The sequence below is a fragment of the Scyliorhinus torazame genome, chromosome 5 (genome assembly GCF_047496885.1).
Source record: "Scyliorhinus torazame isolate Kashiwa2021f chromosome 5, sScyTor2.1, whole genome shotgun sequence".
NCBI classification, from domain to species: domain Eukaryota; kingdom Metazoa; phylum Chordata; class Chondrichthyes; order Carcharhiniformes; family Scyliorhinidae; genus Scyliorhinus; species Scyliorhinus torazame.
Window position 1 is genome coordinate 177514090 of NC_092711.1, and position 144179 is coordinate 177658268.

The 144179-nt window shown below is 47.5% G+C and overlaps 2 protein-coding genes, 3 long non-coding RNA genes and 1 pseudogene across 8 annotated transcripts; 2 read left to right on the forward strand and 4 right to left on the reverse strand.

Moving 5' to 3' along the window:
* Window positions 1-1842: 1842 nt before the first annotated feature.
* Window positions 1843-59951, forward strand: LOC140422499 (uncharacterized). Of its 3 annotated transcripts, XR_011947496.1 has the most exons (5): window positions 1843-3158; window positions 3729-3858; window positions 38563-38806; window positions 39320-39445; window positions 41067-42933. It is a non-coding gene; the product is annotated as an uncharacterized lncRNA (long non-coding RNA). The 3 variants fall into 3 exon arrangements; XR_011947497.1 differs by lacking the exon at window positions 41067-42933 and adding an exon at window positions 56878-59951 and having other exon boundaries at window positions 38563-39445; XR_011947495.1 differs by having other exon boundaries at window positions 38563-39445.
* On the reverse strand, window positions 9360-18031 carry LOC140422473 (uncharacterized). The gene is made up of 2 exons (XM_072507486.1): window positions 17895-18031; window positions 9360-14482 (listed from the first exon to the last, which is right to left on the reverse strand). The coding sequence occupies exon 2, from the start codon at window positions 14140-14142 to the stop codon at window positions 13192-13194; it is 951 nt and encodes a 316-aa protein (XP_072363587.1). The 5' UTR covers window positions 14143-14482; window positions 17895-18031; the 3' UTR covers window positions 9360-13191.
* Window positions 33776-38569, reverse strand: LOC140422505 (uncharacterized). The gene is made up of 2 exons (XR_011947504.1): window positions 37959-38569; window positions 33776-34741 (listed from the first exon to the last, which is right to left on the reverse strand). It is a non-coding gene; the product is annotated as an uncharacterized lncRNA (long non-coding RNA).
* A 19292-nt stretch (window positions 59952-79243) lies between the features above and the next one.
* LOC140422498 (uncharacterized) lies at window positions 79244-86120 on the reverse strand. 2 transcript variants are annotated; one of them, XR_011947493.1, is made up of 3 exons: window positions 85978-86120; window positions 83955-84059; window positions 79244-80370 (listed from the first exon to the last, which is right to left on the reverse strand). It is a non-coding gene; the product is annotated as an uncharacterized lncRNA (long non-coding RNA). The 2 variants fall into 2 exon arrangements; XR_011947494.1 differs by lacking the exon at window positions 83955-84059.
* On the reverse strand, window positions 82534-83812 carry LOC140422489 (ubiquitin-conjugating enzyme E2 variant 1 pseudogene; annotated as a pseudogene).
* A 4572-nt stretch (window positions 86121-90692) lies between the features above and the next one.
* Window positions 90693-119416, forward strand: LOC140418063 (uncharacterized; the record flags this gene model as incomplete). The annotated part of the gene is made up of 4 exons (XM_072501490.1): window positions 90693-91736; window positions 94177-94298; window positions 103017-103956; window positions 111974-119416. Coding segments are annotated over 4 exons (3153 nt in total), but the record flags the coding sequence as incomplete, so codon positions are not given.
* Window positions 119417-144179: the final 24763 nt, after the last annotated feature.

Consider the following 144179-nt stretch of genomic DNA (forward strand, 5'->3'; position numbering starts at 1 on the left):
GGAATAGCTTCAGAAATGAAGTAAGGTGATTCTGGGATGAACTGTTCAAAACCGGCACCTAGCTTTAAGGTAATTGCTATCGTTAATGTTCTGTCCCTTTTCTGTCTGTGATTGGGTCATAATAATTATAGTTCATTCAATTCGTTTGAAATGACTGTCCATCTAATTTTGATATGGTGCAACGGAGATATTGTTTTCTCACCAAACTTTATCCGTTGCCATGAAAACTGGACTGGGAACGTTGCCCAGATTTTCATAGTAACAAAACGTGTCCTTGCTTCTGTCTGTCCTATTTTAATCTGATCATTCCCATGCTATTCAGTAGTTTTCACGGTCATGTTTGAAATGTCTGACTTTTATAAACCATTTTAATAAACCATTTTACTTCTAAACCATTTCTTCCTTTAAACATATTATGTATTAAAAAGCTAGATTTCTATCAGTCCCCCCTTTGATTATTCGAAAGGTTAATTGAATCAAAATAAAATAGAAATTAAGAAAGAAAAAAAGAAATGCAACAGGACAGTTTTAAGCATAGAGAGAAACTCATTCACATTGCCTTTAATGGTTCACTTGTTTGAGAACAGCCTTCAATAACAGAGTGGGAAAAGCCTTGCAAGCGTTACAAACATTCTGGTATATTTCAAGAAAACAAATCAAAATGATAATATAGTAAAATATCAATGCATTAATAATTGAAGTTGATTATAGATTGATTATATGATTTAGTAAAAATTGATAAAATGATTAAAAATTGATATAATGATTACATAGTTCAGTTATTGATATAATGGTTACATAATTCAGTAATAAAAGATTAATAATAACTCACTGATAAATGATGCAATAAAAATGCAGTAATTAATAGTTCAACAGAAACTTTCCATTTCAAAGTTATTGGCTGGTGGTGCATTGGGTGTGGTCTGAACCACTTGGATCCTTTGGGCGCTACGGGTCGCCATACATTGGCATGCGCATTTGATGAGCAAGATTATTACGTAAAGGATAAATCCAATCACGCAAAATAAGATATTTCCCTGGATAATGGACATTCCTGTGCCACCCAACCACCCAGAGATCCAACCCCAAATAGTGTAATCAGAGGGGTGTTCAAGTTTCTTAACTTTGTTTTGAATGTGTATTGCCAAGTCTTCGACTTGTTCGGAATTATCTGGGATGCCGGTGCAACACGCTGCACCAATCAGGACACAGGTGCCACCTTTTTTGGCTAACAAATAGTCAAGTGCCATTCATTTCTGTAAAGTGACCGTTCTGATGGCTAGCATTTTGACAGAAATTTTGACTAGTGCAGTAGAGGTGTCATTGGCTACTTGTTCTATTATGTTAATCATTTTATTTATCTCGTGAGATAGTTTTCCATGCCAATAAAATGGAATACGATAGGCCAGAATATAGCACCCGTAAAGTTGGTTCCATTATCTAAGTCAATGCTAGCTGGTACTCCCCATCTGGGAATATAGCCTTTGCAGTGGACTTTGGCTGTATGGGTGGATGTAGCCTTTCGGACTGGAGTAGTTTGTACCCATATAGAAAATGTATCTACTATCACAAGGACCTCAAGTGCATTTTTGACACGGAGGAAGGGTGATGTAATCGACCTGTATGTTCTGAAATGGTCCTGCAGGGGCAGGAGCTCTTAGCTGAGGCATTTTTGTGATAGGTCCTAAGTTGTTCTTTTGACATGTTATACAGCGATCCGATACAAATTGTGCATGTTTTTTGAATCTTTTGCCACACCAACTCCTCTGGAATCGATCCATCATCTGTTGAGGGGCTAAATGTCCCCATGAATGGATCTGTTGTGCCAGGAATGGCATCAGTGCCTGTGGTGTCACTGGTTTATCAGTCTGAACTTGTCTCCAAATATCGTCATCATACGCCTCAATACCTGAGTCTAGCCATGACCATTTTTCTTGTGTTGTCGAGTTTTGATGCATTTCACATAGATCTGGGTCACTCCTAATTCGTAGACGTGTCTTGGTGCTGCTGAAGGATGCCACTTAGAGGCAGCTTTCTTTGCTGCTTGGTCTGCAAGGGTGTTTCCTTTAGCTTCCATGGTAGTTTCTTGAGTATGAGCCTTACATTTTAGAATAGATACTTCTTTTGGTAAAGCCATGGCTTCTAGGAGGTCTTGTACTTCTTTCCCATTTCGTATAGGTGTTCCTGCTGTGGTGAGGTAGTCTCTTTTCTTCCATAAGTGACCAAAATCATGGGCAACTCCAAAACCGTTTCTGGAGTTCGTATAGATGTTGGTTGTTTGGTCTTTTGCCACACGACATGCTTCTGTTAGAGTCCTTAATTCGGCCGGTTGAGCTGATGTTCCTTGGGACAAACTTCCTTCCGCCATTACTTCGCACAGGCTGGTGACTGCCCATCCAGCCTGTCTGACACCTTTATCAAGAAAGGAGGAACTGTCTGTAAATAGAATCAAATCTGGGTTCTGTAGTGGTTCTTCTTCTACCAGGCATGCCTCTTCCATTTCTTTCGTTACTTCCACACAGTCATGTTCTTCTATTTATCCCCCCTGTTGCACCTCGGGAAGTGGGAGCAAAGTTGACAGATTGACTGGACTGGTTCGGAGGGAGTAAAGATTCGGTGCTTCCAACACTGCTGTCCACCTGGCTGATGTGAATTGTGATACTCTGTTCATGGAAAGTAGAGAATGGACTGCTCAACTGCTGGTCCAAGGCAAGGCCTGCTGTATGCATCACAGCTCGACATGTGGCTTCCATGGCTCTGAGGCAGCTGCCATATGCCAGTACCACATTGTCAAGTTTGGCAGAGTAATATCCTACAGGTCTTAACTGGTTGCCATGTTCTTGGGTTAGTCATGCTGTCATGTAGCATTCTTTCTCATGAACGAACATGTGAAAGGTCTTCCATTGTGTGGAATTCCAAGTGCAGGTGCTGTGCACAAAGCCCGTTTCAGGTTCAAGAATGACTCTCTCTGTTCCAATGTGAAGTTAACTGAGTCTTTTGATTTCCGATTGCCTTTTCAGAGATCATTTAATGGTTGAGCCATCTGCGTAAAAGAATCAATCCAATTTCTGCTACAATTGCAAAGTCCCAAAAATGACCTCACCTCCTGGACAGTTGTAGGTTCTCTCGCATCTCTTCCTGCTGCCGTCCTGTACTGGGTAAGCTTTCTTTTACCTTTGGAGATTGTCTGACCTAAGTAGATAACTTCATCTTGGGAAATATGTGCTTTGGTGTGGATTGCTTTGTGCCCACCAAGAGGGAAGACAAGTCTTTCTCATGATCATCCTCATTAGTGGAGGCTATCAGAACATCATCCACGTATTGGATAATGGTGGAGGGCATATCAGGTAGTTCCCTCAGGTGGTCCTGTAGAGCCATGTGAAAACAGTAGGGCTGTTGTGGAATCCTTGTGGTAGTCTGGTCCATGTGCATTGTTGTTGTTTAACGGTGAAAACAAACCATGGTTGCACCTCCTCAGCGAGTGGTACTGACCAAACGCCATTGGCCATGTCTATAACTGAAAACCATTCAAGGTCCAGTGTTAAGGTATTAAAGATTGTAGATGGATCGGCTACCAAAGAGCTTTTCTGTCAATGCATTCGTTGCTTTTCTATAATCAATAGTCAGGAGCCATGTGCCATTAGCCTTTTTGACAGGCCACACTGGTCTGTTTGATGAACTATGAATTTTTATTAAAGCTCCTCTTTCTTCCAATTGCTGTACTACAGGTAGTATTCCCTCAATTGAGGAGGCGTTAATGGGATATTGGACGGTACACGGTGGTGGCACTCCAGTGAAGGATGCTGGTTCCATTTTCAAAAGAGCACAGTCATTTTTGTCCTTTGCCCAAATTGGGTGGTGAGTAAGATCACTCCATTCGAGGCATCTGAGGAACCATGTAACTTTGCCATTATCAAAATTAAGGGATGAATTCAATTTTGAGATGATATCTATTCCCAAAAGAGCTCGAGTGATTGGCCCAGCACAGATTGAGGCTGTCATTTGATATTTGCCAAATTCAAGCAGTATAGGTCTGTCCGTTGAAGGGTAATGGATCACCTCCGACTGCGAAAGCTTCAATGTGTTTTCTGTTTAAGGGGAAAAATTTAGCATATTCGTTCGGAACACAGGTTAACTCTGCTCCAGTATCAAAAAGAAAATCGATTTCTTGTCCTCCCACTCTCAATGTTAAATACAGTCCATCCGAATCGGTTTTAATTAAAGTGTGTAACGCTGTTTGAATTGACTCAGTGAGAGTGGGGTCCACTAGCTTTTTGACCTATCAAGTTGTGGTCTCCATTGTTATCTGTTAAACCTGTCGTTGTCGTCATCATATTCGTCTCTAGGCGTGCGCGTGGGCGGGACCTAGGTTGTTCCCTGTATGTATCGTCGTAATAAGTGTTCATGGGCGGATCCCTATAGTAGTCACGGGGTGGATCTTTGTAGTCTTTTGTCTGTAACCCTTCTAGTCTGAAACGACATGTTTTTGCCTAATGTCCGGCTTTACCGCAAAAATTGCATTGACCCAGTTTTCTGGAATGCTTTAGCGGAGCAAGAAGAGGGGCGTTACCGTAGCAAGAGTATTAATTACTGCTGGGGATGCTGCAACGCTGGCAGCGGCTGTCGCTTCGGGCTGGGCATGTGGGATGTCACAGTTTCTAACTTCCAGTCCGCGTTCAATTTGAATTCATCGTTCTACCAAGCCCCTGTAAGTTGTACCCACTAGTCCCCAGTCAGGAAGCACCAGGTTTAAAGCTTTAGACATTTCTGGTCTTAAACCATTGACGAAAGCGGTTTTAAATGGTCCCAATGTACTCCGATCCCAATTCTCCTCTCTTGCCTGGAGCGCCATTCCTGCTCCACCCAAATTGTTCTAAACCTTACCTCATGGTCCTGCACATCTTCTAAATTTTTCTTTTTTTTAAAAAAAATATATTTTATTGAAGTTTTTCATTCACAATTTTTTCCCCTTACACATCAAACAAAAAGAAAAGTTAACAGTACAAGTAACATGATAACTACAATCTAATAAAGAGTAACTAACTAACATGGTAACTAACCAAATAACATAAAATGAAACTTCCCCCCCCTCCCCCCCCCCCTGGGTTGCTGCTGCTGGTCATCTATCTTCCCTCTAACGTTCCGCTAGGTAGTCGAGGAACGGTTGCCACCATCTGGTGAACCCTTGAGCCGATCCCCTCAGCGCAAACTTAATCTGCTCCAGTTTTATGAACCCCGCCATATCGTTTATCCAGGCCTCCAGTCCGGGGGGTTTTGCTTCCTTCCACATGAGTAAAATCCTACGCCGGGCTACTAGGGACGCAAAGGCCACAACATCGGCCTCTTTCGCCTCCTGCACTCCCGGCTCATCCGCAACTCCAAATAAAGCTAACCCCCAGCCTGGTTTGACCCGGACCTTCACCACCTTCGAGATCACTCCCGTCACTCCCCTCCAATACCCCTCCAGTGCCGGGCACAACCAAAACATATGCGTGTGGTTTGCCGGGCTTCCACCGCACCTCCCACATTTGTCCTCCACTCCGAAGAACCTGCTCAACCTTGCTCCCGTTATGTGTGCTCTATGCAGCACCTTAAATTGAATCAGGCTAAGCCTGGCACACGAGGAAGAGGAATTTACCCTGCTTATGGCATCAGCCCACAGACCCTCCTCTATCTCCTCCCCGAGCTCTTCTTCCCATTTTCCTTTCAGTTCGCCCACCAGCTCCTCCCCCTCTTCCCTCATCTCTCGGTATATCTCTGACACCTTGCCCTCCCTGACCCACACCCCCGAGAGCATCCTATCCTGGATCCCCTGTGTCGGGAGCAATGGAAATTCCCTCACCTGTTGTCTTGTGAATGCCCTCACCTGCATATACCTAAAGAAGTTTCCCCGAGGCAGCTTATACTTTTCCTCCAGCGCTCCCAAGCTCGCAAACGTCCCGTCTATAAATAAATCTCCCACCCTCCTAATTCCCAACTGGTGACAGCTCTGGAATCCTCCATCCATCCTCCCTGGGGCAAACCTATGGTTGTTCCTAATTGGGGACCCCACCAAGGCTCCCAGCACACCCCTCTGTCGCCTCCATTGCCCCCAGATACTTAATGTTGCCGCCACCACTGGGTTCGTGGTAAATTCTTTTGGTGAGAACGGTAGTGGCGCCGTCACCAGCGCCTCCAGACTCGTCCCTTTACAGGACTTCCTCTCTAATCTTTTCCACGCCGCTCCCTCTCCCTCTATCATCCATTTACGGATCATCGCCACATTGGCGGCCCAGTAGTAGTCGCCCAAATTCGGCAGTGCCAGTCCCCCTCTGTCTCTACTACGTTGTAAGAACCCCCTCCTTACCCTCGGAGCTTTCCCTGCCCACACAAAGCTCGTGATGCTCCTGTCTATTTTTTTAAAGAAGGCCTTAGTGATCCGTATAGGGAGACACTGGAACACAAATAGGAACCTCGGGAGGACCATCATCTTAATTGCCTGCACTCTGCCCGCCAGTGACAGTGGCTGCATGTCCCACCTCTTGAAGTCCTCTTCCATTTGTTCCACCAGTCGTGTCAGATTAAGTCTGTGCAAGGTTCCCCAGCTCCTGGCTATCTGAATCCCCAGGTATCGAAAGTTTCTTTCCACTCTCCTTCGCGGTAGGCCATCTATCCCTCTACTCTGGTCCCCAGGGTGTATCACAAAAAGTTCACTCTTTCCCATATTAAGCCTATATCCCGAGAAATCTCCGAACTCCCTCAATATCTGCATGACCCCACTGGGTCCATCACATACAGCAGTAGGTCATCCGCGTAGAGTGACACTCGGTGTTCCTCTCCCCCTCTAATCACCCCTCTCCATTTTCTGGAGTCTCTCAGCGCCATGGCCAGTGGTTCAATTGCCAACGCGAACAGTAATGGAGATAGCGGGCATCCCTGTCTTGTTCCCCTGTATAGTCGGAAATACTCCGATCTTTGCCGACCCGTGACCACACATGTCGTTGGGGCCCCATAGAGGAGTTTGACCCAGCTAACAAACCCGTCCCCGAACCTCCTCAGCACCTCCCATAGATACTCCCACTCCACCCTATCAAATGCTTTCTCTGCATCCATTGCCGCCACTATCTCTGCCTCCCCCTCTGCTGGGGGCATCATTATCACCCCTAATAGCCGTCGCACGTTGACATTTAATTGTCTCCCCTTTACGAATCCCGTCTGGCCTTCGTGCACCACCCCCGTGACACAGTCCTCTATCCTCGTTGCTAGCACCTTTGCTAGCAATTTGGCGTCCACATTTAGTAGTGAAATAGGCCTATAGGACCCGCACTGCAGCGGATCTTTATCCCGCTTCAAAATTAGCGATATCGTCGCCTCCGACATTGTCGGGGGTAAAGTCCCTCCTTCCCTGGCCTCGTTAAAAGTCCTCACCAACAGCGGGGCCAGCAAGTCCACATATTTTCTATAAAATTCCACCGGGAACCCATCTGGTCCCGGGGCCTTCCCTGCCTGCATGTTCCCCAGCCCCTTGGTAACCTCGGCGACCCCAATTGGTGCCCCCAGGCCTTCCACCTCCTGCTCCTCCACCCTCGGGAACCTTAATTGGTCCAAAAACTGCCGCATCTCCTCTTTTCCCTCCGGGGGTTGGGACCTATAAAGTCTTTCGTAAAAGGTCTTAAACACCTCGTTTATCTTCCCTGCTCTCCGCACCGTAGCTCCCTTTTCATCTCTAATTCCCCCTATCTCCCTCGCCGCTGTCCTCTTTCGCAGCTGATGGGCCAACAGGCGACTAGCCTTTTCCCCATACTCATATCTCATCCCCTGTGCCTTCCTCCACAGCACCTCCGCCCTCCTAGTGGTCAGAAGGTCGAACTCCGTCTGGAGTCGTCGTCTCTCCCTGTGTAGTCCCTCCTCCGGGGCCTCCGCATATTCTTTATCCACCCTTAAAATCTCCCCCAGTAATCTTTCCCTTTCCTTGGCCTCTGTTTTCCCTTTGTGGGCCCTGATGGAGATCAGCTCTCCTCTGACCACCGCCTTTAGTGCTTCCCATACCACTCCAACTCGGACCTCCCCGTCGTCATTGGCCTCCAGGTATCTCTCGATACATCCCCGCACCCTTCCACAGACTCCCTCATCCACCAACAATCCCACATCTAATCGCCAGAGTGCACGCTGCTCCCTCTCCTCTCCTAGTTCCAGGTCCACCCAATGTGGGGCATGATCTGAGATAGCTATGGCTGAATACTCAGTTTCTTCCACCCTCGAGATCAACGACCTTCCCAAAACAAAAAAATCTATCCGGGAGTACACTTTGTGAACATGGGAGAAGAAGGAGAACTCCTTGACCTTCGGTCTAACAAATCGCCATGGATCCACTCCCCCCATTTGGTCCATAAACCCCTTAAGCACCTTGGCCGCTGCCGGCCTTCTTCCGGTCCTAGATCTAGATCTATCTAACCCTGGGTCCAGCACGGTGTTGAAGTCTCCCCCCATTATCAAGTTTCCTACCTCCAGGTCCGGGATACGTCCCAGCATCCGCTTCATGAATCCCGCATCATCCCAATTCGGGGCATATACGTTAACCAGCACGACCTCCGTTCCCTCCAGTCTGCCACTCACCATCACATATCTGCCTCCACTATCTGCTACAATGCTCCTAGCTTCGAATGATACCCGTTTCCCCACCAGTATGGCCACCCCTCTATTCTTTGCATCCAGCCCTGAATGGAACACCTGTCCCACCCATCCTTTCCTTAACCTAACTTGGTCCGCCACCTTCAGGTGCGTCTCCTGAAGCATAGCCACATCTGCCCTCAGTCCTTTCAAGTGCGCGAACACTCGGGCCCTTTTAATCGGTCCATTTAGGCCTTTCACGTTCCACGTGATCAGCCGCACTGGGGGGCTACCTGCCCCCTTCCCGTGTCGACTAGCCATCACCCTCTCTAGGCCAGTCCCACCTCCCGATTCCACGCTCCCACCCGTTCCCCAGGTGGCGCATTCCAGCCCCGACCACCCTTTCTTTAACCAGTTCCTCTTTGATTTCTGCAGCAGCAACCCAGTTATCCCCCCCCCCCTCCCCCCGCTAGATCCCCATCTAGCGTGATTGCTCCCCCCATATTACTTCCGAAAGTCAGCTGACTTCAACTGACCCCGGCTTCTCCCGCTCACTCATTGACCCCTCTCCGTGTGGGGAACTCCCATCTACCTTGCGCCTATCTTCCCGCCATCACCTTTCTGGCACGGGAACAAGGACAGTAGGCCCCATATTCTCTGTAGTTGTCCCGCCCCTTGTGGCGCAGCTCCCTCTGCCGCCCCACTCCCATTCCTCATCCCCCGCCTATGTCTCTTCTTTCCCCCCACCGGCGCCCACATTTCTTAGTGTCCCCCCCCCTTCCCAATTTACATCCCTATATACATCGACAGTGTCATTTCCCCTCTCAGATCAGTCCCTCAGTTCCGATCCAGTTTCTCGTCTTTAATAAAGGTCCATGCTTCTTCCGCCGTTTCGAAGTAGTGATGTCTCTCCTGGTACGTGACCCATAGTCACGCCGGCTGCAGCATCCCGAACTTCACCTTCTTCTTGTGTAGCACCTCCTTGGCTCGATTAAAACTCGCCCTCCTTCTCGCCACCTCCGCACTCCAATCCTGGTACACCCGTACCACCGCATTCTCCCATCTACTACTCCGTACCTTTTTGGCCCATCTCAGAACCACTTCTCTATCATTGAAGCGATGAAATCGCAAGATTGTCGCCCTAGGTGGTTCTCCCGCCTTTGGTCTCCTTGCAGGGACCCGATGAGCCCCTTCCACTTCCAAGGGGCCCGAAGGGGCCTCAGCTCCCATCAACGAGCTTAGCATCGTGCTCACGTAAGCCCCGCAGTCCGCTCCTTCCACTCCCTCGGGGAGACCCAGGATCCGAAGGTTCTTCCTTCGTGCTCTATTTTCTAGGGCCTCAATCCTTTCAATGCACTTTTTGTGGAGCGCCTCGTGCGTCTGTGTTTTGACCGCCAGGCCCAGGATCTCGTCTTCGTTATCCGTCACCTTCTGCTCCACCACGTGGAGCTCCGTCTCCTGGGTCCTTTGTGCCTCCTTAAGCCCCTCAATTGCCTGTAGCATCGGGGTCAGCACCTCCTTCTTAAGTAGCTCCACACACCGTCTTAAGAATTCGTCTTGATCGGGCCCCCATGTCGCCTGGGCTTTCTCCGCCGCCATCTTGCTTCTTTTTTCCTCCTGTCCCTATCCTCGAGGATTCTTCTCGATGTAGCCACCGCCACCGATATTTTTCTCTTTCGTTGGGGGGGGGACTCCCTGTTAACTCACCCCACACCGGGTTTCGGCCTAAAAAATTGTAGTCTCCAGAATACAATTGTCTTTTAATAGTTGTGCATTTTCCGTTTGGAGCCCGGTATTTTTGCAAAGCAATTAGTCATTTTGTGTTGTTAATTGTTGAACTGCGGATTCCAAGTCAGAAAATATCTTTCGAGTCTCAGTGATTTCACTTTTAAGTTCGGAATTTTCCTTTTGGACATCGGTACTAAGTGTTCTGAAGTTCAGAATTTTTAATTTGGTAATCGCTCATAATGTTCTGAAGCTCGGTATTTTGAACTTTGGCATTAATGGTCTGAAGCTCGATATTTTGAACTTCAACATTAATGGTCTGAAGGTCAGAATATTTAGTTTAAACTTCGTCATTAATGGACTGAAGATCAGAATTTGTACTTTGAAGTTCGGCATGAGTGGCCTGAAGCTCTGTATTTTGCTTTTTAAGGTCAGTAATCTGTTTTTGGAGTTCACAGTTTTGGTAGTATTAAAAGGATCTAGATTGATCGGATCTCTCGAGCTTAAAATTTGAATCTTGTAATAGTGCAGAGGTTGTCTGGAGTTGATCTCTGGCAGACTTAAGGGCGTCCTTGTGGTCTTTTTGTTGGATTGCTGAGCTTTTCGTTGTTTACAGAGCTCTCCCAGAACCACAAGTGACCATCTAATACGGTCATTATTTTTCAAACGGGTAATTTTTCCCCAAACTGTCTTAACATCTTCAAAGGACCTTTGGCCTTGAGTAGTGTATTTTAATTCAATCTCCGCAATTGCTTTGGACAAATTATAATGGTGACAGATAGAATTTGTCAGATCACTGAAAATATATTCTCTAGAGACATCTGGTGGAGCTCGTCCCCCCCCCCTTATGGTTGTGGGTAGGTCTGCTCCACTTTTTGAAGTAATAGGGGCTTTTAAAAGGGGTGTCATCCCCCATAACTTCAACTTTGAATGAGTAGGAACTTTTATTTTTCTCGCCTCCTTGTAACCCTTCAGCAACACTTCGAAACAGTGGGGATGTTGTACTGGCATCCCTTTTAACTCTTCCGATAAAAAAATTGAAGAAAGCGATTTCAGCACACACTATCTCAGTCTTTTCTTCTCAGATTCTTTTGCCGATAGGGGAAATAGGGTGGGCCATCACGGCTTGAAATGACGCACAGTAGAAGTCTAACCTCAGTCCAGCCGATTTCCGGATTGAAGTCTTCTGGTCGTCTGCTCTGTGGTTTTCTGGGGGCCTCTCCGGTAAGGTTTGCCTTCGGGCCGTTCCGTTCTTCCTCCGGTCGTCCGACTCCGTCAGTTCTCCCTCTTACCGGCTTGCCGACTACGCCAATTGATAGATATATTAACCAAGTACAGATCTGTGTCGCCACACTCGTATATCACTCAACTGAACATAAAACAGAGGTTCGAGCGTGAAGTAAATTGTAGCTTCATTCAGTCAGTTTTCAAATGTCTGATCAGGTCAGTTTGCTTGCAAATACAAAGTTTTAAAAAGTTTGTCTTGTCCAAGCAAATACAGATGACTGAGTTGAATTCAATACAGATTACAGTTCTTGATAATTTCTTCAAATCAAAATACACGATACAGAGAAGTTGGAAATAAACAAGATGGCAGCTTTCAGAGCAGAGCGCAGGAATAGCTTCAGAAATGAAGTAAAGTGATCCCGGGATGAATTGTTCAAAACCGGCACCTAGCTTTAACGTAATTGCTATCGTTAATGTTCTGTCCCTTTTCTGTCTGTGATTGGGTCGTAATAATTATAGTTCATTCAATTCGTTTGAAATGTCTGTCCATCAAATTTTGATATGGTGCGACTGAGATATTGCTTTCTCACCAAACTTTATCCGTTGCCATGGAAACTGGACTAGGAACGCTGCCCAGATTTTCATACCAACAAAATGTGTCCTTGCTTCTGTCTGGCCGATTTTAATCGGAACATTCCCATGCTATTCAACAGTTTTCACGGTCATGTTTGAAATGTGAGTTTAATAAACCATTTTAATAAACCATTTTACTTCTAAACCATTTCTTCCTTTAAACTTATTATATATTAAAATGCTAGATTTTTATCAGTAACTCAATATCTTCTCACCTCCAAACACCCTTTCACTGTGAGCTTCTTGTAAAATTTGTGCCAGGTATTCACAACAAGGCTCAAAGTGCATCAGCCCATTGCAGGCAAAGTGGTGAGATGGTACTGGGGCAGCACCGTGGTTAGCACGGCAGCCTCACAGTGTCAGGGACACTGGTACGATTCCGACCTCAGGGGCTGTGTGTGTGTGGAGTTTGCACTTTGTCCCCGTGGCTCCGTGGGTTTCCTCCCAAAGTCCAAATATGTGCAGGTTAGGTGGATGGCCATTCTAAATTGCACTTAGTGTCCAAAAGGTTAGCTGGGGTTATGGGGAGAGGGTTGGTGCAGATGCGATGGGCTGAATGGCCTACTTCTGCACTGTAGGAATTCCATGAGACCGGCCAGTCCAGCAGAAAGAAACCATCAACCATCCTCATTGACCACCTGTCAGAATGAACAGAATGCAGTCCTGGATGTAACTGAGAGCAGAAACAATAGCAGCAGAATCCAACCCCTGGAGTCACTTGTGAATTCGTTGGTGAATCAGCAGATGATGAATCACAAAATTCCTTCCCACGTTGAGAGCAGATAAATGGCCACTCCTCAGTGAAAACATGTCAGTGTCTCTGCAGGTGGGATGGATCACTGAATGCCTTGATCTACTCAGAGCAGGTGAATGGCTTCTCCCTGGTGTGAACTCGCTGGTGTCTCCACAGGTGAGATAACCGAGTGAATCCCTTCTCACACTGAGAGCAGGTGAACAGCCTCTCCCCAATGTGAACTCGCTGGTGTTTCTGCAGGTTGGATAAATGATTGAATCTCACTAAGAGCAGGTGAATGGCTTCTCCCCAGTGTGAAATCGCTGGTGTCTCTGCAGGCTGGATAACACAGTGAATCCTGTCCCACACTGAGAGCAGGTGAACGGCCTCTCCCCAGTGTGAAATCGCTGGTGTCTCTGCAGGTTGGATAAATGATTGAATCCCTTCTCACACTGAGAGCAGGTGAATGGCTTCTCCCCAGTGTGAATTCGCTGGTGTCTCTGCAGGTGAGAGAACTGAGTGAATCCCTTCTCACACTGTGAACAGTTAAACGGCCTCTCCCCAGTGTGAACTCGCTGGTGTGTCTGCAGGCTGCTTGACTGAGTGAATCCCTTCCCACACACAGAGCAAGTGAACGGCCTCTCCCCAGTGTGAACTCGCTGGTGCGTCTGCAGGCCGTAACGTTCAGTAAATCCCTTCCCACACACAGAGCAGGTGAATGGCCTCTCCCTGGTGTGAACCCGCTGATGTTTCTGCAAGTCGGAATACTGAGTGAATCCCTTCCCACACTGAGAGCAGGGGAACGGCTTCTCCCCAGTGTGAATTTGCTGGTGTCTCTGCAAGCTGCTTGACCGACTGAATCCCTTCTCACACTGAGAACAGTTAAATGGCTTCTCCCCATTGTGAACCCGCTGGTGTGCCTGCAGGCTGCTTGACTGAGTGAATCCCTTCCCACACTGAGAGCAGGTGAACGGCCTCTCCCCAGTGTGAACTCGCTGGTGCGTCTGCAGGCTGCATAACGCAGTGAATCCCTTCCCACACTGAGAGCAGGTGAACGGCCTCTCCCCACTGTGAAATCGCTGGTGTGACTTCAGGTTGTCTAACCGACTGAATCCCTTCCCACACACAGAGCAGGTGAATGGTCTCTCCCCAGTGTGACTGCGTCGATGGGCTTCCAGCGCAGATGGGAATTCGTATCCCTTTCCACAGTCCCCACATTTCCATGGTTTCTTCATTTTATGTGTCTCCTTCCATCTCTTCAGGTTGGAGAATCATTTGAAGCCTTAATCTCACGAACAACACGTGTACCGTCTCTCCCTGCTGTAAATGGGGCTATGTTTTTTCAGACTGTGTAACTGTCAGTGCTCTGGAACACTCTCACTCTGGTGTGTGTGTCTCGGTCCTTTTCCAGTCACACTGATGTTTAAAATCTTTTGAAGTCGACAGACCAGGCAAAGATTTCTCCTTCTGGATTTAATGGCCAATGATATTCAGGTCCCAAGGAATCGAGTGACTCTGTCAGATCAAGACCTGATGTTTGAGATTTCTGTCTGTAATTCCTCCTCTCCCAATATCCTGTAAAAACAAGTTACAAAAGTCATCACTGTCAATACAGGATAGAAATTCAGAACAGACAATTGAAATGAAAATGAAAATCGCTTATTGTCACGAGTAGGCTTCAAATGAAGTTACGGTGAAAAGCCCCTAGTCTCCACATTCCGGCGCCTGTTCGGGGGGGCTGTTACGGGAATCGAACCGTGCTGCTGGCCTGCCTTGGTCTGCTTTCAAAGCCAGCGATTTAGCTCTGTCTGATTTTTATGGAACATTCTTTCCTCTCTCATTCCCCAAAAGCTGTAAATCTCCATCTCACACAATCTCCCTCCATTCTCACTCTGCTGTATCTAATATTCACCCTCCCAATTCTCCTGAAGGTGCTGATTCAGGCTGATTGACAGATCCATGCTCACTGCTTCCTGTCCTGGACACAGAGATCATAACAAATAGGAGCTGCAGTTGGCCATTCAGCCCATCGAGCATGCTCCAATCCCTTCATGTCTTCAATATCTAGAATCTTCCCAATCTTACTCTTGAATATATGCGAAGACTGGGGCTCCATAGTCCTCTGAAATAGAGAATTCCAGAGCTTCACCACATCCTTGAGTGAAGAAATCCCTCCTTATCTCAGCTGTCTCTCCATTTTCCTGCCGGTTCCCCATAACCCTCGACTCCCTCGCCAATCAGAAATCTGTCCAACTTGGTCGTGATATATATCCAAAAAACCCCAGACTCCACTTGTCCCTGTGAAGACAAATCCAGAGACTGACAACCCTCTGAGGAAAAAGATGACTGGAATGGGACCAATCCGAGACTTACAGAATAGCTCGACAGGGAGCTGGCATCAACTCAAGTTGACCAACAGACTCTTTTTTGCCCTTTAATGACTCTATGCCTTGAAATATATAATGTAGCTACAGTACTATATTCCCAAACTAGAAATAATACCAACCATACTTTATTACAGAACCACAAATAATTAGTCCAATCTGAGCCATATAACACAACACATATCTCTGTCTGATATTATGGGCGGGATTCTCCGACCCCCCGCCGGGTCGGAGAATCGCCGGGGGCTGACGTGAATCCCGCCCCCGCCGGTTGCCGAATTCTGCGGCACCGGATATTCGGTGGGGGTGGGAACCGCACCGCGCTGGTTGGTGTGCCCCCCCCCGGCGATTCTCCGGCCTGCGATGGGCCGAAGTCCCGCTGCTGGAATGCCTGTCCCGCCGGCGAGAATCAAACCACCTCTTACCGGCGGGACAAGGCAGCGCGGGCTCCGGGGTCCTGGGGGGGGGGGGGGGGGGGGGGCGCGTGGCGATCTGGCCCCGGGGGGGGGGGGGGGGGGGGGTGCCCCCATGGTGGCCTGGCCCGCGATTGGGGCCCACCGATCCGCGGGCAGCCTGTGCCGTGGGGGCACTCTTTTCCTTCCGCCTTCACCATGGTCTCCACTATGGCGGAGGCGGAAGAGACCCCCTCCACTGCACATGCACGGGGATGCCGCTGACGCTCCCGTGCATGCGCCGCGCGGCAAAGTAATTTCCGCGCCAGCTGGCGAGGCACCAAAGGCCTTTCCCGCCAGCTGGCGGGGCAGAAATCAGTCCGGCGCGGGCCTAGCCCCTCAAGATGCGGAGAATTCCGCACCTTTGGGGCGGCGCGATGCCGGACTCATCTGCGCCGTTTTTGGCTCCAGTCGGCGGACATCGCGCCGATTTTGGCGAATCCCGCCCTATATCTCTCTCCATAGCAAGATGGCGCCAGAGCGTGGCGACCCTGTGCAAGCTCGCTCCACAGATCCTCTTCCTATATCTCTTATAAGCTTACTAACCTTTTAGAAGTTAATTCTAACAATAATTCCCATACCAGCCTCCCCGAACGGGCGCCGGAATGTGGCGACTAGGGGCTTTTCACAGTTACTTCATTTGAAGCCTACTTGTGACAATAAGCGATTTTCATTTCATTTAATTTCAATAACACTATTGTTAATATGGAGGGCAGCACGGTAGCACAGTGGGTAGCACCATTGTTTCACAGTTCCAGGGTCCCAGGTTCGATTCCCGGCTTGGGTCACTGTCTGTGCAGAATCTGCACGTTCTCCCCGTGTCTGCATGGGTTTCCTCCGGGTGCTCTGGTTTCCTCCCACGAGTCGTGAAAGACGTGCTTGTTAGGTGAATTGGACATTCTGAATTCTCCCTCTGTGTACCCGAACAGGCGCCAGAATGTGGATACTAGGGGCTTTTCACAGTAACTTCATTGCGGTGATAATGTAAGCCGACTTGTGACAATAAAGGTTATTATTATCTCTAACCTTTCTCTTCTATGTTCCCTTACACGTCTGAAGCTCTTCACATGATGATATCAGGGTTTTTCCCTCAGTCTGTTCTCAGTAAATATACCAAGTCGGATTTTAGGTAAAATCTATTTTATTCTAAACAGCTTGCAAGCCTGACTCACTCTGATAACAGCAGGACACCACACCAGAGTTCCTGAGATTCCCAGAGCAAGTGAGAACAAAGACACAAAGCATCTTGTTTCATATACATCAATGTAGCATCAAGTTACACACACACACGATCAAATAAGGTAACGATGGCAAATGTAAGGTTTTCATAGGTTTCGCTACATTCCTTGACCGAGCCATATAAGGTGATCTTTGCAATTACTGACCCCAATAGGTTCATCTCACATTCCTTAATCTTGAGGTCCCTTTCTCCCAGTATCCCCTGCAACAAAGAAATAGTCCCAGTGGCTGCCCATCCCCCTCTTCATGCTTTGCGAAATCCCAGTTACAGGCAATTACAGACTGCGACCCATTTTCTTCAGCCTGAGCTAGAGATGTTTAAAAGTCCGTGACCCTAATCCTCTGTTCTCATGTATTAGGATCTGCTCCTAACTTTGCCTAACTACTTATAGCTATTTATCCCATTCTAACACCATGCTCTTTTGTTCAATTCCTCACACATATCTTCTCTACTGCAGTACTACACTCCATATGCTCACCCATTGCCTGTGCCGATGTATTTACATTGTGTATTTATGTATGTTTTTTCATGTATGGAATGATCTGCTGGACTGGACACAGAACAATACTTATCACTGTACCTCGGTACACACCACAATAAAATGAATCCAATCCAATATTAATTTACTGTCCCCTTAAATGTCAGCCATCTCCTGGGGAAACCAGCCCTTTAATTGTGAACATTGGGAAAGAGACCATCCTTTTAGCCAGACAAAGAAATGTGTCAAGCTGAGGGAGCAAAGGATGTCAATGTCTTTAAGAGAGAGAGAGAGAGAGACCTGGGCCAAGCTTTCCAGACACTGCACCCTCCCTGGATTCACTTCCTTTCCCTTCAGTTGCTGCAAGTGACCAAATGAAGGTGAGAATGGGAAAATAAATGGAAAGGGGGAGAAAAGAAAGTGTTTTACTCACAGATGTTGGAGACAGGAGGGAGTTTCAGTCCGTGTGCAGCTCAATATCCAGCCGCACAAAGCCCGCGCGCTGATTCACTGGAGGACCAGAGTCCTTCCGGTCCTACAAGTCTTCCCTTTGACTTGAGCCGGGCAGAAGCTCTGAATTGAAGGCGCGCGCATATTTTGGGGGTGATGCCCATGTGCGGGTTGGGTGGGGGCCGGGACAAAGCGGTGCACTGTCATTGTGTGTCCGGGTCTTCCAACCTTTCCCATTGGACACCAGCTCAGCGCGGCTGGAGGGAAAAGTCACTCCCACCCCCATGTGGGTTTCCCCCCCCCCTCATTGTCTGTCAGCGGGGGACTGACCAATAGGAAACCGGGAGCACCGGAAGGACTCTGCTCCTCAAACCAATTAAAGCTTCCCCATTGTTTGAATGCGGAAGCTGGACAATGAGCAAAGCTGCTGCTTCTGTGTCTGAGTGAAGATTGAGCTTCACACAGACGGCATCTTCCTCCTGTCTCCCACATCTGTGAGTAAAACACTTTATTTTCTCCCCCTTTCCATTTCTTCTCATTCTGACTTTCAATTGGTCACTTGCAGTAACTGAAGGGAAAGGAAGTGAATCCAGGGAGGGTGCCATGTCACTGACCCAAGTCTCCACACTTTTGCATCCCTCCACATTAACAAGAGCCGTCTCTGGGCTACCAAGGAGGCAAAGGCCTGGACCCCGGCCTCTTTCGGCTCCTGCACTCCCGGACCTTCTGACTCCCCAAATATCGCTATCCCCAGACTCGGCTTTACCCGAGTGTTCAAGACCTTGGACATAGCCTTTGCAAAGCCTCGCCAGAATTCTTTAAGCGCCGGGCATGCCCAAAACATATGGGCATGGTTTACTGCGCTCCCTGAACACCTCACACACCTATCCTCCATCCCAAAGAACTTGCTCATTCTTGCCGCTGTCATGTGCGCCCGGTGTATCACCTTAAACAGAATCAAGCTAAGCCTGGCACAAGATGAGGAGGAATTGACCCTGCCCAGGGCATCCGCCCACAGGCCCTCATCCAGCTCCTCACCCAGCTCCTCCTCCACTTGCCTTTCAGCTCCTCCACCGAGGCCTCCTCCGCCTCCTGCAGCTCCTGATATATATCTGATACCTTTCCGTCTCCTACCCACATGCCCGAGACCACCCTGTCCTGTATCCTGCGGGAAGGTAGCAGCGGAAATTCCCCCACCTGCTTCTTCAAGAAAGGGCGAACTTGCAGGTACCTAAGGTATTCCCTGGGGGCAACCTGAATTTCTCCTCCAGCGCCTTCAGGCTAGCGAAAGTCCCATCTACAAGCAAGTCCCCCATCCTTTTGATAACCTCTCTGTGCCAGCTTAGAAACCCTCCATCCATTCTACCCGGGATGAACCTGTGGTTGTTTCGTATCGGGGTCCAGACTGAGGCCCCTACCTCCCCCCGTGCCTTCTCCACTGACCCCCAGATTCTCAGTGACACCATCACCACCGGGTTCGTGGTGTACCGTGCCAGCGAGAGCGGCAGCGGTGCCGTTATCAGTTCCTGTTCGCCCGCTTGAAGAAGGACTTGGGGATGAGGATGGGAAGGCACTGGCAGACGAACAAGAACCTGGGGAGGACCGTCATCTTCACGGACTGCACCCTGCCTGCCAGGGAAAGCGGTAGCATATCCCACCTCCTAAAGTCCCCCTCCATCATATCCACAAGCTGCGTTAGGTTGAGCTTGTGCAGGACATCCCAACTCTTAGCCACCCGTATGCCCAAATAGCAAAAGCTCCTCTCCACCATCTTAAGCGGTAGCTCTCCCAGTCTCTTTTCCTGGCCCCTCGCATGGATCACAAAAAGCTCGCTTTTCCCGACATTCAGCTCATTCCCCCGAGAAATCCCCAAAATCTTTTAGGATCTACACGACCTCCCCCATCCCCTCCACCGGATCTGAAATATATAGGAGCAGGTCATCCGCGTGCAGTGATCCCCGATGCTCCTCCCCTCCCCGAACCAGCCCTCCAATTTCTAGACATACTCAGCGCCATGGCTAACGGCTCGATTGCCAGGGCAAACAGCAGGGGGGACAGGGGCACCCCTGCCTCATTCCTCAATGCAGCCTAAAGTACTCCGACCGCTGTCAGTTTGTCGACACACTTGCTACAGGGGCCTGATACAGTAATTTGACCCACCCTATGAATTCCTCGCCAAATCCAAATCTTCCTCACACTTTCCACAGATACTCCCACTCCACCCGATCGAAGGCTTTTTCCGCATCCATTGCAGCCACCACTTCTGCATCCCATCCTTCCGAGGGCATCATGATCACGTTCAAGAGCCTCCGCACATTTGTGTTCAGCTGCCTGCCCTTGACAAAGCCCGTTTGGTCCTCATTAATCACCCCCAGGACACAAGCCTCAATTCTAGTGACCAGGATCTTGGCCAACGGTTTGGCGTCTACATTAAGGAGCGATATCGGCCTGGAGAAGCCACACTACAACGGGTCCTTATCTCATTTAAGGATGAGCGAAATCAAGGCCTGCGACATCGTCGGGGGAAGGTTCCCCTTTCCTTACCCTCGTTGAAGGTTCTCAACAATAGCGGGCTCAACAGCTCTGAGAATTTTCGATAGAATTCTACGGGATATCCGTTCGGTCCGGGGGCCTTGACCGACTGCATACCCGCCAAACCTTTAACCAACTCCTTCAAAACTCAATCAGGGTCCCTAATCCTTCTACTAGCTCCTCCTCCACCTTCGGAAACTTCAGTTGGTCCAAGAATTGCTTCATCCCTTCCCTCCCCTCCGGGGTTCTGACTCATCCAATTTACCGTAAAAATCCTTGAAGACCTCATTGATCCTTTCCGAACTCAGGACCGTGTCCACCCCCCCCACCCCCCCCCCCCCCCCGTCCCTAACTCCCCCAATTTCCCTGGCCGCCTCTCTCTTCCGTAGTTGGTGCGCCAGCATCCTACTTGCCTTCTCCCCATGCTCGTACACCGCTCCTTGTAACTTCCTCAACTGAGCCTCTGCTTTCCCTGTGGTGAGCAAGTCAAACGCCGCCTGCTGTCTCCGGCGCTCCTTTAGCAGCCCCTCCTCGGGGGACTCCACATACCTCCTGTCCACCCTGAGTATCTCCCCCACCAACCTCTCCCTCTCCATCCTATCCCTCTTCTCTGTGTGGGCCCTGATAGAAATTAGCTCCCCCCTGATAACTGCCTTCAGCGCCTCCCAGACCACACTCACTGAAACCTCCCCAGTATCGTTGGTCACCACATAGTTTTGGATGCTCCTCCAAATCCGCCCACAGACCTCCTCATCCGCCAATAGTCCTACGCCCAGTCTCCACAGAGGGTGTTGGCCTCTCTCCACTCCCAGCCTCAACTCCACCCAGTGCGGAGCATGGTCCAAGTCCGCAATGGCTGAGTATTCCACCCCCTCCACTCTCGGGATTAGCGCCCTGCCCACCATGAAAAAATTGATCCGTGAGTACACTTTGTGAACATGGGAGAAGAAAGAAAACTCCTTCGCCCTTGGCCGAGCGAATCTCCACAGGTCCACTCCCCCCATCTGGTTCATGAACCCCCTCAGGACCTTGGCCGCTGCCGGCCTCTTACCCGATCTGGACCTCGACCGGTCCAGTGCCGTGTTAAAGTCCCCCCCCCCCCATTACCAGACTGCATGACTCCAGGTCCGGAATTTTACTCAACATTCGCTTCATAAAATCCGCATCGTCCCAATTCGGGGCATACACGTTCACTAGCAACACCTGGGCCCCCTGTAGCCTACCACTCACCATAATATGTCTACCCCCTTTATCCGCCACAATACCCCCCGCCTCAAATGCCACCCGTTCGCTCACCAAGATTGTGACCCCCTGGTCTTCGCATCCAGCTCCGAGTGAAAGACTTGCCCCATCCATCCGTTCCTCAGCCTGGTTTGATCCGCGACCTTCAGGTGCATCTCCTGTAACATGGTTACGTCTGTCTTTAGCCCCCTTAAGTGCGAAAACACCCGGGCCCTCTTGACCGGCCCATTCAGGCCTCTCACTTTCCATGTGATCAGCATGGTCGGGGGGGGTTAATTACCCCCCCCCCTTCCCTGCCGACTAGCCATCTTTTTTAGGCCAGCCATGTGCTCACGCCTCCAGCCCCCCAGCCAGAGGCTCCCCGCCCCGATTCTCCCCGCTAAAATCGATTCTCCTTCAGTCAGCAAAGCAGAATCCCAGCCCCCCCCCCGCCAGTCAAGCATCCGCTTAGCCCCTCAACCGCCCCCCCCCCATAGCACTCCCGTAAGTCAGCTGACTCGTGCTGACCTCGGCCGCTCCCGCCTCCACCCCCAATCCCGCTGTTGGCTCCCCTTACGAGTCTCCAACCACTCCCCCACAACGAAGTGAGGTAAAGTGAGCCCCCCCCCCGACATCCCGTGTCTACAGAGAAAGAAAAAAACCCAAAACACAATACTCTCAAACTCCCCAGCTTCGGGTACTGTCTGGGCCGATCCCACCACCTGTGACACAGCTCTTCCCAACTGCGACCCCACCCAAAGCCTCGAGGGCCCAGGGCAAAGGGGGCAACGAAAACACGGGGAAAGCCCCAACATAACACCGCCCCCCCCCCCCCCCCCCAGCACCTCACCAGCAACCCCCACAACATATTATAGTCCATTAGTTCGAGTCCAGCTTCTCATTCTTAATGAAAGTCCACGCCTCATCCGGCGTGTCGAAATAGTGGTGCCAGTCTTGATATGAAACCCACAGCCTCGCCAGTTGTAACAGCCCGAACTTCACCCCTTTGCTGTGGAGGACATCCTTGGCCTGGTTGAATCCCACACGCTTCTTGGCCAGCTCTGCACCCCAGTCCTGATAGATACGGATCTCGGTGTTCTCCCACTTGCTGCTCCGCTCCTTCTTTGCCCAGCGCAGGACACACTCCTTATCGGTGAAGCGGTGGAATCTTACCACCATAGCGCTCGGCGGCTCGTTCGCCCTAGGCCTCCTCGCCAGGACTCTGTGCGCCCCATCCAGCTCCAGGGGCCACGGGAAAGCCCCCGCGCCCCTAAGTGTACCCAGCATCGTGGTCACATATGCCTCGTGCGCCTCCACTCTAACCGCCAGGCCCAAAATCTCATCCTCGTTATCAGAGGCTTTCTGCTGCACCTCCTTTAATCGCCGTCCCCTGCATCTTCTGGGTCTCCACCAACCTCTCAATCAACGCCTTCATAGGGGCCAACATCTCCGCCTTTAACTCCGCAAAACAGCTTCTCAAAAACTCCTGCTGCTCCCGTGACCACTGGGCCCACACTGCCTGATCCCCGCCAGCCGCCATCTTGCTTTTTCATGCCCGTTCTCCTCTCTTCAAAGCCGCTTTTTTGATCGCTCCACTCCTGGTCCACTCCATACAGCGCTGGGGGATCCTCACTGTTTCCTTTCCACACCGGGAATCGCCGTCTAAGTGCCGCTGGAGCTCCGTAAAAGGGCCCAAAAGTCCGTTATCGGCGGGAGCTGCCGACCGTACGACCTACCTAGGCATAGCTGCAACCAGAAGTCCCAGTGAGAGTGTTTGTAAGTTTGAAGATATTTAGTTCCCATTTCTGTTTGGAACCCCCAAAGCATGCCACCTTGCCATGGAGATGGGCTGTGGTGGTTATATATTTTTTTATGTTTAATTTATTTGGGTGATCCTCTCAGAAGAAAACTATGAGGGTATGAGGGGCAAGTTAGATATAGATATAGAACATATAGTGCAGAAGGAGGCCATTCAGCCCATCGAGTCTGCACCGACCCACTTAAGCCCTCATTTCCACCCTTTCCCCGTAACCCAATAACCCCTCCTAACCTTTTTTTTTGGTCACTAAGGGCTATTTAGCATGGCCAATACCTAACCTGCACGTCTTTGGACTGTAGAAGGAAACTGGAGCACCCAGAGGAAACCCACGCACACACCGGGAGAACGTGCAGACTCCGCACAGACAGTGACCCAGCGGGGAATCGAACCTGGGACCCTGGAGCTGTGAAGCCACAGTGCTATCCACTTCTGCTACCGTGCTGCCCACAGTTGTTTGAAGTGGATTGGGAAACTGATGGGAAACAGGGAATATTAAAGGAAATGTTACATATTTACCAGGTGGTCGGTTAGCTCAGTTGGCCGGTTCATGATGCGGAGTGACGCCAGCAGCATGGGCTCAATTCCTGTACAGAGGTTATCCATGAAGGCCCTGCCTTCTCAACATTGCCCCTCACCTGAAGTGTGGTGACCCTCAAGTTAAGTCATCAGCAGTAAGCTCTCTCTCTCTCTCTCTCAAAGGGGAGAGCAGCCTATGGTCCTTTAGGACTTTGGTGACTTCCATTTTACAGAATACAACAAATATAGATTCCTTTAAGGAACAGAAATCAAAGTTAAAGATCCCATTAGAAGGAAGAGGCCCTTGAAGTGGCCAAAATAGTAGTAAGCCTGAGGATTGCCAATTTTTTTCCCTGGAGCGTAGGAGGCTTAGGGGTGATCTTATAGAGGTCTATAAAATAATGAGGGGCATAGATAAGGTAGATAGTCAACATCTTTTCCCAAAGGTAGGGGAGTCTAAAACTAGAGGGCATAGGTTTAAGGTGAGAGGGGAGAGATTCAGAAGGGCCCAGAGGGGCAATTTTCTTCACTCAGAGGGTCGTGAGTGTCTGGAATGGGCTGCCAGAGGTAGTAGTAGAAGCGGGTACAATTGTGACTTTCAAAAAGCATTTAGATGGTTACATGGGTAAGATGGGTATAGAGGGTTATGGGCCAAGTGCGGGCAACTGGGACTAGCTTTAATGGTAAAAAACTGGGCGGCATGGACTGGTTGGGCCGAAGGGCCTGTTTCCATGCTGTAAACGTCTATGATTCTATGATTGGGAACTTGTTTGGAATTCAGCAAAGGAGGACCAAGAAACTGATAAAGAAAAAATAGAATATGAGAGCAAACTGGCGATAAACATAAAAAAACGACTGGAAAAGCTCCGATAGGAATGTGAAAAGGAAAAGATTAGCAAAGACCAATGTGGGTCCATTCCAGGCAGAGACAGGAGAGTTTATAATGGGGAATAAGGAAATGGCAGAGAAACTAAACAATGTGTGTCTGTCTTCATGGAGGAAGATACAGAAAATCTTTCAAAAACTCAAGGGAACCAAGGAATTGTGTGCAAGAGGGACTGAAAGAGATTAGTATTAGTAACAAAGTAGTATTGGAGAAATTAATGTGGGCTGAAAGTTAATAAATCCCGCAAAGTTGATGCTCTACATCCCAGAGTGTTGAAAGAGGCGGCTGGAGAGATAGTGGATACATTGGTGATCATCTTTCAAAGTTCTATAGATTCTGGAATGGTTGCTGCAGATTGGAAGGTGGTAAATGTAACCCCACTATTTAAGGAGGGAGAGAGAAAACGGGGAAACCACAGACCCATTAGCCTGACATTGGTTGGATGGAAAATGCTACAATCTATTATAAAGGATGTGATAACATACGAATTAGGAGCAGGAGTAGGCCACTCGGCCCCTCGAGCCTGCTCCACCATTCAATAAGTTCCCGTCTGATCTGATTGAAACCTCAACTCCACATTCCTGCCGACCGCCCGACAACCTTTCACCCCCTTGCTTACCAAGAATCTATCCAGCTCTGCCTTCAAAATATTCAAAAACTCTGCTTCCACTGCCCTTTGAGGAAGAGAGTTCCAAAGACTCACAAACCGCAAAGAAAAAAGTTCTCTGTCATAAATTCCCGTAACAGCCTCCCCGAACAGGCGCCGGAATGTGGCGACTAGGGGCTTTTCACAGTAACTTCATTGAAGCCTACTTGTGACAACAAGCGATTTTCATTTCATTTTCAAATGGGCAAGTTATTATTTTTAAAGTGACTCCAATTTCTAGATTCTCCCACAAGAGAAACATCCTTTCCACATCCACCCTGTCAAGGCCCCTCGGGATCTTATACGGTTCAATCAAGTCACCTAAACTCCATCGGACTCAAGTCCAGCCTGTCCAATCATTCCTCATAAGAACAGCCTCCAATTCCAGGTGTGAGTCCAGTAAACCTTCTCTGAACTGCTTCCAACACATTCCTTAAATGAGAGCAATACTGTACACAGTGCTCCAGATGTGGTCTCACCAATGTCTTGTATAACTGAAGCATAACCTCCCTTCTTTTGTATTCAATTCCCCTCACAATAAACAATAACATTCTATTAGCTTCCTAATTACTTGCTGTACCTGTATACTCACCTTTTGTGATTCATGCTCTTGGACACCCAGATCCCTCTGAATCTCAGAGCTCTGCAATCTCTCCCCATTTAGATAATAAGCTTTTTTTATTCTTTCTACCCAGATGGACAATTTCACCTTTTCCCACATGATTCGCCATTTAGCAGATTTTTTTCCCACTCTCTTAACCTACATATATCACTTTAGTCTCCTTATGTCCCATTCACAATTTACTTTCCTTCCTATCTTTGTATAATTGGAACATAGGAGCTGTTGTTTTTGGGTGTGAAGTTAAAAAGTTTAAATTGTAGTCATAATGAAGTTTTATTTTAAAAATAATCAAGCCCTATTTCTTCATGCGATCATTCTTTCCGCACAGTCTGACAAATAAACTGAAATATTGGGGTTTTGGTCCAGTATCCCAGCCACTGTTGAGGTCTGGTCTGGGATCGGAAGTGACCAATGTAACAATTGGTTGGAGGCCCATTTCCCAGTCAGTCCTCCAGCACCTACCTGACTCAATTAGTGCGACACACATGGCAGTTTCCCAACTTATTCTCAGTTAATTTCAGCCCTCAGCTCCGTCGCCCGGCTGTTATTGATATGAGCAACAGAGACAGAAAGGTGCAGAGGAGCAAGTGGGGAGTTAAAACCTGTGGCTCGAAATCAACATTTCAACATTTGTCAGTGAAATATATGTTATTTACACTGGGTTTTTAATTATTAGATTTAGGCATCGGAGGCAAAGGGTGGAGGGTTTTAAAGCGTAACTTTTCCTTTCTAACTAGTCATGGCTCAGGGGGCAGCACTATCACCTCTGGATCAGAAGGTTAAGACCCAGTTAGGGACCTGTGGACAAAACCCAGTTCCAACATTCCTGGTCCCAGCACTGAGGGAATGCTGCCCTGTCAGAACTCCTTCTTTCAAATAAGATGTTAAACTGAGGCCCTGTCTGCCCCTCTCAGGTGGGTGTAAAAGTTCCACAGCCACTATTTTGAAGAAGAGCTGGGGAGTTACCCCCCAGTGACCTGGACAATATTTATCCCTCAATCAACATCACTAAAACACATCATCTGCTCATTATCACATTGCTGTGTGTGGGATCTTGCTGTGTGTAAATTGGCTGCTGTGTTTCCTACATTACAACAGTGACTGCACTTCAGAAATATTTCATTGGCTGTAAAGCGCTTTCGGACATCCTGTGGTTATGAAAGGTGCTATACAAATTAGTTTTAAATTGAAGGTTTATGTTACCTGATGTTATCTGTTACCCCCATCTCTGGATCTGTAAACACTTAATTAACTACAAATGCTCGCATTCAAAGCATTGTCTTGCAACTTTGAATTTGTCTATATATATGTTTCTGGAACATATCTCTTCATTCACCCGAGGAAGGAGCAGTGCTCCGAAAGCTAGTGTTTGAAACAAACTTGTTGACTTTAACCTGGTGTTGTAAGACTTCTTACTGTGCTCACCCCAGTCCAACGCCAGCATCTCCACCTCATTATTTTAGACAGGAATACAATAGAACTGTTTCATACTATCCCTTTATCTCATTCTATACAATCCCTTATTCATACAATTTCAAATGTTGAGGCTAATCAGAGCTTGAAGGTCTCTCTTGCCAGTACATTTATCCTCATTGCACATTCTTTACATTTATCAATCAATTAACCTTTTATATTTTTACAGCAAATGAGAATCAGGGCATGACCTCATGGCCACGATGCGCAGGCGCGAATCCAAGTGCGCCAGTTAGATCGCAGGAGAGTCCGAAATTGGGCACCAAGCGCCAATCGGTTTCCGATCTAACCGGCCTATTCCCATTGAGATCCGGATACAATTCAGGCCAATCTCCATCCTGTTAACGGGAAGGACCCCCTATCTAAAGGCCTCCCTTGATTTAAGCGACTCCCCAGTCGGTCACATGGACACCGATTAGTATTGACCCCACACAGACATGGGCCAGGCATCACGGTACACTAGGGGTTCTCGGGCCATGGAGGCCCAGGCCTGGGTGGTCAGGGATAGGGCAGGGTGGCCCCCCTGGCCCAGCCCCTGGAACGTGTGCACCTTGACACTGCCAGACTGGTTCCTTGGCACCGCAAACCTGGGTATTTCACACTCTGCCCATTCATGAAGATCACTCATAAAGACAGTCTTGATTTTGTGCAACAACCATGTCTTTCTCTCCATTTCAAATCCCCTGTGAAAATCCAAACACAGCGTATTGTGAAATTATTAGATTTAAAACAGAATGAGTTGTTGGGATTCACTGCCTGACAAAAGTGCAGGAAGGAAATTCAACTGTAGCTTTCACAAGGGAACTGGACAGATTCTTGCCGGGCGATAGGAGTAATTAAGATAGTTCATTCAAAGAGCTAGCATGGGAACAATGGACAGAATGGCCTCTTTCTGTGCTCACTGAGACTCGTTTGCATTTGAAGAAAGTGGGAAATACCTGGAACCCACTTCCTATGATGCGGGTAGAAGCAGAGATGTTGGAATGTTTCCAAAGGGAAATTGGATGCACTTTTGAGGGAAATAAACTGACAGGGATATGAGGGTAGAACGGGGCAATGGTTTGATCTACAAGTTGTGAATCTTTGGAATTCTCTACCCCAGAGGGCTGTGGGAGCTCAGTCATTTGAGTGTGTTTAAGACAGAGACTGACAGATTTCTAAATACCAATAACACAAAGGATGTGGGGGAAAAGGCATCAAAGTGGATGATCAGCCATGATCGTACTGAATGGTGGAGCAGGCTCGATGGGCTGAATGGCCAACTCCTGCTCCTATATTCCAATGATACAAAGATAAGGAGGAAAGTAAATTGTGACAAGGACATAAGGAGGTTAAAAAGGTATATGTTAAACGAGTGGAATAAAATCTGCCAAATGGAGAATAACGTGGGAAAATGTTTTGTCCATGTTGGCCAGAAGAATAAAAAATCTTATTATCTAAATGGCGAGAGATTGCAGAGCTCTGAGATTCAGAGGGATCTGGGTGTCCAAGAGCATGTATCACAAAAGGTGAGTATTCAGGTACAGCAAGTAATTAGGAAAGCTAATAGAATGTTATTGTTTATTGTGAGGGGAATTGAATACAAAAGTAGGGAGGTTATGCTTCAGTTATACAGGACATTGGTGAGACCACATCTGGAGCACTGTGTACAGTATTGCTCTCATTTAAGGAATGATGTAAATGTGTTGGAAGCACTTCAGAGAAGGTTTACTGATTCATACATGGAATTGGAGGCTGGTCTTATGAGGAATGATTGGACAGGCTCGGCTTGTGTCCAATGGAGTTTAGGTGACTTGATTGAACGGTATAAGATCCTGAGAGGCCTCGACAGGGTGGTTGTGGAAAGGATGTTTCTTCTTGTGGGAGAATCTAGAAATTGTGGTCACTACAAAAGCAATAACTTGCCCATTTAAGGCAGAGGAGAACTTTCTTCTCTCAGGGGGTTGGGAGTCTTTGGAACTTTCTTCCTCAAAGGGTAGTGGAAACAGAGTCTTTGAATATTTTTAAGGCAGACCTGGATAGATTCTTGAAAAGCAAGGGCGTGAAAGTTTATCAGGGGTAGGTGGGAATAAGACCATAAGGAATAGGAGAAGGCCATTCGGCCCTTCCAGCCTGCTCCACCTTTCAATAGGATCATGTCTGAAACCAACATTCCTCACGTTCACTTTCCTTCTCTTTCCCCATAATCCTCGGTTCCCTGACTGATCAAGAATCTATCTCAGCTGGGCAGCATGGTGGTGCCGAGTTCCCAGGTTTGATCCCGGCTCTGGGTCACGGTCCGTGTGGAGTTTGCACATTCTCCCAGTGTTTGCATGCGTTTCGCCCCCACAACCCAAAGATGTGCAGGGTAGGTGGATTGGCCACGTTAAATTGCCCTTTAATTGGAATAAAATGAATTGGGCACTCTAAATTAACATTTAAAAAAACAAAAACAAAAAAAGAATCTATCTCAGCCTTAAATATACACAAGGACTTTGTCCCCACAACTCTCTCAGTTCCAAAGACTCTCAGAAGAAACTCCTCCTCATCTCAGTCTTAAATTGACATCTCTTTATTCTGAGACTATGCCCTCTGGTCAACTCTCCCATGAGGGAAACATCCTCTCAGCATTTACCCTGTCAAACCCCTTCAGAATCCTGTATGTTTCAATGAGATCACCTCTCATTCTTCTAAATTCCAATGAGTAGAGTCCCAACCTGTTTAACCTTTGCCCCGAAGACAATCCCTCCATAATGGGGATCATCCTAGTGAACCTTCTCTAAACAGCCTCCAATAAAATAATATCTTTCCTTAAATAAGGGGACCAAAACTGCTCTCAGTTCTCCAGATGTGATCTCACCAGCACCGTGTACAGCTGCAGCAAGACTTCCCGACTCTAATACTCCAACCCCCTTGGAATCAGGGCCAACATTCCATTAGCCTTCCTGATTACCTGCTGCACCTGTCTGCTAGCTTTCTCTGTTTCGTGCACAAGTTCCCCCAAGTCCCTTTGTGTTGCAGCTTTCTGCAGTTTTTCTCCATTTAAATAATACTGTTCTTTTGTTCTCCCTTCCAAAATGAACTTCATATTTTCCCACATTATGCTCCATGTGGCAACATTTTGTCCACTTGCTTAACCTCTCAATATCTCTTTGCAAACTGTTTGTATCCCCCTCGCAACTTGCCTTTCCATCTATTTTTGTGTTGTCCGCAAATTTGGGCGCAGTACGTTCGCTTCCTTCCTCCAAGTCATTAATACAAATTGTACACAGTTGCGATCCCAGCACTGATCCCTGTGGAACCCCACTGGTTACAGGTCACAAACCTGAAAAAGAACCCCTTATCCCCACTCGTTGTTTCCTGCTCATTAGCCAATTCTCTATCCATGTCCATATACTACCTCCAACAACATGGGTTCTTATCTCATGACTTAACATTTTGTGAGGTACCTTGTCAAAGGCCTTCTGGAAGTTTAACACATCTACTGGTCCCCCTCTATCCACTCTGCTTGAGACTTCCTCGAAACACTCTGATAAATTAGTCAGACACGGTTTCCCTTTCACAAAGCCATGCTGACTCTGCTTGTTTAGATTATGATTTTCTGAATGTGCTCCTATTACTTCCTAATAATTGATTCCAACATTTTTTTCAATAATAAATGTTCGGCTAATCATCCTATAGTGTCTCGTTTTTTGTCTCCCTCCCATTCTGAATTAGGGGTTGTCACATTGGCAGTTTTCCAATCCTCTGGTACTTCTCCAGAATCCAAGCATTTTTGGAAAATTACAATCAATGCATCCACTATCTCTGCAGCCATTTCTTTTAGGATCCTAGGATGCAGCCATCCAGGGGACTTATCTTATCCCCATTAGTTTGTCCAATACAACTTCTCCAGTGATGGTATTTAATTGTTCCATTCGTATTTTTTAGTATTAATGGGATAGTCAAAGTATTTTGCACTATAAAGACTGATGCAAAAAAATCTGTTTTAACTCCCCTGCCATTCATTCCGTAGGGCAGGGACTCACTTTAGGTATCTGGGGGTGCAGGTCGCAGGTACAATATCACTAGTTTGGTGGGGAGAGTGAAAGCCAATCTGGCAAGGTGGGATTGTCTCCCTCTGTCACTGGCGGGTCGGGTACAGGTGGTTAAAATGAATGTGTTGCTGCGATTTCTGTTTATTTTTCAATGCCTCCCGATTTTCCTGCCAAAGGCTTTTTTCAGGGAGATTGAGGGAAGGATTACCTCGTTCATATGGCGAGGGAAGGTGGCCAGAGTGAGAAAGGTGCTGATACAGAGGGGAAGGCAGGCAGGGGATTTGGTTCTCCCGAACCTGATGTACTACTGCTGGGCGGCGAATGTGGAGAAGGTGCGGGGCTGGGTCAGAGGGGTTGATTCCCAGTGTGTCAGAATGGAGGAGAGTTTGTGCAGGGGGTCGGGACTGAAAGCACTAGCAACAGCGCCGCTCCCGATAGCTCCGGGTAAATACTCAGGGAGTCTGGTAATAATAGCTTCATTGAAAATCTGGAGGCAGTTTTGCCAACACTTCGGGTTGGGGGCAAGGTCAAGGGGGGGTGGGGGGGGGGGGTGTGGGGGGGGGTGGGTGGGGGGGGGGGTGTGGGGGGGGGGGGTGTGTGGGGGGGGGGGGGGTTGGGGGGGCGCTGGCGCTAATCACGTTCATATGTTTTGGCCCTGTCCAAAGCTAGAGGAGTATCGGAAGGAGGTTTTTAGGGTAATTTCCGAGGTGGTGCACGTGAAACTGGACCCTGGTCTCCGGGAGGCCATATTCGGGGTGTCAAATCAGCAAGGGTTGGAAACGGGGGCAGAGGCAGATATTGTAGCCTTCGTCTCGTTGATCGCCCGAAGACGGATCCTGCTGGGATGGAGAACAGCCTCTCCACCCTGTGCCCTGGCGTGGCGGGGGGACCTGTTGGAATACTTGACCCTTGAAAAGGTTAAGTTCAAACTGAGGGGAAGGATGGAGGGGTTCTACAAGTCATGGGCATTATTCATTATGCACTTTCAAAAACTGGATAACATCGAACATTAGTTGGGGGGGTGGGTGGGAGGGGGGCTGTGTGTGTTAATGGTGACTATGGGTAATCCCTGATTCCTTTTTGTCATTTGTTTATGTAAACATGCGGACAGTACAGCTCAGGAACAGGCCCTTCGGCCCACCAAGCCTGCTTGGATCATGATGTCTAACTAAACTAAAACCTTCTGTGCTTCCAGGGTCCGTATCCCTCTATTCCCATCCGATTCATGTATTCGTCAAGATGCCTCTTAAACGTCACTATCATACCTGCTTCCACCACCTCCTCCGGCAGCGAGTTCCAGGCACTCAACACCCTCTGTGTAAAAAAAAAAAAAAAAAAAACTCCCTCACACATCTCTAATAATTGCCCCTTGCACCTTAAACCTATGTCACCTGGTAATTGACTTTTCCAACCTGGGAAAAAGCTTCTGACTATCCACTCAATTTTGTAAACTTTTATCAGGTCGTCCCTCAACTCTGTCGCTCTAGTGAAAACAATCCGAGTTTATCCAACCTCTCCTGACAGCTAATACCCTCCAGGCCATGCAACATCCTGGTAAACCTCCTCTGTACTCTCTCCAAAGCCTCCACATCCTTTTGGTAATGTGTTGACCAGAATTGTCAGCAATATTCCACGTGTGGCCTAAGGTTCTGTACAGCTGCAGTATGACTTGCCAATTTTTATACTCAATGCCCCGACCAATGAAGACAAGCATGCCGTCTGCCTTCTTAGCTCCTTATCCACCTGCGTTGCCACTTTCAGTGATACGTTTATTGTAATTTCCCAATCTACCACAGACAACTTGCCCCTCATACCATGACAGTTTCTTCTGCGAGAAACACCCAGATAAATTAGGCAAAAGAACCCTGTAACCACCATAGCCCATCTTAATGGCAACATGGCTGCTTTGGGAACTAAATATCTTCCAACGTGCAAACACCTTTTCATTCTGTGCTCCTCGTCAAACTTGGAACCAGGTAATCGCAACGAGCCTCAAAAATGGTCAGCCCACCGGAGGCAGAGGTGTTAGACCGGCCAGTCCAGCAGAAAGAAACCCTCCAATCATCACCATTCACCAGATGTCAGAATGAACAAAATGCAGTCCTGGATGTCAGTGAGAGCAGAAACAATAACAACGGAGCCAACATCTGTAATTTATTGTGAACGTATTGGAGTCACAACAGGTGTGATGAATCACAAACCCCCTCCCCACATTGAGAGATGAATGGCCTCTCCCCAGAATTAACTCGGTAATGTCTCCGTAGTTGGGACGGATCATTGAATGTCTCCCCTGCTCAGAGCAGGTGAATGGCCTCTTCCAGATGTGAACTCACTAGTGTTCCTGCAGGGTGTATGGATGTCTGAATCCCTTCTCTCACGAAGAGCAGGTTAACGCCTTCTCCCCAGTGTGAACTCGCTGGTGTCTCTGCAGGTGGGATAACTGAGTGAATCCCTTCTCACACTGAGAGCAGGTGAATGGCCTCTCCCCAGTGTGAACTCGCTGATGTATCAGCAGGTCCGATGAAGTAGTGAATCCCTTCCCACACTGAGAGCAAGTGAACGGCCTCGCCCCAGTGTGAATTCGCTGGTGTTTCAGCAGGTTCGATGAAGTAGTGAATCCCTTCTCACACTGAGAGCAGGTGAATGGCCTCTCCCCAGTGTGAATGTGTCAATGAGTTTCCAGCTCTGATGGAGATCTGAATCCCTTCCCACAATCCCCACATTTCCACGGTTTCTCCATGTTTTGGGTCTCCTCGTGTGTCTCCAGTTTGGACAATCAGTTGAAGCCTTGTCCACACACAGAACACATGTATGGCCTCTCCCCGCTGTAAATGGCTTGATGTTTTTTTCAGGCGGTGTCACTGGTTAAAGCTCTTCCCACAATCAGTGCTCTGGAGCACTCTCACTCGGGTGTGTGTGTCTTGGTGCTTTTCCAATCACGCTGATGTTTAAAATCTTTTGATGCCCACAGATTGGGGAAACATTTCTCCTTCGAGATTCAAAGGCCGATGATATTCAGATCCCAAGGTATCGAGTGACTGTGTAAGACCGAGACGTGACAATTGAGATTTCTGTCTGTAATTCCTCCTCTTGTAATATCTGTAAAAGGAGTTTATAAAAGTCAACACTCAGTACGGGATAGAAATTCAGAACAGATAATTCTAGTTTCTATGGAACATTCCTTCCTCTCATTCCCCATTACCTTGTCTTCAATACCTATTCCCATAACTAGTCTCCAGGGAGCGGATTCGGAGGGGCAGGGTATTGGAGCAGTGACTGTAGGACGTTGAGCTAGCTGACCACTGCACCCTGGTGCAGGAGGCCATTCAAGTGGGGGGAGGAAGTGGTAGTTGTCGAGGATTCTATAATTAGGGGAACTGATAACATCCTTTGGAAGCAGGACCGAGAGTCCCACATGGTATGTTGCCTGCCCGGTGCCAAGGTGAGGGGCATCTCTAACCAGCTTGAAAGGATATTGGAGAGGGAGGGGGAGGATCCAGTTGTTGGGGTCCACAGTGGGACAAACAACACCATAGGCAATACTCGGAAAGAGGACCTGATTGAGGAATATCAGGAACTAGGAACAAAATTAAAGAATAGGTTGCCAAGGGTTATAATCTCTGGATTATTACCCGAGGCACATGTAATTTGGCATAGGGATGAGAAAATTAGGGGAGTAAACACGTGGCTAAAGGAGTGGTGCAGGAAAGAGGGGTTCCATTTCACGGGGCACTGGCATCAGTATTGGGACAGGAGGGATCTGTACCGTTGGGACGGTCTCCACCTGAACCGATCTGGGACAGGGTCCTCACGGAAAGGATAGATAGGGAGGTCAGAAGGACTTTAAACTAACAAATGGTAGGGGAGAGTAAGGCCTCAAGGGAGCTCAACACAGTTCAAAAACAAGTAGCAGGATGGTCTGGACTGGGTACCAAATATACCGGTTATAAAGTTTACAGGAGGGACAGAGAATATGGCAGAGGGGGTGGAGTAGCCTTACTGATTAGAAATACGATCACCTCAATGGTGAGGATTGGATTTGTTTATTGTCACGTGTATCGAGATACAGTGAAAAGTATTGATATGCGTACAGTTCAGACAGATCATTCCATACATGAGAATACACAGGACAAACATCAATACACAATGTAAATACATAGACACAGGCATCGGGCGAAGCATAAAGGAGTGTAGTACTACTCAGTAGAGAAGATGTGTGAAGAGATCAGTTCAGTCCATAAGAGGGTCGTTTAGGAGTCTGGTAACAGCGGAGAAGAAGCTGTTTTTGAATCTGTTAATGCGTGTTCTCAGACTTTTGTATCTCCTGCCCGATGGAAGAAGTTGGAAGGGTGAATAAGCCGGTTCGGAGGGGTCTTTGATTATGCAGCTCGGTATTCCAAGGCAGCGGGAGGTGCTGACAGAGGCAATGGATGGGAGGCGGGTTCGCCTGATGGACTGGGCTGTCAACTCTCTGTAGTTTCTTGTGGTCTTTGGCCGAGCAGTTGCCATATCAGGTTATCATAGATTATCATAAAATTTACAGTGCAGAAGGAGGCCATTCGGCCCATCGAGTCTGCACCGGCTCTTGGAAAGAGCACCCTACCCAAGGTCTACACCTCCACCCTATCCCCATACCCCAGTAACCCCACCCAACACTAAGGGCAATTTTGGACACTAAGGGCAATTTATCATGGCCAATCCACCTAACCTGCACATCTTTGGACTGTGGGAGGAAACCGGAGCACCCGGAGGAAACCCACGCACACACGGGGAGGATGTGCAGACTCCGCACAGACAGTGACCCAGCGGGGAATCGAACCTGGGACCCTGGAATGTGAAGCAATTGTGCTATCCACAATGCTACCGTGCTGCCCATATGATGCAGCCAGACAGGATGCTTTCTATGGTGCATCTGTGGTCAGAGTCAATGTGGATATGCCGAATTTCTATAGTTTCCTGAGAAAGTATCAGTGCTGTTGTGCTTTCTTGGTCGTACAGCGGACGTGGGTAGACCAGGACAGATTGTTGGCGATGTGCACACCTCGGAATTTGAAGCCGTAGTCAATGAATAGGAGACTGATGTCGGAGTCCTTGTTGTCGAGATGCTCCAGGTGAGTGTAGCGCCAGGGAGATGGCGTCTGCTGTGGAGGATATAATAAGGGAAAGGATCCAGTGGACCATGGGCTGGATTCTCCGTCGGCGGGATCCTCCGCTTTCCGGCAGCACACTCACGCCCGCGGACTTCCCAACGGCATGGGGGTGCACACAACAGGAAACCCTATTGGCCGGCTGCCTGGACGGAGAATCCCGTCCCACATGGGTGGAACTGAGGAACAAAAAAATCTCAAACTGTAATGGGTGTTGTGTATCGACTGTCTGGTTAGCTCTGAGGCGCTAGATTGTATAAAGACAGAAATTAGGCGAGTGTGTAGCAAAGGCAGAATAGTATTAATGGGGGATTATAACTGACACACAGATTGGGAGAGGCAGACAAGCACCTGTATGAAGGATTTAGGTTATTCCGGACCTGATATTTTATCAATAGCCTATGCTCTAGGTTAACCCACCAAAAAGGGAATTCCATTTCTCTAAGACTCATAATGGATCTCACGAAGGGAGAATGCTTTTCCGGGTCTCAGACAGTTAAACAGGATCTCAGTTTCTTTTTATGGGAAAGGTTCAATTGCATCACTCATAACTAAATTGTTACCTCTGTCGTCGTGGGTCCTAGTCATTTAAGACTTCCTAAATGAGTGTATAGGATTTTGAACTTTGAGTGTAAGTCTACACAGTATAAAATTTAATAAAGTTTTAAAAAAATAAAAAAATTTAGAGTGCCCAATTCATTTTTTCCAATTAAGGGGCAACTTAGCGTGGCCAATCCACCTAACCTGCACATCTTTGGGTTGTGGGGGCGAAACCCACGCAAACACGGGGAGACTGTGCAAACTCCACACGGACAGTGACCCAGAGCCGGGATCGAACCTGGGACCTCGGTGCCGTGAGACAGCAGTGCTCACCACTGCACCACCGTGCTGCCATAAAAGTATTCTTATTGTAAAATACTCTCAATTAATACATACAGAATTGCAGAGTTAAAAATATTAATTGATTAACAGTCTTTAGTCATCCAGGTCAGGGTGAAATATAGTTTGCTTGCCAGTTCATAATATAAAAACCTGTTAACAGTCCTTTGTTATCTGCTAACACACTAACTTCTCTTAAGAGAATGAGATATCTAAAACATGGAAAATCCTAAAGTATCTGCTATCGATTTCTAATACATTTCTAAGAGGTTTAACAGAAACATACTTACAACACCATGATGGTCTTTGTTTGACGAGGTAAGCTTGAAGAACAGAGCTTTGACCCACACTCCCACAGGGGAGTGGAAGGTACCTCGTTGCCAAAAATGCCCCTTTTTATACATAAAATCTTCTAATCGTTCAAGGACTGTTTCTGTTATCTTATCACTTATTGTTGGTTAATTTCCTACAGCCAAATGGCTAATTTGATGTATTACCATCAATATATGTTTTAATGATGTTAAGTGTCTGCGTGAATGTCAGGTGCCTTAAGATATATTGGCAAAGGGACTCGTATAGAGATCTGTCTCTTTTCATGGTTGCCATGTTTCTTAGATAGATAGATTGTCAAACAGACACTTCTTTGAGGGTGTTATTCTAAGTGTCAAGAGTTATATAGTTGAGGAAGGATTTGTGTATTATTTATCTGAAGAGTTTCCTGTCCTCATGGTTTGAATAATTATAGGTGTAGGGGAGTGATCTAGAGAATTTATGGTGTGTCAATGCAAGATTTTTCTTATCCTGTATTTGTTTGGAATGTACTAATGATCCTTGAAGTCAGCTAGGAGTTTCTCCCTTCAAACCAACTTTCCCCTTCTGCTTTTCTGCTTTCAGAGACCCAAAACTTAAAGAGTCATAGAGTTTTACAGCACAGAAAGATGCCCTTCGGCCCATCGTGAAAATGCTGCCTGTTCAGCCACAGCAGGTCAAAGATGAAAAGAGAGAGCAACAGCTCAGCACTTCATGAAGACATTTGATCTGACCCTCACTGCTACCAGCTCAGATACAACACTGCACAAACTTAGCAGCCACTATAGAGTTGGGATCAGCTGTGGTAAAACACTGGAACTGGATCCAGGTCAGGGTGAAATATAGTTTGCTTGCCAGTTCATTGGAGGGTGTGGTCAGAGATGGGTGCTGCTATGGGTGGACTCAGATGAGGATGTTAATAGGCACTGGTGAGGGTGTATATTGAGATGCTGGGTGCATTGGCTGGCTTGTCAGACAGTCTCCTCCACTGTCAAGCAGCATGTAGAAGTCTGACTCCCAAGTCTCCAAATTGACAGAGGACATTGTGCAGAACGTGCCCTGTCCACAGCCTCTGCTCCATCTCCTTGTTCTGGTGCAGAACCAGAGGCACTGCTAGTGCTGCTCAGAAACCTGTTGCAGCCTTTGTTTCGGTCGGTCTTTATAAGACATAATCTCCCTTTGCTGACTATCTTTGATTAATTCTTACCTCCGCAACAGAGATTAATTCTGTCCCTCAGAATATTTATTTCCTGACCACTCACGTTAAACTCACTGGTCTGCAATTTCCTGGATTTTCCCTACTTCTCTTCTTGAATAATGTACCACATTATCTCTCCTCCAGTCCTCTGGCACGACTCCTTTGACCAGAGAAGATTTGAAAATTATTCTCATACCCTCTGCAATCTCATTGCGGCCACAGCAGCCTGGGAAACATCTCATCAGGATTTAAACAAGTCACCATGTAAAGGTGAGAATGAGAACATAAATTTAATGGGAGAAAAGAAAGTGTTTTACTTAAGAGAGGTTAGAGGAAGTTTCAGTCTGTGTGAAGCTGGAGGAGCAGCACCTTTGCTGGGCAGACAGTGAAGGGAACTCCGTGCAGCCAGTGACACAGGTCCCAGACTCTGATTGGCTGGAGGATCAGCGCCTGTCCAGTCCATCACAGGTTCCTATTGGCCAATCTCCCTCATGGAGACAATGAGGGGCGGATATCGGCCCACGTGGTTGTGGGCGGGTATTTGACCTCCCGACGCTGAGCTGTTGTCCAATCCGGAGTATTTTATTTCTGTGAATAGGGATGTTGCTCCCAATGGGAGACTGTGTGCTGGGAACGCTGGTGACGTTTCTGGGTTCCAGTGCGCGGGCCCAGACGAGAGTCCAGCCCCCACCCGTTGTTTTATCCTCCCCCAGCAGACAAGGTTTCCAGGCAACCGGATGACCCTTCCGGCCAGAGCGAGAATCCGCTCGGTGATGTTCCGGGACTGCGCATGTCCAAGGGAGACAGGGAAGTGCAGAGGAGAGCCCACCCTCTAACCTTCCTGCTCAGGTATTCGCCAATGAGAAACTGGGAGGACCGGAAGGACTCTGGCCCTCCAGCCAATCACAGCACGGATTTTGTGTGAATGACGAATGACTGAAACTTCCTCCTGTCTCCCAACATCTGTGAGTAAAAATCTTTCTTTTCTCCCCCTTTCCATTTCTTTTCTCATTCTGACCTTCAATTGGTCACTTGCAGCGACTGAAGGGAAAGGAAGTGAATCCAGGGAGGGTGCAGACTCTGCAAAGCTTGGCCCAGGTCTCTCTCTCTCTTAAAGACATTGACATCCTTTGCTCCCTCAGCTCGACACATTTATTTGTCTGGCTAAAAGGATCGTCTCTTTCCCAATGTTCACAATTAAACGGCTGGTTTCCCCAGAGATGGCTGACATTTAAAGGGACAGTAAATTAATATCGGGCAGAGAAATGTCCAGTGTTGGTAAATGGTACAGATTAGATATATTATTTATGGTTCTGTATAGTACATTTATTATTATTTCTAGTTTTGTAACATTGTACTGTAGCTACGTTATATATTTCCAGTCATCTCTTAGAGTTAAGAGGAGTGAATTCTTCACTTGAGGATGTGGTGAAGCTTTGGAATTCTCTCCTCCAGAGGACTGTGGAACCTTAGTCATCAAGTATTTTCCAGATCGAGATTCATAGGTTTTGAGATGTTGACGTCACCAAGGGATATGGGGGATAGTGTGGGGAAATGGTGCTGAGCTAGATCGGCCATTGGGCTCATTACAGGGTTGAGCAAGTTCAGTTGGCCATATGGCTGACTGCAGCTCCAATTTGTTATGGTCACTGTGTCCAGGACAGGAAACCGTGACCATGAGTCTGTCAATCAGCCCGAATCAGCACCTTCAGCAGAATTGGGAGGATAAATATTAGATACAGCCGAGTGAGAATGGAGGGAGAGTGTGTGGGATGGAGATTTACAGTTTTTGGGGAATGAGTGGAAAGAATGTTCCATAGGAACCAGAATTGTCTGTTCTGAGTTTCTATCCTGTACTGACAGTGATAACTTTTGTAAACTACTTTTACAGGATATTAGAAGAGGAGGAATTACAGACAGAAATCTCAAACATCACATCTTGATCTGACAGTCACTTGATCCCTTGGAGAACTCACACCCGAGTGAGAGGGTTCCAGTGCACTGACTGTGGAAAGAGCTTTAATCACTCACGCAGTCTGAAAAAACATCGCAGCATTCACAGCGGTGAGAGACCGTACACGTGTTCTCTGTGTGAGTAAGGCTTCAATTGTCTCAACTGGAGAGACACAAGGAGACCCAAAACATGGAGAAACAGTGGAAATGCCGGGACTGTGGGAAGGGATTTAAAGCCCCATCTGCACTGGAAGCTCATCGGCGCATTCACACTGAGGAGAGGCCATTCAGCTGCTCTCAGTGTGGGAAAGGATTCAGTCAGTCATTCACTCTGCAAACACACCAGAGAGTTCACACTGGGGAGAGGCCATTCATCTGCTCTCGGTGTGGGAAGGGATTCAGACATTTATCCACCCTGCAGAGACATCAGCGAGTTCACACTGGGGAGAAACCATTCACGTGCTCTAAATGTGGGAAGGGATTCACTCAATTATCCAGCCTGCAGAGGCACAACTGGGTTCACACTGGGGAGAGGCCGTTCATCTGCTCTCAGTGTGGGAAGGGATTCTGTGAATCATCCACACTGAGGAGACACCAGCGAGTCCACACTGGGGAGAAGCCATTCAGCTGCTCCGAATGTGGGAAGGCATTCAATCAATTATCTAGCTTGTTGTCCCACCGGCGAGTTCACACTGGGGAGAGACCGTTCTCCTGCTCTCAGTGTGGGAAGGGATTCACTCAATCATCCAGCCTGAAGTCACACCAGCGAGTTCACACTGGGGAGAGACCATTCACTTGCTCTCAGTGTGGGAAGAGATTCTGTGTTTCCTCGTACCTGCTGAGACACCAACAAGTTCACAAGTGATTACAGAGGTTGGATTCTGCTGTTATTGTGTCTGCTCTCACTTACACCCAGGACTGCATTTCGTTCATTCTGACACTTGGTGAAGTGGGAGGGTTGGAGGGTTTCTTTCTGCTGGACTGGCCGGTCTCACAACTTTGCCTCCAGTGGACTCCAGGAACAAGAAAAATTAAAGATTCCATTAGGTCAAAGGAAGAGGCTCATTGATAAATTACAGATTTATTGCTTCACTGATTTATTGGTACTTTTAAGAGTTGATACAGTATAATTCTTAAATTCAGTATACATACAGACAGAAAATGGAATATCCACAAGGCAAAGTCATTGTTTCAGATAAAAATATGAGAATTGCTGTACAGCAACTTAATGTGTCAGAATCTAACACGGTTTCAAGAAAAAATGCATAAAAACCCTCAATGAATAAACCATTGTTCTACAAATATATCTAGTAATGAAAAAGTATTGCCGCCTTAGCAACAGAAACATTTACAAAATGTAGCAAAACCTTAGCAACAAGCAAGGTTAATGCAGAACACCTTATCTTTATATGATTGGCACATATGCGGGAGCATGTAGACATTTAATTAATTTGATAGACATTAATGAATCTTAAGTAATGACCAATGCCTGGATAACAAATCATGTTCAAGTGACAGAGAGTTTTTTGAATTAATCAGGAAGCCTCAATTGAGAATTTGAAACCAATAAGGGGTTAGACCATTGATGAGAATTTCTTAAAGAATAAAGTTTCATGACTAAAGTTTGTTCTGTATTCATGCTTTAAGAAATTCTGAACCATCTATTGATTTCCTAATATTTTCTTATGTTTTTGTTTAACTCTCTTTATTATGTTTTGATGTTTTTTTTGATTTATTTTTATGCAAGAGAATCAAGGTGGATAATTAGCAATAAAGTTGTATTTTTGGACAATTCCAATCAACCAGATCTTGGGCTCATTTTTGAAGATAAAATAAGAGATCTTATCACTGATATAGTTGCCAAAATAAGTGTTACCCCGAGGATTGGAGACTTGTTTTAGAATTCAGCAAAAGAGGATCAAGAAACTCATAAAGAGAAAATAGAATATGAGAGCAAACTGGCTAGAAACATAAAAACGACTGGAAAAGCTCCTAAAGGAATGTGAAAAGGAAAAGATTCGCAAAGACCAATGTGGGTCCATTCCAGACAGAGACAGGAGAGTTTATAATGGGGAATAAGGAAATGGCAGGGAAACTAAACAAAGTGTGTCTGTTTCACAGAAGAAGATGCAGAAATCGTCCCAAAACCACAAGAGAACCAAGGGACCAGTGAGCACGAGGAACTGAAAGAGATTAGTCTTCGTGAAAAAGTACTACTGGAGAAATTAATGTGGTTGAAAGTTAATAAATCCCCAAAAGCTGCTGCCCTACATCCCAGAGTGTTGAAAGAGGCGGCTGTAGAGATAGTGGATACATTGGTGATCATCTTTCACAATTCTATAGATTCTGGAATGGTTCCTGCAGATTGGAAGGTGGTAAATGTAACCCCAATATTTAAGGAGAGAGAGAGAAAATGGGGAGCCACAGACCCATTAACCTGACATCAGTCGGAGGGAAAATGCTACAATCTATTATAAAGGATGTGATAACATACGAATTAGGAGCAGGAGTAGGCCACTCGGCCCCTCGAGCCTGCTCCACCATTCAATAAGTTCATTGCTGATCTGACTTTAACCTCAACTCCACATACCCGCGAACCCCCCAATAACCTTTCACCCCCTTGCTTATCAAGAATCTATCCAGCTCTGCCTTCAAAATATTCAAAGACTCTGCTTCCACTGCCCTTTGAGGAAGAGAGTTCCAAAGACTCCCAACTCTGAAAGAAAAAAGTTCTCCTCTGCCTTAAATAGGCAAGTTATTACTTTTAGAGTTACTCCAATTTCTAGATTCTCCCACAAGAGGAAACATTCTTTCCATATCCACCCTGTCAAGGCCCCTCAGGATCTTATACGGTTCAATCAAGTCACCTAAACTCCATCGCACACAAGCCCAGCCTGTCCAATCATTCCTCATAAGACCAGCCTCCAATTCCAGGTATGAGTTCAGTAAACCTTCTCTGAACTGCTTCCAACACATTGACATCATTGCTTAAATGAGAGCAATACTGTACACAGTGCTCCAGATGTGGTCTCACCAATGTCCTGTATAACTGAAGCATAACCTCCCTACTTTTGTATTCAATTCCCCTCACAATAAACAATAACATTCTATTAGCTTTCCTAATTACTTGCTGTACCTGAATACTCACCTTTTGTGATTCATGCTCTTGGACACCCAGATCCCTCTGATTCTCAGAGCTCTGCAATCTCTCACCATTTAGATAATAAGCCTTTTTATTCTTCTGGCCAACAGGGACAATTTCACAATTTCCCACATTATTCTCCATTTGGCAGATCTTTTCCCACTCACTTAACCTACCTATATCACTTTGTAACCTCCTTTTGTCCTCTTCACAATTTACTTTCCCACCTATCTTTATATCATTGGAGCCAGAGTTGGCCATTCAGCCCGTTGAGGCTGTTCCACCATTCAATACGATCATGGCTGATCATCCACTTCAATGCCTTTTTCCCCACACTATCCCCATCTCCCTTTGTGTTATTGGGATTTAGAAATCTGTCAGTTGGCTGGCACAGTGGTCAGCACTGCTGCCTCACGGCACCAAGAACCTGGGTTCGATCCTGGCCCCAGGTCACTGTCAGTGTGGAGTTTGCACATTCTCCTCGTGTCTTGTGGGTCTCAGCCCCACAACCCAATTAGATGTGCAGCGTAGGTGAATTGGCCACGCTACAATGCCCCTTAATTTAAAAAAAATAATTGGGTAATTCTGCTTTAAACACACTCAGTGACTGAGCTTCCACAGCCCTCTGGTTTAGAGAATTCCAAAGATTCACAACCTTGTGAGTAAAGAAATGTCTCCTCCGAGACCCGTCCTAAGTGGCTTCCCCCTTATTTTGAAATTGTCCCCTGGTTCCAGACTCCCAAACCAGGTGAAACATCTCACCTGCACCCACCCTGTCTATTCCTTTGTGGATTTTGTAAGTTTCAATGAAATCCCCTCTCATTCCTTGAAACTCTAGAGAAAAGAGGCCTAGTTTCCCCAAACTCTCTTCATAGGACAGTCCTGCCAAACCCGGAACAAGTCTGGTGAAACTTTGTTGCTGTTCCTCTGTGGCAATACCTTTCCTAAGGCAAGGGGAGTAAAACTGCACACAGTACTCCAGCTGTGGTCTAAGCATTTCATAATGATCGATGTCAAGGCCACCGGATGGTGTTCATTGAGGCACGTTGCCTGGTTCTTCTTTGGCACCGGTATGCTGGTGGACTTCTTGAAGCAGGTGGGAATCTCAGAATGGAGTAGGGAAAGGTTGAGGATGTCCGCGAACACACCTGCCAGTTGGTCAGCGCAGGATCTGGGTGCATGGCAGGGACTCCATAGGGATCCGCCGTTTTCCAAGGGTTCACTTTCAAGAAGGCCAATCTGACTTTGGAGGCTGTGACAGTGGGCATGGGTGTGTCCAAGGTACATGGGGCAGTTTGTTGGTTTCCTGCTCGAAATAAGCATCGAATGCATTGAGTTTGTTGGGAGGGCTACGCTGTTGCTGAAGACTCTACTCGGCTTTACTTTGTACCCATTATGTTGTTTAAGGCCTGCCCCAACCAATGAGAGTCCATGTCGGTAATCTGTGATTCGAGCTTAGTTTGGTATTGTCTCTTGGGAGTCCTGGTGTTGTCTCTTGGAGTCCGTGATGGCTTTGCGGAGGTCATACCTAGATCTCTTGATTAGGTCAGGGTCGCCTGTCTTGAACTCCTCAGACGAGGCCTTCCGCAGGGAGTGAATCTCCCGATTAAACCATGGTTTCTGGTTGGGTAACATATATACTATGTTCTTTGACACACAAACTTCTACACATTTACTGATGAAGTCTGTGATGGTGCTGGCATACTTGTTTAGGTTGGCTGCTGAGTTCTTGAATATGGACCAGTCCACTGACTCCAAGCAGTCGCTTAGGAGCTCTTCTGTTGCCTCGGACCAGCATTGCACAACCTTCTTAATCGGATTCTCCCGCTTAAGTTTCTGCTTGTATGACGGGAGAAGGAGCACCGTCTTGTGGTCCAATTTTCTAAAGTGTGGTCCGGGGATGGATCATCAGGCACCCTTGATGTTTGTGTAAGATGTTGGGGCCCCTGTTGGGACAGAAGACGTGTTGGTGGAATTTTGGCAGTACACTCTTGATGTTGGCCTGGTTAAAGTCCCCAGCCATGATGAACAAGGCCGCCGGGTATTGTTATTTATAGCGGTTACAATTCATCAAGGACCTTCACTTCCGCCTGGGGTGGGATGTAGACCCCCGTGATGATGGCAGAAGTGAACCCCGTGGAAGGTAGTATGGGCGGCACTTCATAGTCAGGTATTCGAGGTCCAGGGAGCAGTAGTTCGCCAGGGTCACCATGACGGAGCACCAGAAGTTGACGAGGAGGCAAATCCCTCCACCCACTCCACGTTCAGTCCTGGATGTGATTAACAGCAGGATTTACAGCAGAATCTAACCCGCCATCACTTGCGAACCCTTTGGTGTCTCAGCGTGATGGATGACTGAGTGAATCCCTTCATATAGTGAGAGCAGGTGAATGGCTTCTTTCCAGTGTGAACTCTCTGGTGTGTCAACAGGGCAGATAATCACGGAATCGCTTCCCACAACCAGAGCAGTGAATCAACTCTCCCCAATGCAAACTCGCTGGCGTCTCCGCAATGTGGATGATGTTCTACACGTCTTTGTACAGTGACAGCAGCGAAACGATCTCTCCTCAGTGTGAATGCGCTAGTACCTGAGAGCTTTTAAACCCACTCCCACAGTCGGAGCTTTGAAAGGGTCTCTCATTGCTGTGAGTGACATTGTGGCTCAGCAAGTGATGACCGAGTGAATCTTTTCCCAGTCGGAGAGGTGAACGGGCTCTCCCCAGTGTGACCTCGCTCGTGTTTCATCAGGTTGGATGAGGTTCTAAAGCTCTTTGTGCAGTGAGAGCAGCTGAACGGTCTCTCCTCAGAGTGGATGCGCTGGTGGGACATCAGTCGCTGTGAGCTTTTGAAACCCCTCCTGCAGTCAGAGCATTTAAAGGGCCTGCTCTTGGTGTGAGTGACATTGTGGCTCAGCAGGTTGGATAATTGAGTGAATCCCTTATCACACACAGTGCAGATGAATGGCCTCTCCCCCGTATGAACTCGCTGGTGTGTCTGCAGGTTGGATAACTGAGTGAATCCCTTATCACACACAGTGCAGATGAATGGCCTCTCCCCAGTGTGAACTCGCTGGTGGCTCTGCAGGTTGGGTAAATGAGTGAATCCCTTATCACACACAGTGCAGATGAATGGCCTCTCCCCAGTGTGAACTCTCTGGTGTCTCTGCAGGTGGGATAACCGAGAGAATTCCTTCCCACATTCCGAGCAGGTGAATGGCCTCTCCCCAGTGTGAACTCGTTCATGTCTCCGCAGGTTGCCAATGTCAGTGAATCCCTTTTCACACTGAGAGCAGGTGAAAGGCTTCTCTCCAGTGTGACTGCGTTGATGCCTTGCCAGCTCATGCGGGGCTGTGAATCCCTTCCCACACACTGAGCAGGTGAACATTCTCTCTCCATTGTGAATGTGTTGATGCCTTTCCAGCCCGTACGGGCCTTTGAATCCCTTCCCACAGTCCTCACATTTCCATGGTTTCTCCATGGTCTGAGTGATCTTGCGTCTTACCACGTTGGATGATCAGTTGAAGCCTCGACCACACACAGAACACCTATACAGTCTCTCCCTGATGTGAATGGTGTAGTATTTTTTCAGGCTGTGTCACTGGTTAAAGCTCTTTCCACAGTCAGTGCTCTGTAACAGTCTCACACGGGTGTGTGTGTGTGTGTCTTGGTGCTTTTCCAGACACACTGATGTTTAAAATCTCTTGAAGCAGACAGAATAGACAAACATTTCTCCTTCCAGATTCAAAGACGTGATATTTAGTTTGAGATATCGGCCTCAAACGCCTCTCGTTCGAACTTCCTGCAAAAAGATTTTACAAAAATCATCATTGTCAGTACAGGATAAGAAATTCAGAACAGACAATTCTAGTTTCGAGCGAACATTCATTGCTCTCTCTCTTTCCCTCAAATACTCTAAATCTCCATTCTAAATACTTTGTATCTCCAGATACAGAAGTCTGAGAACACGCACGAACAGACTCAAAAACAGCTTCTTCCCCACTGTCACCAGACTCCTAAATGACCCTCTTATGGACTGACCTCATTAACACTACACCCTGTATGCTTCATCCGATGCCAGTGCTTATGTAGTTACATTGTATATGTTGTGTTGCCCTATTATGTATTTTCTTTTATTCCCTTTTATTCTCATGTACTTAATGATCTGTTGAGCTGCTCGCAGAAAAATACTTTTCACTGTACCTCAGTACACGTGACAATAAACAAATCCAATCCAATCCAATCCACACACTCTCCCTCCATTCTCACTCTGCTGTATCTAATAGTCACCCTCCCAATTCTCCTAATGATAATCTTTATTATTGTCACAAGTAGACATTAACACTGCAATGAAGTTACTGTGAAAAGTCCTTGGTCACCACACTCTGGCACCTGTTGGGGTACACAGAGGGAGAATTCAGAATGTCCAAAGCACCTAACAAGCACATCTTTCGGGACTTGTGGGAGGAAACCAGAGCACCCGGAGGAAACCCATCACTCCTGCAGTGATGTCCTGGAGCAGAGATGATTGACCTCCAACCACAACAACCATCGTCCTTTGTGCCAGGTATGACTCCAACCAACGGAAAGTTTTCCCTCAGATTCCCATTGACTCCAGTTTAGCTGGGGCTCCTTGATGCCATACTCGGTCAAATGCTGCCTTGAAGTCAAGGGCAGTCACTCACCTCTGGCATTCAGCTTGTTTGTCCATGTTTGAACCAAGGCTGTAATGAGGTCAGGAGCTGAGTGACCTTGGTAGAACCCAAACGGAGCGTCCATGAGCAGGTTATTGCTAAGCAAGTGCCACTTGGTAGCACTATTGATGACTCTATCCATCACTTTGCTGATGATGGAGAGTATAAAGGAATTGGCTGGTTTGGATTTGTCCTGTTTTCCTTAAATGTCAGCCATCTCCTGGAGAAACCAGTCCCTTAATTGTGAAAATCAGGAAAGAGACTATCCTTTTAGCCAGACAAATAAATGTGTCAAGCTGAGGGAGCAAAGGATGTCAATGTCTTTACGAGAGAGAGACATGGGCCAAGCTTTGCAGAGTCTGCACCCTCCCTGGATTCACTTCCTTTCCCTTCAGTTGCTGCAAGTGACCAATTGAAGGTCAGAATGAGAAAATAAATGGAAAGGGGAAGAAAAGAGATTGTTTTACTCACAGATGTTGGAGACACGAGGATGGTTTAGTCTGTGTGAAGCTCCAGCTCATTCAGGGTTGGAGGAACAACAGCTTTGCTCGGCAGAAACCTCCATGTCCAGCTTCCGCAATGAGGGAGCTCTGATTGGTGGAGGAGCAGAGTCCTTCCGGTCCTCCTATCTTCCCATTGGTCACAACTCAGCAGTAAGGTAACCGGAGGTAAGCTCCCCTGCACATGCGCAGCTTTCCCTCTCCCCGAGACATGCGCAGTCCCGAGCCAGGGGAGATCACCGAGCGGCTTCTCGCTCTGACCGGAGCTGTCAACCGGTTGCCTGGAAACCGTCTCCGGGGAGGGGGAATAAAGGGTGGGGTCGGGTCGCCAGTGTCCGCGCGTCGGGCCTGTGCGCTCTAATGCAGTGACGTCATCACGAAGCGGATGTATTATTGGCTGATTTAAGACGAGCTCCTTTGTGATGTCACAATGTGGAGGTTGGACAATGAGTTTCGGACTAAAACTTCCTCCTCTGGGCAACATCTGGTAGCAAATCAATGTCTCCCCCTTTCATTAATAAAATATATATTTAAAAAAAATTAATTTAAGTTTTTCAATCACAATTTTTCCCCCCTTACAAATCAAAAAAAAGATTTTTAAAATACAAGTAACATGATAACTACAATCTAACATTGAGTAACTAACTAACATGGTAAACTAACCAAATAACATAAAATGAAACTCCCCCCCATCCCCCCTCCCAGAACCCGAACATCTTACCCCCCCTCCCACCCCCCTGGGTTGCTGCTGCTGGTCATCTATCTTCCCTCTAACGTTCCGCTAGATAGTCGAGGAACGGCTGCCACCGCCTGGTGAACCCTTGAGCCGATCCTCTCAGCGCAAACTTAATCTGCCCCAGTTTTATGAACCCCGCCATATCGTTTATCCAGGCCTCCAGTCCGGGAGGTTTCGCTTCCTTCCACATGAGTAAAATCCTACGCTGGGCTACTAGGGACGCAAAGGCCACGACATCGGCCTCTTTCGCCTCCTGCACTCCCGGCTCATCCGCAACTCCAAATAAAGCTAACCCCCAGCCTGGTTTGACCCGGACCTTCACCACCTTCGAGATCACTCCTGTCACTCCCCTCCAATGCCGGGCATAACGAAAACATATGCGTGTGGTTCGCCGGGCTTCCCCCGCACCTCCCACACTTGTCCTCCACTCCGAAGAACCTGCTCAACCTTGCTCCCGTTATGTGTGCTCTATGCAGCACCCTAAATTGGATCAGGCTAAGCCTGGCACACGAGGAAGAGGAATTTACCCTGCTTAGGGCATCAGCCCACAAACCCTCCTCAATCTCCTCCCCGAGCTCTTCTTCCCATTTTCCTTTCAGTTCGCCCACCAGCTCCTCCCCCTCTTCTCTCATCTCCCGGTATATCTCTGACACCTTGCCCTCCCCGACCCACACCCCCGAAAGCACTCTATCCTGGATCCCCTGTGTCGGGAGCAGCGGAAATTCCCTCACCTGTTGTCTTGGGAACGCCCTCACCTGCATATACCTAAAGAAATTTCCCCGGGGCAGCTTATAATTTTCCTCCAACGCTCCCAAGCTCGCAAACGTCCCGTCTATAAATAGGTCTCCCACTCTCCTGATTCCCAACTGGTGCCAGCTCTGGAATCCTCCATCCTGCCTCCCTGGGGCAAACCTATGGTTGTTCCTAATTGGGGACCCCACCAAGGTTCCCAATACACCTCTCTATCACCTCCATTGCCCCCAGGTACTTAATGTTGCCGCCACCACTGGGTTCGTGGTAAATCTTTTTGGTGAGAGCGGTAGTGGCGCCGTCACCAGCGCCTCTAGACTCGTCCCTTTACAGGACTTCATCTCTAGTCTTTTCCACGCCGCTCCCTCTCCCTCTATCATCCATTTACGAATCATCGCCACATTGGCAGCCCAGTAGTAGTCGCCCAAATTCGGCAGCGCCAGTCCCCCTCTGTCTCTACTACGTTGTAAGAACCCCCTCCTTACCCTCGGGACCTTCCCTGCCCACACGAAGCTCGTGATGCTCCGGTCTATTTTTTTAAAAAAGGCCTTAGTGATCTGTATAGGGAGACACTGGAACACAAATAGGAACCTCGGGAGGACCATCATCTTAATTGCCTGCCCTCTGCCCGCCAGTGACAGCGGCTGCATGTCCCACCTTTTGAAATCCTCTTCCATTTGTTCCACCAGTCGTGTCAGATTAAGTCTGTGCAAGGTTCCCCAGCTCCTGGCTATCTGAATCCCCAGGTATCGAAAGTTTCTTTCCACTCTCCTTCGCGGTAGGCCATCTATCCCTCTACTCTGGTCCCCAGGGTGTATCACAAAAAGTTCACTCTTTCCCATGTTAAGCCTATATCCCGAAAAATCTCCGAACTCCCTCAATATCTGCATGACCTCTGTCATCCCCTCCACTGGGTCCGCCACATACAGCAGTAGGTAATCCGCGTATAGTGACACTCGGTGTTCCTCTCCCCCTCTAATCACCCCTCTCCATTTTCTGGAGTCTCTCAGCGCTATGGCCAGTGGTTCAATTGCCAACGCGAACAGTAATGGGGACAGCGGGCATCCCTGTCTTGTTCCCCTGTATAGTCGAAAATACTCCGACCTTTGCCGACCCATGACCACACTTGTCATTGGGGCCCCACAGAGGAGTTTGACCCAGCTAACAAACCCGTCCCCGAGCCTCCTCAGCACCTCCCATAGATACTCCCACTCCACCCTATCAAATGCCTTCTCTGCATCCATTGCCGCCACTATCTCTGCCTCCCCCTCTACTGGGGGCATCATTATCACCCCTAATAGCCGTCGCATTTGACATTTAGCTGTCTCCCCTTTACGAATCCTGTCTGGTCTTCGTGCACCACCCCCGGGACACAATCCTCTATTCTCGTTGCCAGCACCTTTGCTAGCAGCTTGGCGTCCACATTTAGCAGTGAGATAGTCCTATAGGACCCGCACTGCAGCGGATCTTTATCCCGCTTCAAAATTAGCGATATCGTCGCCTCCGACATTGTCGGGGGTAGGGTCCCCCCTCCTCTGGCCTCGTTAAAAGTCCTTACCAACAGCGGGGCCAGCAAGTCCACATATTTTCTATAAAATTCCACCGGGAACCCATCTGGTCCCGGGGCCTTCCCTGCCTGCATGTTACCCAGCCCCTTGGTAACCTCGTCCACCCCAATTGCTGCCCCCAGGCCTTCCACCTCCTGCTCCTCCACCCTCGGGAACCTTAATTGGTCCAAAAACTGCCGCATCGCCTCTTTTCCCTCCGTGGGTTGGGACCTATAAAGTCTTTCGTAAAAGGTCTTAAACACCTCATTTATCTTCCCTGCTCTCCGCACCGTGGCTCCCTTTTCATCTCTAATTCCCTCTATCTCCCTCGCCGCTGTCCTCTTTCGCAGCTGATGGGCCAATAGGCGACTCGCCTTTTCCCCACATTCATATCTCATCCCTGTGCCTTCCTCCACTGTGCCTCCGCCCTCCTAGTGGTCAGAAGGTCGTACTCAGTCTGGAGTCGTCGTCTCTCCCTGTATAGTCCTTCCTCCGGGGCCTCCGCGTATTCTTTATCTACCTTTAAAATCTCCCCCAATAATCTTTCCCTTTCCTTGGCCTCTATTTTCCCTTTGTGGGCCCTGATGGAGATCAGCTCTCCTCTGACCACCGCCTTTAGTGCTTCCCATACTACTCCCACTCAGACCTCCCCGTCGTCATTGGCCTCCAGGTATCTCTCGATACATCCCCGCACCCTTCCACAGACTCCCTCCGCCAGCAATCCCACATCTAATCGCCAGAGTGCACGCTGCTCCCTCTCCTCTCCTAGTTCCTGGTCCACCCAATGTGGGGCATGATCTGAGACAGCTATGGCTGAATACTCAGTTTCTTCCACCCTCGAGATCAGCGACCTTCCCAAAACAAATAAATCTATCCGGGAATACACCTTGTGAACATGGGAGAAGAAGGAGAACTCTTTGGCCTTCGGCCTAACAAATCACCATGGATCCACTCCCCCCATTTGGTCCATAAACCCCTTAAGCACCTTGGCCGCTGCCGGCCTTCTTCCGGTCCTAGATCTAGATCTATCTAACCCTGGGTCCAGCACGGTGTTGAAGTCTCCCCCCCATTATCAGGTTTCCTACCTCCAGGTCAGTGATACGTCCCAGCATCCGCTTCATGAATCCCGAATCATCCCAATTCGGGGCATATACGTTAACCAACACGACCTCCGTTCCCTCCAGCCTGCCACTCACCATCACATATCTGCCTCCACTATCTGCTACAATGCTCCTAGCTTCGAATGATACCCGTTTCCCCACCAGTATGGCCACCCCTCTATTCTTTGCATCCAGCCCTGAGTGGAACACCTGTCCCACCCATCCTTTCCTTAACCTAACTTGGTCCGCCACCTTCAGGTGTGTCTCCTGAAGCATAGCCATGTCTGCCCTCAGTCCTTTCAGGTGCGCGAACACTCGGGCCCTTTTAATCGGCCCATTTAGGCCTCTCACGTTCCATGTGATCAGCCGCACTGGGGGGCTACCTGCCCCCTTCCCGTGTCGACTAGCCATCACCCTCTCTAGGCCAGTCCCGGTTCCGTGCTCCCACCCGTTCCCAGGTGGCGCATTCCAGCCCCGACCACCCTTTCTTTAACCAGTTCCTCTTTGATTTCTGCAGCAGCAACCCAGTTATTCCCCCCCCCCGCTAGATCCCCATCTAGCGTGATTGCTCCCCTCATATTACTTCCGAAAGTCAGCTGACTTCAACTGACCCCGGCTTCTCCCGCTCACTCCTTGACCCCCCCGTGTGGGGAACTCCCATCTACCTTGCGCCTATCTTCCCGCCATCACCTTTCTGGCACGGGAACAAGGACAGTAGGCCCCGTATTCTCTATATTTGTCCCGCCCCTTGTGGCGCAGCTCCCTCTACCGCCCCACTCCCATTCCCCGCCTGTGTCTCTTCTTTCCCCCCACCGGCGCCCACATTTCTTAGTGTCTCCCCCTTCCCAATTTACATCCCTATATACATCGGCATTGTCATATCCCCTCTAACATGAGTCCCTCAGTTCCGATCCAGTTTCTCGGTTTTAATAAAGGTCCATGCTTCTTCCACCGTTTCGAAGTAGTGATGTCTCTCCTGGTACATGACCCACAGTCGCGCCGGCTGCAGCATCCTGAACTTCACCTTCTTCTTGTGTAGCACCTCCTTGGCTCGATTAAAACTCGCCCTCCTTCTCGCCACCTCCGCACTCCAATCTTGGTACACCCGTACCACCGCATTCTCCCATCTACTACTTCGTACCTTTTTGGCCCATCTCAGAACCACTTCTCTGTCATTGAAGCAATGAAATCGCACGATCGTCGTCCTAGGTGGTTCTCCCGCCTTTGGTCTCCTCGCAGGGACCCGATGAGCCCCTTCCACTTCCAAGGGGCCCGAGGGGGCCTCAGCTCCCATTAGCGAGCTTAACATCGTGCTCACGTAAGCCCCACAGTCCGCTCCTTCCACTCTCTCGGGGAGACCCAGGATCCGAAGGTTCATTCTCCGTGCTCTATTTTCTAGGGCTTCAATCCTTTCAATGCACTTTTTGTGGAGCGCCTCGTGCGTCTGCGTTTTGACCGCCAGGCCCAGGATCTCGTCTTCGTTGTCCGTCACCTTCTGCTACATCACGTGGAGCTCCGTCTCCTGGGTCTTTTGTGCCTCCTTAAGCCCCTCAATTGCCTGTAGCATCGGGGTCAGCACCTCCTTCTTAAGCAGCTCCACACACCGTCTTAAAAATTCGTCTTGGTCCGGCCCCCATGTCGCCTGGGCTTTCTCCGCCGCCATCTTGCTCCTTTTTTCCTCCTGTCCCTATCCTCGAGGATTCTTCGCGATCTGGCCGCCGCCGCCGATATTTTTCTCTTTCGTTGGGAGGGACTCCCTGTTGTCTCACCCCACACCGGGTTTCGTCTTGAAAAAATTCCCCACTGGGGCTCTTAAAAGAGCTGATCTTATCCTGGCCTTAACTCGACCATCTTACCACTTCTCCATGATCCTTCAACACATTAACAATTAAAAATCTCTCACCCCTCCTGAAATTTACTCACTGTCCCAGCTCCACCACACTCTGGGGTAGTGAATTCCACAGATTCACAGCCCTTTGGGAGAAGCAGTTTTTCTTCAACTCTTCAGAATTTGCTACCTGTTTTTAAAATAATCTTTATTGTCAAAGTAGGCTTACATTAACACTGCAATGAAGTTACTGTGAAACGCCCCTACACTCCACTTTCCGGTGCCTGTTCGGGCACACAGAGGGAGAATTCAGAATGTCCAAATTATCTAACAGCACGTCTTTCAGGCCTTGTGAGAGGAAACCAAAGCACCCGGAGGAATCACAGAATTTACAGTGGAGGCTGTTCAGCCCATCATGTCTGCACCAGCCCCTGGAAAGAGCACCCCATCCCAGCAACCCCACCTAACCTTTTTGGACACTAAGGACAATTTATCATGGCCATCCACCTTTTATCATGGTCAATCCACCTAACCTGCACATCTTTGCACTGTGAGGAAACCGGAGCACCCGTACGAAACCTACTCAGACACAGGGAGAACGTGCAGATTCCACACAGACAGAGACCCAAGCCAGAATCGAACTTGGGACCCTGGAGATGTGAAGCAACTGTGCTCACCACTGTGCTACCAGGCTGCCCATCTTATCCTAAGACTATTACCTCTCGTTCTAGAATGCCTGAAAGACGTGCTGTTAGGTGAATTGAACATTCTGAATTCTCCGGAGAGTGCCGAATAGGGGAGTTTCACAGTAACTTCATTGCAGTGTTTTTGTTAAAATTTAGATTACCCAATTCATTTTTTCCAATTAAGGTGCAATTTAGCGTGTTCAATTCACGGACCCTGCTCATCTCTTGGGTTGTGGGGGTAAACCAAACGCAAACACGGGGAGAATGTGCAAACTCCACACGGACAGTGACCCAGAGCCGGAATCGAACCTGGGACCTCGGTGCCGTGAGGCCGCAGTGCTAACCCACTGCGCCACCCTGCTGCCCCAATTATTATTATCAAGAGGGAGTAGCCTCTCCAAGTCTACTTTATCTTCCCATTTCTTTTCTCATTCTGAGGGGACTTTGGTGACTTGCAGCAACTGAAGCGAAAGGAAGTGAATCCAGTCTACATGTTGCATCCATTTTGAGTTCAGTATTATAGACATATTTCTGTCTGGCAGTCTGCATGGAGATTTTTAAGCCTCTGTCCAGGACCGGGAAGCAGTGAGCATGGAGTCAGTCAGCCTGAATGAGCACCTTTAGAGAATTGGGAGGATGACTATTACATATAGTAGAGTGAGAATGGAGGGAGAGTGTGGTGGATGGAAATTTACAGATTTTGGAGAATGAGAAAGGAAAGAATGTTTTATAGAAACTAGAATTGTCTGTTCTCAACTTACATTTTACAGGATATTAGACGAAGAACCAAACATCCCTTCAGGATTTGGAAGAGTCACTTGGTTTATCGGGACCTGAATACCATCAGGAGAACCATCACTGCAGAAGACACCTCTGGGGTTAAGAAGAAATATAATGGAAGTAAACACAGGAACGAAGCATCGCATTGGACTGGTTCCAGGAGAATTGAGTGACAATTTCAGCGACGTAACCATGTAGTGCGATTATTGATTGTGTTAAAGTAAAAGGAAGAAGTCTTACAACACAAGGTTAAAGTCCAACAGGTTTGTTTCAAATCACTAGCTTTCGGAGCACTGCTCCTTCCTCAGGTGAATGAAGAGGTGGGTTCCAGAAACATATAGATAGATAAAGTCAATGATGCAAGACGATACTGTTGAATGTGAGTCTTTGCAGGTAATTAAGTCTTTACAGGTCCAGACAGAGCAACTGGAGAGAGGGATAATCACAGGTTCAAGAGATGTGAATTGTCTCAAGCCAGGACAGTTGGTAGGATTTTGCAAGCCTAATAATGCAGAATCGCCGAGCAGAAACTTATAGCCAAGTTCCGCACACATGAGTACGGCCTGAACCAAGACCTTGGATTCATGTCGCATGACATGCACCCCCCCACCATCTGGCCTGGGCTTGCGAAATCCTACCAACTGTCCTGGCTTTTTCACACCTCTTTAACCTGAGGTTACCCCTCTCTCCAGTCACTCCGTCTGGACCTGTAAAGTACATTTATTATTATTTCTACTCCTGTAATATTGTACTGTAACCATGTTATATATTTTCAGTAATCTCTTACCTCAAAGTTTAACTTTGGAATTAGATTCCTCCAGGGACCAGTGGAGTCTGGGAGTCATTGAATATTTTCAAGGATGAGCTAGACAGAATTATTTGTTTTATTATAAGTGCCCAGTCTTTTTTTTCAATTAAGGGCCCCTCTCCCTTGGACATGTGCAGTTCCAGACCACCCATCCACCTGGGATAGAGCAGTTTCTCCAGCATGGGAGGATTGTGGGAGCTGCGTCCGCCATTACTTGTCCAGAGCCATCTCCAACCTCCTGAGACTCGGATGAAAAGTGAGGGGGTGGACATTGACCCCAACCTGACACAAAGTACATGTGGGTAGTCACTGGATTTGATTGTGACGCCAACCCCTCTCACCAAAACATCTTTTTTAAATTTGAATTACCCAATTCAAGTTTTTTCCAATTAAGGGCCAATTTAGTATGGCCAATCCACCTACCCTGCACATCTTTGGGTTGTGGGGATGAGACCCAAACAGACACGGGGAGAATGTGCAAACTCCACATGGACAGTGTCCCAGGGCTGGGATCGAACTTGGGTCCTTGGTGCCGTGAAGTTAAGACAGAATTCTGATTGATGAGGGAGTTGAGGGTCATGGGGAACAGGTAGGAAAAAGGACTGAAAGTTAAAATGAGTAAATTCTTCACTCGAGGATGTGGTGAAGCTTTGGAATTCTCTCCCCCAGAGGACTGTGGAGTCTCAGTCATCAAGTATTTTCCAGATCGAGTTGATAGGTTTCGAAATGTTGAAGTCACAAAGGGATATGGGGGAATAATGTGGGGAAATGGTGCTGAGCTAGATCGGCCATTGAGCTCATTACAGGCAAGTTCAATAGGCCAAATGGCTGACTGCAGCTCCTATTTCCACTGGAAGCTCATCGGTGCATTCACACTGCAAACACACCAGAGAGTTCACACTGGGGAGAGGCCATTGAACTGCTCTGTGTGGGAAGGGATTCTGTGAATCATCCACACTGCGGAGACACCAGCGAGTTCACACTGGGGAGAAGCCGTTCACCTGCTCTCAATGTGGGAAGGGATTCTGTGTTTCCTCGTCCCTGCTGAGACACCAACAAGTTCACAATTGATTACAGGGGTTGGATTCTGCTGTTATTGTTTCTGCTTCAATTACATCCAGGACGGCATTTTGTTCATTCTGACAGTTGGTCAATGGGGAGGGTCGGAGGGTTTCTTTCTGCTGGACTGGCCTTGTGACAAATTTCATAAAGGATCACAGAGTGAAAGGGTGTTTGGAAGGTAGATGACAGATAGTTCCTGTTTCTGTTTGGAACCCCAAAGCATGCAGTTCAGATGAAGATAGGCTATGGTGGTTACATGGTTCTGTCACAGAAGGAAACTGTCAAGCTAGGAGGGGCAAGTTGATTGGGAACTTACAATAAAATGTGTAATGATACACAGGCAATCGCATTTAAGGAATTATCACATATTTATATAAAATATAGATTCCTTTAAGAAACAAAAATCCAACAGGAAAAGTGACGCAATCGTGGCTCACAAGAAGAATTAAAGATTCCACTGGTTAAAGGAAGAGGCTCATTGATAGATTACAGATTTATTGCTTCACAGATTTATTGGTACCTTGAAGAATCAATGCAGTATAATTCTTAAATTCAGTATACATACAGGCAGAAAATGGAATATCCACAAGGCAAAGACATTGTTTCAGATAAAAATATGAGAATTGCTGTACAGCAACTTAATATGTGTCAGAATCTAACACGGTTTCAAGAAAAGTTACATAAAAGCCCTCGTAGTGAATAAACCACTGTTCTACAAATACATTTAGTAATGAAAATGTATTGCAGCTTTAGCAACACAAACATTTACAAAATGTAGCAAAGCCTTAGCGACAAACAAGGTTAATGCAGAGCACCTTACCTTCAGAGGATTGGTACATGTGGCAGGAGCATGTAGACATTTAATTAATTTGATAGACATTAATGAATCTTAAGTAATGACCAATGCCTGGATACCAAATCATGTTCAAGTGACAGAGAGTTTTTTGAATTAATCAGGACGCCTCAGTTGAGAATTTGAAACCAATAAGGGGTTAGACCATTGATAAGAATTTCTTTAAGAATAAAGTTTCATGACTAAAGTTTGTTCTGTATTCCTGCTTTAAGAAATTCTGAACCATCTATTGATTTCCTAATATTTTCTTATGTTTTTGTTTAACTCTCTTTATTAGGTTTTGATGTATTACTTGATCTGAATTTTGATTTATTTTTATGTAAGAGAATCAAGGTGGATAATTAGCAATAAAGTTGTATTTTTGAATACCTCCAATCAACCAGATCTTGGGCTCATTTTTGAAGATAAAATAAGAGATCTTATCACTCATATAGTTGCCAAAATAAGTGTAATCCTGAGGATTGGAAACTTGTTTTAGAATTCAGCAAAGGAGGATCAAGAAACTCATCAAGAGAAAATGGAATATGAGAGCAAACTGGCGAGAAACATAAAAAAACGACTGGAAAAGTTCCTGGAAAATGTGAAAAGGAAAAGATTCGCAAAGACCAATTGGGTCCATTCCAGGCAGAGACAGGAGAGTTTATAATGGAGAATGAGGAAATGACAGCGAAACTAAACAATGTGTGTCTGTCTCCACGGAGGAAGATACAGAAATTGTCCCAAAAACACGAGAGAACCAAGGGACCAGTGAGCACGAGGAACTGAAAGAGATTCGTATTAGTGAAAAAGTAGTACTGGTGAAATTAATGGGGTTGAAAGTTAATAAATCCCCAAAAGCTGATGCTCTACATCCCAGAGTGTTGACAGAGGCGGCTGTAGAGATAGTGGATACATTGGTGATCGTCTTTCAAAATTCTATAGATTCTGGAATGGTTCCTGCAGATTGGAAGGTGGTAAATGTAACCCCACTATTTAAGGAGGGAGTGAAAACGGGGAAACACAGACCCATTAGCCTGACATCAGTAGGAGCGAAAATGCTACAATCTATTATAAAGGATGTAATAACATACAAATTAGCAGCAGGAGTAGGCCATTCGGCCCCTCGAGCCTGCTCCACCATTTAATACGTTCCCGGCTGATCTGATTGTAACCTCAACTCCCACCACCCCCCGATAAGTTTGCTTATAAAGAATCTATTCAACTCCATCTTCAAAATATTCGAAGACTCTGCTTCCACTGCCCTTTGAGGAAGAGAGTTCCAAAGACTCTCAACTCAGAGAAAAAGGTTCTTCTCTGCCTTAAATGGGCAAGTTATTACTTTAAAAGTGACTCCAATTTCTAGATTCTCCCACAAGAGGAAACATCCTTTCCACATCCACCTTGTCAAGGCCCCTCAGGATCTGATACGGTTCAATCAAGTCACCTAAACTCCATTGGACACAAGTCCAGCCTGTCCAATCATTCCTCATAAGATTAGCCTCCAATTCCAGGTACGAGTCCAGTAAACCTTCTCTGAACTGCTTCCAACACATTTACATCCTTCCTTAAATGAGAGCAATACTATACACAGTGCTCCAGATGTGGACTCATCAATGTCCTGTATAACTGAAGCACAACCTCCCTACTTTTGTATTCAATTCCCTTTTTGTGATTCATGCTCTTGGACACCCAGATCCCTCGGAGTCTCAGAGCTCTACAATCTCTCACTATTCAGATCAGAAACTCTTTTATTCTTCTGACAACATGGACAATTTCTCATTTTCTCACATTATTCTCCATTTGGCAGATCTTTTCCCACTCACGTAACCTACCTCTATCCTTTGTAGTCTCCTTATGTCCTCTTCACAATTTACTTTCCTACCTATCTTTATACCATCGGAGCGTCAGAGCAGGAGTTGGCCATTCAGCCCATCGATCCTGCGCCGCCATTCAATATGATCATGGCTGATCATCCACTTCACGGTAGCACAGTGGTTAGCACAGTTGCTTCACAGCTCCAGGGTCCCAGGTTCGATTCCCGGCTTGGGTCACTGTCTGTGCGGAGTTTGCAGTTTCTCCCTGTGCCTGCGTGGGTTTCCTCCGGGTGCTCTGGTTTCCTCCCACAGTCCAAAGATGTGCAGGTTAGGTGGATTGGCCATGCTAAATTGCCCTCAGTGTCCAAAAAGGTCGGGTGGGGTTACTGGGTTACGGGGATAGGGTGTGGGGGTTGGACTTTGGTCGGGTGCTCTTTCCAAGGGCCGGTGCAGATTCAATGGGCTGAATGGCCTCCTTCTGCACTGTAAATACTATGATTCTATGATTCAATGTCTTTTTCCCCACACTATCTCCATATCCATATGTGTTATTGATATTTAGAAATCTGTCAGTTGGGTGGCACGGTGGCCCAGTGGTTAGCACTGTTGCCTTACGGCACCAAGAACCGGAGTTCGATCCTGGCCCCGGGTCACTGTCCATGTGGAGTTTGCACATTCTCCTAGTGCCTTGTGGGTCTCAGATCCACAACCGAACTTGTTGTGCAGCATTGGTGAATTGGCCTCGCCACACTGCCCCTTAATTAGAAGAACATAATTTATTAAACAAAGAAACAGAAATCTGTCAGTCTCTGCTTTAAACACACTCAGTGACTGAACTTCCACAGCCCTCTGGGGTAGAGAATTCCAGAGATTCACAACCCTCTGAGTAAAGGAATGTCTCCTCCGAGACCGGTCCTAAGTGACTTCCCCCTTATTTTGAAATTGTGTCCCCTGGTTCCAGACTCCCCCACCAGGGGAAACATCTCACCTGCACCCACCCTGTCTATTCCTTTGTGGATTTTGTAAGTTTCAATGAAATCCCCTCTCATTCCTCGAAACCCCAGAGAAAAGAGGCCTAGTTTCCCCAATCTGCATTCATAGGACAGTCCTGCCAAACCCGGAACAAGTCTGGTCAAACTTTGTTGCTGTTCCTCTGTGGCAATACCCTTCCTAAGGTAAGGGGAGTAAAACTGCACACATTACTCCAGCTGTGGTCTAAGCATTTCATAATGATCGATGTCATTGAGGCACATTGTCTGGTTCTTCTTTGGCACCGGTATGATGGTGGTCTTCTTGAAGCAGGTGGGAACCTCAGAATGGAGTAGGGAGAGGTTGAGGATGTCCGCAAACACACCCGTCAGTTGGTCCGCACAGGATCTGGGTGCATGGCAGGGACTCCCGTCAGGACCTGTCGCTTTCTGAGGGTTCACTTTCAAGAAGGCCAATCTGACTTCGGAGGCTGTGACGGTGGGCATGGGTGTGTCCAAGGCTGCTGGGGCAGATGACAAAGGTTTGTTGGTTTCCTGCTCGAAATAAGCAGAGAATGCATTGAGTTTGTTGGGATGGGGTGTGCTGTTGCTAAAGATTCTACTCGGCTTTGCTTTTTAGCGCATTATGTTGTTTAAGCCTTGCCACAATCGATGAGAGTCCATGATTCTAGCTCAGTCTGGACAACTCTTCTGTTGTCTCTTGGCATCCCTGTTGGCTTTGCAGAGGTCGTGCTAGATTTTGTTGTACTGACTTGAACGCCTCAGACGTGGCCTTCAGTCGGGAGTGAATCTCCCGATTAAACCATGGTTTCTGGCTGGGTAACGTACGTACTACCTTCTTTGACACACAATCTTCTACACACTTACTGATGAAGTCTGTGATGGTGCTGGTGATGGTGCTGGCATACTCGGTTAACTGCCGAGTTCTTGAATATGGACCAGTCACGCAAGAGCTCTTCTGTTGCCTCGGACCAGCATTGCACAACCTTCATAACCAGATTCTCCAGCTTAAGTTTCTGCTTGTATGCCGGGAGAAGGAGCACCGTCTTGTGGTCCGATTTTACGAAGTGCAGTCAGGGGATGGATCATCTGGTGCCCTTGATGTTTGTGTAGCAGTGGTCAAGGATTTTGGGGCCTCTGTGGGGACAGGAGATGTGTTGGTGGAATTTGGGCAGTGCACTCTTGAGGTTGGCCTGGTTAAAGTCCCCGGCAACGATGAACAAGGCCTCCGGGTATTCGGCTTCATTGTTATTTATAGCGGTTACAATTCATCAAGCGGCGTCTTCACTTCCGCCTGGGGTGGGATGTAGACCGCTGTGATGATGGCAGAGGTGAACTCCGTGGAAGGCAGTATGGGCGGCACTTCACAGTCGGGTATTCCAGGTCCGGGGAGCAGTAGTTTGGCAGGGTCTGCAATTAGAGCACCAGGAGTTGGCGAGGAGACAAACCCCTCCACCCACTCCAGGTTCAGTCCTGGATGTGATTAACAGCAGGAAAAACAGCAGAATCCAATCCGTCATCACTTGTGAACCCTTTGGTGCCTCAGTATGTTGGACGACTGAGTGAATCCCTACCCACAGTGAGAGCAGGTGAATGGCTTATTTCCAATGTGAACTCGCTGGTGTCTCCGCAATGTGGATGCTGTTTGAAACCTCTTTGTGCAGTGAGAGCAGCTGAACGGTCTCTCCTCCGTGTGAATGCGCTGGTGTTCCATCAGTACCCAAGAGCTTTTAAACCCACTCCCACAGTCAGAGCATTTAAAGGGTCTCTCATTGCTGTGAGTGACATTGTGGCTCAGCAAGTGATGACCGAGTGAATCTTTTCCCAGTTGGAGAGGTGAACGGGCTCTCCCCGGTGTGTCCTCGCTCGTGTTTTATCAGGTTGGATGAGGTTCTAAAGCTCTTTGTGCAGTGAGAGCAGCTGAACGGTCTCTCCTCAGTGTGAATGCGCCGGTGGGACATCAGTCGCTGTGAGCTTTTGAAACCCCTCCAGCAGTCGGAGCATTTAAAGGGCCTGCTCTTGGTGTGAGTGACATTGTGGCTACGCAGGCCGGATAATTGAGTGAATCCCATATCACACACAGAGCAGATGAACGGCCTCTCCCCAGTGTGAACTCTCTGGTGTCTCTGCAGGTTGGATAACTGAGTGAATTCCTTCCCACAGTCAGAGCAGGTGAATGGCCTCTCCCCGGTGTGAACTCGTTCGTGTCTCCGCAGGTTGCCAATGTCAGTGAATCCCTTTTCACACTGAGAGCAGGTGAAAGGCCTCTCGCCAGTGTGAACTCGTTCGTGTTTCCGCAGGTTGCCAATGTCATTGAATCTCTTTTCACACTGAAAGCAGGTGAAAGGCCTCTCCCCGGTGTGAACCCGTTCGTGTTTCCGCAGGTTGCCAATGTCAGTGAATCCCTTTTTACACTGAGAGCAGGTGAAAGGCCTCTCTCCAGTGTGAACTCGTTTGTGTTTCCGCAGGTTGCTACTGTCATTGAATCTCTTTTCACACTGAGAGCAGGTGAATGGCCTCTCCCCAGAGTGAACTCGTTCGTGTTGCCACAGGCTGCCAATGTCAGTGAATCCCTTTTCACACTGAGAGCAGGTGAACGACCTCTCTGCAGTGTGACTGCGTTGATGCTTTTCCAGCCCGTACGGGTCTTTGAACCCCTTCCCACAATCCTCACATTTCCATGGTTTCTCCATGGTCCGGGTGATCTTGCGTCTCACCACGTTGGATGATCAGTTGAAGCCTCGTCCACACACAGATATAGTCTCTCCCTGCTGTGAATGGTGTAGTATTGTTTCAGGCTGTGTCACTGGTTAAAGCTCTTTGCACAGTCAGTGCTCTCTAACAGTCTCACACGGGTGTGTGTGTGTGTGCCTCAGTGCTTTTCCAGACACACTGATGTTTAAAATCTCTTGAAGCAGACAGAATAGACAAACATTTCTCCTTCTAGATTCAAAGGCTAATGATCCCAAGAATCGAGTAACTCAGTCAGTTCTTGACGTGATATTTAGTTTGAGATCTCAGCCTCAAACTCCTCTTGTTCGAGCTTCCTGCAAACAGATTTTACAATAGTAATCATTGTTAGTACAGGATAGAAACTCAGAACATACAATTCTAGTTTCTATCGAACATTCTTTCCTCTCTCTTTCCCTGAAATGCTCTAAATCTCAATGCAACACACTCTCCCTCCATTCTCACTCTGCTGTATCTAATATTCCCCCTTCCAATTCTCCTGAAGGTGCTGATTCAGGCTGATTGACAAATCCAAGCTCACTGCTTCCTGCCCTGGACACAGAGACCTATATTCACTTACTTTCCCTCCCACTTTTCCTGAAGGTGTTGATCAACAAATCTAAACTCACTAAAACCTGTACAAGAGTAGAGAATCTCTATACAAGTACATTTACTGATTAGAGATGGGGAAATTCTGAGGAAGAACTTTATTTGGTCATGGAGTGGTCATAACATGGAACTCACTGCCCACAAGCGTTGTGGAAGTCGAGATGATCAATAATTCAAAATAATCTATGAAGAAAATAAGCTTTCAGGGGAACAGGGATATCGAGGGGGAATGGGACTGACTGGATTACTGTACAGAGAGTCAGCATTGACTGGAGTTCCCAAATCGATTCTGTAAGTGCTGCAATGACTGTATGACTGGAAATATATAATGTAGTTAGAACTAATAATACATGCATTTCTTTACAGAACCATCAATAATATATCTAATACATTCCATACAACACTAGATATATCTCTGTGCAATATAACATTTTTTAAAAATCATTTACGGGATGTGGGAGTCGCTGGTTCAGCCAGCATTTATTGCCCATCCCCAGTTGCCCTTCAGAAGGTGGTGATGAGTTGCCTTCTTGAACCGCTGCAGTCCTCGAGTTGTTGGTACACACCCTGTGCTGTCAGGGAAGGAGTTCCAGGATTTTGCCCCAGCAACAATGAAGGAAGGGCGATATATTTCCAAGTCTGTCTGGTGAGTGACTTGGAGGTGAACCTGCAGGTAGTGGGGTTCCCAACTATCTGCTGCTCTTGTCCTTCTCGATAGTAGTGGTTGTGGGTTTGGAAGGTGCTGTCGGAGGAACCTTGGTGAGTTACTGCATTGCACATTGTAGATGGTATACACGGCTGCCATTGTTCGTCGGTGGTGGAGTGTTTGAATATTCGTGGAATGGGGAGCAGTCAAGCAGGCTGCTTTGTTCTGGATGGTGTAGAGCAGCATCATTAGTGTTGTTGGAGCTGCACTCAACCAGGCAAGTGGTAATTATTCTATTACACGCCTGACTTGTGCCTTGTAGATGGTGGACAGGCTTTGGGAGTCAGGAGGTGCATTATTCACTGTAGTCTTTGGCCTGCCCTGATGGCCACCGTATTAATATGGCTAGTCCAGTTCAGTTTCTGATCAATGGTAACCCTCAGGATGTTGGCTGTGGAGGATTCAGCAAAGCTAATGCCACTGAATGTCAAGGGGTGGTGGTTAGATCCTCCTTTATAGGAGATGGTCATTGCCTGCCACTTGTGTCGCACAAATGTAACTTGCCACTTATCAGCCAACATCTAGATACTGTGCAGGACATGCTGCATTTGGACATGGACTGCTTCATTATGTGAGGAGTCACGAATGGTGCTGAACATTGTTTGTGGATGACTGCACAATCCCACTTCTAGCCTTGTGATGAAAGGGAGGTCATTGATTGGGCCCAGGTGTGTGCCCTGAGGAACTCCTGGAGCTGAGATGATTGACCTTCAACCACCACAGTCATCTTCCTTTGTGCCAGGTATGACTCCAACCAGCGGAGAGTTTTCCCCGATTCCCATTGACTGCAGTTTAGCTGGGGCTCCTTGATGCCATAGTCAGTCAAATGCTGCCTTGATACCAAGGGCAGTCACTTTCACCTCCCCTCTGGCATTCAGCTCTTTTGTCCATGTTTGAACCAAGGCTGTAATGAGGTCAGGAGCTGAGTGACATTGGTTGGACCCAAACTGAGCGTCCGTGAGCAGGTTTTGCTGAGTAAGTACCACTTGCTAGAGCTGTTAATGACTCCTTCCATCACTTTGCTGATGGTGGAGAGTATTCCGGCAGGGAAGTAATTGGTTGGGTTTGGTTTGTCCTGTTTACTGTTCCCTTTAATGTCAGCAATCTCCTGGGGAAACCAGCCCTTTAAATGTGAACATTAGGAAAGAGACCATCATTTTAGCCAGACAAATAAATGTGTCAAGTTGAGGGAGCAAAGGACATCAATGTCTTTCAGTCAGCCAGAGAGAGAGAGAGACCTGGGCCAACCTTTCCAGAGTCTGCACCCATCCCTGGATTCACTTCCTTTCCCTTTAGTTGCTGCAAGTCACCAATTGAAGGTCAGAATGAGACAATAAATGGAAAGGGGGAGAAAAGAAAGTGTTTTCCTCACAGATGTTGGAGACAGGAGTCTGTGTGCAGCTCCAGCTCATTCAGGGTTGGAGGAACAACAGCTTTGCTCGGCAGAAACCTCCAAGTCCAGCTTCCGCATTGAGACAATGGGGGAGCTCTGATTGGCGGAGGAGCAGAATCCTTCCGGTCCTCCAATCTTCCTATTGGTCAACACCTCAGCAGTAAGGTCAGCGGAAGTGAGCTCCCCTACACATGCGCAGCCTCCCCTTCCCTGAGACATGCGCATCCCGGGTCAGGGGAGGGGTAGATCACCGACGGCCGGAACTGTCAGCCGGTTGCCTGGAAACCTCATCTGGAGAATATGTGGGGGAAGGGGAACAATGGGTGGGGCCGGGGATCCCGCGTCTGCGCGTTGGGCAGTGACGTCACCGCGGAGCGGACTTATTCCTATTGGTTGAGTTTGATGATGAGCTCTTTGTGATGTCACAATGTGGAGGTTGGACAGAGTTTCAGACTAAAACTTCCTCCTCTGGGCAACATCTGGGAGCAAATCAGTGTCTCCCCCTTTCAATTGTTCAAAAGATATAGGAGCAGAGTTAGGCTATTTGGCCCATCGAGTATAACCCTTCAACCCGATTAAAAATCTGTCTAACTCCTCCCTAAATGTACTCACTGTCCCAGCTTCACCGCACTCTGGGGTAGTGAATTCCACAGATTCACAGCCCTTTGGGAGAAGCGGTTTCTCTTCAACTCTTTAGAATTTGCTACCTCTTATTAAAAATAATCTTTATTGTCACAAGTAGGCTTACATTAACACTGCAATGAAGTTACTCTGAAAAGCCCCTACGCTCCACATTTTGGCGCCTGTTCGGGCACACAGAGGGAGAATTCAGAATGTCCAAATGATCTAACAGCACGTCTTTCGGGGCTTGTGGGAGGAAACTGAAGCACCCGGTGGAATCATAGAATTTACAGTGCAGAAGGAGGGCATTCAGCCCATCGAGTTTGCACTAGCCCCTGGAAAGAGCACCCCACCCCAGCCCACGCCCCAACCCACGTCTCCACCCCATCCCCGTAACCCAGGAAACACACCTAACCTTTTTGGACACAAAGGGCAATTTATCATGGCCAATTCACCTTTTATCATGGCCAATCCACCTAACCTGCACATCTTTGAATGTGGGAGGAAACCGGAGCATGGGTACAAAATCTACAGAGACATGGGGAGAACATGCAGACTCCACACAGCCTGTGACCCAAACCGGAATTGAACCTGGGACCCTGGAGATATGGAGCAACTGTGCTAACCACTGTGCTACCATGCTGCCCATCTTATCCTAAGACTATTACCTCTCGTTCTAGAATGCCTGAAAGACGTGCTGTTAGGTGAATTGAACATTCTGAATTCTCCTTTTGTGTATCCTAACAGGCGCCAGAATGTGGTGACTTGGGGAGTTTCACAGTAACTTCATTGCCGTGATTTTTTTAAATTTAAAGTACCCAATTCATTTTTCCAATTCAGGGGCAATTTCATAGATTATCATAGAATTTACAGTGCAGAAGGAGCCCATTCGGCCCATCGAGTCTGCACCAGCTCTTGGAAAGAGCACCCACCCCAAGGTCAACACCTCCACCCTATCCCCATAACCCAGTAACCCCACCCAACACTAAGGGCAATTTTGGTCACCAAGGGCAATTTATCATGGCCAATCCACCTAACCTGCACATCTTTGGACTGTGGGAGGAAACCGGGGCACCCAGAGGAAACCCACGCACACACGGGGAGGATGTGCAGACTCCGCACAGACAGTGACCCAAGCCAGAATCAAACCTGGAACCCTGGAGCTGTGAAGCAATTGTGCTATCCATAATTTCGCGTGGCCAATCCACCAAGGCTGCACATCTTTGGGCTAAGGGGGTGAACCCACTCAAACCGGGGAGAATGTGCAAACTCCGCACGGACAGTGACCCAGATCCGGTATCGAACCTGGTACCTCGGCGCTATGAGGCAGCAGTGCTAACCACTGCACCACGAAGCTGTCCCATTGCGGTGTTAATGTAAGCCTACTTGTGACAAAAATAAAGATTATTATTATTATTATTATTAAGTGGGAGTAGCCTCTCCAAGGCGGCCTTCAGGACGCACGACAACGCAGGATCGCCGAGCACAAACTTATAGCCAAGTTCCGTACACATGAGTGCGGCCTCAACCGGGACCTTGGATTCATGTCGCATTACATTCACCCCCCCCCCCCCCCCCCCCCCCCCAACCACCTGGCCTGGGCTTGCCAAATCCTACCAACTGTCCTGGCTTGACACAATTCACACCTCTTTAAACTGTAATTATCCCTCTCTCCAATCACTCTGTCTGGACCTGCAAAGACTCGCATTCAAAAGTATCATCTTGCATCATTGACTTTGTCTATGTATATGTTTCTGGAACCCACCTCTTCATTCACCTGAGGAAGGAGCTGTGCTCCGAAAGCTAGTGATTCTAAACAAACCTGTTGGACTTTAACCTGGTGTTGTAAGACTTCTTACTGTGCTCACCCCAGTCCAACGCCAGCATTACCATATTAAAGTAAAAGGGCAAAGTGGCAGCACGGTAGCGCAGTGGTTAGTGCTGCTGCCTCACAGCGCCGAGGTCCCAGGTTCGATCCCGGCTCTGGGTTACTGTCCGTATGGAGTTTGCACATTCTCCCCGTGTTTGCGTGGGTTTCACCCCCACAACCCAAAGATCTGCAGGGTAGGTGAACTGGTATTGCTAAATTGCCCCTTAATTGGAAAAAATAAATTGGGTACTCTAAAATTTAAAAAAAAAGTAAAAGGGCAAAGACTATTTATAGTTTAAGAGATACATTCCTAATAAAAATAGTGTTCAGGCATTGTTACTTCTAGTTTGTTGCAGAAAAAGTTATCAAGCTTGAGGTTTTTGCCTTATGACTCTTTAATTTGTTCACTGGATTTAGAATTTATCTTTTAAAGTTACTGATCTTTTCAGAAATCTTACACAGTTGATTTAGAGCTACAAGTTTCAACTCCCCATTAAGCCTCAGGCAACTTCTGTCTCTCTATTGCTCATGTCAATGACAGCCCAGCAACAGAGCTGAGTGCTGGAGATGCCGTCACTCCTTTTAGGAGCTGAAATCAGAAGAAAGATGAACCAAAGTATCTGGTTGAGCTTTGTGTTAGCTGTCTGACCATGATGACCATATATAAATAGCTAACCAGGTAATATGTTGTGATGAAGGTTTAGAAACAGACCCTGGGTAGACGAGTTCACTGAAGCTGTGGGCTTGTCAGCTGTACAGTGAAACCAGGCGTCCAACAGGCACAGTGACCTGTAATATTGGACACTGGGTTTAACCCTGTTCTGTATTAAACAGACCTATCTGATACTGGAGGCGATATAGTTAATCTGACCCTTAATTCATTCAATTCCAAAAGTGAATAACATTTATTTAAGCACAGTAATTACTCTGTTAATCTGTGAACAAAGTGGTGTCAGTACATGCAGATCCGTGTCTGAACTCAATTTCATTATTTATTTTTGTTACTGACTAGGGTGCCTCTCTCTCTCTCTTTTCTCTCCTCTCTCTCCTGCCTCTCTGTCTCTGATGCTCCCCTCTCCCTCTGGTGCCTCTCTCTCCCTCTGTCACTCTCAACTGCCTCTCACTCTCTGTTATCAGTGCTTAGGAAGGCTGGTGGAATAGTTTCCTTTGGTAGCCGAGGGCCAAGAATATAAGAGCAGGGAGATTGTGCTGGAACTGGATCAAACACCAGTTAGACCACAGCTGGAGCACTGTGGACAGTTCTGGTCACCACATTACAGGATGTGATCACACGAGAGAGGCTGCAGAGGGGATTTATGATGATGTTACCCAGGATGGAGAATTTTAACTATGAGGAAGGATTGGAGAGGCTGGGGTTGTTCTCATTGGAACAGAGGAGGCTGAGGGGAGATTGAATTGAGTTGTGTGTAATTCTGAGGGTCTCAGATAGAGTGAATATTCCCCTCAGCAGAGCCCAACCCCTGCAGTTAAACATGAAGTCGCTGGTGTGTCAGGAAGTGGGATGAGTGAGTGACTCTCTATCCGCACAGAGAACATGGAAACAGCAGCTCCCCAGTTTGAACTCGCTGGTGTGTCAACAGGCTGGAGGACTGGCTGAATTCCATCCCACTCCTGGAACACTTTTCAATGTCCTCTCCCCAGTGCCAGCAGGCTGCCTGACTGAGAGAAGCTCTGACATAGACAGAGCAGATGAATGGCCTGTCGTTAATATGGAGGTGCTGGTGTCATATTGATATTGTTCATTCCGGGGACCTCCGGTGACAACATGTCGGTGGATGTCGCACGTTAGGTGGCTCCTGCCAGAGTCTCAGATTTTTGGACGTTTATGCCCAGTTTTGGGAGAGTTTTTAGATGAGTTGTTGAGGGAAGTCATAAGGAGGCCGACGAATGTCGAAGTCCCAGAGGAAAGGTGCTGGAAAGAAGGGGGCGAGTGAAGGTCCACCAGCGAGTGCTGCTGTGAGTCCTGCAGGAAGGAAGATGACAGGGGCTGGGTCATCCGGGGGGGGGGGGGGGGGGGGGCTCCCCTCACCGAGGTGATGTCAGAGCTTCAGACATAATGAGATATTACCCCTTTGAACTGAATTGGCCACATTCTTCTCGGAGGCCTCTTCTATTCTCTGAGCCTCACCCATTTGATCCTCGGTCGTCGCTGAAACGGAATCTTCGATGCTTGGTTCTTATTCTCCTTCTGACCCGTGTCCCAGACAGGTCAAATTTACTCTACTTCGAACTGTCGAATTACATCTTTCTTCCAACCACAGATCCATTCTTCAGAAATTGTGGGGGGGGGGGGGGGCGCAGAGTTGAATTTTATTAAAGCTTTAAGGATAGGCTGGCACCTTTGATGGTTAATGTTCAAGGATGCAATGGACAGTGGTGCCTTTCCACAAATGATGGGGAAGGCGTCCATCTTCTTGTTGCTTCAGGAGGGCAAAAATGGCTTCCGGTGGCGGCCCTGGAGTGAGAGGTCACTTATTTGGTAGCTCCCACTCGTGGTGGACCTTTGGGACCTTTTCCCCTGACTTATTGGGGATCTGACCTGTAAAATTGGAGACTGGTGAGGTAGAGGAGAAGAATCCCCCACTGGGTTAAGTGGTCTGGAAAGGAGAGATTGTTGGGCAAAGAAGGGAGTGAAGACTGCACAGGAAAACATGGCGGTGGCTCTGGGACTGGGATTGCCGGCCCAGTGGTCAATGGAGCAGCTGGTGAAATTCCTTCAGCAGAGCTTCGCCAAGCAAAGACAAGAGTACCTGGACCCGATTAAGACGGGGATTGACCGGGTGGGGCAAAGATTGGAAGCCCAGGGACAGGCGATCCAGAAGGTGGAAGAGGCGGTGGCTGAGCACAAGGACCAGCTAACCGCAATGGCAGTGGAGCTGATAAGGGACCATCAGAAAAGGCTGCAAGAGAAGGTGGAGGATCAGCAGACAGGTGGCGCAGGCAGAACCTGAGGATCGTTGGCCTCTCGGAGGGGATCGAGGGATTGGACGCAGGGGCACACGTGGCGCATATGTTCGTGAATCTGATGGGGAAGGTTTGCTCGACCCTTGGAGGTGGACAGGGCGCACAGAGCGCTTGCAAGGAAGCCACGGATGAATGATCCACGGAGGGTGATGGTGGGACGAATGCCCCGGTTCCTGGATAAGGGACAGATCTTGAGGTGGGCCAGGCAGACGAGCTGCGGTAAATGGGTAAATAACGATCTGCGTATTTACCAGGACTTGGGTGAGGAATTGGCCAAAAGAAGGTCGAGCTTCAACAAAATTAAAACGGCCTCTTTAAGAAAGGGGTGAAGTTCGGTACGTTGTAACCAGCTCGTTTGTGGGTTACTTCCCTACGGATGAGGCACTGAACTTTGTTAAGAACAGGGGACTGGCAGGTGATGGAGGACATTGAACTTGGGAGCGAGTAATTCTGTGCCTATGCTGCTAAATTTATTTTCTTTCCTGGCTGTGTACATAGTGTTTTTGTACCAATATTTGGGGCCGTTGTTCAGTTTTGTATGCGGGTTAACTTTGTTCTTGTGGGGGGGATGGCGGGTGGAATTTTCTTCTTTGTGTTTGTAAAACCATAAGACATAGGAGCGGAAGTAAGGCCATTCGGCCCATCGAGTCCACTCCACCATTCAATCATGGCTGATTTCAACTCCATTTACCCGCTCTCTCTCCATAGCCCTTAATTCCTCGAGAAATCAAGAATTTATCAACTTCTGTCTTAAAGACACTCAACGTCCCGGCCTCCACCGGGGAGGTGTGTTGGGAATTGTTATGTTTTGCATATGTCTGTTCGAGCGGGGGGTGGGGGGGGGGAAGAGGGAGATCAATGGGGGGGTAGGTTGCTTGGCGCCATGGGTGGGGGTTACCAGGCTAGCTGGGTGAGCCAGCTCAGTGGGGGTCGAGCAGGTGACTAGTTTGGTATGGGGGGGGTTGGGATTGTTGTTTTGTTAGTGTGGGGGGGAGGGGGGAATTGTTCTGCTGACGGGAGGGACTGGCGCTGTGAGACAAATTGGAGATCGATGACTGTGGGCACCAGAGGGTGGGCCTGAGGAGGCGCGGGACGCGAGCTGGAGGCTGGCCTAAGGAGGGTGATGGTTGATCCGGGGGGGGACCAGGCTGATCACATGGAATGTGAGAGGGCTGAATGGGCCGGTCAAGAGGGCTCGTGTGTTCGCACATTTGAAGAGGTTGAAGGCGGACGTGGCAATGTTACAAGAGACACACCTGAGGGTAGTGGATCAGACTAGGCTGAGGAACGGGTGGGTCGGGCAGATATTTCATTCGGTGCTAAAACTAGGGGGGTTGCAATCTTCTTTAAAATATCATTTTAGAGTACCCGATTAAATGTTTTCCAATTAAGGGGCAATTTAGTGTGGCCAATCCACCTAACCTGCACATCTTTGGGTTGTGGGGGTGAAACCCACGCAGACATGGGGAGAAAGTGCAAACCCCACACGGACAGTGACCCAGGGCCGGGATTCGAACCCGGGTCCTCAGCGCTGCAGTCCCAGTGCTAACCACTGCGCCGCATGCCGCCCCTCAGGGGGTTGTGATCTTGATTAATAAGCGGGTGTCATTTGAGGTAGGGAATATAGTGGCGGACTCAGGGGGTAGGTACATCATGGTGAGTGGGAAGCTTGAGGGGATGCCGGTGGTATTAGTGAATATTCACGCACCAAATTGGGACGACGCGGAGTTTATGAGGCGGGTGTTGGGGAAGATTCTGGACCTGGATTCGCATAAGCTGATCATGGGGTGGGGAACTTCAATACGGTTATAGATCAGAGGTTGGATCGGTCGACTTCAAGGACAGGGAGGGTGCGAGCCGCGGCAAAGGAGTTCAAGGGGTTTATGGAACGGGGGTGGGGGGGTGACCCCTGGAGGTTTGGACGGCCAAGAACGAAGGAGTTTTCTTTTTTTTCCCACGTGCACAAAGTGTACTCCCGGATGATTTTTTTCATTTTGAACAAGGCTTTGCTGGCGGGGGTGGTGGATACCGAGTTTGGCGATTGTTGTATCGGATCATGCCCCACACTGGGTGCATCTACGGGTGAGCAAGGAGTAGGGTCAGCGACCGCACTGGAGATTGGATGTAGGATTGTTGGCGGACAAGGGGGTGTGCGGGCGGGTGAGGGAGGCCATCCAGAATAATTTGGAGATAAATGACACGGGAGGTTTCGGCAGCAACGGTGTAATTTTGATACGGGCTCATAGGGAGAAGGTGTAGCGGGTAGAGATGGATAGGCTGGTTAGGGAAATACTCCAGGTGGACAGAAGGTATTCTGAAGCCCCGGAGGCAGGGTTCTTGAAGGAGCGGCAGAAGCTGCAGATGGAGTTTGGTCTGTTATCCACAGGGAAGGCAGTGGGGCAGCTGAGGAAGGCGAGGGGGGCGGTTTATGAGTATGGGGAGAAGGCCAGTAGGATGCTAGCACACCAGCTAAAGAAGAGGGAGGTGGCCAGGGAGATAGGAAGAGTGAAGGACAGAGGGGGGAACACGATCTTGGACCCAGCGGGGGTGAATGGGGTGTTTAAGGAGTTTTATAGTCGGCTATATGAGTCAGAACCCCCAGCTGGGGTGGAGGGGATGAGGCAGTTTGTGGAAGGGTTGGAGTTTCCGAAGGTGGAGGAAGGGTTAGTGGATGGGTTGGGAGCCCCGATCGGGATTGTAGAAGTAATAGAGGGAATGGAGGCCATGCAGTCGGGCAAGGCCCTTTGACCGGACGGCTACCCTGTGGAATTTTACAAGAGGTTTTCTGGGATGCTGGGCCCGCTGCTGGTGAGGGCATTTAATGAGGCAAGGGAGTGGAGTGTCCTTCCCCCAACAATGTCACAGGCGATGGTCTCATTGATGCTGAAGTGGGAGAAGGACCCAGAGCAATGTGGGTCATACAGACCAATCTCCCCTCCTAAATGTTGATGCCAAAGTGCTGGCCAAGATTTTGGCCTCAAGGATAGAGGATTGTATTCCGGGGGTGATTGGGGAAGACCAGACAGGGTTTGTTAAAGGCAGGCAGCGAACGGCCAACGTTAGAAGGCTTCTAAGTGTGATCATGATGGCCTTCGAGGGGAGGGAGACGGAGGTAGTGGTCGCTTTGGACGTGGAAAAGGCCTTCGGCCGGGTGGAATGGAATTATCTGTGGGAGGTCCTGGGACGGTTTGGGTTTGGGCAGGGCTTGATTGACTGGGTTCGGTTGCTGTACCAGGCAACAGTGGCGAGTGTGTGGATGAAGCAGGTGAGTTCGGACTACCTTAGACGGCACCGGGGGACAAGGCAGGGATGTCCCCTCTCCCCACTGTTGTTTGCCTTGGCGATAGAGCCATTGGCGATGGTGCTGTGAGCGTCAAAGGATAGGAAGGGGCTAGTCCGGGAGGGGGGGGGTGGAACACAGGGTCATTATATGCAGACGACCTCCTCCTATACATTTCTGACCCGTTAGGGGGGATGAGGGAGATTATGTGGATCTTAGGGGAATTTGGCCGGTTCTCAGGGTACAAATTGAAGATGGGTAAGAGCGAGGTTTTTGTGATCCAGGCGAGCGGGCAGGAGAGGAGACTGGGGGAACTGCCGTTTAAAATGGTGGGAGTTTCCGTTACTTGGGAATTCAGGTGGCACGGGGATGGGAGCAGTGACATCAATTAAATTTGACCCCGTTAGTCGAACAAAGAAGGAGGACTTTCGGAGGTGGGACATGCTCCCGTTGTCACTGGCGGGGAGGGTACAGACCGTAAAAATGACTGTCCTCCCGTGATTTCTGTTTGTTTTCCAGTGCCTCCCTATTGTTATACCAAAGGCCTTTTTTAAGCGGGTGAAAAGGGTGATTTCTGGTTTTGTGTGGGCAGGTAAAACCCAGCGAGTAAAGAAGGTGCTGTTAATATAGCCATGATCAGGAGGTGGGTCGCGGGTGAAGGGTCAGTGTGGGAGCGGGTAGAGGCAGAATCATGTAAGGGCACAAGTTTGGGGGCATGGGTAACGGCTCCTCTGCCATTCTCCCCAGCCCGGTACTTCACAAGCCCAGTGGCAGTGGCGGCTCTGAGAGTTTGGGGGCAGTGGCGGAAACATACGGGAGTGGAGGGAGCGTCGGTGTGGGCTCCAATTTGTGGCAACCACTGGTTTGTCCCGGGGAGGCTGGATGGAGAGTTTCGGAGGTGGCAGAGAGCAGGGATTGAGGGGCTGGGGGATCTATTTATTGATCGAAGCTTTCCATGTTTAGAGGATTTGGAGGAGGAGTTTGAATTGCCGGGAGGGAATGGGTTTCGATATCTGCAGATAAGGATTTTGCGCGAAGGCAGGTTTCGACCTTTCTGCTTCTACCGCCACAGGGGATACAGGACAAGGTGGTTTCTGGAACGGGGGTGGGGGAGGGGGAGGTTTTGGAAATTTACAAAGAACTTATGGAGTGGGAGGAAACCCAGTTAGGTGAGCTAAAGCGTAAATGGGAAGATGAGTTGGGAGGGGGGGGTAGAGGCGGGTCTGTGGGAGGATGCTCTGAACAGAGACAACACGTCCTCATCATGTGCCAGGCTCAGCCTGATACAATTCAAGGTGGTTCATCGGACACACATGACAGTGTCCCGGATGAGCAAGGTTTTTGGGATAGAGGACAGGTGTGTGAAGTGCGCGGGAGGGCCCGCAAACCATGTCCACATGTTTTGGGCATGCCCCAAGCTTAGGGGACACTGGCAGGGATTTGCGGATGTCATGTCCATTGTGCGAAAAACAAGGGTGGCGCTGAGTCAAGAGGTGGCGATTTTTGGAGTTGAGGAAGATCTGGGAGTTCAGTTTGTCTCCTTGGTAGCCCGGAGACGGATATTGTTAGCATGGAGGGACTCGAAGCCCCCGAAATCAGGTTTGGGTTAGCGACATGGCCGGGTTTCTTAAGACTGGAGAAAATTAAGTTCACCCCGAGAGGATCAACGTTAGGGTTCGTTCGGAGGTGGCAGCCGTTTATCGACTTCTTCAGAGAAAACAACGGCTATGTTGTGTCTAGAGTAGGCGGGAGCAGTGGGAGATGGAGGGATGTTTACGCACTGAACTATGTTTACATTTGTATTTGTATCGCTTGTTATAAAAGCATAAATGCCTTAATAAATGTTTAAAAAAATATTGCCCCTCGCACCTTAAACTTATGTCACCTGGTAATTGACTTTTCCAACCTGGGAAAGAAACTTCTGACTATCCACTCTGTCCATGCCACTCGGAAATGTTGTGAACTTTTATCAGGTCGTCCCTCAATCTCCGTCGCTCGAGTTTTGAATCCAAATTTATCCAACCTCTCCTGACAGCTAATACCCTCCAGGCCAGGAAACATCCTGGTAAACCTCCTCTGTACTCTCTCCAAAGCCTCCACATCCTTTAGGTAATGTGGTGACCAGAATTGTAGGCAATATTCCACATGTGGCCTAACTAAGGTTCTATCCAGCTGCAGCATGACTTGCCAATTTTTATACTCAATACCCTGACCAATGAAGACAAGCATGCCGTCTGCCTTCTTAGCTCCTTATCCACCTGCGTTGCCACTTTCAGTGATATGTTTATTGTAATTTCCCAATCTACCACAGACAACTTGTCCCTCATACCCTGACAGTTTCCTTCTGCGAGAAACACCCAGATAAATTAGGCAAAAGAACCCTGTAACCACCATAGCCCATCTTCATGGCAACATGGCTGCTTTGGGAACTAAATAACTTCCAACGTGCAAACACCTTTTCATTCTGTGCTCCTCGTCAAACTTGGAACCAGGTAATCGCAACTAGCCTCAAAAATGGTCAGCCCACCGGAGGCAGAGGTGTTAGACTGACCAGTCCAGCAGAAAGAAACCCTCCAATCATCACCATTCACCAGATGTCAGAATGAACAAAATGCAGTCCTGGATGTCAGTGAGAGCAGAAACAATAACAACGGAGCCAACATCTGTAATTTATTGTGAACTTGTTGGAGTCACAACAGGTGTGATGAATCACAAAACCCCTCCCCACATTGAGAGCAGATGAATGGTCTCTCCCCAGAATTAACTCGCTAGTGTCTCCGTAGTTGGGACAGATCATTGAATGTCTCCCCTACTCAGAGCAGGTGAATGGCCTCTTCCAGGTGTGAACTTGCTCATGTTCCTGCAGGGCGTATGGATATCTGAATCCCTCTCTCACTAAGAGCAGGTTAACGCCTTCTCCTCTGTGTGAACTCGCTGGTGTCTCCGCAGGCTGGATAACCGAGTGAATCCCTTATCACACTGAGAGCAGGTGAACGGCCTCTCTCCAGTGTGAACTCGACGGTGATTCTGCAGGTTCGATGAAGTTGTGAATCCCATCCCACACTGAGAGCAGGTGAACGGCCTCTCCCCAGTGTGAACTCGCTGGTGTGTCTGCAGGTTGGATAACTGAGTGAATTCCTTCCCACACTGAGAGCAGGTGAACGGCCTCTCCCCAGTGTGAACTCGCTGGTGTATCTGCAGGTTGGATAACTGAGTGAATCCCTTCCCACACTGAGAGCAGGTGAACGGCCTCTCCCGAGTGTGAACTCGCTGGTGTGTCTGCATGGTGCATAACAGAGCAAATCCCTTCCCACACTGAGAGCAGGTGAACGGCCTCTCCCCGGTGTGAATGCGACGATGAGCTTCCAGCTGAGATGGAGTCCTGAATCCCTTCCCACAATCCCCACATTTCCACGGTTTCCCCATGTTTTCGGGCACCTTGTGCCTCTGCAGATTGGACAAGTGAAGCCTCGTCCACAAACACAACACCACGTGTACGGTCTCTCCCCACTGTGAATGGTGTGGTGTTTTTTTCAGGCTGTGTAACTGGTTAAAGCTCTTTCCACAGTCAGTGCTCTGGAACACTCTCACTCGGGGATGTGTGTCTCGGGGCTTTTCCAGTCACACTGATGTGTAAAATCTTCTGAAGCAAACAGAACAGACAAACATTTCTCCTTCTCGATTCAAAGTCCGGTGATATTCAGTTCCAAGGAATTGAGAGACTCAGTCAGATTGAGGCGTGACGTTTGAGATTTCTGTCTGTAATTCCTCCTCCCCTAGTATCCTGTAAAAAAAATTACAAAAGATATCACTGTCAGCACAGGATAGAAATTCAGAACAGATAATTCCAGTTTCTAGAGAACATTCTTTCCTCTCTTATTCCCCAAAAGCTGTAAATCTCCGTCCCACACACTCTCCCTCCATTCTCACTCTGCTGTATCTAATATTCACCCTCCCAATTCTCCTGAAGGTGCTGATTCAGGCTGATTGACAGATCCATACTCACTGCTTCCTGTCCTGGGCACAGAGACCATAACAAATAGGAGCTGCAGTTGGCCATTCGGTCCAGTGAACCTGCTCGTCTATTCTGTGGGATCGTTGGCCTATCTATCTCAGCGACATTCTCCGTGTTATTGACCAGGGGCTGAGTGTGTTGACTCAATATCTGTGAGCTCATGAGGCCGAGCTGTAAAGCACCGAGGAAAAGATCGACGATCCTGAGGAGAGAATCCTGAATGTTGAGCAAGATGCCTCCTCCTCGGAGGCAAGAATTAAATCCTTGGAAACCGGCCGAGTGATGTGGCGGAAGCCTGGAGAACCAAGGGTCAGAGAAAGAACATCCGAGTCGTCGGCCTGCCAGAAGGTGTGGAGGGTGAGGCTCCTGTTAGGTCCTTCGAGGACCGGCTGCCACGTTTTCTCAAGCTGGATGTGAGGCCTGGGTGTTTTGAATTAGAAAGGGCATCGGATCCTGTCTTTGAGACCGAGGGATAGTTTTCATCCCAGGCCTGTAATCATTCGCTTCTACAATTTGAAAGATCACCAGAGCGTCCTGGAGACGGGTAAGGTGAGGTGGGACCCGGCTCCATGAGGGAGTGAGGATTTCCTTCTTCCAGGACTTTTCGGCAGCCACACAAACGAAGCATCACGGCTTCGATGAAGTTTGAAGGGAACTCAAGGCTGCGGGAGTGAATTCTGTTGCTTTATCCTGAGACCCTGAAAATTATATCCGACAACTCCGTCAAGTCTTTGGATAATCCGACTCCTTTCATAGAATTTACAGTGCAGGAGGAGGCCATTCGGCCCATCGAGTCTGCACCGGCTCTTGGAGAAGAGCACCCTACCCAAGGTCAACACCTCCACACCCTATCCCCATAACCCAGCAACCCCACCCAACACTAAGGGCAATTTTGGACATTAAGGGCAATTTATCATGGCCAATCCACCTAACCTGCACATCTTTGGACTGTGGGAGGAAACCGGAGCACCCGGAGGAAACCCACGCACACACGGGGAGGATGTGCAGACTCCGCACAGACAGTGACCCAAGCCGGAATCGAACCTGGGACCCTGGAGCTGTGAAGCAATTGTGCTATCCACTATGCTACCGTGCTGCCCACAATTTAATGAAGGCCGAGGTGCCCACTGCCTTGGCCTTCATTAAATCCATGAAGGGCAAGGATTTGGAGGGATGGTTTGCAGCTCAGACTAACTCAGGCTCTAATCCGGACTCTTTCCCTATCATGGGTGTTGTTGTCTGAAATTGTTATCTTTTATCCTGTTGAAGGGAGTTGTTATTCTGTGAGCGCCGATTGAATGTCTTCTCCTCGAGTGTGACAGGGACTCGTATTATCTTAGCTCAGTTATGGTAGATGTGCCGTGTGCTGATTATCCGCGTCTATTATCCGAGCGTTAATCATGGCAGAATCAAGTGGGGCCATTGCCGAAGGGTGCGTGGTGGTGGATGCAGGTCTTCACAGGTGGGTCTAAAATGTGGGAGGGATATTCGATCCCCATTCCCTTGTTGGCCCTTCTTTTCTTCTCCTCATTTTGGAGAAGGTATCCTGAGGGTAACAACAGTCTGGCCATGGGGTTAATCCTCCGGGTCCTCAGTCTTATTGAGGAACGTCCCCTTGGGTCTATTGTGGTGGTGATTCTTTTGTATTTTTGTTATTATGGGAGGGTTTATGTGTTGTTGACTTTATCCTACTCTGGTATAGACGGGACTTTTAGCTGTGAAAGGAGCAGTTTGGGGAAACTTTGGTGCCTCTGGTGTAAAGTGAGTTGGAGGAGGGGGTAATGACGCACGCCCGATTGTGGTGTGAAAATCTGTTCCTGTCTCTCTGTCGCCTAATTAATGGCGGCAGGTGATCTTCAAATTTTCTCAGGGAATGTACGGGGCATCCATCACCCTATCAGAAGGAAAAAGATCCTCTCCTTTCTTTTTTTTATTTTTATTTTTTATGTTAAATTCTTTAATTTCCGAGACTGTTATATCCATACATCTAATATCTTAAACATTTTTTTCAATAAAATAGGTTTTTAATGGAAACAATGGTTGTTTAAGAGTTGTGGTGATACCCGCTGCTTTAAAATGTGGCTTTGTACAAACACGAATGTCAAAAAAGTCCTGGACACACCAAATAGTTATACACGTAGCTTGCATCCACATTACAGCAAACTAAGGTTAGTGGTCCAAAATACATCAGCCGTGTTCAGCATTTACTAGAGACAGCACAAAGTAAAGATTGGCTCTGAAAGCAAGATAAATCCCATTGGCAGATGACGACCAGAAAACAATACTGCACTGATCGTTCCAACCTTTGTGTTTAGACTCTAATAAATAGCCCTGAGCTTTAATACCATTGCGAAGGGACAATAATTTAAAGGCCAAACCTGCAGCAAGTGTCTGTGTGATGTGCATATTCACAGCTTTAGCTAAATGTGCCACATTGGTCTCAACAGTACTAATTTCAATAGATAATTCCTGACGACAAAGATTCTACTGTGTAGACAGTGGTTACGCGCAAGATTATTTGTGTTATCATACAACTTTGTCCAACAAAAACAATTAGTATTGGCTTACATTTACAGTATTAAGATTAATTGCTTTTTAAATGGGAATTTTTTTTCCCAGTACTTTGAGATCTACAAGATGCGCCTAGAAAAAAAATACTACAGTGGAGAATGAAGTAAGCTTGAATAGTGGGAGGTACAATTCCAGATTAATTGCTGTAACTTTGTCCTTCTGGGGGCTGAGCGAATTTTCCGTTTTCTTTACACATTATTTGGCGCCGAAGTTCCGTCAGAACAGCTTTGATACTATATGAATTCTGCCATTTAGCTAGGACTGATATGCTTTTTGGATCCACCGTTCCATTGTAGCTATTTACTCCATTCATATTTATTTTTGTTACAAATCTAACATGTGGAGCTGCCTCTGGATATCTAGGGCCAGTCTATTTTAAGGCTGTATATTCGGTTTTCATAAATTGTTCTTGCAGGTCCAATAATCATCCCTGTCCACCTTGAAAGTGTCATATCTTCATCATCTTCAAGTCCCCAACTTACTGTCCCATCACTTGCCCCCTTCTGGCCATCTTCTAGCTCTTCCAAAAGACGGAAATTGCGTGGAACTGTTACAGTCTTACTCCCGGTGGTCGCCATCTTGTGTCGCTACCGGTCGCTGCTGACCTCCTCCAGTCGTGACGTCACTAAACGTGGGAATAGACCGCCGATCCTCTCCTTTCTTAAGGAGAAAGTCGACATAACCTTAGTGCAGAAAACTCATCTGGATGATGAGGAACAATTCTGGTCAGCCTATTGTAGGAAGGATATTGTTAAACTAGAAAGAGTGCAGAAGAGACTTACGAGAATGCTGCCAGGACTTGATGGTCTGAGGTATAAGGAGAAGCTGGATCGGCTAGGACTTTTTTCCCTGGATCGTAGGAGGCTTAGGTATAATCTTATAGAGGACTATAAAATAATGAGAAGTATAGATAAGGTATATAGTCAACATCTTTTCCCTAAGATAGAGGAGTCTAGAACTCGAGGGCATGGTTTAAGGTGAGAGGAAAGAGATACAAAAGAGACTAGAGGGGAAATTTCTTCAGACAGAAGGTGGTGAGCATCTGGAACGGCTGGCAGAGGCAGTGGTAGAGGAAGGTACAATTTTGTCCTTTAAAAAGCAGTTAGACAGTTACATGGGCAAAGTGGGTAGAGGGATATGGGCTAAATCCTGGCAAGTGGGACTAGCTTAGTGATAGAAACTGGGCGACATGGACTAGCTGGGCCGAAGGGCCTGTTTCCATGCTGAAAATATCTATGACTCTATCTGGAACACAAAGAAACCTCGCCTGAGGTCTGATAAGCTACAATCACCAGGAGCTATGGGAGGGTATGATCTCCCGAAAATCAGGCTTCATCAATTGGCCTCTCGTCTTAGGTTCTTCAGGGATTGGGGTAGGATGGACCCAACATTCACCTGGCTCAATACTGAAGCAGACCAGTCAGGTCTCCCTCTATCCAAAACTGGCATAGGCTGATTATGGAATGCATCTCCATGCAATTTTTAATGTCTGTAATTCATTACAAGTCTGATGCATTGGGTAAAGTATGGGACTCCTATCTCAAATACATAGGGTCCAATTTGACTGACTTGCACCTCCTGAGCTTTCCATGAGTGAATTTAATTTAACTTAGGCTGGGAGTAGGGCACAGTGGTTAATGCTGCTACCTCAGTGCCAGGGACCCAGGTTCAATTCAAGCCTTGGATGGCTGTCTGTGTGGAGTTTGCACATTCTCCTTGTGTCTTTGTGGGTTTCCTCCGGTTGCTCCAGTTTCCTACCACTGTCCAAAGATGTGCAGCAAAAGTGGATTGGTCACACTAAATTGCCTCTTAGTGTCCAAGATGTCTAGGTTAGGTGGCTTGACCATGATCAATGCACCGTGTTACGAGAATAGGATGGGGAGTGGGCTTCAGTGAAGTGTTCTTTCCGAGGCTCACTGCAGACTTGAGGGGTGAATGGCCTTCTGCACTATAGGAGTTCTATGTCATCTATGTTGTGTTATTAATTTTAATTTGTATATGCTGTTAGTCTGTTTGTAATATTTTACAAACTGAATTGTTAGCCTCTGTTTTTATATAATCTTACCCTCTTTCTCCACTCATTATTTTAACCTGTTAACTGGTTGTTCATTTGATCTGGCATTTCATCTCGAGGCTCTCGTCCCTCAAATATCTTGTTCCAAATTAATTCTGCAATGTGTTGCTCGGATTTATGTTGGCAATATCGCTTGTTCCACTCTGTGCCCATTTCCCACCATTTTTTCTGTTGCACTCATTGTTTAAAAAATGATTTTCAAAATAACTTATTAAAAATCTGTCCTCCTCATCCCTGAATATATTCAATGACCCCCCCACACCCCACTGGTCCCTGTGGAAGATAAATCCAGAGTCTAATAACCCTCTGAGGGAAGAGATAACTGGAAATATATAATAAAGCTACAGTACAATATTACAAGGCTAGAAATAATAATACAGAACCATAAATAATATATCTAATTTGTACCATATAACAACACGAGACACGTCTCTGTCTGATATTAATTTACTTTTCCCTTAAATGTCAGCCATCTCCTGGAGAAACCAGCCCTTTAATTGTGAACATTGGGAAAGAGACCATCTTTTCAGCCAGACAAATAAATGTGTCAAACTGAGGGAACAAAGGATGTCAATGTATCTGAGAGAGAGAGAGAGACCTGGGCCAAGCTTTGCAGAGTCTGCACCCTCCCTGGATTCACTTCCTTTCCCTTCAGTTGCTGCAAGTGACCAATTGAAGGTGAGAATGAGAAAATAAATGGAAAGGGGGAGAAAAGAAAGTGTTTTACTCACAGATGTTGGAGACAGGAGGAGGTTTTCCTCCTGTATGAAGCCCCAGGTTTCCTCATTGTCCAGCTTCCGCATTCAGACAACCGAGGTGCTGATTGGATGGAGGAAGAGAGTCCTTCCGGTTCACCACCTATTCCCATTGGTCAACAACTTACCGGCGGACGCATAGGAATCCGCGGTGACGTCCAGGGTTCCAGTGCGCAGGCCCGGCAGCTCCGCGCCACTCATTGTTCCCCCTCCTCCAGACAAGGTTTCCAGGCAACCGGCTGACAGCTCGGCCCGAGCGAGATGCCTCTCGGTGATTTCCCCTCCCTCCGTGTCGAGACTGCGCATGTCCAAGAGAGTAGAGCGGCTGCCCACGTGCATGGGAAAGCCCACCCTCTGACCTTCCTGTGAGGTGTTGACCAATGAGAAGAGTTAGGACCGGAAGGACTCTGGTCCTCCAGACAATCAGCGCGAGCGTTGTGTGAATGAGATTCACACAGACTGAAACTTCCTCCTGTCTCCAACATCTGTGAGTAAAACACTTTCTTTTCTCCCCCTTTCCATTTCTTTTCTCATTCTGACCTTCAATTGGTGACTTGCAGCAACTGAAGGGAAAGGAAGTGAATCCAGGGAGGGTGCAGACTCTGCAAAGCTTGGCCCAGGACAGGCGCAGCAGGGGGTGGATGGGGCGTGGAGCTCCCTCTGCGCTGTCTCCATCAAGCGCAGGCTCTCGGAGGGCCAGGTGGGCGGTCGGGGTTTGCGGAATGGAGGAAGGAGGGGAGCTAGGAAGGAGGGGAGCTGGATTTGTTACTGGAAGCGGCAGGTCGGATTGGGGCCAGGGTTGGAATTCTAACGGAAGGCCGCGCCCGCCGCCTGCAGCCCGGGGTGGGTTGGTGGTGGGTTGCTGTTGCTCCTGGAGGCTCCGGGGGGTTGGTCCCCTTGGACGGTCGGGATAGACTCTGGGACTTTCCAGCCTTTTACTGACTGTTGCCGACTTTGGAGCGACTCCCGGGGTTTCCCCCCGGCCGTTGCCATTGGTGGACTTCGTGGACTCTTTGCTCGTCGTGAGTTTCGGCTATAAGGCTTCGAGGGCCGAAGATCACAACATGAAATGTGTAATTTGGTGAACTCTTTTGAGCGCTGCACGGTGTGATAACGAGCTTTTGTGTTGGACTTTGCTTTTTTTCTTGTCTGGGACAAACATTTCATTTTTCCTGGATTTTTGTTTTATTACTGTTGTCTTTGTCAATGATGTTAAATTGCTCTGCTTCCGGGTGGTCCCGTGCCTTTGGGCAGGGTCCATGAAAGGGGGGACCCTCTCCTGCCATGTCCGGATGTGACTCCCCTCCGGTGGTCTGTGCTCCCAGCGAGGGGGAGCCTTTCCGCCGGTGTGTGGGCTGCCGGGCTGGGTGGAGTGGGGTGGGCGGGCGATGAATGAACTCGCTGCTTGCTGGCGAGCGGCTTAGGACGGTTGTTTAAGTTTTGACTGAGAACCCCTTGGGTACCAGGGGTGATTACTCACCTTTCCGGGTGGTTTCTCGTGTTTAGTGGGTGTTTTCGACATGATGCTGTTTATTGTTGTCTTTGACTGGACTGTTGATAGTCTTGCAACACTGAATCAATGTTGGTTTATTGTTGTTTGTTTTGGCCGTGTTGTTGGATCGCTCAGCTTACCAATGGCCCCTTGCCGGTTGAGTAGGTTTCCACGGTTCCATGACTGAAGGCGCCTCTCTCCTCTACCACGCCTGGATGTGACTCTCCGGTGGTCTGTGCTCCTTGCGGAGGGAGCCTCTCCTCCGATGTGTTTGGCTGCGGGGGCGGGGGGGGGGAGCTGTTGGTGAGCGAAGTAGCCGCTTGCTGGATTCTCTGGCTCGCGGCTTGGGACTGGCGATTGGGTTTAACTGGGGACTCCTTCGGGGGGCGACAAACGGGGGTGATCGAGTGCGGACATGGGCGGCTCTCCGTATTTAGTAGATGTTTCTTTTCGGTATGCGTTTTTTCCCTTTCTGTTGTTTCTGGTTGTACTGTCTTTCTATGTTGATGAGGCGTTGTTATTGTATCTTGTGACTGTTTTTTACCCGATGTTGAAGTGGGTCACGGCTTTGTGCCCTTTGATTGATTTTGTCCTGTAAATTTTTTTAAGTGTATTGAGGCCTTGTGTCTTGTGATTGTTTTTGGTACGTGACTGTTAAAACAGGTATTTAGGCCTTGTGCCTTGTGGTTCTTCTTTGCTCTGAAACAGCCATATTGTATTGAGGCCTTGTGCCTCGCGGCTGTTTGTGTTAGGTGTTTGGGGGGATTGTTACTTGAAATGTATTGAGGCCCTGTGCCTTGAAACTGTTTTTTGTAACTGTTGAATTGTGATTACAATAAAATATTTCCATTTATTGTCTCTATCTCACCTTCAATTTGTCACTTGCAGCAACTGAAGGGAAAGGAAGTGAATCCAGGGAGGGTGCAGACTCTGCAAAGCTTGGCCCAGGTCTCTCTCTCTCTCTCTCTGAAAAACTTGACACATTTATTTGTCTGGCTAATTTCCTAAATGTTCACAATTAATGGGCTGGTTTCTCCAGGCGATTGCTGACATTTAAGGAGCCAGTAAATTAATACCGGACAGAGACAAGTCTTGTGTTGTTATATGGTACAGATTAGAGATATTATTAATGGTTCTGTAATAAAGTACATTTATTATTATTTCCAGTTGTGTAATATTGTACTGTAGTTATGTTATATATTTCCAGTCATCTCCTCCCTCAGAGGGTTGTCAGTCTCTGGATTTCTCTTCCACAGGGGACAGTGGGGTGTGGGGTTCATTGAATATATTCACGGATGAGGTGGACAGATTTTTAATGAATTGTTATTTTTTAAATCATTTTTTAAACAATGTGCAACAGAAAAAATGGTGGAAATGGGCACAGAGTGGAACAAGAGATATTGCCAACATAAATCCGAGCAACGCATTGCAGAATTAATTTGGAACAGGATATTTGAGGGAACAGAGCCTCGAGATGAAATGCCAGATCAATTGAACAACCAGTTAACAGGTTAGAATAGTGTGTGGGGAAAGAGAGTAAGATTATATAATAACAGAGGATAACAATTCAGTTTGTAAAATATTACAAACAGACTAACCGGATATACAAATTAAAATGAATAACACAACATAGATGACATAGAACTCCCGTAGTGCAGAAGGCCATTCACCCCTCAAGTCTGAAGTGACCCTCAGAAAGAACACTTCACTGAAGCTCACTCCCCATCCTATCCTCGTAACCCGATGCATTGATCATGGTCAAGCCCCCTAACCTAAACTTCTTGGACACTAAGAGGCAATTTAGTGTGACCAATCCACTTTAGCACAGTGGAACCACCCTTTCGGCAATGGCACCACTCGGTTCTGCCATGATTAACGCTCCGATAATAGAAGAAAGACGATGGATAATCAGCACACGGCACATGTACCATAACTGAGATAAGATAATGAGTCCCTGGAACACTCGAGGAGAAGAAGACATTCAATCGGTGCTCACAGAATAACAACTCCCTTCAACAGGATAAAAGATAACAAATTCAGACAACAACACCATGATAGGGAAAGAGTCCGGATTAGAGCCTGAGTTAGTCCGAGCTGCAAATCATTGCTCCAATCCTTGCCTTCAAGGATTTTGCGAAGACCAAGGCAGTAGTTGGATTATTGAAAGACCTGAGAGTTGTCAGATACAATTTTCAGGGTCACAGGATAAAGCAACATAATTCACTGTAAGGTGAGGTGGGAGCCAGGTCCTACCTCACCTGACCCGTCTCCAGGACCCTCTGGTGATCTTTCAAGTTGTGGCAGTGAATGACCACAGGCCTGGGATGAAAACTATCCCTTGGCCTCAAAGACAGGATCCGATGCCCTTTCTAATTTGAAACATCCAGGCCTCACATCCAGCTTGAGAAAACATGGCAGCTAGTCCTTGAAGAACCTAACGGGATCCTTACCCTCCACACCTTCTGGCAGGCCTTAGACTCAGATGTTCTTTCTCTGACCCTCAGTTCTCCAAGTTCTTCAGGAGTCCACCACACCACTCAGCCGGTTTTCCAAGGATTAAATTCTTGCCCCTGCGAGGAGGCATCTTGCTCAACATTCAGCATTCTCTCCTCGGGATCGTCGACCCTTGGTGTTTTGCAGCTCAGCCTCATGAGCTCACAGATATTGAGTCAGCACACTCAGCCTCTGGTCAATAACACGGAGAATGTCGCTGACATAGATCGGCCAATGATCCCACAGAATAGACGAGCAGGCTCAATGGGCCGAATGGCCAACTGCAGCTCGTATTTGTTATGATCTCTGTGCCTAGGACAGGAAGCAGTGAGCATGGATCTATCAATCAGTCTGTATCAGCACCTTCAGGAGAATTGGGAGGGGGAATATTAGATACAGCACAGTGAGAATGGAGGGAGAGTGTGTTGGACGGAGTTTTACAGCTTTTGGGGAATGAGAGAGGAAAGAATGTTCTCTAGGAACTAGAATTGTCTGTTCTGAATTTCTATCCTGTACTGACAGTGATATCTTTTGTTTTTACAGGATATTAGAAGAGGAATTACAGACAGAAATCTCAAACGTCACCTCTCAATCTGACTGAGTCTCTCAATTCCTTGGAACTGAATATCACCGGACTTTGAATCTAGAAGGAGAAATGTTTGGCTTTTCTGTCGGCTTCAAAAGATTTTAACCATCGATGTGACTGGGAAAGCCCCGAGACACACACACCCGAGTGAGTGTGTTCCAGGGCACTGACTGTGGAAAGAGCTTTAACCAGTTACACAGCCTGAAAAAACATCTCACACAATTCACAGACGAGAGAGACCATACACGTGTTCTGTGTGTGGACGAGGCTTCAACTGATCCATCAAACCTGGAGCGACACGAGGGCACCCGCACCCTGGAGAAACCGTGGAAATGCGGGGACTGTGGGAAGGGATTCAGGGCCCCGTCTCAGGTGGAAGTTCATCGACGCAGTCACAATGGGGAGAGGCCATTCACATGCTCTGTGTGTGGGAAGGGATTCACTGTGTTATGCGCCCTGCAGACACACCAGCGAGTTCACACTGGGGAGAGGCCGTTCACCTGCTCTCAGTGTGAGAAGGAATTCACTCAATTATCCACCCTGCGGATACACCAGCGAGTTCACACTGGGGAGAGGCCGTTCACCTGCTCTCAGTGTGAGAAGGGATTCACTCGGTTATCCATCCTGCGGACACACCAGCGAGTTCACACCGGGGAGAGGCCGTTCACCTGCTCTCAGTGTGAGAAGGAATTCGCTCAGTTATCAACCCTGCGGACACACCAGCGAGTTCACACTGGGGAGAGGCCGTTCACCTGCTCTCGGTGTGGGAAGGGCTTCGCTCAGTTATCCCACCTGCAGAAACACCAGCGAGTTCACACTGGGAAGAGGCCGTTCACTTGCTGTCCAAGTGGGAAGAAATTCACTGAGTTGTCCGCGCTGCAGAAACACCGAGTTAATACTGAGAAGAGGCCGTTCACCTGCTCTGTGTGTGGGAAGAGATTCACTGACTTATCCAGCCTGCGCATACATCAGCGAGTTCACACTGGGGAGAGGCCGTTCACCTGCTCTCAGTGTGAGAAGGGATTCACTCAGTTATCCAACCTGCGGAGACACCAGAGCGTTCACACCGGGGAGAGGCCATTCATCTGCACTGTGTGTGATAAGGGGTTCACTCAGTTATCCCACCTGCAGAGACACCAGCAAGTTCACACAGGGGAGAAGGCGTTAACCTGCTCTTAGTGAGAGAAAGGATTCAGATATCCATACACCCTGCGGGAATGCTTGTTTTCATTGGTCGGGGCATTGAGTATAAATATTGGCAAGTCATGCTGCAGCTGTACAGAACCTTAAATCGGCCACATGTGGAATATTGCCTGCAATTCTGGTCACCACATTACCAGAAGGATGTGGAGGCTTTGGAGAGAGTACAGAGGAGGTTCACTAGGATGTTGCCTGGCCTGGAGGGGATTAGCTGTCAGGAAAGGTTGGATAAATTTGGATTCGAAACTCGAGCGACGGAGATTGAGGGATGACCTGATAAAAGTTCACAAAATCTCCGAGTGGCATGGACAGAGTGGATAGTCAGAAGTTTCTTCCCAGGTTGGAAAAGTCAATTACCAGGTGACATATGTTTAAGGTGCGAGGGGCAATATTTTAAAAAACATTTATTAAGGCATTTATGCTTTTATAACAAGCGATACAAATACAAATGTAAACATAGTTCCGAGCGTAAGCATCCCTCCATCTCCCACTGCTCCCGCCGACTCTAGACACAACATAGCCGTTGTTTTCTCTGAAGAAGTCGATAAACGGCTGCCACCTCCGAACGAACCCTAACGTTGATCCTCTCAGGGTGAACTTAATTTTCTCGCGTCTTAAGAAACCCAGGCATGTCGCTAACCCAAACACCTGATTTCGGGGGCTTCGAGTCCCTCCATGCTAACAATATCCGTCTCCGGGCTACCAAGGCGACAAAGGCCAAGACGTCAGCCTCTCTCGCCCCCTGAACTCCTGGATCTTCCAAAACTCCAAACATCGCCACCTCTGGACTCGGCGCCACCCTTGTTTTTAGCACAATGGACATGACATCCGCAAATCCCTGCCAGTGTCCCCTGAGCTTCGGGCATGCCCAAAACATGTGGACAAGGTTAGCAGGCCCTCCCGCGCACGTCACACACCTGTCCTCTATCCCAAAAAACTTGCTCATCCGGGACACCGTCATGTGTGTCCGATGAACCACCCATCTTGAATTGTATCAGGCTGAGCCTGGCACATGATGAGGACATGTTGATGTACCTTCCCCCTGAGTCCGCCACTATATTCCCTACCTCAAATGACACCCGCTTATTAATCAAGATCGCAACCCCCTGAGGGGCGGCATGTGGCGCAGTGGTTAGCACTGGGACTGCGGCGCTGAGGACCCGTGTTCGAATCCCGGCCCTGGGTCACTGTCCGTGTGGGGTTTGCACTTTCTCCCCATGTCTGCGTGGGTTTCACCCACACAACCCAAAGATGTGCAGGTTAGGTGGATTGGCCACACTAAATTGCCCCTTAATTGGAGAAAAATTAATTGGGTACTCTAAATTTATATTTATAAAAAAAAAAGATTGCAACCCCCCCTAGTTTTAGAGTCTAGCCCCGAATGAAATATCTGCCCGACCCACCCGTTCCTCAGCCTAGTCTGATCCACTACCCTCAGATGTGTCTCTTGTAACATTGCCACGTCCACCTTCAATCTCTTCAAATGCGCGAACACACGAGCCCTCTTGACCGGCCCATTCAGCCCTCTCACGTTCCATGTGATCAGCCTGGTCCCCCCCCCCCCCCCCCCCCCCCCCCCCCCCCCCCCCCCCCCCCCCCCCCCCCCCCAGCTGATCAACCATCACCCTTCTTAGGCCAGCCTCCAGCTCGCGTCCCACACCTCCTCAGGTCCATCCCCGAGCGCCCACCGTCATCGGCCTCCAATTTGTCACCCGATACCAGTCCCTCCCCTGTCAGCAGAACAATCTCTCTCTCTCTCCCCCCCCCCCCCCCCCCCCCCCCCCCCCCCCCCCCCCCCCCCAACCACACACACACACTAACAAAAGAGCAATCCCAACCCCCCATACCAAACTAGTCACCTGCTTGGTCCCCACTGAGCTGGCCCACCCAGCTAGCCTGGTAACCCCCGCCCATGGCGCCAAGCATCCTACCCCCCCATTGATCTCCCCCCGCCTCCGCTCGAACAGACATATGCAAAACATAACAATTCCCAACAAACACAAAGAAGAAAATTCCACCCACCATCCCCCCCACAAGAACAAAGTTAACCCGCATACAAAACTGAACAACGGCCCCAAAATTGATACAAAAACACTGTATACACAGCCCATAAAGAAAATAAATTTTAGCAGCATAGGCACAGAATTACTCGCCCCGAAGTTCAATGTCCTCCATCCACCTGCCAGTCCCCTGTCCTTAATAAAGTTCATCGCCTCATCTGGCGATCCAAAACAACGTTCTTGCCCTTCGTAAGTAACCCACAAATGAGCTGGTTACAACGTGCCGAACTTCACCCCTTTCTGAAAGAGGCCGTTTTAACTTTGTTGAAGCTCGACCTTCTTTTGGCCAGTTCCGCACCCAAGTCCTGTAAATGCGCAGCTCGTTCTTTTCCCATTTACCGCAGCTCGTCTGCCTGGCCCACCTCAAGATCTGTTCCTTATACAGGAACCGGTGCATTTGTACCACCATTCATACCACCATCGCCCTCGGCGCCTCATTCATCCGTGGCTTCGTTGCAAGTGCCCTGTGCGCCCTGTCCACCTCCAAGGGTCGAGTAAACCTTCCCCCAGCAGATTCTCGAACATGCGCGCCACGTGTGCCCCTGCATCCGAACCCTCAATGTCCTCCGGGAGGCCAACGATCCTCAGGTTCTGCCTGTGCGACCTGTCTCCAGATCCTCCACCTCTTGCAGCCTATTCTGGTGGTCCCTCATCAGCTCCACTGCCATTGCGGTTAGCTGGTCCTCGTGCTCAGCCTCTTCCACCTTCTGGATCACCTGTCCCTGGCCTTCCAATCTTTGCTCCACCCGGTCAATCCCCGTCTTAATCGGGTCCAGGTACTCTTGTCTTTGCTTGGCAAAGCTCTGCTGAAGGAATTTCACCAGCTGCTCCATTGACCACTGGGCCGGCAATCCCAGTCCCTGAGCCTCCGCCATGTTTTCCTGTGCAGTCTTCACTCCCTTCTTTGCCCAACAGTCTCTCCTTTGCAGATCACTTCTGATCCACGTCTCCATAAACTGGTGGGAGATTCTTCTCCTCTACCTCACCAGTCTCCAATTTTACCGATCAAATCCCCAATAAGTCAGGGGAAAAGGTCCACCAGGAGCGGGAGCTACCAAATAAGCAACCTCTCACTCCATGGCCGCCACCGGAAGTCATCTTTGCCTTTCTGAAGCAACAAGAAAATGGACGTCTGCCTCATCGTTTGCAGCAAGGCACCACTGTCCATTGCGTCCTTGAACATTCCCACCATCAACGGTGCCAGCCTATCCTTAAATCTTTTATTAAATTCAACTGGGAACCCATCTGGCCCCGCTGTCTTCCCTGCCTGTATCCTCCCAATCGCCACCTTCACCTCGTCCACCCCTATCGGCTCCTCCAACCCTGCCCTCTCCACCCCCCTCAACCTCGGGCACTCTAACCCACCCAGAAACTCCATCATCTCCCACTCCTCCTCTGGTGGCTCTGACTTACACAAGCCCCGATAGAACTCCTCAAACATCTTATTAACCTGTTCTGGAGCCACCACCAACTCCTCCATCCTGTGCCGCACCCGAACGATCTCCCTTGCTGCGGCCTCCCTACGGAGCTGACCCACACTCTGCCTTCCCCCCAGACTCAGACAACCCCACTCGCCCTTCTCAGCTGATGCACCACTTTCCCTGTGGACAATAGGTCAAACCTCACCTGCAACTCCTTCCTCTTTGCCAGGAGCCCTGGGTCCAGGTCCCTCACGTACCTCCCATCCACCTCCAAAATCTCTTCCATCAGTTGTTGGCGTTCCTCCCTCTCCTTCCTATCCACCTTGGCCTTAAACAGAATCACCTCTCCCCTTACGACCGCGTTCGGAGCCTCCCAAACCACCGATGAAATGCCGAGCAGAACCTGAGTTGACACCTTTAACCACAATGTCTGACAAATGGATCTGTGGTTAGAAGAAAGATGTCATTCGACAGTTCGATGTAGAGTAAATTTGACCTGTCTGGGACACGGGTCAGAAGGAGAATAAGAGCCAAGCCTCGAAGATTCAGTTTCAGCGACCACTGAGGATCAACAGGGACAAATGGGTGATGGCTCAGAGAATAGAACATACCTCCGAGAGGAATGTGGCCAATTCAGTTCAAAGGGGTAATATCTACTTATGTTGTCACCGGAAGTCCCCGGAATGAACAATATCAATATGACACCAGCATCTCCATATTAACGACAGGCCATTCATCTGCTCTGTCTGTGGACAGAGTTTCTCTCAGTCAGGCAGCCTGCTGGCACTGGGGAGAGGACATTGAAAAATGTTCCAGGAGTGGGATGGAATTCAGCCAATCCTCCAGCCTGTTGACACACCAGCAAGTTCAAACTGGGGAGCTGCTGTTTCCATGTTCTCTGTGCGGATAGAGAGTCACTCACTCATCCCACTTCCTGACACACCAGCGACTTCATGTTTGACTGCAGGGGCTGGACTCTGCTGAGGGAAATATTCACTCTATCTGTGCCCCTCGGAATTACACACAACTCAATTCAATCTCCCCTCAGCCTCCTCTGTTCCAATGAGAACAACCCCAGCCTCTCCAATCTTTCCTCATAGTTAAAATTCTCCATCCTGGGTAACATCATCATAAATCCCCTCTGCAGCCTCTCTCGTGTGATCACATCCTTCCTGTAATGTGGTGACCAGAACTGTCCACAGTGCTCTGGCTGTGGTCTAACTGGTGTTTGATGCAGTTCCAGCACAATCTCCCTGCTCTTATATTCTTGGCCGTCAGCTACCAAAGGAAACTATTCCACCTGCCTTCCTTTTTTTAAATATAAATGTAGAGTAACCAATTACTTTTTTCCAATTAAGGGGCAATTTATTGTGGCCAATCCATCTACCCTGCGCATCTTTGGGTTGTGGGGGCAAAACCCATGCAAACAAGGGTGAATTTCATTTCATTTTCATTTTCTTTTCATTTGCAAATTCCACACAGACAGTGACCCAGAGCCGGGTTCAAACCTGGAACATCGGCGCCGTGAGGCAGCAATGCTAATCACTGTGCCACCGTGCTGCCCCTACCTGCCTTCCTCAGCATTGAGGAGAGAGAGGCAGCTGAGAGACTGGGAGAGAGAGGCACCAAAGAGAAATGAAGAGCACCAGAGACTGAGACAGGAGAGAGAGAACAGAGAGACAGAGGGCAAGAGAGGCAGCAGAGGGAGAGAGAGGCACCAGAGTGAGGAGAGCCAGAGACTGAGAGAGAGAGAGGGGAGAGGAGAGAGAGTGGGAGAGACCCTAGTCATAACAAAAATAAGTAATGAAATTGAGTTCAGACAGAGATCTGCATGAACTGACACCACTTTATTCACAGATTAACAGAGTAATCACTCTACTTGAATCAATGTTTTTCACTTTTGGAATTGAATGAATTAAGAGTCAGATTATCTATATCACCGCAGTATCAGATAGGTCTGTTTAATACAGAACAGGATTAAACCCAGTGTCCAATATTACAGGTCTCTGTGCCTGTTGGACGCCTGGTTTCACTGTACAGCTGACAAACCCACAGCTTCAGTTAACTTGTCTACCCAGGGTCTGTTTATAAACCCTCATCACAACATAGTACCTGGTTAGCTATTTTATATATCATCATGGTCAGACAGCTCACACAAAGCTCAACCAGAAACTATGGTTCTTCTTTCTACTGATCCCAGCTACTACAAGGGGTCACAGCATCTTCACCTTCAGCTCTGTTACTGGGCTGTCATTGACATGAGCAACAGAGAGACAGCAAGTTGCCTGAGACTGAATGGTAAGTTGAAACTTGCGACTCAAAACCAACTGTGTAAGATCTCTGAAAAGATCAGGAATTTTAAAAGATAAATTCTAAACCCAGTGAACAAATTAATGAGTCATAAGACAAACTTCAAGTTTATGACTTTTCCTGCAACATACAAACTAGAAACAACAATGCCTAAACACTATTTTTATAGGGAACGTATCCCTTAAACTATAAATAGAACTTTGCCCTTTTACTTTTAACACAATCAAACATCATATTCCATGGTTACGTCGCTGAAGTTGTCACTCAATTCTCCTGGAACCAGCCCAATGTGATTCTTCGTTCCTGTGTTTACTTCCATTCTATTCCTTTGCCTGATTGGCAATCCTTAACCCCAGAAGTGTCTTTTGCTGTGATGGTTCTCCTGATGATATTAAGGTCCTGATAAAAATCTTTATTGTCACAAGTTAGGCTTACATTAACACTGCAATGAAATTACAGTGAAAAGCCCCTAGTCGCCACATTCCGGCACCTGTTCGGGTACTGAGGGAGAATTCAGAATGTCCAAATTACCTAACAGCACACCTTTCGGGACTTGTGGGAGGAAACCGGAGCACCCGGAGGAAACCCACGCAGACACGAGAATGGGCAGACTCCGCACGGTGACCCAAGCCGGGAGTCGAACCTGGCATCCTGGAGCTGTGAAGCAACAGTGCTAACCACCGTGCCACCCATAACCAAGTGACTCTTCCACATCCTGAAGTCTTTTTTTCGGTAAATCATCATCTAATATCCTGTAAAACAAATGGAAATTAAGAACAGACAATTCTAGTTACTATGAAACATTCTTTCCCCTCTCATTCTTCAAAAGCAGTAAATCGCCATCCAACACATTCTCCCTCCATTCTCACTCTGCTGTATGTAATATTCATCCTCCCAATTCTCTAAAGGTGCTGATTCAGGCTGACTGACAGATCCCTGCTCACTGCTTCCCATCCTGGACAGAGGCCTGAAATTCTCCATGCAGACTGCCAGACAGAAATATGTCTATAAATACTGAACTCAAAATGTGTGCCACATACAGACTGGATTCACTGCCTTTCTCTTCAGTTGCTGCAAGTTACCAATATCCCCTCAGAATGAGAAAATAAATGGAAAGATAAAGTAGACTTGGAGCGGCTGCTGCCTCTAGTGTGGCATTCCAGTACGAGAGGTAATAGTTTTCACATAAGAGGTAGCAAATTCAAAACAGAGTTGAGGAGAAACTGCTTCTTCAACGGGCAGTGGATCTGTGGAATTCACTACCCCAGAGTGTGGTGGAGCTGGGACAGTGAGTAAATTTAGGGAGGAGTTAGACAGATTTTTAATCGGGTTGAAGGGTTATGGACAACTCTCAGGACGGTGGAGTTGAGGCCAGGATGAGACCATCGATGATCAAATGGCGGAGCAGATTTGATGGACCAAATGGCCTAACTCTGCTCCTATATCTTATGACCTTATGAAAGGGGGAGACATTGATTTGCTCCCAGATGTTGCCCAGAGGAGGAAGTTTTAGTCTGAAACTCATTGTCCAACCTCCACATTGTGACATCACAAAGATCCTCATCCTCTAGATCAGCCAATTGGAATAAACCCGCGCCGCGGAGACGTCACTGCATTTGAGTGCACTTGCCCCACGCGCGGATATGGAGCCCCGCCCCCGTCCATTTTTCCCCCCTCCCCTCCGCATCCTCGAGACATGGGGCGGGATTCTCCACCCCCACGCCGAAGTGGCCGCACCGTCGTGAACGCCATCGAGGTTCACGACGGCGCGGAACGGCCCCGGTCCTGACCGATTCAGGCCCTGACAATGGGCCAGTATCGGGGCAGCGTCATCTACCCGCGCCAGGCCTTGTCGCCCGCGTAAAAGCGGTGCCGAATAGATGACGCGGCTGGCGCCAACCCGTGCATACGTGGTTGCTGTCCTGTCCAAATCCGCCCCGCAAGAAGATGAGGGACGGATCTTGCGGGACCGCGGAAGGAAGGAGGTCCTCCTTCAGAGAGGACGGGCGACGATCGGTGGGCACCGATCGCGGGTCACCCCACATTCAAGGTGAAGCCCGGTGCAGGAACCCCCTTCGCCCCCCCCCCCCCCACAGGCCACCCCCCCAGCGTTCATGCACCGCCCACGACTGCAGCGACCAGGTGTGGACGGCGCCGGGGAGAACCCGCCGTTTTGGCCTGGCCGCTCGGCCCATCCGGGCCTCAGAATAGCGGGGGTGCCGGAGAATCGCCATTTTGGGTGCCTGCGGCCCGCGAAACTCGACCGGCCAGTTCCCGCCGCTGGGTGAATCGCGGGAGGGCGTCGGACCGGCATCCCCGGAAATTTCAACGGCCCAGGCGATTCTCCCAACCGGCGTGGGAGTGGAGAATTGCGCCCATGGTCTCCAGGCAACCGGCTGACAGTTCCGGCTATCTATGATTCCCTCTCTCCCAACCCGGGACTGCACATGTCTCAGGGAGAGGGGACATTGCGCATGTGCAGAGGGAGCTCACCTCCGCTGACACTGCTGAGTTGTGACCAATGGGAAGATTGGAGGACCGGAAGGACTCTGCTCCTCCGCCAATCAGAGCTCTCCCATTGTCTCATTCCGGAAGCTGGACATGGAGGTTTCTGCCGAGCAAAGCTGTTGTTCCTCCAACCCTGAATGAGCTTGAGCTGCACAGACTCCTGTCCAACATCTGTGAGTAAAACACTTTCTTTTCTCCCCCTTTCCATTTCTTTTCTCATTCTGACCTTCAATTGGTCACTTGCAGCAACTGAAGGGAAAGGAAGTGAATCCAGGGAGGGTGCAGACTCTGGAAAGCTTGGCCCAGGTCTCTCTCTCTTCAAGACATTGACATCCTTTGCTCCCTCAGCTTGATACATTTATTTGTCTGGCTAAAAGGATCGTCTCTTTCCTAATGTTCACAATTAAACGGCTGGTTTCCCCAGAGATGGCTGACATTTAAGGGGACAGTAAACAGGACATGATTCAACCCAGCCAATTCCTTCCCTATCAGTCTATTTCCATCATCAGCAGAAGTGGTGGAAGGAGTCATCAACAGTGCAATCAAACAGCACTTTACTCAGCAATAACCTGCTCCTGGACGCTCAGTTTGGGTTCCGCCAGGGTCACTCAGCCCCTGACCTCATTACGGTCTTGGTTCAAACATAGATGAAAGAGCTGAATGCCAGAGGTGAGGTGAGAGTGACTGCCCTTGGCATCAAGGCAGCATTTGACTGAGTATGACATCAAGGAGACCCAGCTAAACTGGAGTCAATGGGAATCTGGGGAGAACTTTCCGCTGGTTGGAGTCATACCTGGCACAAAGGAACTTGGTTGTGGTGGTCGGCGGTCAATCATCTCAGCTCCAGGAGTTCCTCAGGGCACATTCCCAGACCCACCCATGGTTAGCTGCTTCATCAGTGACCTCCCTTCCATCATAAGGTGAGAAGTGGGGATGCACGATGTTCAGCACTTTTCGCGACGACTCAGATAATGAAGCAGTCCATGTCTAAATGCAGCAAGACCTGGACAGTATCCAGATGTGGGCTGATAAGTGGCAAGTTACATTTGTGCTACACAAGTGCCAGGCAATGACCAGCTCCGACAAAGGAGAATCTAACCACCGCCCCTTGACATTCAGTGGCATTACCATCGCTGAATCCTCCACAACCAACATCCTGAGGGTTACTATTGATCAGAAACTCAACTGGACCAGCCATATTAATACGGTGGCCACCAGGGCAGGCCAAAGGCTACAGCGAGTAACGCACATCCTGACCGCCAAAGCCTATCCACCATATACAAGGTACAAGTCAGGCGTGTAATAGAATAATCACCACTTGCCTGGTTGAGTGCAGCTCCAACAACACTCAAGATGCTGCTCTACACCATCCAGAACAAAGCAGCCTGCTTGACTACTCCCCATTCCACAAATATTCACACCCTCCGCCACCAGCGAACTGTGGCAGTCGTGCATACCATCTATACTGTGCACTGCAGTAACTCACCAAGGTTCCTCAGCCAGCACCTTCCAAACCCACAACCACTACTATCTAGAAGGACAGAAGCAGCAGATACCTGGGAACCCCACGACCTGGAGGTTCACCTCCAAGTCACTCACCAGCCGGACTTGGAAATATATCATCCTTCATTGTTGTTGGGGCGACATCCTGGAACTCCTTCCCTGACAGCACAGGAGATGTACCTACAACTCAAGGAGGCAATTCATCACCACCTTGTGAAGGGCAACTAGGGATGGGCAATAAATGCTGGCCTAATCATCGATGTCCACACCCTGTAAATGAATTTTTTAAAATGTTATATTGGACAGAGATATATCCAGTGTTATATGGAATGTATTAGATGTATTACTGATGGTTCTGTCATAAAATACATGTATTATTATTTCTAGTTTTGTAAATAGTACTGTACCTACATTATATATTTCCAGTCATACAGTCATTGCAGCACTGACAGAATCCATTTGGGAACTCAACTCAATGCTGAGTCTCTGTACAGCAATCCAGTCAGTCCCATTCCCCCTCGATATCCCTGTTCACCTGAAAGCTTATTTTCTTCATATTCTATTTTGAATTATTGATCATCTCGACTTCCACAACCCTTGTGGGCAGTGGCTTCCTGCTCATGACCACTCCATGACTAAATAAAATTCTTCCTCAGGATCACCCAATCTCTAATCAGTAAATATACTTAGATAGAGAGTCTCTACTCTTGTACAGGTTGTAGTGAGTTTAGATTTGTTGATCAACATCAATCAGCACCTTCATAAGAATTGGGAGGGGAAGGAAGTGAATCTAGTCTGTATATTACACACATTTATCGTCCAGTAACAGAGACATATATCTGTCTGGCAGCCTCTGTGTCCAGGACAGGAAGCAGTGAGCATGGATCTGTCAATCAGCCTGATTCAGTGCCTTCAGGAGAATTGGGAGGATGAATATTAGATACTCTCCCTCCATTCTCAGTCTGCTGTGTGTGGAATGGAGATTTAGAGCATTTGAGGGAAAGAGAGAGAGCTAAAATTATTCGACAGAAACTAGAATTGTCTGTTCTGAATTTCTATCCTGTACTGACGATGATTTTTGTAAAATCTTTTTGCAGGAAGTTACGAGAGGAGTTTGAGGTGGATATCTCAAACTAAATATCACATCAAGAACTGACTGAGTCACTCAATTCTTGGGCACCGAAGATCATCGGCGTTTGAATCTAGAAGGAGAAATGTTTGTCTATTCTGTCTGCTTCAAGAGATTTTAAACATCGGTGTGTCTGGGAAAGCACTGAGACACACACACACACCCGTGTGAGACTGTTACAGAGCACTGACTGTGGAAACAGCTTTAACCAGTTACATGGTCTGAAAAAATACTACACCATTCATATCAGGGAGAGACTGTACATGTGTTCTGTGTGTGGACAAGGCTTCAACTGATCGTCCAACGTGGTGAGTCGCAAGATCACCCGAACCATGGAGAAACCATGGAAATGTGAGGACTGTGGGAAGGGATTCAAAGGCCCGTATGGGCTGGAATGGCATCAACGCAGTCACACTGGAGAGAAGCCGTTCACCTGCTCTGTATGTGGGAAGGGATTCAGAGCCCCACATGAGCTGGAAAGGCATCAACGCAGTCACACTGGAGAGAAGCCGTTCACCTGCTATCAGTGTGAAAAGGGATTCACTGACATTGGCAATCTGCGGAGACACGAACGAGTTCACACCGGGGAGAGGCCATTCATCTGCTCTGACTGTGGGAAGGAATTCACTCGGTTATCCCATCTGCAGAGACACCATCAAGTCCACACCGGGGCGAGGCCATTCACCTGCACTGTGTGTGGGAAGGAATTCACTCATTTACCCAACCTGCAGACACACCAGCGAGTTCACACCGGGAAGAGGCCATTCACCTGCACAGTGTGTGAAAAGGGATTCACTCAGTTAGTCCACCTGCAGTCACACCAGCGGGTTCACACCGGGGAGAGGCCATTCACCTGCACTGTGTGTGGAAAGGGTTTCAGTCAGTTACCCAACCTGCTGAGCCACAATGTCACTCACACCAATGAGAGACCCTTTAAATGCTCTGACTGTGGGAGTGGGTTTAAAAGCTCTCAGGTACTGATGGAACACCAGCGCATTCACACTGAGGAGAGACCGTTCAGCTGCTCTCACTGCACAAAGAGATTTCAAACATTATCCACATTGCGGAGACACCAGCGAGTTCACACTGGGGAGAGTCGATTCACCTGCTCTGATTGTGGGAAGAGATTTAGTGATTCATCTGCCCTGTTGACACACCAGCGAGTCCATACTGGAAAGAAGCCATTCACCTGCTCTCACTGTGGGGAGGGATTCACTCAGTCGTCCAACATGCTGAAACACCAAAGGGTTCACAAGTGATGACGGGTTGGATTCTGCTGTTATTCCTGCTGTTAATCACATCCAGGACTGAACCTGGAGTGGGTGGAGGGGTTTGCCTCCTCGCCAACTCCTGGTGCTCGGATGTGGCGACCCTGGCGAACTACTGCTCCCCGGACCTGGAGTACCCGACTGTGAAGTACCGTCCATACTACCTTCCACGGAATTCACTTCTGCCATCATCATGGGGGTCTACATCCCACCCCAGGCGGAAGTGAAGAAGGCGCTTGATGAATTGTAACCGCTATAAATAACAATGAAGCAGAATACCCAGAGGCCTCGTTCATCGTGGCCGGGGACTTCAACCAGGCCAACCTCAAGTGTACTGCCAAAATTCCACCAACACATCTCCTATCCCAACAGGGGCCCCAACATCCTTGACCACTGCTACACAAATATCATGGACGCCTGATGATCCATCCCCTAACTGCACTTCGGAAAATCGGACCACAAGACGGTGCTTCTTCTCCCGGCTGACAAGCAGAAACTTAAGCAAGAGAATCCGGTTAAGAAGGTCGAGGCAAAGGAAGAGCTCCTACACGACTGCTTGAAGTCAATGGACTGGTCCATATTTAAGAACTCAGCAGCTAACCTAAACGAGTATGCCAGCACCATCACAGACTTCATCAGCAAGTGTGTAGAAGATTTGTGTGTCAAAGAAGGTAGTACGTACATTACCCAACCAGAAACCATGGTTTAATCGGGAGATTCACTCCCGACTGAAGGCCACGTCTGAGGCATTCAAGGCAGGCAACCCTGACCTATACAAGAAATTTAGGTACGACCTCCGCAAAGCCAACAGGGTCTCCCAAGAGACAATACCAAACTAAGCGATGATGTGGACTCTCTCGTCGGTTGTGGCAAGGCCTAAACAACATAATGGGCTACAAAGTAAAGCCGAGTAGAATCTTCAGCAACAGCGCACTCCTTCCCGACAAACTCAATGCATGCTATGCTTGTTTCGAGCAGGAAACCAACAAACCGTTGTCAACTGCCCCAGCAGCCTTGGACACACCCATGCCCACGGTCACAGCCTCCAAAATCAGATCGACCTTCTTGAAAGTGAACCCTCGGAAAGCGACAGGTCCTGACGGGATCCATGGTCGTGCACCCAGATCCTGCGCTGACCAAGTGGCAGGTGTATTCGCGGACATCCTCATCCTGTCCCTACTCCGTTCTGAGGTTCCCATCTGCTTCAAGAAGACCATTATCATACTGGTGCCAAAGAAGAACCAGGCAACCTGCCTCAATGAATACCGTCCGGTGGCCTTGACATCGATCATTATGAATTGCTTCGAGATGTTGGACACATCAATTCCGTACTCCCAGCATTCCTTGATACACTGCAATTCGCATACCGCCACAACCGGTCCACAGCAGACACCATCTCACTGGCCCTATACTTGCCCCTGGAGCATCTCGGCAACAAGGACTCTTATGTCAGACACTTATTCATTGACTACAGTTTTGCCTTCAACACCATAATCCCAGCCAAGCTCATGTCCAAAATGTACTCAAATTTAGGACTTGGCTCCTCCCTCTTCAACTGGATCCTCGACTTCCTGGTACATAGACCACAATCAGTAAGGATAAACAACACCCTCCTCCACGATAGTCCTCAATACCGGGGCCCCACAAGGCTGCGTACTTAGCTCCCTACTATACTCGTTATACACACGACTGTGTGGCAAAATCTGCTCCCGCTCCATCTACAAGTTTGCTGATGGCACGACCGTAATGGGTCGGATATCAAACAACGATGAGTCAGAGTCCAGGAGGGAGATAGAGAACCTAGTGGCATGGTGTAATAACAACAATCTCTCCCTCAATGTCAGCAAAACTAAGGAGCTGGTCATTATCAGGAAGCAAAGTATCATACACACCCCTGTCTGCATCAAAGGTGCGGAGGTGGAGCTGGTTGACAGCTTCAAATTCCGAGGTGTGCACATCACCAACATTATGCCCTGGCCCACCCACATCGACGCTACGACTAAGAAACCTGTACTTCGTCATGAAACTAAGGAAATTCAGCATGTCCAATGCCTCATGTGTGGCACGGTAGCACAAGTGGTTAGCATTGTTGCTTCACAGCTCCAGGGTCCCAGGTTCGATTCCCGCCTTGGTTCACTGTCTGTGCGGTGTCAGCACGTTTCCCCTGTGTCTGCTTGGGTTTCCTCCAGGTGCTCTGGTTTCCTCCCACAAGTCCCTAAAGACGTGATTGGCCATTTGGATTCTCCCTCAGTGTACCCGAACAGGTGCCAGAGTGTGGCGACTAGGAGATTTACACAGTAACTTCATTGCAGTGTTAATGTAAGCCTACTTGTGACAACAATAAAGATCATTATTTTTGTGAGGGCTACAAAGAATCCAGCACGAATTGTAGAATAGAAAGAAATAATATTTATTTACAATTTTTTTTATATATATATATACGCAGCAGCAATACTCTCTTGTTGCTCACTCCTCTCCAGCTGGTTTCAGACTGGCCAGCTTTATTTGTGCAGGGACTCTGCTAATGATTTCTCCGCCCCCCTCATTGGGGAAGCTCATACTCCCTAAGGATTGTGGGATTGCTATTAGTCCCCAGCCAGTGGTAAGCAGGCAGGTTATAACAATTATCATTGACTTTTGCCAATCTCTACAGATGCGCCACAGAAAACATCTTATCTGGCTGCATCACAGCTTAGTATGGCAACAGCTCAGCCCAAGACTGTAAGAAACGACAGAGAGTTGTGAACACAGCCCAGTCCATCACATAAACCTGCGTCCCATCCATTGACTCTGTCTACACCTCCTGCTGCTTTGGGAAAGCGGGCAGCAAAATCAAAGACCCCTCCCACCAAGGTTATTCTCTCTTCCAATCTCTTCCATCAGGCAGGAGATACAAAAATCTGAGAACACGCACGAACAAATTCAAAAACAGATTTTTTTTCCCGCTGTTACCAGACTCCTGAATGACCCTCTTATGGACTGAACTGATCTCTCCACACACCTTCATCGACTGAATAGCACTACACTCCGGATGCTTCACCCAATGTCTATGTATTTATATTGTGTATTTATCATATATCCTATGTTTTTTCATGTACAGAATGATCTGTCTGTATTGCACGCAGAACAATACGTTTCACTGTACCTTGGTGCATGGAACAATAAATTAAATCAAATCAAACTTTGTTCATTCTGACACTTGGTGAAGTGGGAGGGTCGGAGGGTTTCTTTCTGCTGGACTGGCCGGTCTCACGACTTTGTTTCCAGTGGGCTGATGCTCTTTGAGCCTGGGAGAGCACATTTCCACTGGAATGATGCACAAAGGCTGAAGTACATTTACTTTATCCTGGATAGTAAATAGTGTTTTTCCCCCACGACAGGTGGATCTAAAAGTAACCAGATGGGTTTTTATAACTATCGACAATGCTTTCATGGTCATCGATGACTTTTAGGGCAGCGCAGTGGTTAACATTTCTGCCTCATGGCGCCGAGGTTCCAGGTTCGATCCCGGATCTGAGTCACCGTCCGTGTGGAGATTGCACGTTCTCCCCGTGTTTGCATGGGTTTCGCCCCCACAACCCAAAGATGTGCAGGCTGGGTGGATTGGCCACGCTAAATTGCCCCTTAATTGGTAAAAATTAATTATGTACTTTACATTTTTTTTATTTTTAAAATCGTGACTTTTAATTCCAGATTTTTTATTAACTTAAATTTCATCATCTGCCGAACCTGGATCCCTATTGCATTACCCTGGGTCTCTGGATTACTAATCTAGCTGTTGTTTTCCGAGATGTGTTTTGTGAGAGATAAAGTCACTATAGCCAATAAGTGTGAGCTGTTTTCGAGTTGTTTCCTTTAGATCCTGTACTTTGCCACTAACTTGCCGACAAAACAGCCTGGCCAGCTGTAACTGTACTGTGTATAAATTATGTTATTGTAACTACTCCTTGAGATGCTTCAGTTCGCTGAAGCATTCCCTGCATGTTTGTAATAAAGGTTCCCAAACTTTCACCAACTCTGGACTCCAAATGACATTTGTCCCACAACAACCTGGTGTTAGGAACAAGATCCACTGACGGCTCTGATTAAAGGAAAGTCTCCGTGGACAGTATTGTTTGCTTTATACCACCTGTGTTTAATTCAGTCTTACTGACCACTGGGACTGCCAAAGAACCTCAGCGATCTGTTTCTGGTCTGTTTCTTTGATCTCTATTCGATGTAATTTCAATAACTGGAACATTTCACACAGGGAATTGTCAGTTTTATACCAAGGATATGTTTGGGGGCAATGCTGAAGTCCCCGTGACCGAGAGGGTTTTGTTGCTGCCGACAAATGAGGAGATAAAGCCGTACGGGAGGCTGAACAGAAAGAGTTAGGCAGTTGAAGAGAGTTTGGCTTTTGTTCAGAGGTCCCAGATAGGGGTCAGCCAGCATCATGACATCGATGGATCTGCACAGAAAAGGTCCAACCGGATGCAACTTATCAGGCCCAAGGTGAGGTTAGTGGCTGAGGGATTTGAAAAACCCTTCGGAGACAAGAAGTCAGAGTGGACTCACCCACAGCAGGAAAGGTCATTTTGAAATTTCTTTGGTCCTTTTCACAACATTTTCTTGGGAATGTGAGTCAAGAAACATAAAAGCTGCAGTTGTGCTGGGGAATCCCTTCCCAAGGGCAGTGTTTCTGCAACGTCCTAAAAATGTGCCATATGTAGATGGAAGACTTTGGAAGTTAAATAAGTGTGTCTATGTTTTGAACGATGTTTCAGAGTGTATCGTACTTCTCAGATCAGTTTTGTTCAAGTCGGGTTGTCTCCACTTGAAGGCAGAAGCTGCCGTGCTTTATTGGTACCGTGGCAGGAAACTCTCGGGCATCTTTATGGCGCATGTTGATGACTGCCTATGTGGTGGTACTAGTGAGTTCCAAAACAATGTTACTGACAGGATCAGAACAACATTTAAGGTTTGGAGTCGGGCTTCTGAGATCTTTAACTACATTGGATTGGGAATCAGGCTGTGTGGGTCTGATTGACTAGGGGAAACCAGTCCTTTAATTGTGAACATTGGGAAAGAGACTATCCTTTTAGTCAGACAAATAAATGTGTCAAGCTGAGGGAGCAAAAGATGTCAATGTCTTTAAGAAAGAGATGATGTGGAGATGCCGGCGTTGGACTGGGGTGAGCACAGTACGATGCTTGGGTGACGTTCGGGGCTGTCTTGTGAATGCGACTGATGAATCTGGCATTAAGAAAGAGAGAGAGAGACCTGGGCCAAGCTTTGCAGAGTCTGCACTCTCCCTGGATTCACTTCCTTTCCCTTCAGTTGCTGCAAGTCACCAATTGAAGATGAGAATGAGAAAAGAAATGGAAAGGGTGAGAAAAGAAAGTGTTGTACTCCCAGATGTAGGAGACAGGAGGGAGCTTCAGTTTGTGTGAAGCTCAATCTCCATTCACACAAAACCTGCCGTCTGACTGGCTGGAAGCCAAGAGTCCTTCCGGTTCCCCCAAATGTTTCCATTGGTCAATACGTCAGCTGGAAGGTCAAGGGGTGGGCTCTGTACTGCACATGCGCAGCTTCCCTTCTCCCTTGGACATGAGCAGTCCCGGACCGGGGAGAATACCGAGCGGCTTCTCGCTCTGGCCGAAGCCGTCAGCCGGTTGCCTGGAAACCTTGTCTCGAGGATGTGTCGGGGGAGAGGGAACAATTAGCGGCGCCGAGCCTGCGCACTGGAACTAGGTGACGTCACCTCTGAGAAGCTGATTTCTATTGGCTGATTCAGGCAGGGCTCCATTGTGGCGACACAAAACGGAAGTTTGACTAAAATTTCTTCCTGTCTCCAACCTCTGTGAGTAAAACACTTTCTTTTCTCCCCCTTTCCATTTCTTTTCTCATTCTCACCTTCAATTGGTCACTTGCAGCAACTGAAGGGAAAGGAAGTGAATCCAGGGAGGGTGCAGACTCTGCAAAGCTTGGCCCAGGTCTCCCTCTCTCTCAAAACATCCTTTGTTCCCTCAGCTTGACACATTTATTTGTCTGGCTAAAAGGAAGGTCTCTTTCCCAATGTTCACAATTTAAGGCCTGGTTTTCCCAAGACATGGCTGACGTTTAAGGGAACAGTAAGTTGATATGTCTTATGTCCTTCCATGATACAGATTAGATATATTTGCAGTTCTGTAATAAATTACATTTAATATTATTTTTGGTTTTGTAACATAGTACTGTAGCTAGATTTATTGTCACATGATCTGAGGTATTGTGAAAAGTATTGTTCTCCGTACAGTGCAGACAGCTCATTCCATACATGAAAAACATAGATCATATGATAAATACACAATGTAAATACATAGACATTGTCTGAAGCATATGGATTGTAGTGCTGCACAGTGGAGAAGATTCGTGGAGAGATCAGTTCAGTTCATAAGAGGGTCATTCAGGTGTCTGGTAACAATGGGGAAGAAGCTGTTTTTGAATCTATAAGTGCGTGTTTTCAGACTTTTGTATCTTTTGCCCAATGGAAGAGGTTGGAAGAGAGAATGACCAGGGTGGTAAGGTTCTTTGATTATGCTGCCCACTTTCGCAAGGCTGCGGGAGTTGTAGACAGAGTCAATGGATGGGAGGCGTGTTCGCATGATGGACAGGGCTGTGTTCATGACTCTGTAGTTTCTTACGGTCTTGGGTGAGCAGTTACCATATCAGGCTGTGATGCAGCCAGATCAGATGCTTTCTGTGGTGCATCTGTAAAAATTGGTACGGGTCAGTGCGGACGTGACAAATTTCCTTAGTTTGCTGAGGATGTATAGGCACTGTTGTGCTTTCTTGGTTACAACGTCGTTGTGTGTCGACCAGGGCAGGCTGTTGGTCATGTGTACACCTCGGAAATTGAAGCTGTAAATCATCTCCACCTCCGCACCATTAATGCAGACAGGGGTGTGTATGACTTTTTGTTTTCTGAAGTCAATGACCAGCTCCTTAGTTTTGCTGACAGTGAGGGAGAGATCATTACACCATGCCACACGGTTCTCTATCTCCCTCCTTTACTCAGACTCATTGGTGTTTGATATCCGATCCACTACGGTCGTGTCATCAACAAACTTGTAGATTGAGTTGGAGCTGGATTTTGTGACATGTGTGTAAAATGAGTATAGTAGGAGGGTTAAGTACGCAGCCTTGCGGGGCCCCGGTATTGAGGACTAACATGGAGGAGGTGTTGTTGTTTATCCTTACTGATTGAGTCTATGGGTTAGGAAGTCAAGGATCCAGTTGCAGAGGGAGGAGCAAGTCCGAGGTTTTGGGGTTTTGAAATGAGCTTGGCTGAGATTATGGTGTTTAAGGCAGAACTGTAGTCAATCAATAGGAGTCTGACGTAGGAGTCCTTGTCGAGATGCTCCAGGGATGAGTGTAAGGCCAGGGAGATATTGTATGCTGTGGGTCAGTTGTGGCATTGTGCGAATTTCAGTGGATCAACATATGCTGGGAGTATGGATGTGTAGGTTAAGTGGATTGGCCATGCTAGATTGCCTTTAGTGTCCAAAAGGTTTGGTGAGGTTACGAGGGTGGGGTGGAGGTGTGGGCTTAAGTGGGGTGCTCTTTTCAAGGGCCATTGCAGGCTCGATGGGCCGAATGGCCTCCTTCCGCAATGTAAATTCTATGATTCTGTACTGACAGTGATGATTCCTTTTACAGGATAATACAAGAGGAGGAATTACAGGCGGAAATCTCAAAAATCACGTCTGAGACCTGTCAGATTCACTCGATTCGTTGGGGCCTGAATATTATCGGCCTTTGAATCTAGAAGGAGAAATGTTTGTCCGATCTATTAGCTTCAAAAGATTTTAAACATCAGTGTGACTGGAAAAGCACCGAGTCACACACGCCCGATGAGTGTTCCAGAGCACTGAATATGGAAAGAGCTTTAACCAGTTACACAGTCTGAAACAAACATTGCACCATTCACAGCAGGGAGAGACCGTACATGTGTTCTGTGTGTGAATAAGACTTTAACTGATTGTCTGACCTGGACAGACACGAGGAGACCCAAAGCATGGAGAAACCGTGGAAATGTGCGGACTGCGGGAAGGGATACAGAGCCCCTTCTCTGTTGGAGATTCATCGACGCATTCACACTGGGGAGAGTCCGTTCACCTGCTCTGTGTGTGGGAAGGGATTCAGTCGTGCATGCACCCTGCAGAGACACCAGCGGGTTCACACTGGGGAGAAGCCATTCACCTGCTCTCAGTGTGGGAACGGATTCAGACATTCATCCACCCTGCAGAAACATCAGCGAGTTCACACTGGGGAGAAGCCATTCACCTGCTTTCAGTGTGGGAAGAGATTCATTCAGTCATACACTCTACGAACACATGAACGAATTCACACTGGCGAGAGGCCATTCAACTGCTCTAAGTGTGGGAAGGGATTCTCTCAGTTATCGCACCTGCAGTCACACCAGCGAGTTCACACTGGGGAGAGGCATTTAACCTGCCGTCAGTGTGGGAAGGGATTCACTCAGTTATCCCACCTGCAGTTACACCAGAAAACTTGCCCTCGGGAGAAACCATTCATCTGCTCGCCGTGTGGGAAGGCATTCACTCAGTTATCCCACCTGCAGAGTCACCAGCGAGTTCACACTGGGGAGAGGCCGTTCACCTGCTCTCAGTGTGGGAAGGGATTCAGTGATTCATCTAACCTGCGGAAACATCAGCGAGTCCACACTGGAGAGAGACCATTCTCCTGCTCTCAGTGTGGGAAGGGATTCAGTGAATCATCTAACCTGCGGAAACATCAGCGAATTCACACTGGGGAGAGGCCATTCTCCTGCTCTCAGTGTGAGAAGGGATTCACTGTGTTATCCAAACTGAAGTCACACCAGCGAGTTCACACTGGGGAGAAGCCATTCACCTGCTCTCAGTGTGGGAAGGGATTTAGACAGTCATCCAACCTGCAGAGACATCAGCGAGTTCACACTGGGGAGAGGCCATTCACCTGCTCTCAGTGTGGGACAGGATTTTATGATTCATGGCGCCTGCTGAGACACCAACAATTTCACAAGTGATTATAGGGGTTGAATTCTGCTGTTATTGTTTCTGTTCTCAAATCCATTCAGGATTATATTTAATTGATTCTGTCAGTTGGTCAATGGGGTGGATCGGATGGTTTCTTTTTGCTGGACTGCTGGTCTCATGACTTTACCTCCAGTGGGCTGATGCTCTTTGAGCCTTGTTGCGAGTACGTGGTTTCAAATTTCACAAGGATCAAAGCATGAAAGGGTGTTTGGAAGTTAGAAGATGTTTCCTTCCCATTTCTGTTTGGAGCACCCCAATGCATGCCACGTTGCCATGAAGATGAGCTCTGGGGGTTATGTGGTTTTAAAAATTTATCTGAGTGTTTCTGAGAGAAGAAAACTGTTGAGGTATGAGGAGCAAGTCTGCATGGATTGGGAAATTAGAATATAAGGTATGATGATAGACCGGCAATCACTTGCTGTTAAGGAATTGTTACGTATTTATATAAAATATTCTTTTGAGAAACAAAAATCCAACAGGAAAGGTGATGCAACTGTGGCTACAAGAAAAGTTAACGATTCTATTAGATCAAAGGATGAACCTCATAAAGTGGCCAAATATTAGTAAGCCTGAGGATTGGGAACATGTTTTAGAATTCAGCAAAGGAGGACCAAGAAACTGATAAAGAACGAGAAAACAGAATATGAGAGCAAATGGGCAAGACAACATAAAAACCGACTGGAAAAGCTCCGATAGGAATGTGAAAAGGAAAGGATTAGCAAAGACCAATGTGGGTCCATTCCAGGCAGAGATAGGAGAGTTTAAAATGGGGAATAAGGAAATGGTAGAGAAACTAAACTATGCGTATCTGTCTTCACCGAGGAAGATACAGAAATTGTCCCACAAACACTAGGGAACCAAGGGACGAGTGACCACTAGAAACTGACCGAGAATAGTGTTATTGGAAAAAGTAGTTCTGGAGAAATTAATGTGGTTGAAAGTTAATAAACTGGGCTGGTTTAGTGGGCTAAACAGCTGACTTGAAATGCAATACCAGCAGCGCAGGCTCTATTCCCGTACCGGCCTCCCCGAATAGCCGCCGGAATGTGGCGACGAGGGGCTTTTCACAGTAACTTCATTGAAGCCTACTTGTGACAATAAGCGATTTATTATATTCCCAAAAGCTGATGCTCTACATCCCAGAGTGTTGAAAGAGGTGGCTGTAGAGACAGTGGATATATTGATGATCATCTTTCAAAATTCTCTAGATTCTGGAATGGTTCCTGCAGATTGGAAGGTGGTAAATGTAACCCCACTATTTAAGGGGGGAGAGAGAAAACAGGGAACCGCAGACCCATTAGACAATCTATTATAAAGGATGTGATAACATATGAATTAGGAGCAGGAGTAGGCCACTCGGCCCCTCGAGCCTGCTCCATCATTCAATAAATTCCCGGCTGATCTGATTGACACCTCAACTCCACACAGGTCCCTTAGAAAATAAATCTGGGAGCTAGTTATGGGAAACAAGGAATTGGCAGAGGATCTAAACAGATATTTTGCATCAGTCTTTACTGTGGAAGATATTGGAACATCCCACTAATACGAAAGAATGCAGGGCAGGAATTAAATCCCATCACTGGAGAAGCAGTCTGAGACGAAACTAATGGGGCTAAAGGCAGATAAATCCCCTGGACCTGATGGCTGCATCCTGAGATCCTAAAAGAATTAACTACAAAGAAAGTGGAAGCATTGATTGTAATGTTCCAAAAATCCTTGGATGTTGGAGAAGTTACTGGAGGTTTGGGAAACTGCCAATGTGACACCGCTAGTTAAAAAGGGAGTGAGGGAAAAAGTTGGAAACTATAGACCAATTACAATAACATTTATCACTGTAAAAATGTTGAAATCCATTAGTAAGGAAGGAATACCAACACTTTTGGAAAATCATAATAAAATCAAGCAGAGTCAGCATGGCTTCATTCAAAGAAAATTGTGTCTGATTAATTTAGCAGAATTCTTCGAGGACGCCGCAACTAAAGTGGAGAGAGGGGAACCAGTAGATGTGTTGTATTTGGATTTCTAGATGGTGTTCAACAAGGTACCTCATAATACATCAGGTCACAATATGGAGTTGGAGGTAGTATATTTACATGGATAGAGAATTGGCTAATGAACAGGAAACAGCGAGTGGGGAGAAGGGGTTCTTTTTCAGGTTGGTGACCTGTAACCAGTGGGGTTCCACAGGGATCAGTGCTGGAACCGCAACTGTGTACAATTTATATTAATGACATGGATGATGGATGCGAACGTACTGTAGCCAAATTTGCAGACGATACAAAAATAGATGGAAAGGCAAGTTGCGAGAGGGATACAGTTTGCAACGGAACATTGAGGGGTTACATAAGTGGGCAAAAAGTTAGAAATAATAATCGCTTATTGTCATAAGTAGGCTTCAATGAAGTTACTGTGAAAAGCCCCTAGTCGCCACATTCCAGCGCCTGTTCGGGGAGGCTGGTACGGGAATTGAACCCGCGCTGCTGCCTTGTTCTGCATTACAAGCCAGCTATTTAGCCCAGTGTGCTAAACCAGCTGGAGTATAATGTGAGAAATTGTGAAGTTCATTTCGGAAGGGAGAACAAAAGAACAGTATTATTTAATTGGAGAAAAACTGCAGAAAGCTGCAACACAAAGGGACTTGGGGGAACTTGTGCACGAAACACAGAAAGCTAGCAGACAGGTGCAGCAGGTAATCAGGAAGGCTAATGGAATGTTGGCCCTGATTCCAAGGGGGTTGGAGTATAAGAGTCGGGAAGTCTTGCTGCAGCTGCACAAGGTGCTGGTGAGGCCACATCTGGAGAACTGAGAGCAGTTTTGGTCCCTTTATTTAATAAAAGATGTTACTTCATTGGTGGTGGCTCAGAGAAGGTTCAGTAGGATGATCCCAGGTATGGAGGGATTGTCTTAGGAGCAAAGGTTAAACAGGTTGGGACTCTACTCATTGGAATTTGGAAGATTGAGAGGTGATCTCATTGAAACATCCAGGATTCTTCAGGGGCTTGACAGGGTAAATGCGGAGAGGATGGTTCCCTCGTGGGAGAATCTAGGCCCAGAGGGCATCGTCTCAGAATAAAGAGATGTCAATTTAAGATTAAGATGAGGAGGAATTTTGTCTCTTGAGGATTGAGAGTCTTTGGAACAGTGAGAGTTATGGGGACAGAGTCCTTGTGTATATTTAATGCTGAGGTAGATTCTTGATCAGTGAGGGAATCAACGATTATGGGGAAAGGGAAGGAAAGTGGACGCGAGAAATGTCAGATAGCTATGATCCAATTGAAAGTTGGAGCAGACTCGAAGGGCCAAATGGCCAACTGCTGTTCCTATTTCTTATTGTCTTATTTGGGTCTTATTCCTGCTGGACCCCCCCCCCCCCCTCTCCCCCCCCCTCCAGTAACCTTTCACCCCCTTGCTTGGCAAGAATCTATCCAGCTCTTCCTTTAAAATAGTCAAAGAATCTGTTGCCACTGCGCTTTGAGGAAGAGTTCTAAAGTCTCACAAACCTCTCCGAGAAAAAAAGCTCTCCTTTGCCTTAAATGGGAAACAGTGAGAAGTCTGACAACACCAGGTTAAAGTCCAATAGGTTTGTTTCGAATCACTAGCTTTCGGAGCACTGCTCCTTCCTCAGTTGGGGAAAGCTCTTTCTTTTAAAGTGACTCCAATTTCTAGATTCTCCCACAAGAGGAAATATCCTTTCCACATCCACCCTGTCAAGGCCCCTCAGGATCTTATACGGTTCAATCAAGTCTCCTAAACTCTATCGGACACAAGCCCAGCCTGTCCAATCATTCCTCATAAGACCAGCCTCCAATTCCAGGTATGAGTCCAGTAAACCTTCTCTGAACTGCTTCATTCCTTAAATGAGAGCGATACTGTACACAGTGCTCCAGATGTGGTCTCACCAATGTCCTGTATAACTGAAGCGTAACCTCCCTACTTTTGTATTCAATTCCCCTCACAATAAACAATAACATTCTATTAGCTTTCCTAATTACTTGCTGTACCTGTATACTCGCCTTTTGTGATTCATGCTCTTGGACACCCAGATCCCTCTGAGTCGCAGAGCTCTGCAATCTCTCACCATTTAGGTGATAAGCTTTTTTATTGTTCCTGCCAAAGTTGACAATTACACATTTTTCCACGTTATTCTCAATTTGCCAGATTTTGTCCCACTCATTTAACATGTACCTTTTTAACGTCCTTAAGTTCTCTTCACAATTTACTTTCCTACCTATCTTTGTATCATTGCAACATAGGACAGGAGTTGGCCATTCAGCCCATCGAGCCTGCTCCAACATTCAGTACGATCATGGCTGATCATCCACTTCAATGCCTTTTTCCCCACACTATCCCCATATCCCTTTGTGTTATTGGGATTTAGAAATCTGTCAGTCTCTGCTTTAAACACATTCAGTGACTGAGCTCCCACAGTCCTCTGGGGTAGAGAATTCCAAAGATTTACAACTTGTAGATTTCTATAGATCAAACCATTGCCCCGTTCTATCCCCGTATCCCTGTTGGTTTATTTCCCTCAAAAGCCCATCCAATTTCCTTTTGGAAACATTCCATCATCTCTGCTTCTACCCCCTCGTAGGAAGTGGGTTTCAGGTATTTCTCAAATACTGCTAAACTCTCGTTCAAGTCTAACATTTTCTTCAAATGTGAAAGAGAATCAGAGAGTACAGAAGGAGGCCATTAAGCCCACCATTCCCATGCTAACTCTTTAATTGAACAATCAATTTGGTCCCAGCGCCCGGCAAGTTTCTTTTCCCACAGAATCTGTCCAGTTCCCTTTTGAAAGTTACAGTAGAATTTACTTCCTGCACCTTTGTCAGGCAGTGAATCCCAAATCACAACAACTCGTTCTGTTTCAAATACTTTCACGATACGCTGTGTTTGGATTTTCACAGGGGATTTGCAATGGAAAGAAAGACATGGTTGTTGCACAAAATCAAGACTCAGTCTCTATTGATGATCTTTGTGAGTGGACCGAGTGTGATATATCTATGGTTGGGGACTAGTTCTAAAAATAAATTACATTTATTTGAGTGGCACAGTGGTTGGCCCTGTTGCCTCACAGCACCAGGGCCCTATGTTCGATTCTGGCCATGGTCACTGTGTGGAATTTGGATGCCCTCCTGTGTCTGTGTGGGTTTCCTCCGAGTGCTCTGGTTTCCTCCCACAGTCCTAATATGTATGGGTTAGGTGGATTGGCCCTGATAAATTGCCCCTCAGTGACCAGGGATGTGCAGGTTAGGTTATGGGGTTATGGATGAGTGGATATGGGTAGAGTGCTCTTTGGAAGAGTCGGTGCTGACTCATTCTGCACTCAAGGGATTCTGTATCTATTTTTATAACACCTTTCGATACCACAAAATCTCCTAAAGCTTTTTACAGCCTTTGAAGTACTTTTGAAGTATAGTCATTGTTGCAATGTCAGAAGTTCTGGGTATGCCTCATTAATAATATTTAGTTTTAAAAATCAGTCACTCGTCCATCTTGACTGTTATACGTAACAAGGTTAAGGAAGCCATGTTAAACTCTGAATCCTGACTGGAGCTTTATTTTAAAAATTAATTCTGGATAAACGAAACTGTTTCTAGAAACTGATGAATAAGGCAAAATTGTTTAAAGTAACAAATTGTTCCAGAATTTTGTAAAGCTACAGAAGATCATATCCTGCCAAAGTCTGGCTCAAGTCTAAGACTCATTATTCAATCCAATCAAAGTTAGTAAGAAAGAAAGTGATTGTCTTCCATAAAACAGTCTTTTTCAACCAGTGGATATTGTATTAACCAAATGTATTAATTAAAGATTACTGTATTAATTAGCTACCAGTCAGTAACAGATGGCTGAATAAGTAATGAGCCTTAAGTGAGTAAATAATCAATCAGTAAGTTACAGTAAGAGTCTGAGTTTTATTTGCTGTATTGTTGTGTATGTAAAGAATGTGCAATGAGGATAAATGTACTGGCGAGAGAGACCTTCAAGCTCTGATTAGCCTCAACATTTGAAACTGTATGAATAAGGGATTGTATAGAATGAGATAAAGGGATAGTATGAAACAGTTCTATTGTATTCCTGTCTGAGATAATGAGAGAAGGTGGAGTCAGTAATTGGGGATCCAATTAAATTAATCCAGTGACCAAATTGACCAATTGTCATGTTACAACAGGCCCAACTCTGATGTGAGGTAATGGTCACTTTGGGGATAAAAGTAGAGGTTCCGAAGGTCTTCCTTGCTGGCCAAGTACCGAAGATTCCCGAGGCCGAGTTCCAAGGAAATTACTGTCAAAGAAGGAACCAGAGAGGGTTACGCTTCTACAGATTGATCACCCACATGAAGTTGTAAAAATCAAAGTTTCTTTGAATAAACTTTTAAAATTTAATATCAAGAGAATTCTGTCTATGCTTTAATTGCCTTGTCTGAACCAAAGTGAATTTATTAAATGGTAAGTTGGGTGTGGCTGAAATCAATGAAGTTCCAGATAACAAGATCAGAAAACATAAATTTAAAAATGCATTTCTATCGAGTCTTTCACGGACTTCCGGTTGCGGCAGGGATGAGCTAGCCGCACTTTTCGGCGGCTCCAGCTCCGACGGAACTTCGGGCTCTTTTAAGAGCCCCAACGGGGACTTGGACGGCCGTAAAACCCGGTGCGAGGCGCGAGGGAAGGGAGCCCCCCCGAAAGACGGAGGGAAAAACCGGCGGCGGCGGCTGCAGCCCGAAGAATCTGCAGCCAGAAGGTCAGAGGGAGTGTAACAAAATGGCGGCGGAGAAACCACAGGTGACATGGGGGCCTGAGCAGGACGAGGTGGTGAGACGGTGCGTGGACCTGCTGAAGAAGGAGGTAATGACCCCGTTGTTACAGGCAATTGAGGGGCTTAAGGAGACTTTAAAGACCCAGGAGATGGAACTTCGCGTGGTGGAGCAGAAGGTGTCAGGTATTGAGGACGAGGTCCTGGGCCTGGCGGTCAAGACTCAGACGCACGAGGCACTTCATAAAAAGTGTGCTGACAGGATTGAGGCCCTTGAAAATGGAGCGCGAAGGAAGAACCTTAGGATACTAGGTCTCCCGGAGGGTGTGGAAGGAGTGGACTGTGGAGCGTACGCAAGTAAGATGCTGAGCTCACTGATGGGTGCTGAGGCCCCTGCGGGCCCCATGGAGGTGGAGTGGGCAAATCGGATCCCGGCGAGAAGACCAAAAGCAGGAGAACCACCGAGGGCGATAATCGTGCGATTCTACCGCCTTAAGGACAGAGAAGAGGTCCTGAGATGGGCTAAAAAGGTGCGGAGTAGCAGATGGGAGAATGCGGTGGTAAGGATCTACCAGGATTGGAGTGCGGAGGAGCCGAGAAGGAGGGCGAGCTTCAACAGAGCCAAAGAGGTTTTGCACAAAAGGAAGGTGAAGTTTGGGATGCTGCAGCCGGCAAGACTATGGGTCACGCATCAGGAGAGACACTATTATTTCGAGACGGCGGAGGAAGCATGGTCCTTCATCAATGAAGAGAAACTGGACCAGAACTGAGGGACTGATGCTGCAGGGAACTGTTATTGTTGTTATTATTGTTTTTGTTAATGGGATGGTGAAAGTTAAGCGAGAAGTAAACAGGGAAGGGGGGGGACACTGGGGAAATGTGGGCGCCGGTGAGGGGGGAGAGGCGGGACATAGTCAGAGAATGGGGAAGGAGAGGGGGAGGGGAAAGGGAGCTGCGCCTTAAGAGGCGGGACAGGTAAAGGGATGTTCCCGCGCCAGAAAGAATAAGGCGGGAAAACAGGCGCAAGGCGGATGGGAGTTCCCTCACACCGGGGGGGCCGAGGAGCGAGCAGGAGTAGCCGGGGTCAGTTGAAGTCAGCTGACTTACGGAAGTGATATGGGGGGAGCAATCAAGCTAGATAGGGATCTAGGTGGGGGGGGGGGGGGGACAACTGGGTTGCTGCTGCGGAAATCCAAAAGGAAATGGCTAAAGAGAGGGTGGTCGGGGGAAGGTAATGGCTAGTCGACACGGGAGGGGGGCAGGTAGCCCCCCAGTGAGGCTGATCACGTGGAACGTGAGAGGCCTGAATGGGCCGATTAAAAAGGGCCCAAGCGCTCGCGCATTTGAAAGGACTAAGGGCAGACGTGGTTATGCTCCAAGAGACGCACCTAAAGGTGGCGGACCAAGTTAGGCTAAGGAAAGGATGGGTGGGACAGGTGTTCCACTCAGGACTGGACGCAAAGAACAAAGGGGTGGCCATTTTGGTGGGGAAACGGGTAGCATTTGAAGCAAAGAACATCGTAGCAGATAGTGGAGGTAGATATGTAATGGTGAGTGGTAGGCTGGAGGGAATGGAGGTCGTGTTGGTTAATGTGTATGCCCCAAATTGGGACGATGCGGGGTTCATGAGACGGATGCTGGGGCGTATTCCGGACCTGGAGGCAGGAAATTTGATTTTAGGAGGGGACTTCAATACGGTGCTGGACCCGGGGCTAGATAGATCCAGCTCAAGGACTGGAAGAAGGCCGGCAGCGGCCAAGGTACTTAAGGGGTTTATGGACCAAATGGGGGGAGTGGATCCATGGCGATTTCTTAGACCCAGGGCTAGGGAGTATTCCTTCTTCTCCCACATCCATAAAGTGTACTCCCGGATAGATTTTTTTGTTTTAGGAAGGTCGTTGATCTCTAGGGTGGAAGAAGCTGAATACTCAGCCATTGCGGTTTCGGATCATGCCCCTCATTGGGTGGACCTGGAAGTAGGAGAGGACAGGAGAGAACACTCTGGCGATTAGATGTGGGACTGATGGCGGATGAGGGAGTGTGCAAGAGTGAGGGGGTGTATCGAGAGATACCTGGAGGTCAATGACGACGGCGAGGTCCCTGTGGGAGTGGTCTGGGAAGCACTAAAAGCGGTGGTCAGAGGAGAGCTGATTTCTATTGGGGCCCACAAAAGGAAAACAGAGGCCAAGGAAAGGGATAGATTACTGGGGGAGATTTTAAGGGTGGACAGGGAATTTGCAGAGACCCCGGAGGAGGAGCTGTACAGGGAGAGGAGACGACTCCAGACGGAGTTTGACCTTCTGACCACCAGAAAGGCGGAGGTACTGTGGAGGAAGGCACAGGGGAGGAGGTATGAATATGGGGAAAAGGCTAGTCGCCTGTTGGCGCACCAACTGCGAAAGAGGGCAGCAGCGAGGGAGATAGGAGGAATTAGGGATGAAAGGGGAGACACCGTGCGAAGGGCAGGAAAGATAAATGAGGTGTTTAAGACCTTTTATGAAGAACTGTATATATAGGTCTCAGCCCCCAGAGGGAGAGGAGGGGATGCGGCAGTTCCTGGACCAGTTGAGGTTCCCGAAAGTGGAGGAGCAGGCGGTGGCAGGCCTGGGGGCGCCGATTGAGGTGGACGAGGTTATTAAGGGACTGGGAAGCAGGGAAGGCCCCGGGGCCAGACGGGTTCCCGGTCGAATTCTACAGAAAATATGTGGACTTGTTGGCCCGTTGTTGGCGAGGACGTTCAATGAGGCCAGGGAAGGGGGGACACTACCCCCGACAATGTCGGAGGCGACGATATCGCTAATTTTGAAGAGGGACAAAGATCCGATGCAGTGTGGGTCCTATAGACCTATTTCACTATTGAACGTGGACGCCAAACTGCTAGCAAAGGTGCTGACATCGAGGATAGAGGACTGTGTCCCAGGGGTGGTGCACGAAGACCAGACAGGGTTCGTAAAAGGGAGACAATTGAATGTTAACGTGCGACGGCTATTAGGGGTGATAATGATGCCATCAGTGGAGGGGGAGGCAGAGATAGTGGCGGCAATGGACGCAGAGAAGGCATTTGATAGGGTGGAGTGGGAGTATTTATGGGAAGTGTTAAGGAGGTTTGGGTTTGGGAACGGATTTATTCGCTGGGTTAGACTACTTTATGGGGCACCGATGGCAAGCGTAGTTACAGGTCGACATAGATCGGAGTATTTCCGATTATATAGGGGAACAAGACAGGGATGCCCGCTGTCTCCATTGTTGTTTGCGCTGGCAATTGAACCTCTGGCCATGGCGCTGAGAGACTCTAGGAAATGGAGAGGGGTGACTAGAGGGGGAGAAGAACACCGAGTTTCGTTATACGCGGGTGACCTATTGCTATACGTGTCGGACCCAGCGGGGGGGATGATAGAGGTTATGCGAATCTTGAGGTTCGGGGAATTTTCGGGGTATAGGTTAAACATGGGGAAGAGTGAATTATATGTGATACATCCAGGGGACCAGAGTAGAGAGATAGAAGGCTTACCGCTAAGGAAAGTGGAAAGAAACTTCCGATACTTGGGGATTCAGATCGCTAGGAGCTGGGGAACCTTGCACAGACTTAATCTGACACGGCTGGTAGAACAAATGGAGGAGGACTTTAAGAGGTGGGACATGCAGCCTTTGTCGCTGGCGGGCAGGGTGCAAGCAATTAAGATGATGGTCCTCCCAAGGTTCTTATTTGTATTTCAATGTCTCCCTATTTTAATCACCAGGACCTTTTTTAATAAAATAGATAGGAGCATTACGAGCTTTGTGTGGGCAGGGAAAGTTCCGAGAGTAAGGAGGGGGTTCCTTCAGCGCAGTAGGGACAGAGGAGGACTGGCACTACCGAACTTGGGAGATTATTATTGGGCCGCCAATGTGGCAATGATACGTAGATGGATGATGGAGGGTGAGGGAGCGGCGTGGAAAAGGCTGGAGAGAAGGTCCTGTAAAGGGACGAGTCTAGAGGCGCTGGTAACGGCGCCGCTACCGTTCTCACCGAAAAAGTACACCACAAACCCGGTGGTTGCGGCAACACTGAACATATGGGGACAGTGGAGGCGACAGAGAGGGGTGCGGGGAGCCCTGGTGGGGTCCCCTATCAGGAACAACCATAGGTTCGCCCCAGGAAGAATGGATGGAGGATTTCAGAGCTGGTACCAGTTGGGAATTAGGAAGGTGGGAGATTTATTCATAGATGGGACTTTTGCGAGCTTGGGAGCACTGGGGGAAAAGTATAAGTTACCCCGGGGGAATTTCTTGAGATATATGCAGGTGAGGGCGTTTACCAGACAACAGGTGAGGGAATTTCCGCGGCTCCCGACACAGGGGATACAGGACAGGGTGCTTTCAGGGGTGTGGGTCGGAGAGGGCAAGGTGTCAGAGATTTATAGAGAGATGAGGGAAGAGGGGGAGGAGTCGGTGAGCGAACTAAAAAGGAAGTGTGAAGAAGAATTAGGGGAGGAGATAGAGGAGGGTATGTGGGCTGATGCCCTAAGCAGGGTAAATGCCTCTTCCTCATGCGCCAGGCTTAGCCTGATTCAATTTAAGGTGCTACATAGAGCACACATAACGGGGGCAAGATTGAGCAGGTTCTTTGGAGTGGAGGACAAATGTGGGAGGTGTGGCGGGAGCCCGGCAAACCACGCACATATGTTTTGGGCGTGCCCGGCACTGGAAGGGTATTGGAAGGGAGTGACGGGAGTGATTTCGCAGGTGGTGAAGGCCCGGGTCAAAATAGGCTGGGGGTTAGCTCTATTTGGAGTTGCGGAAGAGCCGGGAGTGCAGGAGGCGAAAGAGGCCGATGTCGTGGCCTTTGCGTTCCTCGTAGCCCGGCGCAGGATCCTACTCATGAGGAAGGAGGCGAAACCCCCCGGACTGGAGGCCTGGGTAAACGATATGGCGGGGTTTATTAAACTGGAGCAGATAAAGTTTGCCCTGAGAGGATCGGCTCAAGGGTTCACCAGGCGGTGGCAGCCATTTCTCGACTACCTAGGGGAACGTTAGAGGGAAGACGGATGACCAGCAGCAGCAACCCAGGGGGGAGGGGGGGAGGCAGTTGAGTATAGGTCAATAGAGTACGCGGTTTTGTTACTTGTATATTATTATTATTGTTAAGTTTAAAAAGTTCTGTTTTGTTACTGTTATCGTTTCGCTTGTTTTGTAAGCGGGAAAAATGTTGCTCAGGTAAAAAAAATTTCAATAAAATATATTTTAAAAAAAATATATATACTCTTTCACAGGCACAGAACGTCGCAAAGTGCTTTACAGCCAATGAAGTACTTTTGAAGTGTAGTCACTGTTGTAACGTAGGAAACACAGCATCCAATTTACACACAGCAAGATCCCACACACCAGTGTGATAATGAGCAGTTGATGTGTTTTTAGTTATGTTGATTGAGGGATAAATATTGACCAGGACACCGGGGATAACTCTCCTCTTCTTCAAAATAGTGGCTGTGGGAACTTTTACATCCACCTGAGAGGGGCAGACAGGGCCTCAGTCTAGCATCTTATTTGAAAGAAGGCCGTTCTGACAGTGCAACAGTCCCTCAATGCCGGGAATAGGAATGTTGGAGCAGAATTTTGTCCTCGGGTCCCTGGACTGTGATTTGAATCCACAACCTTTTGACTCATAGGTGAGAGAGCTGCCCATTGAGCCACGGCTTACACTATACAATACAAAGTTAGAAAGGGAAAGTTACCCTTTAAAAACCCCGCCTTTGCCTCCAGTGCCTAAATCTAATAATAAAATGCCCAGTATAAATAACATGGATTTGACTGACAAATTTTAAAGTGTTGGTTTAGAGCCACAAATTTCGACTTCCCATCCGAGCCTCGGGCACCTTTCTGTCTCTGTTGCTCGTGTCAATGACAGGCAGGAGACGGAGCTGAGGCTGAATTTAGCTGAGAATAACGGGGCCTGCGCACCAGATGGACGTCGCACTAACAGAGACAGGAAGGTGCTGGAGGACTGACTGGGAAATGGACCTCCAACCAATTGTTATATCAGTCATTCAGAACAACTCACTGTGTCAATAAATAAAATAAAATAAAATCTCCCCTCTGGGTCCTTTGCCAATTACCTTAGAGAAATTCACTTTCTGTTAAAGAGCCTGTCAACTCCTCTCACCCACTTTCCCTGAACGACATCAATCTAATAATGAAAAGTCCAGAAAAATCAAATGTTTTTACTGATAAAAGTTTATTAATGAAGCAGAACGCGGGAAATAAAAGTCCAGAAAATGACTTGAGGATCATAGACAACACGAGGAAAAGGATATTCACAATGTTCTGGACCCAAATGGTTTCCCTTTAATTCATCTGTAGCCTGTTCCCTGCCCTCTTTGTGGAACACCTCCACTCAGTCCACAAGCAGGACCCTGACCTTCCGCTTGCTGCCATTAGAATTCACCACCTTGCTCTCAGGCTCACATTTCTGTCCTCGGCCTGCTGCAATGTTCCGGAGAAGCCCAACACAAGCTGGACGAACAGCCCCTCATCTTCCCATGAGGCACTTTACAGCCTTCTGGACTCAACATTGAGTTCAACAACTTCAGACCCTGAACTCTCTCCTCCATTTTAATTTGGGTTTTTTGCCGAGTGCCAGTCTGCATCTTGTTTACATGGTTTTTGCTTCCAGACAGAGTTGTCCTTTATTCTGCCATTAACACTTACTCTGGACGAATGCTTTGATTCTTTACTGCAACCATTACCTCTCCCTTTCCCTTTAGTTCCAGGATATTTTTGACATTCAATCTTACCCACCCTCCAACCAATCCCTGACTTTACCTTTTGTTCTACCTGACCCTCTGAAAGAATCTAGCTATTTATTTTAGTTAAAAGAGGGTTAATTAATAAATTGAATTAATAATTGACTTAAAAAGCTCAATCAGAAACTATGGAAAATGGATTTCATCATGACTGTGCAAAATGGATATTGCTTGCCTTTGCAAAATGGATATTGCTTGCTTCTGCAAAATGAATATCTGTTGGCAAGGAACAGCTGGCAACAAGCTGAGCAAGTGCAACATTTCTATTGACGGTCAGGTTGACATTCGAGTTCACATAAGGCTTCCATTGTCCGAAAGAAGGAATCATAAAGCAAAGCGCAGACCAGTGCAATGATAAGAACAGATTTTGCAAACCAACACACACTAAAGAATTTGAAGATGCAACAAGACTGATAATGTTGCATATTGAAGATTGACAACCCAATCATCGAACCAAATGTATTGAAGACCCATCCAAACCAATCAGCATATTACAGGGGCAGGAATAGATTGACTTAGACTGAGAACAAATTCCTTAAAGGTAATAGTTTTAGGGTATTCTATTCTAGAATCATCCAATATGTTTTGCCTAAGAAGTAATCTATTATCTTTGTTTCATATTTTCCATCTCTATTTCTAACCTACGCAGCTGTTTGCTTTGAGCAAAGAAACCATTACATTGTATTTTGAATTCAAGTCGTTCTGTAAGTTACTAAGGATAATCTGATTCTCAAAACAGTCTTTTGCAGGCAAGGGCTGAACTGAGAACCTTGTAAATTCTGTAACAAGAATTTCTGTCAATCAATCAATAGATACCAAATAAAATTACATGGCACCCGAAACGGTCGGCGTTACTTAATATACGCAATAACAGGAAAGTGTAGATCTTACACCCTTCCCCCTTTCTCACCAGCTTCAAACCCATCACATTTCTCCCTCTCTTTAGTTCTGAAGTAGAGTTTCATTGGACGTGAAACGTTAACTCTGTTTCTCTCCACAGATGCTGCCAAACCTGCTGTGTTTTTCCAGTTCTTCATGTATTTATTTTAGATCCACCTATAATGGGGGGAAAATGCTATTTACTATCCATGATAAAATACATGTCCTGCATCAGCTTTTGTGGATCATTTCAGTGGAAATGTGTTCTCCCAGGCTCAAAGAGCATCAGCCCACTGGAAGCAAAGTCGTGAGACCGACCAGTCCAGCAGAAAGAAACCCTCCGACCCTCCCACTTCACCAAGTGTCAGAATGAACATGGCTCAGTCCTGGATGTGATTAACAGCAGCAAAAACAGCAGAATCCAACCTTTGTAATGACTTGTGAACGCGTTGATGTGTCTGCAGATGCGGTAACTGAGTGAATCCCTTTCCACACTCAGAGCAGGTGAATGGCCTCTCCCCGGTGTGAACACACTGGTGTCTCAGCACGTGTGCAGACCGAGTGAATCCTTTCCCACACTCAGAACAGGAGAACAGCCTCTCCTTAGTGTGAACTCGCCTGCACGCTGCATGAATGAGTGAAAGCGTTCTCACACTCAGAACAGGTGAAAGGAATCTCCCCAGTGTGTACTCGCTGGTGTGTCAGTAGAGTCGGTAAAGCACCGAATCCCTTACCACACACGGAGCAGGTGAACGGCCTATCCCCAGTGTTAACTCGCCTGTGTTCCTGCAGGCTGCATGAATGAGTGAAAGCCTTCTCACACTCAGAACAGGTGAAAGGCCTCTCCCCAGTGTGTACTCGCTGGTGTGTCAGTAAAGCACCGAATCCCTTACCACACACGGAGCAGGTGAACGGTCTATCCCCAGTGTGAACTCGCTTGTGTCGCAGCAGTTTAGATGAAGCACTGAATCCCTTCCCCCACTCAGAGCAAGTGAATGGCCTTTCCCCAGTGTGAATTCGCTCAAGTTTATACAGGTCTGATGAATTACTGAATCTCTTCCCACACTCAGGGCAGGTGAACGACCTCTCCCCAGTGTGAATTCACTGATGTCTCAAAAGGTTGGATGACTGAGTAAATCCCTGCCCACACTCAAGGCAGGTGAACGGCCTCTCCCCAGTGTGAATTCGCTGGTGGGATTGCAAGGTGGATAAATGACTAAAACTGCTTCCACACTCAGGGCAGATGAACGGTCTCTCCCCAGTGTGACTTCGGTAATGAGCCTCCAGTTGTGACGGGTATTTGAATCTCTTGCCACAGTCCCCACATTTCCATGGTTGCTCCATGCTGTATGTGTCTATCTCCAAGTCCGATGATCAGCTGAAACCTTGTCTTCACAGCGAACACGTGTATGGATTTTCCCCTCTCTGAATGGTGCGATGTTTCTTTGGGCTGAGTAGCTGGTTAAAGTTCATTCAATATCTGCACTGGGACAGTCTCACTCAGGTGTGTGTGTCTCTGTGCTTTTCAGGTTGCAAAGTTGCTGAAAATCCTTTGAAGCCAACAGAGGAGACAAACTTTTCTTCTTCTAGATTCAAAGTCTGGTAATATTCAGTCCCAAAGAATCGAGTGACCCTGTCAGATCGCGTCGTGACGTCTGAGATATCTGACTGGAATTCGTCCTCTTCTAATATTCTGTAAAAACAGTTTGCAAAAGACATCACTGTCAGTGCAGGGTAGAAATTCAGAACAGACAATTCTAGTTGCTATGGAACATTCTTTCATCTCTTGTTTCCCAAAAGCTGTAAATCTCCATCGCGCACATTCTCCCCCCATTCTCGCTCTGCTTTTCCCAGTAAACACTCAATAATGCCGCACTAAAAATGTGTGTAATATATAGGACTTGATTACAAGAGGGGAGACTGATGGGGCTGTGAAGGAGATAGTTATTTCAACAGTGAGATGTGAGAGATCTGCAACTCGCTGCCTATGAGGGTGGAGGAAGCACAGACGATCATCATTTCAAAATAAAAGTGTGAGGAAATAAACTTGCAGAGTAACGGGGATATTGAGGGGGATAGAACTGATTTGCTTTCTTTACAGTCGGCATGGATTGGGCTGCTGAATGGAATCCAAGTGTCGTAATGTGTCAAGCTGAGGGAGCAAATGTCTTTAAGAGATGATGTGGAGATGCCGGCGTTGGACTGGGGTGAGCACAGTAAGAAGTCTTACAACACCAGATTAAAGTCCAACAGGTTTGTTTCAAACACTAGCTTTCGGAGCACTGCTCCTTCCAGGGAGCAGCGCTCCGAAAGCTAGTGTTTGAAACAAACCTGTTGAACTTTAACATGGTATTGTAAGGCTTCTCACTTTAAGAGAGAGAGAGAGACCTGGGCCAACCTTTGCAGAGTCTGCACCCTCCCTGGATTCACTTCCTTTCCCTTCAGTTGCTGCAAGTTGCCAATTGAAGGTCAGAATGAGATAAGAAATGGAAATGGGGAGAAAAGAAAGTGTTTTACTCACAGATGTTGGAGACAGGAGGCCGTTTCAATCTTTGTGAAGCTCAATCTTCATTCACACAAAGTCCTCCTCTGATTAGCTGGGGATCAGAGTCCCTCTGGTCCTCCAACTTTTCCTATTGGTCGATATCGTAGCAGGAAGTTCAGGGGGGGGGGTGGGCACAACTCTGCACATGCGCAGCTTCCCCTCCCTCTTGAACATGCGTAGTCCTGGGCCGGCGTGGTGGATAGAGCGGTTTCACCAGCAAAGAACAAAGAACAAAGAAATGTACAGCAGAGGAACAGGCCCTTCGGCCCTCCAAGCCCGTGCCGACCATGCTGCCCGACTAAACTACAATCTTCGACACTTCCTGGGTCCGTATCCCTCTATTCCCATCCTATTCATGTATTTGTCAAGATGCCCCTTAAACCCCAGCGCTGGGGTTTGTGGGAGGTGCGGCCGCCATTACTCATCCAAAGCCCAGTCTCCAAACTCCTGGGTGAAAAGCAGGGGTGGGAAGGCAGTGACCCCACACTGATACAAAGTACACGTGGGTAGTCACTGGATTTGATTGCTAGCCCCCCTTAGCGAAACAGTTTGTTAACTCCAGGTGTAAAGATTTAGACACATGGGTGACATATTGGGGAGGGCAATAAGTGAGTCTGAAACTGAACCCGAGAGTCAGCACCTTCAGGGGAGGAGAATTGGGGATAAGCAGGAGGAGAAATCCTGGTGGGAGGATAGGAGACAGAATTGTCTGTTCTTAATTTCTATCCTGTACTGACAGCAATGACGTTTGGAAACTCATTTATCAGATGGGTGGATTTGAAGACAGAAATTGCAAGCCAAGCACCACGTTGTAATCTGACAGATTCACTTAATTCATCAGGATCTGAATATCATTAACCATTGAATCTAGAAGGAGAAGTTATGATCTGTCAGCTTTAAAATAATTTAAATATTACTTTGACTGGAAAGGCACAAGGACTCATCCAAGTGAGAGTTCCACTGCACTGACTGTGTAAAGCCTGAAATATTATCACAACATTCATTGAGGAGAAACCTTCCTAGTGTTCTGTATGTGGATGAAACTTCAACTGAGCATTGAACCTGAAGAGACACAAGGACACACATCAACGGAGGGACAATCATCAAAGTCCCCGATAATTTTAATGTTGATTGAGAGAATCAGATTCGCAAAAATAGCCTTAAAAATGGGTTCAGAGTCTTTTTGGAACAATGTCTTAGAGCCGTACATTCTAGAGCCAACCAGGGGGCAGACTATCCTCGACCTGGTAATGTGCAACAAAATTATTCAATAACTTCATAGTGATGGAGCCTCTAAGTCACAGTGATCATAATATAATAGAATTCCACTTTCAGTTTAAAGGTGAGAAGTGCTGGTCTAAGGGCGGCACAGTGGAGCAGTGGTTAGCACTGCTGCCTCATGGCGCTGAGGACGTGGGTTCGATCCCAGCCCCGGGTCACTGTCCATGTGGTGTTTACACATTCTCGTCATGTCTGTGTGGGTCTCACCCCCACAACCCAAAGGTGTGCAGTGTAGGTGGATTGGCCACGCTAAATTGCCCTTTGATTGGAAAAAAAAAGAATGGGGTACACTAAAGACTGGTCTAAGACCAGTGTTTTAAAAACTAAATAAAGATAACTCTGAAGGGTATGAGGGGAGATCTGGCTAAAGAGAACTTGGGAAACTAGGTTAAAAGTTGTGACATCAGGATGGAAGTGGATGACTTTGAATAACTCTCAGCAAAGATTTATCCCAGAGAGAAAGAAAGGCTCTTTGAGAAGAATGCATCATCCTTGGTTAAATAAGGAAACCAAGGATTGTATTCAATTGAAAGAAACACCGTCCAAATTTGCAAAGGTTAGTGTTCACTTCAAGGTTGGACAGATTTTAAGAATCAGCAAAGAATGACCAAAAAGATAAGAAAGAGGCAGAAATTAGAGTATGTGGATAAACATTATCGGACTATAAAAGGAGATAGTAAAGGTTTCTGCAAGTATTTGAAAAGGAAAATAATGACTAAATCCAGGTTGGTCCTCTGGAGAGTGAGCCTGGAAAATTGATCATGGAAAAGGAAGAAATGATGGAGGCTTTAAACAGGTATTTTGTGTCTATAGTCATAGTTGCAGACTGAGAAAAATTCACAAAGATAATTGAAAATCGAAAGGTAATAGGGAGGAAGGAACACAGGACAATCACCAGAGAAAAGATGCCAGGAAAACTATTGAACCTAAAGGCTGACAAGTCCCCAGGACCGGATGACCTGCATCCTTGGGTTTTAAAAGAAGTGGTGACAAAGAGAGTAGATGCATAGGTTATAATCCCACAAAATTCCTTAGATTCTGGAACGATCCCAGTGGATTGGAAAATAGAGAATGTAACACCTCTATTCTAGAAAGGAGGGAGGCAGAAAGCAGGAAACTATAGGCTAGTTAGCCTAACATGTGTGGCAGGGAAAATGCGAGAATCCATTATTAAGGAGGTTACAGCAGGATACTTAGAAAATGTAAACATGATTACTGTTTATTTATAACAAGAACTATCATAAAATATGCAGTATATGCAACTGATTAACTACAAGTTAATACCTAATACCCAAGTAAACCTGCCCCACCCTCCCTCTCTCTCTCTCTCTATATATATATATATATATATATATATATATACAGTAAGAAGTTTTGCAACACCAGGTTAAAGTCCAACAGGTTTGTTTCGATGTCACTAGCTTTCGGAGCGCTGCTCCTTCCTCAGGTGACAGACAACTACAGAGGGATGGAAAGGGGTAAAAACGAAATCAAAATTGGAGGAAAGAGCCTTTCTTCACAACAAGCATGAAGATTAAAGTCTTTGGTTTGCAGTCTGTAATGATCTTCTTTGGAGATTTATTCATTCAGGTACTCTCTACTTTAAAAATGCAGTAGTTAAAACTTTTCTGGAGAGGCATCTTCGTTCACATCAAACTTTGCTTTCAGTTTGTAGTTTGTCTTTCGGCCCCTGTAGTCTCAGGAATACAGCACCCACCAAGCTTACTAGAGAGAGAGTCAGCCCTCACAGTGGCCTTTTGGGGAGAGTTCGCTGGATCTTGTTGGAGAGAGTTAGATGTATCAGCGTGCTGCCAGAGTCAAAACTGATACAAAACTGATACCTTGGAGCTCAGAAAAGCATTAAAATGGAATAAAATACAATCACCACCTGTTACAGGGCAGATCACAGCTTTTTGGGCCAATTCATTGGCAACATCAAATCAATCAATCGGACGTTTCATTATGAGGTATGCAAGACATAAATCACAAACGTCCAATCCATCCCCATTATATAAGTTCCCTTCCGAGTCTTTATATTGCTAACTAGTCAGCCCTTAAACCCACGACAAAGCATCTGCAATCACATTGTCCTTTCCAGGAATATGTACAATTGTAACATTGAACTGTTGTCATAATAAACCCCAATGGAATAATCTTGCGTCCCAGGTTTTAAACGTCTCTACAAATGCAAATAGATTATGGTCTGTGTAAACTATGCTTTGCTGATTGTCATGTTGGACATGTACTACGAAGTGCTGAAGGGTTAGTAGCAAGGCCAAGGCTGCCTCTTCAATGTTGGAATACTTTCTTTGGCACAGACTGATTTTTTTTCTAAAAATACCTCCCTGGCCTCTTTATTCCTGCATCATTGTCCTGTAGTAGCACTGCCCCTACTCCCGGGTCACTGGCATTTATGGCCATTTCAAATGATCTGGAAATGTCTGGGATGGCCAGCATTGGTTCGCTCACCAACATGGCCGTCAATCTGTCAAACTCTACTTGGCGTTCTGTGGATCACTGCATTTTTGGTTGTTTCCGCTACATATTCAATGTGCATTTTATTTCAGTTTCTAACTGAGGAGGATGTGGCTGTATTAGAATTTCTGATGTTTACTTCATGATTTGTTAACCGAGTGCTGCTTGGTATTTCCATTCAATTCTATTCATACTCTTTCAGCATCTTTATGACATATGCCCCTTTCTGTGTCTCGTGTAATGTAATGATGTGAAGATACCAGCATTGGACTGGAGTGGGCTCAGTAAGAAGTCTTACAACACCAGATTAAAGTCCAACATGTTTGTTTTGAATTACTAGCTTTCGGAGCACAGCTCCTTCATCACCTGATGAAGGAGCTGTGCTCTGAAAGCTCGCGTTATGTAGTCAGTCTTTTCTGATTGTCCAATGAATGTTTATCCATATTTCAAAGATTTCCTACAGTCAAACTACAAGCACTATTGTCAATGCTGAGGGAAATATTTGGTTCATTTTTAATCAATAAACCCTCTTCAACCCCTCCAGCTTTAAATGCTCTCTTTTCTTGCACATGGTTACTTTCAGAAATAAGAACCATTCTTTGTTTTGCAGCTTCTACCTCCTCTTTGGAGTTTTCATAATCACAACTCTTATCTCCATTTAGCAATACAGACTTTCAGAATCAGAGGATAACACATTGTTGGTCCCATGCACTATCTGGTTTTTGTTACCAGATGTGGTTACAGAATCACGACATAGATCTCCATCCATCTCACTCTTAGTTTTAAAAGGTAGTGATGACTGATAATTTCATTTCCTTTGCCATTTGCTCCCTTTAAGAGGCACTGTGGATCTTTAAAAGGATGTGGGTGAACCAGCTTAGTGCCACTTCATAGTCCTTACTGTCCTCGTCCTGGCTAACTGATGCTGTGCTATCATGTATACTTTGCTTCAAAACAGGCATGCTATGGGAAATATTTCCCCTGAAGGGGATGGCAATGGATTTACTGCAAGGGACTTTAACAAATCACTTTTTGAAAAGTCCAATTCACTTTCTTCCTCCAATTTTCTGTCTTAGTTCCTAGCTTTAGGAGAATTACTTGGCATTGGCCCAAGATCAGTTAGTGACAGGCCTATTTGGTAATAGCTGTTCATCATCACCTCATAATCAGAAGCAAAATTGAATTTGGTACTCTCGTCTGTCTCTTCATCATTGTCACTACTATTAAATTCAAACTCCTCTTTCCTATGGTCACCTTCAGTCTTAGAATTCTGAGAATCTGGTTCACTACCATTGTCATTTGATCTGTGATTAACATCTTTCAACATTTTTCTTTGAGTAATTTAATGCCCAATGAATTTTCTTATTTCCCACATGTTCTACTGTTGGTATTTCATGTGATAACTGCAGTAATTCTCTCAGACCCTCTGTTATCATGGATGAATCTACAACCGTCACTCCTGCCAAATCATTCCCCAAAAGTAAATCTATTCCGTCCACTGGGAATTTCTCAGCCAGCCCAACAACTACTGGACCTGACACTAGATCACGCTCCAATTGTACTTTATACAATGGGACTGGAATACAATCTCCACTTTTCCCATTCACTAATTCCTCAGCTTTCATTGAGTCTCTGGCAGAAGAAACAAATCCTTCTCCAGTAAGAGAGTTTGAGTAGCCCCTGTATCCCTTAAGATTGTTATGGGTTTGGCTACATGTTGGACATGTAAAGTCACAGTTTGTGGCTTAAGAAAAGTAGTGGGAAAACAGACTCAATCAAACAGGATAAGCCAGTGGGTTTTATTAAAAGGGAAAAACATTGTTCCAGTGGAAAAGTGCAACAGAGTGTAGAGCCTATTGAGAGGTTGGTGGATAAGCAGGGAACAGAACTTTTTAAGGATATTATTTGTGAGGGTGAGGTTTACTCATGTGTACAAGGTGGAGTAGGTAAGGAGATTCAGATCTTGAGGGATACAGGAGCAAGTCAATCTTTTTTTTAATAAACATTTTATTGAGGTATTTATGGTATTACATTGACAACAAAATAAACAATGTACATGTAAATATAAACATAGTGCAAAAGCCATCTTCCACCCTTACAGGGACCACCTTTACTAACCTCCTAATCTAAACTAAGCGAACCCCCAATCCCCCCCCCCCCCCCCCCCCCCCGCACCTTTGGCTGTGGTTAATTTTCCCCAAAGAAGTCGACGAACAGTTGCCACCTCCAGACGAACCCTAACACTTACCCTCTCAAGGCGAACTTGATTTTCTCCAAACAGAGAAAGCTAGCCATGTCAGTTAGCCAAGTCTCCGTCTTTGGGGGCTTTGGGTCCCTCCAGGCTAATGGCTAATAGTATCCGTCTGTGGGCTACTAGGGAAGCAAAGGCTAGAACGTTTGCCTCTTTCTCCTCCTGGATTCCGGGGTCTTCCGACACTCCAAAAATCGCCACCTCTGGACTCGGTGCCACCCTTGTTTTTAACACCTTGGACATGACATCCGCAAACCCCTGCCAGAATCCCCTAAGCATCGGGCGTGCCCAGAACATATGGACATGGTTCGCTGACCCTCCCGCACACCTTGTGCACCTATCTTTTACCCCAAAGAACCTGCTTAGCCGGGCCATTGTCACGTGGGCCCGGTGAATGACCTTAAATTGTATCAGGCTGAGCCTGGCACATGTTGTGGACGTGTTGACTCTACTCAACCCGTCCGCCCAGAGACCATCCTCTATCTCTCCTCCTAGCTCCTCTTCCCATTTGTGTTTCAGCTCCTCAGTCTGCGTCGCCTCTGACCCCATAAGTTCCCTATTAATGTCCGAAACCCTCCCTTCTCCCATCCACATTCTGGAAACTACCCTGTCCTGTATCTCCCTTGGTGGTAGGAGCAGGAAGGTTGAGACCTGCCTGCGTACGAAGTCCCGTACCTGGAGGTACCTAAACTCATTTCCCCTCGCCAATCCAAATTTCTCCTTCAGCTCTCTCAGGCTAGAAAAGCTCCCCTCCATAAACATATCTCCCATCCTCTCAATCCCTGCTCTCTGCCATTTCTGGAACCCTCCATGTAGCCTTCCCGGGGCAAACCAGTGATTATTACAGATTGGAGACCACTCCGATGCTCCCTCCGCTCCCACATGCCTCCTCAATTGCCCCAAGACCATCAGGGCTGCCACCACCACGGGCTAGTGGAGTACTGCGCTGGCGGGAATGGCAGAGGCGCCGTTATCAATGCCCCCAAACTGGTGCCGTTGCATGATGCCGCCTCCACACGCTCCCATACCGACCATCCCCCCCACCACCCACTTCCTGATAATGGTTATATTCGCCGCCCAATAATAATTACTAAAGTTCGGCAGCGCCAGCCCGCCCTTCCCCCGGCTCCGCTCAAGCATCCCCTTTTTTACTCACGGGGTTTTACCAACCCATACAAAGCTAGTGATCACCTTATTGACCCGTTTATAGAAGAACCATGGAATAAAGATGGGGAGACACTGAAGCACAAACAGGAATCTTGGGAGGACCGTCATTTTCATTATCTGCACCCTTCCAGCTAGTGACAACGGAAGTGCGTGCCACCTTCGGAAATCGTCCTTCATTTGATCTACTAATCAGGCCAAATTTAACTTGTGTAGCCGTTCCCATTCCCGCGCCACCTGAATGCCTAGGTATCGAAAGCTTCCCCCTACCACCCTAAATGGCAGCTCCCCCAAATCACCTCTCCTGTCCTTTGCCTGGATCACAAACATTTCACTTTTCCCCATATTCAGTTTATAACCCGAAAACTGGCCAAATTCCCCCAGAATCCTCATAATTTCTTCCATCACCTCTAGTGGGTCCAAAATATATAGGAGCAGGTCGTCTGCATATAGCGAGACTCTGTGTTCCACTTCCCCCCCGACCAGCCCCTTGAGGCTCTCAGCGCAATTGCCAGCGGCTCTATGGCCAACGTGAACAGGAGTGGGGAGAGGGGGCATCCCTGTCTCGTCCCCGATGCAGCCTGACATAGTCCGATGTTGACCTGTTCGTCCGTACGCTCGCAACAGGAGCCTGATACAACTGCCTGACCCAGTCAATAAAGCCCCGTCCTAATCCAAACCACCCCAGTACCTCCCACACATATTCCCATTCCACCCAATCAAATGCCTTCTCTGCATCCATTGCGACCACTACCTTCACGTCCCTACCTTCTGGGGGCATCATAATCACATTTAACAACCTTCTTATGTTGGCCGCCAACTGCCTACCCTTAACAAATCCCGTCTGGTCCTCCGCAATCACGTCCGAAATGCAGTCTTCAATCCTAGAGGACAAGATTTTGGCCAGCAGTTTGGCGTCCACACTTAGTAAGGATATCGGCCTATAGGTTCCGCATAGCTCCGGGTCCTTGTCCCGCTTCAGGATCAATGAGATAGTGGCCTGTGACATTGTCGGGGGAAGCACCCCAGGTTCCCTTGCCTCATTGTATGTCCTCATCAACAGCGACCCCAATATCTCAGAGAACTTTTTATAGAACTCCACTGGGTACCCGTCCAGACCCAGGGCTTTACCCCACTGCATGGCCTTCAGTCCCTCGGCTATTTACTCCAACCCGATCGGGGTCCCCAGCCCTTCTCCAAACCCCCCGTCCACCTTCGGGAACTTCAGCCCCCCCTAAAAAGTGCCTCATCCCCTCCGGCCCAGCTGGGGTTTCCGACCCATACAACCTGCTGTAAAACTCCTTGAACGCCTTATTCACCCCTGCTGAGTCTCCGACTAGGTTCCCGTCCCCATCCTTTACTTTCCCTCTCTTCCTGGCTGCCTCCCTCTTTCTAAGCTGCTGTGCAAGCATTCTGCTGGCCTTCTCACCATGTACATATATCGCCCCCTCACATTCCTCAGCTGCTCCACCACCTTCCCTGTAGTTAACAAGCTGAACTCCGCCTGTAGCCTCCGTTGCTCCCTTAGAAGCCCTGCCTCTGAGTTCTCCGCATACCTCCTGTCGACCTGCAGTATCTCCTTTATCAGTCCGTCCGTCTCTTGCTCTGTCGGCCTTCTCTCTGTGGGCCCGTATCGAGATCAGCTCCCCTCTAACCACCGCCATCATTGCCTCCCAGGCACCACCGCCGAAACCTCACCTGTGTCGTTGATTTCCAGGTAGTTCTGAATATATTTGAGCAAATCAATCTTTAATGGTGAGAAATGGTTTGGGAGGAGTTTTGGCAGAAAATGTGGTAATTTGTGGAATTAGGGGTTGGATTAGCACAGTGGGCTAAATAGCTGGCTTATAATGCAGAACAATGCCAGCAGCGCGCGTTGAATTCCTGTACTGGCCTCCCCGAACAAGCGCCGGAATGTGACAACTAGGGGCTTTTCACAGTAACTTCATTGAAGCCTACTTGTGACAATAAACAATTATTATTATTGTTTAGTGGTGAGAGCAGTAGTGTGCCACTCTGTAAGGTATGGTGAGAGAGTTCGGTGAAAAGTGGTGAAGTGGTAGTAGGAGTAAAAGAAAAATTACCTTTTTAGGGTAAGATTTATCCTAGATAATAATATACCTGGATCACAGGTGGGAGTGCAACCTACTATGGTTGAAAAGCCAGTGGAAAGTGGAACAACTGAGATGTTGCAAGAAATAGATCCAGGAGTGTTTCCTGATTGCGTGGTAATCAGATCACAAAACCACTGGTTAAGACAGGAGGAACAGAATTTGAGGAGTGCCAATAAGGAGGCTGAGGTTCAGTTGTCAGAAAACCTGTTTGATCAGATGGTTGGTAAAAACAAGAGCAGGTGGTGGATGAAGTGGATAATTTTAGTTCAAGCAAGTTGGTTCAATGGGGAGAATGTGCAGATCCGCAGACAGTGACCCAAGCTGGGAATCGAACCTGGGTCCCTGGTGCTGTGATGCAGCAGTGCTAACCACTGTGCTACCATGCCACACCGGTAGTGACACAAGAGGTGATTATACTAGTATGTGGTCAGGACTGGAGCTGTCTCACAGTTTTACAGAGAGCATCGTCTGTGGTGGAGGCTGAAGAGCTTGTACAAATGTAGCCAGAATGTTCAGCAAACGTTTGCATGCACTGACTGTTGTTTTGCACTGTCCAAATGCACCAGCACTTACCCATTATTTTTGGCTATCCTCAACAGACACAGAATACAAAGCAGCTGATAAATGTGAAGAACAGATGATGAATGCTGCAGCATCGATAGCAACCTGTCTGACCATCAAGAGAAGAATTCTGCTGTCAGAGCCAGGCAACTACATATCACTGAATTGTTGTTTTTTAAATTTAGAGTATCCAATTATTTCTTTCTAATTAAGGGGCAATTTAGCATGGCCAATCCACCTATCTTGCTCATCTTTGGGTTGTGGGGGTGAGACCCACGCAGACACGGGGAGAATGTGCAAACTCCACACGGACAGTAACCCAGGGCCAGGATCTAACCTGGGACCTCGGCGCCGTGAGGCAGCAGTGCTGACCACTGTGCCACCATTCTGTGCATTTATCACTGAATTGTTGATGAAGCTTTTCGTGTGTAATCTTGGGAGGCCACCCTGATCTTTGAAATCTCTCTTGCTCGAAGTAGTGGTTAAATTTATGCTAGTGACTGTGACATGTGAGAAGACTAAAATGGACTATACTCACTTGTTTGTTTGCCTGTTGAAAAATGTAAAATGTTATTAAAGAGTATAAGTTGCATATAATCATAAGAAATGTTTCAAGTTAAAACGTTTTTAGAAAAATAAAGCCATCTGCGTACATTGATGGTTCATTTTTTTAAAGGGGGAGGTGTGACAATTGGAAGATTTTAGGAAAATTGGATCATAAATGTATTGGGCAATTTCAGGGTTAAAAGCGTGGGGTTAGAGTGTGATTCACTGCAGTGGTCCTGTTTTTATTTTAAAGAAGGATCCTGTTTGGCAGGGCCTGGGTATTTTTAGTAGCCAGAAGGTGAAATTGACAAAGGAATGTGTTTTTCAGTCTGGGCTAATGGACTGTGGTCTGACTGGCAAAGTATTTGTGGAATGAATGTACTTTGCAGCCGTCAGAGATCATTTGTTTGCCAGCTTGGGGAGACGAGGTCATTGCTGGGTGCAACCAAGGAAGGCAGAAAGACACTTTAAAAATCTTTAGAGATCAGTTTTTGGAGAAAGGTTTGGAGAGAGGAGTTGAATTCTGGGTCCACAATTCTCCCACTTGAAGATAGATTGAGAGCTGTATCTTTCTTTCCCTGTTGTTTAATGGGAGATTGAGTAGTAGTGCTTAAATGGGTAATTGTAAGCTGTTGTTTTTGGGTGTGAAGTTAAAAAGTTTAATATTGTAGCCACAATAAGGGGCTGGTTTAGCACACTGGGCTAACTCGCTGGCTTTTAAAGAAGACCAAGGCAGGCCCGCAGCACGGTTCAATTCCCGTACCAGCCTCCCCGAACAGGCGCCGGAATGTGGTGACTAAGGGCTTTTCACAGTAACTTCATTTGAAGCCTACTTGTGACAATAAGCGATTTTCATTTTCATTTCATTTCAATAAAGTTTTCTTTTAATAATAACCAAGCCCTATTTCTTCATGCGATCACTCCTGGAATGAATCATTCTTTCCGCAGTCTTACAAATAAAGTGAAATATTGGGCTCCAGTATCCCAGCCACTGTTGGGGTCTGGTCTGGGATCGGAACAGTGGCCGCTGTAACAATTGGTTGGAGGTCCATTTCCCATTCAGTCCTCCAGCACGGTAGCATGTGGATAGCATAATTGCTTCACAGCTCCAGGGTCCCAGGTTTGATTCCGGCTTGGGTCACTGTCTGTGCGGAGTCTGCACATCCTCCCTGTGTGTGCGTGGGTTTCCTCCGGGTGCTCCGGTTTCCTCCCACAGTCCAAAAATGTGCAGGTTAGGTGGATTGGCCATGATAAATTGCCCTTAATGTCCAGAATTGCTCTTAGTGTTAGGTGGGGTTACTGGGTTATGGGGATAGCGTGGAGAAGTTGACCTTGGGTAGGGTGCTCTTACCAAGAGCCGGTACAGACGCGATGGGCCGAATGGCCTCCTTCTGCACTGTAAATTCTATGATCTATGACTCTCTATTAGTGCAACACCCATGGCAGTTTCCCAACTGGGATGCAGGCCCCGTTATTCTCAGCTAATTTCAGCCCTCAGCTCCGTCACCTGGCTGTCATTAATATGAGCAATAGAGAGACAGAAAGGTGCAGAGGAGCAAGTGGGAAGTTAAAACTTATGGCTCGACTTCAACGTTTGGCAGTTACATTGAGGCAAAGGTTGGAGGGTTTTAAAGTATAACTTTTCCTTTCTAACTAGTGTCTACCTTGGCTCAGGCAGCAACACTATCACCTCTGGATCAGAAGGTTAAATCCCAGTTAGGGACCTGTAGACAAAAACCAGTTCCAACATTCCTCATCCCAGCACTGAGGGAGTGCTGCACTGTCAGAACAGCCTTCTTTCAAATAAGATGTTAAACTGAGGCCCTGTCTGCCCCACTCAGGTGGGTGTAAAAGTTTCCATAGCCACTATTTTGAAGAAGAGCAGGGGAGTTATCCCCGGTGTCCCGGTCAATATTTATCCCTCAATCAACATCACTAAAAACACATCATCTGCTCATTATCACATTGCTGTGTGTGGGATCTTGCTGTGTGTAAATTGGCTGCTGCGTTTACTCCATTACAACAGTGACTACACTTGAAAAGTACTTCATTGGCTGTAAAGCACTTTGGATGTCCTGTGGTTGTGAAAGGTGCTATAGAAATGCAATTTTTAAAATTGAAGATTAACTATCATAGATCATAGAATTTGCAGTGCAGAAGGAGGCCATTCGGCCCATCGAGTCTGCACTGGCTCTTGGAAAGAGCATCCTACCCAAGGTCAACACCTCCACCCTATCCCCATAACCCAGTAACCCCACCCAACACTAAGGGCAATTTTGGACACTAAGGGCAATTTATCATGGCCAATCCACCTAACCTGCACACCTTTGGACTGTGGGAGGAAACCGGAGCACCCGGAGGAAACCCACGCACACACGGGGAGGATGTGCAGACTCCTCACAGACAGTGACCCAAGCCGGAATCGAACCTGGGAGCCTGGAGCTGTGAAGCAATTGTGCTATCCACAATGCTCCCGTTATCTGATCTTGTTATCTGGAACTTAATTGATTTCAGCCACCCACAAATTACCACTTAATAAATTCACTTTGGTTCGGATAAGACTTTAACGAATTAAGGCAAATTCAGAATCTTCTGGATAGTAAATTTTAAAAGTTTATTAAATGAAAAAGGTTTACTGAACAACTTTAAGACATTGACTTTTACAACTTCATGTGGGTGATCAGTCTGTAGAAGCGTAACCCTCTCTGGCTCCATCTTTGACAGTAATTCTTGTGGAATTCAGCCTCGGGAGTCTGGCTCTTTCTTTCACAGTAATTTCCTTGGAACTCGGCCTCGGGAGTCTTCAGTACTTGGCCAGCAAGGAAGACCTTCAGAACCTCTACTTTTATCCCCAAAATGACCATTACCTCACGTCAGAGTTGGGCCTGTTGTAACATGACAATTGGTCAATTTGGTCACTAGATTAATTGAATTGGATTCCCAATTACTTATACTGCCTACTCTCATTATTTTAGACAGGAATACAATAGAACTGTTTCATACTATCCCTTTATCTGATTCTATACAATCCCTTATTCATACAGTTTCAAATGTTGAGGCTAATCTGAGCTTGAAGGTCTCTCTTGCCAGTACATTTATCTTCATTTCGTATTTTTTACATACACAACAATTAAGATTGTACATTTTTACAGCAAATGTAAAAATACTTTTAGTCTTTCACTATAACTACTGATTCATGATGGATTCCTTAGCTGCAATTTGATTAAGCCTCACTAGGTATTACTGCTACTGCTGGTAGCTCATTAATACAGTAATCTAATTCATACATTTGGTTAATATAAGATACACTGGTTTAAAAAGACAGGTTGTGGAAAGCAATATCTTTCTTTTTTACTAATCTTGATCAGGTTGAATAATAAGCTTATTCTGGACTTCCGGGTGCGGCGATGACCAGCTGAGTCGCACGTTTCGGCAGCTCCCTGTGAAACGGACTTTTGGGCTCTTGATAGGAGCCCCAACGGCAATTTTAACGGCTGAAAACACCGTGCGGTAAACCAGAAGGGTGTTCCCCCTGGACACGGATGGAAAAAGGAGAGGAAAGTGGCCGGATTGCAGCGGATCCTTTGGAACAACGGCAAGGAAGGCAAGCAGAAACCAAGATGGCGTCGGAAGGTGGCAGTTTCATATGGGGCCCTGAACAACAAGAGTTTTTGAAACGCTGCGTGGAGGAGATAAAAAAGGAAATGAAGAAAGAGTTGTTGGCCCCGATATTACAGGCGATTGAAGGGCTGAAAGAGGAACAAAAGACCCAGGAGCAGGAGCTTCGGGTCGTGA

Bases quoted from the DNA above. Each gene is read 5' to 3' on its own strand.
- LOC140422473 (XM_072507486.1), bottom strand. From the start codon at position 14,142: ATGAAGAAACCATGGAAATGTGGGGACTGTGGAAAGGGATACGAATTC.